The sequence below is a fragment of the Antennarius striatus genome, chromosome 9 (genome assembly GCF_040054535.1).
Source record: "Antennarius striatus isolate MH-2024 chromosome 9, ASM4005453v1, whole genome shotgun sequence".
NCBI classification, from domain to species: Eukaryota; Metazoa; Chordata; class Actinopteri; order Lophiiformes; family Antennariidae; genus Antennarius; species Antennarius striatus.
In genome coordinates this window covers 21,256,026-21,398,243 of record NC_090784.1, presented here as the reverse complement: position 1 = coordinate 21,398,243, position 142,218 = coordinate 21,256,026, and the positions used below count along the sequence as shown (strand labels likewise).

The 142,218-nt window shown below is 43.1% G+C and overlaps 7 protein-coding genes and 1 long non-coding RNA gene across 12 annotated transcripts in view; 6 read left to right on the top strand and 2 right to left on the bottom strand.

Annotated features, from left to right (window-relative positions):
- The window catches only part of LOC137602125 (uncharacterized), a 4,370-nt gene extending 1,064 nt beyond the window's left edge, over window positions 1-3,306 (top strand). Inside the window, exon 3 of the long non-coding RNA XR_011037131.1 lies at window positions 3,183-3,306. This is a non-coding gene — a long non-coding RNA (uncharacterized lncRNA). The remainder of the gene's footprint in view (window positions 1-3,182) is intronic.
- ntrk1 (neurotrophic tyrosine kinase, receptor, type 1) overlaps window positions 1-22,873 on the bottom strand; it is a 28,793-nt gene extending 5,920 nt beyond the window's left edge. Inside the window, exons 1-14 of the mRNA XM_068324734.1 lie at window positions 22,101-22,873; window positions 18,104-18,178; window positions 17,704-17,775; window positions 14,836-14,904; window positions 12,098-12,252; window positions 11,167-11,309; window positions 10,865-11,003; window positions 8,190-8,522; window positions 8,076-8,090; window positions 7,927-7,985; window positions 7,724-7,826; window positions 6,182-6,337; window positions 5,824-5,954; window positions 5,286-5,458 (exon numbers count right to left, since the gene is read on the bottom strand). Of these exons, the coding sequence (XP_068180835.1) occupies window positions 5,286-5,458; window positions 5,824-5,954; window positions 6,182-6,337; window positions 7,724-7,826; window positions 7,927-7,985; window positions 8,076-8,090; window positions 8,190-8,522; window positions 10,865-11,003; window positions 11,167-11,309; window positions 12,098-12,252; window positions 14,836-14,904; window positions 17,704-17,775; window positions 18,104-18,178; window positions 22,101-22,297 (1,820 nt within the window). The 5' untranslated portion in view covers window positions 22,298-22,873. The remainder of the gene's footprint in view (window positions 1-5,285; window positions 5,459-5,823; window positions 5,955-6,181; window positions 6,338-7,723; window positions 7,827-7,926; window positions 7,986-8,075; window positions 8,091-8,189; window positions 8,523-10,864; window positions 11,004-11,166; window positions 11,310-12,097; window positions 12,253-14,835; window positions 14,905-17,703; window positions 17,776-18,103; window positions 18,179-22,100) is intronic.
- A 21,795-nt stretch (window positions 22,874-44,668) lies between these two features.
- afp4 (antifreeze protein type IV) lies at window positions 44,669-45,900 on the bottom strand. The gene is made up of 5 exons (XM_068324620.1): window positions 45,893-45,900; window positions 45,752-45,816; window positions 45,482-45,632; window positions 44,828-44,930; window positions 44,669-44,761 (listed from the first exon to the last, which is right to left on the bottom strand). The coding sequence occupies exons 2-5, from the start codon at window positions 45,792-45,794 to the stop codon at window positions 44,669-44,671; spliced, it is 390 nt and encodes a 129-aa protein (XP_068180721.1). The 5' UTR covers window positions 45,795-45,816; window positions 45,893-45,900.
- Window positions 45,901-48,804: 2,904 nt separating this feature from the next.
- On the top strand, window positions 48,805-51,647 carry rbm8a (RNA binding motif protein 8A). Its single transcript, XM_068323679.1, has 6 exons — window positions 48,805-48,896; window positions 49,448-49,507; window positions 49,598-49,675; window positions 49,900-50,036; window positions 50,940-51,076; window positions 51,217-51,647. The coding sequence occupies exons 1-6, from the start codon at window positions 48,830-48,832 to the stop codon at window positions 51,263-51,265; spliced, it is 528 nt and encodes a 175-aa protein (XP_068179780.1). The 5' UTR covers window positions 48,805-48,829; the 3' UTR covers window positions 51,266-51,647.
- A 387-nt stretch (window positions 51,648-52,034) lies between these two features.
- Window positions 52,035-71,640, top strand: otud7b (OTU deubiquitinase 7B). 2 transcript variants are annotated; one of them, XM_068324622.1, is made up of 12 exons: window positions 52,035-52,204; window positions 63,621-63,878; window positions 64,412-64,582; window positions 64,685-64,912; window positions 65,082-65,183; window positions 65,559-65,686; window positions 66,300-66,406; window positions 66,689-66,816; window positions 67,282-67,431; window positions 68,533-68,647; window positions 69,321-69,399; window positions 70,162-71,640. In XM_068324622.1, the coding sequence occupies exons 2-12, from the start codon at window positions 63,794-63,796 to the stop codon at window positions 71,635-71,637; spliced, it is 2,769 nt and encodes a 922-aa protein (XP_068180723.1). In that variant the 5' UTR covers window positions 52,035-52,204; window positions 63,621-63,793; the 3' UTR covers window positions 71,638-71,640. The 2 variants fall into 2 exon arrangements, with proteins under 2 accessions (XP_068180723.1, XP_068180724.1); XM_068324623.1 differs by having other exon boundaries at window positions 64,334-64,582.
- Window positions 71,641-76,729: 5,089 nt separating this feature from the next.
- On the top strand, window positions 76,730-96,881 carry mtmr11 (myotubularin related protein 11). Of its 3 annotated transcripts, none has more exons than XM_068324624.1 (17): window positions 76,730-77,182; window positions 83,279-83,348; window positions 87,103-87,239; window positions 87,361-87,430; window positions 87,538-87,677; window positions 88,063-88,147; window positions 89,857-90,004; window positions 90,226-90,313; window positions 90,720-90,808; window positions 91,461-91,588; window positions 92,286-92,364; window positions 92,461-92,531; window positions 92,931-93,103; window positions 93,220-93,390; window positions 93,521-93,739; window positions 94,270-94,590; window positions 94,866-96,881. In XM_068324624.1, exons 1-17 carry the CDS (start codon window positions 77,126-77,128, stop codon window positions 95,313-95,315), a joined length of 2,496 nt encoding a protein of 831 aa, XP_068180725.1. In that variant the 5' UTR covers window positions 76,730-77,125; the 3' UTR covers window positions 95,316-96,881. The 3 variants fall into 3 exon arrangements, with proteins under 3 accessions (XP_068180725.1, XP_068180726.1, XP_068180727.1); XM_068324625.1 differs by lacking the exon at window positions 76,730-77,182 and adding an exon at window positions 83,153-83,211; XM_068324626.1 differs by lacking the exon at window positions 76,730-77,182 and having other exon boundaries at window positions 83,333-83,463.
- A 4,826-nt stretch (window positions 96,882-101,707) lies between these two features.
- Window positions 101,708-123,323, top strand: sv2a (synaptic vesicle glycoprotein 2A). The gene is made up of 13 exons (XM_068323866.1): window positions 101,708-101,810; window positions 109,063-109,883; window positions 114,601-114,781; window positions 115,708-115,859; window positions 116,512-116,645; window positions 117,310-117,399; window positions 117,995-118,102; window positions 118,768-118,856; window positions 119,533-119,697; window positions 120,070-120,203; window positions 121,498-121,704; window positions 121,821-121,980; window positions 122,629-123,323. The coding sequence occupies exons 2-13, from the start codon at window positions 109,265-109,267 to the stop codon at window positions 122,810-122,812; spliced, it is 2,223 nt and encodes a 740-aa protein (XP_068179967.1). The 5' UTR covers window positions 101,708-101,810; window positions 109,063-109,264; the 3' UTR covers window positions 122,813-123,323.
- A 3,344-nt stretch (window positions 123,324-126,667) lies between these two features.
- On the top strand, window positions 126,668-127,967 carry bola1 (bolA family member 1). Of its 2 annotated transcripts, none has more exons than XM_068324304.1 (2): window positions 126,668-126,748; window positions 127,361-127,965. In XM_068324304.1, exon 2 carries the CDS (start codon window positions 127,384-127,386, stop codon window positions 127,846-127,848), a length of 465 nt encoding a protein of 154 aa, XP_068180405.1. In that variant the 5' UTR covers window positions 126,668-126,748; window positions 127,361-127,383; the 3' UTR covers window positions 127,849-127,965. The 2 variants fall into 2 exon arrangements, with proteins under 2 accessions (XP_068180405.1, XP_068180406.1); XM_068324305.1 differs by having other exon boundaries at window positions 126,707-126,839; window positions 127,361-127,967.
- The last annotated feature ends 14,251 nt before the right edge of the window (window positions 127,968-142,218 follow it).

Sequence of the window (142,218 nt, the reverse complement as noted above, 5' to 3'; positions counted from 1 at the left end):
CTCATCTCATCTCATCTCATCTCATCTCATCTTATCTTATCTTATCTTAACTTATCTTATCTTATCTTATCTGATCTCATCAGATCTCATCTCGTCTCATCTCACCTTATCTTATCTTATCTTAACTTATCTGATCTCATCTCATCTCATCTCATCTCATCTCATCTCATCTCATCTCATCTCATCTTAACTTATCTTAACTTATCTCATCTCATCTCATCTCATCTTATCTTATCTTATCTTATCTTATTTTATCTTATCTTAACTTATCTTATCTTATCTTATCTTATCTGATCTCATCAGATCTCATCTCATCTCATCTCATCTCATCTCATCTTATCTTATCTTATCTTATCTTATCTTATCTTATCTTATCTCATCTCATCTCATCAGATCTCATCTCATCTCATCTCACCTTATCTTATCTTATCTTAACTTATCTGATCTGATCTTATCTTATCTCATCTCATCTCATCTCATCTCATCTTAACTTATCTTAACTTATCTCATCTCATCTTATCTTATCTTATCTTATCTTATCTTAACTTAACTTAACTTATCTTATCTTATCTTATCTTATCTTATCTTATCTTATCTTATCTTATCTCATCTCATCTCATCAGATCTCATCTCATCTCATCTCACCTTATCTTATCTTATCTTAACTTATCTGATCTGATCTTATCTTATCTCATCTCATCTCATCTCATCTCATCTTAACTTATCTTAACTTATCTTAACTTATCTCATCTCATCTTATCTTATCTTATCTTATCTTATCTTATCTTATCTTATCTTATCTTATCTTATCTTATCTTAACTTAACTTAACTTAACTTATCTGATCTCATCAGATCTCATCTCATCTCATCTTATCTTATCTTATCTTATCTTATCTTATCTTATCTTATCTTATCTTATCTTATCTAATCTTATCTTATCTTATCTTATCTTATCTTATCTTATCTTATCTTAACTTATCTGATCTGATCTGATCTGATCTGATCTTATCTTATCTTATCTTATCTTATCTTATCTTATCTTATCTTATCTCATCTCATCTCATCTTAACTTATCTTAACTTATCTCATCTCATCTCAACTTATCTTATCTTATCTTATCTTATCTTATCTTATCTTATCTTAACTTATCTTATCTTATCTTATCTTATCATATCTTATCTTATCTTATCTTATCTTATCTTATCTTATCTTATCTTAACTTAACTTAACTTAACTTAACTTAACTTAACTTAACTTATCTTATCTGATCTCATCAGATCTCATCTCATCTCATCTCATCTTATCTTATCTTATCTTATCTTATCTTATCTTAACTTATCTGATCTTATCTTATCTCATTTCATCTCATCTCATCTCATCTCATCTCATCTTAACTTATCTTAACTTATCTCATCTCATCTCAACTTATCTTATCTTATCTCATCTCATCTCATCTCATCTCATCTCATCTCATCTCATCTCATCTTATCTTATCTTATCTTATCTTATCTTATCTTATCTTATCTTAACTTAACTTAACTTAACTTAACTTATCTTATCTGATCTCATCAGATCTCATCTCATCTTATCTTATCTTATCTTATCTTAACTTATCTGATCTTATCTTATCTCATTTCATCTCATCTCATCTCATCTCATCTCATCTTAACTTATCTTAACTTATCTCATCTCATCTCAACTTATCGTATCTTATCTTATCTTATCTTATCTTATCTTATCTTATCTTATCTTAACTTAACTTAACTTAACTTAACTTATCTTATCTTATCTGATCTCATCAGATCTCATCTCATCTTATCTTATCTTATCTTATCTTATCTTATCTTATCTTATCTTATCTTAACTTATCTGATCTTATCTTATCTTATCTTATCTTATCTTATCTTATCTTATCTTATCTCATCTCATCTCATCTCATCTCATCTCATCTCATCTTAACTTATCTTAACTTATCTCATCTCATCTCAACTTATCTTATCTTATCTTATCTTATCTTATCTTATCTTATCTTATCTTATCTTAACTTATCTTATCTTATGTTATCATATTTTATCTTATCTTATCTTATCTTATCTTATCTTATCTTATCTTATCTTAACTTAACTTAACTTATCTTATCTGATCTCATCAGATCTCATCTCATCTCATCTTATCTTATCTTATCTTATCTTATCTTAACTTATCTGATCTTATCTTATCTCATTTCATCTCATCTCATCTCATCTCATCTTAACTTATCTTAACTTATCTCATCTCATCTCAACTTATCTTATCTTATCTCATCTCATCTCATCTCATCTCATCTCATCTCATCTCATCTCATCTTATCTTATCTTATCTTAACTTAACTTAACTTAACTTAACTTAACTTATCTTATCTGATCTCATCAGATCTCATCTCATCTTATCTTATCTTATCTTATCTCATCTCATCTCATCTCATCTTAACTTATCTTAACTTATCTCATCTCATCTCAACTTATCTTATCTTATCTTATCTTATCTTAACTTATCTTATCTTATCTTATCATATCATATCATATCATATCATATCTTATCTTATCTTATCTTATCTTATCTTATCTTATCTTATCTTATCTTATCTTATCTTAACTTAACTTAACTTAACTTAACTTATCTTATCTGATCTCATCAGATCTCATCTCATCTTATCTTATCTTATCTTATCTTAACTTATCTGATCTTATCTTATCTCATTTCATCTCATCTCATCTCATCTCATCTCATCTTAACTTATCTTAACTTATCTCATCTCAACTTATCTTATCTTATCTCATCTTATCTTATCTTATCTTATCTTATGTTATCTTATGTTATCTTATCTTAACTTATCTTAACTTATCTCATCTCATCTCAACTTATCTTATCTTATCTTATCTTATCTTATCTTATCTTATCTTATCTTATCTTATCTTATCTTAACTTATCTTATCTTATCTTATCTTATCTTAAATGTGTTGTTTGCCCTTAAAAATGGTCTGATCTGAAATACAAGAATGTATTTCAGATGTATTTTCAGATTCCTATTTTTATGTGTGTGTGTGTGTGTGTGTGTGTGTGCGTGCGTGCGTGCGTGCGTGCGTGTGTGTGTGTTTGCTCCCACTCATCCCACTCATTCCTGTCACCTGTGTCGCTGCAGCACCTGCTTCCCGTCTCCAATCAGGCTCCGCCTACTTAACCTTGGCTCAGACCTCAGTTCAGGTTCAGATTGTCTTCATCTCTCCTAGTTTCTTGAACTTCTTTGACATTTTGTTTGTTTCCTGAGATTTTGCCTTTTGGTTTTTACCCGTTGTAGGATTTTTGTTGTTGTTTAGTTAAAGTATGAATACCAACTTCTCCCCTGGTGTTCTGCATGTGTGTCCTCACCCTCAACAACACACCTCCTCTTGTAAAGAACAAAACACGGAATGGTTACTGAAACAAACCAAACGCTTCGACCTTGGGTGACCTGAAGGACGATGACCTCAACGGTTCAATCTACAGATTGAAACGTTTTGTGTGGCGCATTAGCGCCGGAGAGCATTACAGACGTGGTCGATGTGACCACGCCACAATAAAGCCATTTAACAGTGACGCTTAATAGAAAACACAAGCCTCGTAATACGCCTTCAATTGATTTGCAATAATGCAATTCGGAGACGCAGAGCACATTGACCGTTGGCGGGTCTTGCGGATCCTAAACACCCACTCTCAGGTCCAACTCCAGCCTAAATGAGCAAATCACAGATGATGTGTCTCCATCCATCCTAATATCTTTCCTCTCCACGTTGTCCCCTCCTTACAAAGGAAGTTGTCTATACAATCACTATTAGTTTAGAAGGCAGGTGGCAGGGGTGGGAAAGCAGCTGCATTGTGGGGGCCCTCAAATGTTTCATCAGTTCTGTCTGCTGGAAATGCGATTTTCACCCGTGAAACGTATACCGCAGGCACACACGTGTGTGTGTGTGTGTGTGTTCACCCCTCCAATCTGTCCTCCGTGGACGACACCTGGCAGACGGCGTCCACCACGTAGCTGCGTCTGCGCTAATGGTTCTGTCAAATGGTTTCCCAGGTGCCGACTGGGCCCTAATGGGTCAGCGGGGGACTCCGTTCTTATTTTCTGAATATTTTTACTTTTGAAAAATATTCAGAGCATTATAGCTTTGTGTGATGTAACGATATCCAAAAGCGCACCTTAAGGGAATCTTTTAAATAATGCATCTTATCCAGTTCCCCCAGAGTTTGAATCCTGTCTGGGATGCGAGAACCATTTCTTCCCTATGCTAATTTTCCCGGGAGAAAAATAAAGAGTAAAGGCAAATCACAGCTCATATTATGTTTGGAGTCGTTTCGGTAAAAGAAATTTTTGGGTGCAATTTAGTCCTCCCATTTTATCTTTCAAACAAAGATAAGTCTAATTTACGGCGGTAATAAAGCGACTTGCCTGTCTCCAGATCCCAAGATAAATAAATAAAGACGTGAGATGCTTTAAAATACGGTGTCGAAAATGGAGGGAGAACAACATATCACTGATAGTTGCGCGGGTCAAACGTGTACAAACACGTCCATCCTCGTGTTCGCACTCGGAACACACCGGATTCTCGGGGTCCACCAAGGTCAGCTGAGTGGCGTGCATTGGTTTTGAAGAACGCTGTAGTGGCACTCCAGCTCACGGCGGCTGGAGTCACTCATGTGATGCTCAGTCACTGAAGGCAGAGATACTCAAGTGTCAGCAGTTAACTAAGAGCTGCCGCCAAAAAAAAAGAAGATGAGAAAAGGCCAAGTGTGGGTTTTTTTTTGTCTGACCAGTGGTCTAAGGCACAAAAATATTCAATTTAACCTCACAGATCAAACTAAGATATCTGTAATTCTCACATTTGGAGTCAGTTTTATCATTTTATTTCAAATCCATCAATTAAACGTGGTTTGGATTCATCTCTAGTGTAAATTATTCACTCGCTTTCCCCATTTAGCTACTAGATAACAAATGTGACAGAAAGTAATAATGAAACCTTTGTGTCTTTTCAAGGATGACTGCTAACTACTGTTTCCGTCTGCTGCGGAAATATCACTATTTGTGATGAAGAGGAACATCTAAATGGGATGAAATGAGAGAATAATCCAGTCAAATAAGGGCGAGGCGCCCGGAGACACTCCTGACACATTGACCCGCTTCCTCGCTCTAAGGATTTTCGATCAGCAGGGTTCCACCACTGTGGGAATTGAACTCTTGACCTTACGACCTTCAGGTTGGGCTACGTACCGAAGGAATCGGTTCAGGTCTCCGTGCCTCATGTACTCGAACACCATGGCCAGCGGCTCCCCGTCGGTGCAGACGCCGTAGAAACGGACGATGTGTTGATGCTGGAGGAAGGTCAGAAGCTCCGCCTCCCGTTGGAAGTCTTGCCGCGTGGATTCGTTGGCGTCCTTCAACGTCTGCGACCACACAGATGAAGACGCATTTAAATAAAGAAGCACACATACGTTTCCCGACTGCTGCGTGATGGATAGATTTCATCGCTACGCCAGCGCTTAGGGGAAGATGATGTGTCGCTATAAAAAGCATATGAATGAATAATGCGACGATAAATCAGAGCGCCGTCCTGATTCGCTGTCTTGCATTTATTTGCTGCGGTTTGCATTAACCTGTTGTAAGATGAGCCGCGTATTAAAACCATGTGAACGTCTTCAAAGACTCCCGTGCGACAAGATTCCTGAAGGATTCATCTACAACCCGACATTTTCTACTAATCTACATTTTTCCGCATTAAAAGCTGGACTGATGAGGTGAAATCGCTCACCTTGATTGCGACCAGCATCTTGTCGTTGTCCGGACTGAGGTGGGCGCACTCTGCCAGGTAGACTTTACCAAACGCTCCTTCGCCCAACTCCCACTTCAACACGATGTCCTGTCGTTTGATATGCTGGACACCTGCTCGAGAAAATACAGAGAAGTTTGGTAGAATTAGTGAAAAAATGTCGTTTATTTGCAGCATTTTGTGTTTATTGTAACGAGTAGACCAAAAAAAAAAGAAAAAGTGTAAACGTCCTATGTCCTTCCTGTAAGGACTGGCAATCAAGTAGATTTGGGAAGTGTGTGTCCTCATGAACACATCAACAATCAGCCATCAAGATGAGACGAACTCAGCAAACACTCACACATTTCTTTCTCCTTGATGATGCCGCAGAAGTACTGTGGATTTTCTACAAAGCTGGATAAACCAGAGTCTTCGTCTGAGGAAGGCGGGCTGGTTCCAAAGTTCATGAAACGAAGCGAGACCGCCAGGTCATCCTCGGTGCCCAAAACAGAAGAACCTAATGAAACGGGGAGGGATGCAAAACAAGGAGAAGTGAGCGACATGTAACACCTAATCAGCCTCCAACTAGTTGTGATTGTAGTGGCCATCAAAAGAAGCAATTCAGAACCCATTTTTTCTCCGCTGCTAACTTGGTTGCACATTTGTTGGTACCATGGTGACAGATGATGACAAGCTCTAATAATCACCATCATCAACCAAACGGCAATCAGGCTGCTCAGAGCTGGAAAAAAGAAATATATATATATATATATATGGCCGTACCGGAGGTCTGAATGGTAAGCAGCTCCCGACTGCAGGGCGTATTAAAAGCCAAACATGTGGGTCCCAAATTGTAAAACCCCACTCAGCAAGGCAAACCACAGAACCCCCAGAGCACAACACGGTGCAAAATGGAACAACAAAGAGAGAGCACAGAGGTGATGGAGGGAAGGAAAAAGAGCAGAGTCCACTTAGGCAATCAGGCCCACTTAGGCACTTTGAGAGTGAGAAGGGCAGATGAGTGTGTGTGTGTGTGTCTGCGTGTGTGTGTGTGTGTGTCTGTGTGTGCGCTGGGGGTGGGGGTCCAAGCAGAGCTGTATCCCATCCATCCATCCATCCATCCATGGTGGTGACCAGCAGAGGTTTCTGCAGACTGTGTGCAAAGTTGCAGCCCTGTGGAAGTCCCATATTAGCCGGTTCCTCTTGTGCACTGCCTTCTGGGAGTCTGACGGAACCAACGGTGACCGTGAAAGAATAATTTTCTGTAACGTTTGATTAGGGCTGCATTAGAGGACCTGATAGGTCGATGCCTCAACATGCTAGCCGTTTAAATCTCTGTTAGCGCTGAGCTCACAGAGTCCTGTCTCTAGCGACGATCCGAAATCTCATGGATTATATACTAAACCAGTAGGAGCTGAACTTTAGCACCTGCTTAGCATAGCTTAGCATTAATACAACAACATATGATTTATGCTGAATTACAAGCTGGAGCTCAATGGTGGTTCCAAGAATCCTCATTTTGTCTGTTTCAATTCAATTTACTATCAAAAAACTTTGTTTTTCCCCAAGGGGCAATTGAAGGCACATAAAGCAGGATTGGTGCACAAAAAAGAGTGAAAAGAGCAAAAAGAAGACTTAATACACAGAAAGCCAACACTAACACTAAATTTTTTATTTTTTTTTACATCTTTTACATATTTTGTATGATTTTATTTTTTGTAATTTGGATCAGGCTCACTGTTCCCAGTCTGTATGCTAAGCTAATGATTGCTCGCTGGCATGAAAGAGGTATCGATCTTCTTGTCTAACTTAAACAGCAATACAGAGAGTATGACTTTTAATAAATGAACCATGCCTTTAATTAATATGCATATCGTATTTTAAGCAACGTGTTTGAACTTACGGTGAATACCGAACTTGGAATGCTGACCGCACTTGTTAATAACGAAAACCATGATGAGAAGGAAAGTGCAGGCAAACACAGCGAGACCCACAGCCACAGACACCTGTTCAAACAAGGACACACACACACACACACATCAGTGGGGACTCCACGGTGACTTTATTGATTGCATTTGTATCGGGGCGGATGATCGATAGATGTACCACAAAGACGCGACTCTCTGAGTTTTCTGTGACGTCCATGTCCGGTTTGCTCGTAGGACCTGAGGGGGGGAGAAAGAGATTTTTGTCAAGGAGAAACAACTTATAACAAGAATCACATCAAGACGTCTCGGAGAGTAACAAAGACTTACTCAGGTCATCAAGGACTGGCGTGTGGGAAGCAAAAAGACAAACATATTTGTTATTTCCCCTGCTCATTATGAGATACTACTTGTAAAAAACCTTCTTTGGCTGCAGGAACTCACCTGGAATAATGCCTTCCGGATTGAGCAGTTCGAACGGGTTCTCCATGAACATCCCAGTGGCCGTGGCCTCATCCCTTCCCAGTTTGTTCTGGGCAATCAGGGTGTAGTGGCCGTTGTCGATGTGGGTGGGCTTGTTGAGGAAGAGGCATCCGTGTTTCACCGTTCCGTCACCGGAGTCAGGGATGAGTTGGGTGTACCTGTAGGCCGTCATTTTCAGTTCCACGCCGTTGTACAGCCAGGTGAAGCTCGGTTCGGGATTACCGTCCACGGCAAAGGGGAAGCACCAGTGGTGCTGCTGCACAGCATCCCTCAGGAAGATGATTCTAACTGGAACTGGTGGGAGATGACAGATGAGAAGCGTTCAGGGACAATGTTGAGCGAGCAAGAAAACTTCCCCGAAAGACTCAAATGAAAAGTTTGGTGCTTTCGTTGTTTTCTTGCCTAGAATTAAATTTCAAATTGACCCAACTCTCATGAAGATCTCATCCAGCTAGCTTAGCTTAGCATGATGACTGGAAAGAGAGGGAATTCCTTCATCTCAAAGGCTCACTTTTCATTTCCTGCTGTCATTTTTTTGGGACTGTCAATTGAGATATCGGTTGATCACATTGATCAATCAGCCCATCGTCTTGCTGCCATCTTTTACATATAATTATCTCGTCCGTTCATGCTGCCGCTAGTGCATTTACACCCTCCACATCACCATCACTGGGCCAGTTCATGAAGTTCATTACTGTATCATCATTATCAGTCTCAGCAGGGTCATCAGCCACCACCACCACCACCAGCGATTTTCTGTTGCTCAGGGAAGATTCCCTTCAATCACAATCTACTTTAAGAGTCAAAGCACCAAAGACTGTCTGACAGACTCATTATCACACATCATCTGCTGTGATAAGTATTCATCCTCATGAATTATGGGTAAAATCTGTAGTTGTACAACAGCGCATAACTTGAGTAAAAATACTTTGTTATTTTACACAACTGTTAGCAACAAGTCGTGCAATGATTGCTGATGTAAATGCATAAGCCTACGCTATAATTACTGCACATGCTGAATGTGCACCTTGATGATGCGTAACAACGCTGAGCGTCCGATTGGTTCCCTGTGAGTTTCCACCAATCGATGTTCTCCATCTCTGCTGCAAACCTGTGCTGACCTGCTATGAATAATGAATCCTGGTCCTGTCGTGCCCCCCGACCACAAAAAGCTACCTGGAAGCTGCATCGGACATGAAGTTACAGGAAATGGCCCCATTTATATCGAGCACTCGACTCTGAAGTGCAGAGACCCGTCGTGCTGCTGCTCTTAACCCCCGACCCAGCGCCAGAATGCTGCGCTAAGGAGATACTGAGAAATTTCTCTTTGTACTCGCTGGATTCTCAAGTCGGCTACACCGGAGTGAAAAATTAGCACAGTCAGTTACATTTAACTAATCATCCATTAGAGCCGTCAGGTAACCTCAGACAAGCCATTTACAGCTAGGGTTAAATGGAAAACTGGAATTACGTTTAATGAGTCTGACAGATCTCTTATCGCAGAATCAGACAAAGACGTTTTTGGGGTTTTTTTATAAAGAAGAACAATCAGTCGAGCAGCAGTGACACTTAAACCTCCAGAGTTAAAAACTTTTACCAAGATGATTAAAAAGCAGTATTGATGAAACGATTCATTTATTTTTGTTATTTAAAAAAAAAAAAAAATCACATTGCAAAAAAAAATAAAGCAAAATTCAGAGCAGCTCTTTTATGAAGGAGAAGCTATGCGAGTAAATCTGTGGCACCGAGCCGCTCAGCAGTAAACACCCACTGTTCTGGGAGGTAATTCAGAGTAATTAAAGGGCTAGCGGTTAACGAGTGTCCGTCCACCATCGGGGGGCTGATGTTGATAGATTAGCTGTACTAACGCATTTACAGACTGCCAATCACTGCGGACGAAGCGGTTTTCCGGAGTAGGAGGGGGAAAGTCCATTAGCGCAGGCTCAAATCAGATCTTAGCCCGGGTTATCAGCCCCATTTTCCTGATGTTCATTATCTGTCCCTTGATGCTTGTACATTTGGCTTCAGCTGATTGGCGCCCCTGCTCTTTTTTGGCTTTATTTTCTAATGAGTGTCACTGAGTTGGTGATATATGATATTGTTTGGCCAGTATTTTTTTCAGTAATGCATCACTAATGCGTCTGACTGTGTGTTTTCCGTGGGACCGCTGGGTGCTGTCATTCTTTTGCCGTTCCTTCGACTTCCACATTCCACATGCACTAATGCATCTGAAAGGAGAAAACAGCGGTAAACATCTCCAGTCAAGCTGCAGCTTGCAGTAATTTTTGGAAGTGCAAGTGCACGTGGGGTGAAGGAGTTCTTTTAGAGCCAGGCGAGGAAAGTTCACTCTCTACTGTATCCTTAAATCTGACGGCGAGCCGTATTATTTCAACGCCTGTCGCCAGCCGCCAGAGTGAGTGGCAGCTGACAAAGAGCTCCATTAGAAGCATGGTGGGCACACACTCGTATTTGTGGAAGAAATCAGTGCAGTCCATTTTTAATTTCTTCCGGCTGTCCACCCTGCCTGCACTTGAAAAGTGGACCCAGTGTGTTATCGCCCTAGACCCCATTAAGCTCGGCGACTTTCATAGATTGTGAGCTTTCAGGACTGTGGCTTTTATTGTGCAGACACTTACACTCAATGTCCAATTGCACCATCTCCTCCTCGGGCCCAGCTTGGTTCTCAGCCTCACAGGTGAGGTTGTGCAGGTTGTCATGAGAGGAAACGTTGGCGAGATAAAGGACGACCTCTAATGTGGAGTCCCAGATGTTCTCCTGCAGCAGACACGGATTGATCAGAGTCGCACAAGAATTTAAATCACTTCCTTTTTTAGTGAAATATAAGACATAAAAGGAAATTATAACTTAAAAAGTAATCAGCAAAAGCATGAATGTGCCAGAAGAAGCAGCCGAAAATACTGAAAATACTGAAAACCACCTGGATAGAAAAGTGAGAGTGGAGAGTCTCGGTTCGCCATCGCACACTGGGAGTGGGACTTCCTGTCACCTGACATGTGAAGGTGAGGTTACCTCCTTCTATGGTCTTGGATTTGGAGGCGATAATGGTCACCTCAGGCAGACCTGAAATCAGCAGAGGAGCTCAGAGAAACAGCACAGGGCCAAAAAACTACCTCGTATAGTGTGTCTCCTGGCAACAAGATGTTCCGATGTATGGAACTATAGCAACAATACAGACTCCGTCACGGCTGGATGAACGCCTGAACACAATACAGGCACAGCAGTTATGGCTTTCATTTATTTTTTACCTTTTAAGTAAATTGGATGAAGATTCAAGAAAGAAAACAAAACTTTACTTGAAGCAATAATTGACATCCTCTACTGTGAAATCTACATTCACATGAAAATTTAATGCTGAGTGATAAAATCCACAGTTTTACTGCTATACTGTAATTTATAATCCCTTGTTGTGACCTTATTTTGCCATATTGTCAGTTTGAGATTTTAGAAAATTAAACAAGTTAGAAGTGATTTAAAAAAAACTGTAAAATTATAAGTTAAATGGACATGGCACATTACATGTATTGAAATAGGTTTTTTTTTAGTTTAAAGAATCTGGGTAAGTTAAATGAATTGATTAGACTAATGGTGATCTATTTGAAGCAAAGGATTACAAAACAGGATAATTAATCCAAATATTTGGTGATATTAAAAAAAACCCCCAAATTATAGATTTCTTTTTTCTACACTGAAAAAATAGGACTCATTACATTTACATAAATTGCATACTGGCCCACGATTGGTTGATTATTATGAGTTTAAATTGAGATTTAATGTTATCAAAGACGAGAGAAATGTCCCTACTTAATAGATGTAGTTACTATTAAAAACCAAGCGAAGGCCAAACTCACTGCAGTTCTCTATCACCAAAGAGCTGAGCGGAACTTCCTGGTCGTTGGAGAAGCAAGTCAACATTTGGTTGTCCAGGTCACCACGGTCGTTGTTCTGCCATTGTTGGAGCCAATGGAGCTCACAGGAGCAGATGAGAGGATTGTCCCTCAGAACCCTGAAGGAGAAAGGAAAAGACATCAGCTCCACTTCCACTTCACACTTCCTGTCTTTGTCTTCCCTCAGTTTATTACTGTCACCTGCATTTCTTTAAACCTTTTATTTTCCGTCTTTTGGTATCATTTCTACTGTTAAAGACAATTCTCTGCCCTCCATCTGGGTTATTTATTTAACATCTGCAGTGAACACTCTTGTTCTTTAATTGCCTTTGATTCAGTTTGAACAGTAAGAAGTTAAGACAAATTAAGATAAAAAATCTACTTCAACTTCAAATATGTACAACAGTGGTGCAGCTTTTATGATGTCTTACACAAAGGTTTGTGAATGTCATTTGGACTATATTAAAATACAACAATTAAAAAAACGGCAATAAACAATAATAATAAAAATAAACGCTAAAAATTATTTTCTCTTCAGTACTATAAAAGGTATTGCTGCCAAGACGCGATGCCAATCAAGTTTCAAAAGGCAGCAGTAGTTTCCATTAACATGACTCACTTAAAGTTAGTCATGTCAGCATGAAAATTATAAGAACAAAAAGAATACCGAGGCAAAAAAAAATAAAAAAGGGACATTAGTTAAAAGCCAAATTAAATAGGTGGGAATCAATCAGCTGTGTGTTGTCAGGAGAGGTAGCAATGTATAACTGTGTGTCATCAGCATAGCTGTGAAAGTTAACGCCCTGCCTCCTGATGACATAACCAAGTGGAAGTATATATAAATTAAATCAAGTATGGGGTCTAAAATTGAGCCTTGGGGTGCACCATATTAAAATTAGTGGATCCTCAAGGAGAATATATGCATGGTTACAATAAAACGTCTCTCATTTAGACAGGATTTGAAGCATTTATAATCAATTCAAGAGAGGCCAAGCAGGTGTTAAGTCTATTTAAAAGAATTGGGTGATCTACTCCATCAAAGGTTAAGCTTTTGTCCCGCAGCACCAGGACTGAAATCTTAGATAATCTCTGTACAAATGCTTGGTTCAAAATCCAGATTGATGTTTCTAATATTGTCTGCAGACAACAGTTCATGATGTTTTAAAAGCTCACCTTCGAATAATCCATAAAATGTTTTTAAAAGGTGCTGAGGGCATCGGGTCTAAAAGACATTCAGTCTTGTTTACCAGAGAGAAAATCAACCAGGATATAAATATCCAGCGTTTCGTCCTGTACTTGTGAAATCTATTACATCTAGGAGGAGGAGGAGGAGGAGGAGGAGGAAGAGGAGGAGTGTGAGTGAGATGATGCAGATTCAGATTCGATTGACTGGATTTGATGACAAAGAATTTACATTTGGATGAAAAACATGTCTGCATCTACTAGGATCAAGGATTTAGGTGGGGTGACTTAAATAGGCGTGAGACATTCAAGCAAGCTTGTGCAAACAGTTTCTGGTTCTTATTTAGACACAACCAGGAAACTATTTCCATGCCCTTTCAGGTTTTAGTGACAGCAGGTTTTCAGTGACTTTCTCCCATTTGACAGATTTTCCCAAGTTGGGAAAAGTAGAAGTGAACGGATCAGTCAGTCGCAATCAGCGGGAAGAATGCGAGGGCAAATGAGGGCATTTCAACCGACGGCTGAGGAGCAGCTGAAAAAATGATTTGATTTGGAACCGCATTTTGAATTTGGCTGAATAATCGTTCGTTCCCACCATTTATTTTGCTCGTTTCACCAGATAATTTACAAAACCAATTTTACAAAACAAAAAAAAACACTTTAACCCAAATTGCTTCTGTACATTCCACGATGGAAAAAAGAAGCAGGAAGACAAGAAACCTTGTTTTACCTGTCCCTGTCTCATAACTTCACCTCCCTTTGTTCCCCTTTTCTCATCATCATCATCATCATCATCATCATCATCATCATCATCATCAATTCATCAGACTACGAACAACTTTGTCTCTTGATTTTTACTTCATGTCTGTCCCGTTTTGTGGTTCTGATGATTTTCTCCGACCAATCAGAAGTCAGCAATTCCTTCTAGACCACATTTGATCTCTCCTTGATTTATTTGGAACCTCAAATAAAGGGCCGCTTTTGTGTAATAAAGATTTATTATGAGTCAGGAACATTTTACCGCACACGGCTGAACAGTGAAAAATATCATCTATGTTTATTTAAATACATTTCTAAGAACTAATCAGGGAATAAACGCTCATTGTTTTGGCTTAGAAAGATCCTCCTCTGTGTTGTGAAAATAATATATTACCACTGGACTAACCATTAAATGTTCAATGCATCTAATTCATTTCCATAATGTGGGCCATTGAATATGGAAAAAGATTGAGCACTTGGATCATTTTGCTTTGCAACATGTACTTTAGGCAAGCAGCAATGAAGACACACCGTGCTGGATGCTGGAACAGGTGTCATGAATTAATGAAGTGGATGCAGAATCAGGTTTGAATGGACTGATAATGATTGGATCATCATCATTTCTTCCGGCTCCCTCTGGAGCTGCATTGCTGAATCACTGACACTATTTCCTTTTTTACAATCACCTTGACCTCCTGGGATTTTAAAAGTTGTTCCACTGAATCAGAGTGTTCTTATTATTATCATTTAAAGGGACTCACAGATTGAGCAGCGGCAGAAAATGAAACACCTTCCAGGTGATGTGCTCCAGATAGTTTGATTCCAGGTTCCTATAGAGAAGACACAAGCTATCATTAACAGCAACATGCAACACAGTATATATGGTACCACAGTTTTGCGTACTATTTTTTATTTTTATTTTAAATTTATGGAAAAAAAAAACCCCAGCTGAACACATAAAAAAATGCATACAAATATAACTGTAGAAAGAAACTAATCTCAACATAAATTAAGAAAATACGAAATAAAAATAGTCTTTTCTTGTTGCATTGTGGTCCTGCTCTGCAGGGGAGTCACGCTGGGATTTGATTGCTCACTTTCAGAGCAATGCTTACCTGCTCTGAATGACTCTCAGTGGAAAACATTAATGCATCCGAAAAGGTTCTGATCAATTACCTCGGCAAGTATTTCACACCAGCTGCGAGCAGCGTTCCCACCTCCAGCTCACCTCGGGAGTATTTGCTTAGCGTTCAGTACATTAGGTGATTAGTCCAGAGTCACAAACACTTCAAGCAGGGTGGATGTTGTTCAGGTGGAATACTCAGACCAGAAGATTTGTGGGGATGCATAATTTTTAATTATAGAAATCTTAATCGCTTTGGTTTTCAATTTTGTTATATTCGTGGTGCCCAGGAGATGAATCCTAATCATCTCTACCAAGGACATTGTGTGATTAGTGGGTTTGTTTATTAGAAGGGTTTCACAAAAACCTGATGTGTGATTTTGCATGAAATTTTCACCAAAGATGGATCGCAGAATGTCCTGGAGGGAATTACATTTTAATGATGATCTGGATCAGGATTGTAGGATGGGGCAGCTCTCGTAATTTCGTCTTACAACTTTACGTTAGGCAAAGCAAACACCAAAAAAAAATAGGATAAACCTCCACACACTGTTCTAAAAGTTGTCACCTCGGTGGAGGTTTGTTCTCACTGAGTACTCTGATTACTTTGGTGATCTCCTGGCATTTCCTCCAACATCATTGACTCTGAATGAATCAGACTTCCTGCTGCCATCAGAATGAACTGCATTCACTTTAGTAATCCTCTAACTCAAGGGTGTCAAACTCATTTTCACCAAGTGCCACATGAGCGTCGTGTCCTCAAAGGGCCGGATGTAACTTGAAAACGTAACTAAATGTGACTCAATGTAATGTAAAATAAATGTTACTACTCCTTTAATGTTAAATAACTCTGAATTATTCAAGTTACAATCGCTGCAGTTAAACAGAAAAAAATATGTTTGTTTGTTTCTTTGTTTTAACATAAATCCTTTTAATTTGTCACGTTATGAAACCCACAGAATCCATCAATCAAGGATCAAACTATACTAGCAAATAAGGAAAAATAACGCCAAAACATTATTATCAATTTTAAAATGGGCTTAATTACTGCATTGTGGGAGATGTAGTTTTGGTCAAAGCACCCTTTTGACCTACTTATTTTTAGACAGTCTGACCTTTTATGCTCTTGCGGGCCACATAAAATAATATGGAGGGCCACATTTGGCCCCGGGGCCTTGAGTTTGACACATGTGCTCCAACTTTTCGTCAAGCACCAACAGCAGTCAGTTTTACATCTAATCCCTTCAGTATTGCACAGAATTTGTCTCAGATCATCGCGGTGTGATGGATGATGGGTAGATATCATCTTGTCAGTCCTCTCAGGCCTGTAAAACCTCATCATCTCATTTGATCTTCAGGCCGCCAAAGAACCAGGGTGTAAATAAACCCCCCCTCAGAAGATAACAAAAAGCCACACTGGGGAGCGCCTAGTGGAAACCAATACATATTCACCCTGGCAGGGCCAAGGGTTCAATTATTTGTTTTCCTTGCTCCCAAAAGTTCATGTCAGATCGGTTAGCCGTTGGGGCTGATCCATTACCAGTTCGATTCCTAGCCGGGCCCACAGGGGGGAGACCAGAGACGGGAATAGCAGCTCGGTTTCTTCTAACCATTCTTAAGATCTGAATTCAATTTTTTTTATATAAGACGATTTTTTTTTTTTTTTCTTCCAGGACACGACATGAGTAGCAGCAGAGAAGTGAAAGTGGTTCAGGTCGATGCAGCCTCAACATCCCCGCCTCAGTTTGGTTGTCGTTGGTCTGTCGCTCTTAATCTAGAAATACATCTGTCACACAGAAGCCCCCGTGCTCCACCCAACCCCACCCTTCCCTGTCCTCCACAGTGAAATATTGATTAAGTGATAATGGACCCTTAGTGGAGTGTATTTATTATGCATCAGTTGTCGATAATCCGCCAAAGTGAGCGAGTAAAAGGTGACTGGTGGATGCCTTCTCCAATTTCTCGAGCTCACCCAGCCGACCTCACCACCACCACCACCGCCGCCGCCGCCGCCGCCTCCACCAACTCCCATCTCTGATCCTCAGAAACAACATCGGGCATGTCGCACAAAATGGTGAGGACAAGATGGTGGCGATAAGGAGCCGCCGCTGATGAATACTCAAAGTTGATGCTTCCAGTTGATGAGTCGGTCCAGTACATAACGGATTGTTAGACCAAATTATTATTAGGGGATCTCATGTCACAAGCAACCGGATGAAAGAGAAAATATATTCATAACATCCAGAGTGTAATCTGGGGTTTCAGCATCTTAAATTGTCTCACAACTTCATCAGATTGACGGATGAGTAACACAACAGGATGAGCAACTGATTGAGTCACGGTGATTTGGAGAAGTGCGGCTCTCATTTCAGCTGACATGAGCGACGGCGAAGGGCCGGCTGAGCGCTGAATGACAGCGACAAATAGGATGACCCACACAAGGTTCAAAACACAAAACAAGAGGCAAGACAATCCTTGGTATCGACAGGGAGACGGGGACACTCACACATACTGCAGCCTCAGGTTGTACTGGAAGGCGTTTTCAGAGATGTACCTCAGCTTACATGATGTCACCGTGCTGAGAGGGAGACAGGAAATACATCACAACAACAGACGTAAAGCGTGAAAACTCAGAAATAATTCTAATTCGTGAGAGTTTGGCTTTCATTATTGTTAAAATTTCTTCTTTTGTCAATTATTTTTTCAAAGAGGAGGAAAGTAGTGCCTATAAAACATGAATGAATGAATAATAAAGAAATGAATTACGATTTTTTCTATGCGCATCTTATTTGACTACATGTATAAGTCAGGTCATTAGATGTAACGCCTGTAAATACGGACCAGGAGGGAGGAAGGAACAAATGAGAGTTGAAAGTTTTCCATGTGGTGAGAAAAGCTTTACTCACAGGTTCTTCAGCTCTTTATAGTTCACCAGCTCAGTCTGGGTTATGTTCTCCAGGCCCGCTTGGTTTTCAATGTAGCTGGTAAATGCAGAGAACAAGAGAGTTTCAATGTAACAAAATAACAAAGTAACAATGTGACAATGTGACAATGTAACAATGGAAACATGTTAAGATATCACACAAAGTCACTTTGTTAAAATGTAACAATGGAAACATTAACAAAGTAACAATGTAACAATGTGACAACATAACAAAGTGACAATGAAAATGTTACAATATCACAAATGGGTAATCTCATAAGGTCACTTTGTAACAAAGTAACAATGTAACATAATAAAGTAACAATGTAACATAATAAAGTAACAATGTAACAACGTTATAATTTCAGAATGGACAACGTCCCAAGGTCACTTTGTTACAATGTAGCATCATTTCGACCTTCAGTCTTTCATAGCAGTTTTTTAATTGAGTATTTTAATGACATTTATCTGTTTTTGGATTAACATGTGAATAAATTGTTATACCTGAGACACTCCAGGTGAGTTAGTCATTATTTAGGCTCATGTTTTAGGGTATTTTAGCTCCAGAGGTGATAAAAATACTATTTTTCCACTCGAGCAGCTTTATACCCAAGGCAAGAACTTAAAAACATTCTTTCCACCAACATATCAATAATAAAAACAACTTTAGACAGAGTTATAGTTGTGTAACCTTTGCATTATTGCTCTTGTAGCTATTTACTTAAACAGCTAATCTCTTTTTAAAAGAATCATTATTCAACAGGGAGAGCTCACAACAACGAAAGGGAAATGGGAAGTGAAACATGCATCTACCGGAGTGGGCGGAAATTCAAGGGAGATAATGAGAAAAATAAAGAACAACATTGAGGGCATTCAAATTCAACTCCAGTGACGTGGGCGACCTCCCTGACATCCACTGAGCAAACAGACCCACAAACCACAGGGCTCAAAATTTAATCTACTGCACTTGTGGAAAAATAATGCCTTAAGAGATGCCTACTAGGTGAGGCTGATGGGAAATTCTTTTCCAGACATAACCCACCTCAGAATTAGTGCGCTGTAGATTCAGCACTCAACGCAAGGCCAGTGTGCGCTTTCCATGAGAAGCCTGAATAGATGGCTTAATTGGTTGTACCAAGGATCTCGGCGGAGGAAACTGTCCACCTCTGTCTCAGCCTTCCTCCACCGCCTGCCAGCCCCCCGTCCACCCACCCACCCCCCATCATAGAAATGTTGTCTATTTAGTTCAGGAGGACACTTCTTTGACCCGTTTCAACGACTGAAGGATTTTATCAGTATGAATATCTTCAGCCCACATAGAATATCCTTGGGGAAGCTTTACCTTGCTCTAAAATGAACAAAATAATCATTATAACCAGACACTATGAAAATCAAATCATGTAATATTACAGACTGGGCGGTAATATATGAATGAAATGGAAAAGTTTAAATTCTTGTGTTATTTGTCATTCATGAACATTTGGGAACTTGGCTGACTTAATATTAGACTCACGATGGAAAGGTTTAATAAACTTGTAACTACAACATGTGACCGCCCCTTTTATACTAACTTTAATCCCATATTCCAACAAGACATCAAATAGCTTCCCTGCTCAAAATGTAAAGGAATGTAAAATTGATGGATCTGTCTATCATCTGGATCCCAACCAGGATTTAATTCTGTCTTCCTCTACATTTCACATCTGGATATATATTTCTAGTCGGATAGATAGATAAATATATAGACATAGATATAGATAGATAGATAAATAACAGTCCCAGCGCTCTGCATTGTTTCAGGCTCGTTTCCAGTTCTCTGTTTGTCGGCTGGAACGCTCGAGCCTTTTTTATTCATGTCTGATTGACCCACACAGCAATAATGAGATTACAGGGCAGGTGGGCTCAGGATCTCCCATCGCCCTTACTTATTGGATTGAGTCAAGTGGGTTGTATATCATCTATTGTTCCCGGGTGGGGGCATTGACTGGCAATTCACAAAATTGAATTTATAACTCAGCATATGATGAATTTCAGCCCCTGTTTTCACGGTTAATGGCCCCTTGTTTGTTCCACGTATCGGCTCTATTCCCTCGCACCGTCGATGCGGCGAAGTGTTGTTGTTTAGCCAGCGTGTCGAGCTACGGCGGCATACAAATTCCTGCTTACTTATCGATCGAAGGGGGTTCTGGGAGAATGTCAAGCCTCGCCCGAGCTCTGCGAAACATGTTAGGTACAAGGATACACCTCTGAGGTAGGAGTTAGCGTGAGGGGGGAGAGGAAGCATAGGTGAGATGTGGATAGGTGAACGGAGAAAGAGCAAGCAGAGGTAATTTGACTTTGCTCGCCTGAAATAGCACTTCACAAATGTAGTTACCTCTTACGAGTGCTAATTGCTCCGATCCAGAAGAAAAGGAACAAAGAGAGAACAGCATGGCGGTGAAGAGAGTGACATTTACTTTTCCCTGTCGGAACTGATGGTGGGTTGCATAATAATACGGCATGGCCTTGTTAAATCACAGGTGGTCGGGTTCTTTCACTTTACAAACTTTCAAAAAGTCAACGTTAAATATCGTTTGTCATGCTGAAGATGTGAGAAGTTTAACCTCATCTGGGCATTCATTTAAGCTCCACTCGTGGATGTAGAGGAGCAAAATCCAAACCAGCCTCCCAAACATCTCCACAAAGTCTTTTTCTATTTCATCTTCTGGGCACCACTTGAGCCACAGCGAAGCACTTAAATTAGGTCAGAGCAACCTCATTGGTACATCGGAAATGGAATTTACATTCGAGCCAGAAAAAATGGAGAAATGCTTTCCCCCGGCCACGTGTATCTCAGACTGCAGCATGTGCTTCAGCAGCATGAATAAAATCACCTGTTCTTGAGCTAATGAAGTGCTAACCCTTAGAACAAATGAGAAAAGTATCAAGAGCAGCGGATAGAAAGTCACCCCAGTCCAAAAAAAGGCAAGTCCCAGAATTTATAAAATAATATGTCCGAAGACATCTGATTTTATTCAAGTTTATCAAGAAGAAGAAGAAGAAGTTTGAAAGCCACATCTCAGCGCTTTGAACAAAAAAAAAAAAAAAAACTATTACAAGTTCATCTTTTCACAGATGATAAAATGCTTTTGCGGAGCGTTTTGTTGCAATAAAAAAAACAACAACACGGCAGACAAGCAGCTGTTGTGAAGAGAGAATTTTCAGGAGCGAACAAAGAAAAGTCTGACATTAAACTGAGCATAATGTGAGCAGATAAACTTTCTAAGATTTCATTTGTTAAAACACTGAAGACGAAACGATGAGACATCAGTTCCCATCACTCACGTATCTTATTTGTCAGCAGCGATCCATAATTGATTTTCTAGAGACCAGCTTGACTAAATTAGCACCGTGCTAATGCTTCTCAAATAGCGGTTGATTTACTTTAGCATCTGGATCTGAAGGCTAAGAACAAACAATAAGAGCAGCTGTCTTGAGGGATTCAGCGCGAATCATCTCCCGTAACTTTATTTCATACATCATCTTCATCTCTTTTTAACATAATTATGAGAAATAAACAGATATCTGCGCTACAACTCAGTTACGACGTGTTAGCATGTAGAGAAACACTTGTTGGTCTGAGTTGAAGCAATTGAACCAATGTTCCGTTTGAACACCTTCAAAGTCCTTCCTCTATTAGATTCTTCTTTAACGCTCAATCAGGGAACAGCACCAATGATTTTCAAGCTATTTTGTAGACGACTTGAGAATATGGATTAGAGGAGACTTTGCCAAAAACGATCAGCAAACAATAAGACGTGAAACCACAGATCGCACGAGGGCAATTCCAGAACCGTTGCCAACTGAGACACTCCAAACTAATCCACTACAAGTCCGGAGAAACAATCAGAACACAGAGAAAGTCGAGCATTCCGGACGCCTCAGCTCTTACTTACTGACGCTAACTGAGAGGCAGACGCAGAGCAGGTGATCGTACTTACATCTCCGTCACGTTCTCGCTTTCCTGCGCTGCCAGCGTCGGGATGCTGGTGATGCCGTCGGATCCCAGGCACTGCAGCATGGCGAAAGAGCACCTGCAAGCCGACGGGCAGCCCCCCGAGATGGGCGCCGGGGCCAGATTGAGCAGGGCGAGCACCAGGGGCAGGGTGAGTGCCAGGGCCCGGGGTGCCAGAGCCATGCTCGATGGGAAAAAAAAAAAAAAAAAGAGGAGTCTTCCCAGGGCAGGCAGAGACTGTTGGTAGTTGCAGTTGGAGTCGGGGTGCGTTCACCTAATGAAGAGGCAGCGAGGGAGGTGAGGAGCTTTCACTGACTCTGGCTCTTTGGCAGGGTGGAGATCCCAGCTGCTCGGGTCTGGTACTGAGACACAGTTGTATGAGCAGCAGGAGGGGCCGGCAGGCAAGCGGCCTCTGGGGACATGGTGGTAGTGGGCTGCAGCCTCTCTCTTTCTTCCTCCCTCTCTCTTCCTCTCCTCCACCATGAAGGGAGGGGCAAGATAACAGGGACAAGAGTCACCAGACACCTCGGAAAGCAAGAGGGGAAAAACGAAGGAGGGGGTCCTGGGTGGTGATAATGAGGAGGAGATGGGATACGGTGATGGAGATGGCATCTACCTCCCTCCTCTGGGCGAGAGGGTTGGGGATCCACAAGCAACTCTTAGAAGTCAGGACTCCCGGGGGCACGGATCAGTCCAGCAGAACTCTAACGAACTAACACTACGGCTGCAGGGATGGAGCTCGGTCCAGGGAGGACTGACAGCTTAGCAGTTGAATGGCTGTGGAAAACTGGGGAGGAGCGGAGAGACTATCTGCATTGAACTATTTCTCAATACAGCGAACTCCCAGCATGATTTAATACTAGGAAATGAAGGCACCGAACTGAAGGTCTCTGGGTTTGTTCTCCGGAACATGTGTTGCTCACGTACCAAACAGTTCTGGGGATTCTCAGAGATAAGCGGCCTCCCCTCCCAAACATCAAGTATCTTCAATGGCTTTATTTAGTTTCCACCAACAATAGCTGGAGGTCGGAGGAGGGTTTGTCCTCTTCTGCCTTTTTTGATTTATTTGAGAATTTTGCGTAGGGGTGGATCTCGAACAGTTGATTCCCTTTGGCAGGTCAAAAATGTACAGATAGAAGTTCTTGATCACTTCTTCACTCACTCCACCAATCAGAATAGGCAATTAGAATAAAAACACTAATGATGTTCTCCCATCAGATCAACATATGTATTTGTAGAGGTAATAAGATGGGAAATAGTACTTCCACGTGCTAAAACTTGAAACCTGATGGGACATTTAACCTTCTTTTGTTTGTCTTCAGCCAATCAACACATTTACTGATCCTGAAACAGTTCAGGCCTGCCTTCAAACCTGCATTTTCTGACAGCACAGATACAATCTGACCCTGAAACCCCCGACACAAGAGACTCAAACACACGATGAGTTTCCTTCGACCCACTCGCAGTCATTACAAGTGCGAAGTTGGAAAACATCAGTTGTAGTTGTGTCTCCGATATTTTGTCGTAGACCCCGTCCTCACGAGTGAGAACTTTTCAAAAGGAAAACTTTTCTGCAGACGTGAAATCAGTTCTGAATGCCGCGCTGAAAATTGCTTGCTAGGAATTTGAAATGACGTGTCATTACCAGACCCCTGTAACCCACTCCTCGTCTCTTGCTTTAGACGAGAAGCTCCAGGCTCCATTAGCCCGCCGGAGACCGAACGCTTGTTGGTTGAGCCGTATTGCGGGTAATGCGACAGGTGTTGAAAGTGAATGTGAAGAATAAAAAAGAAGTCAATATCTCCGATTCTGCTGTATCATTTTTAGACTTTCGTTTAAAAAAACAAAACAGAAAAAAAAATCTGTCTATCATGAGGCCGGGGGTGTTTTAGAGCTGAAGTGTCTCGCTAGCCCTCGCTTTGAAAGCAAAGTTTGAGAGGCTTTAGCCGCAGTAATGACGAGTATTGCTAAGTGAGAAAAGGATTTTAGTTGATGAGAGTTTTAACTCAGGAGTCTTTAGAACCGGAGGTGTGACTGATGGAGATGCAACCCTGCCTCTCCGAGTCTTTGGAATTACCTCCAATGCACATTTCCTGCAGGCGTACAGGAAAACCTTCCCCTGGTAGGCAGAAGATAATTTTATAAACAACTAATTTTTCATTGTGATGTGTGGTGTGGGATGCATTTGATGCGATCGACTCCTGCAAAGATGCATGAAAGGATGGGAAGAGCCTTTGGGGTTATTTTGACAAATACCCTATAACTACATTCTGGGTAGCATTTAGCCACCCACCCCTGAAAACTGAGTAAAATCAGATAAACAAACCACATTATTTCTGCATTCCTCTGCTTCTATTTTGGTTAAAGCAGTATCTCTACCATCTAAAATTCAACATGACGGCCTTTTTGGGGACAAACACAAACATAATCAGAGTTTTTAAAACGTATTCTTGTATTTCAATTCAACCCATCTATTGTTTTTATCAGCAGAAGTACTAAACCCAAAGATTTTTACCTGACAAAGGTAAAAATAAGAAGAAAAAAAAGCTGACATTGGCACGTATTTGGATGTATTCACATGATAAATGACTTCAGTGACAATAATAATTAAATGCAATATTAATTAAATAATTTTGCTTTCTACATTACAGTTCTGTGGGGGCTTCCAGGTGAAGCTGCATCACTGACATCAGCTGTAATACCTGTAACCGCTAACATTAGCATGCTGCAGACACCCGGGCCAGTCCATCACTCATATGTTCTTTATATGAGCCCAGCCATTTCCTACCCATGGGATAAATATTGTGCCCCACCCCCTCTCCTCTTAGTCACTCTGCACATGAGTAAGGTCACGGTGTCCCGACCACAATTACTGGCCATAAGCTGAATAGCCATTTCTGCTGCTGTCATCAGGATTATCTGGTGCTGTAATTACTCTTCCCCTTTTTACGCCCCTTTTTCGGGGTCTTAGCTCAGCAGTTAGCGAGCAGCAACAAGGCGCTCATTCGCAAGAAAAGTGTTTAAGAGCCCAAGCAGAGCAGCTAAAAGACCAAATACTCCATGAGAAGCATTAGCTGGGTTAACGACAGACCTCTGACAAGGAAACGTATGTAAACAGGGTCATGTAGACAGGTTATAATCTATTTTATCTCACCATACTCTATGTATGTTCTTTAATCCATATATTTGCATGGATAATATTTTTATTTACTTGTAAACGTGACAGCATGTATAGAAAAAATTAATTCTTGACGTCAAACACATCAGTTTACTTCGTCCTGCTCATTTCTGTTTGTCTATTTCTTTTCAACTTCTTTTATTTTATACTTTATTTATGAAGTCATGTGTATATATTATATTAATCTATGCAGTTAATCTACAGACCGCCTCCCATGAGCGACTGGCTTGTTTTCAACTTCACATCACTGGTTAAGACGGGACGTTTGACAGATAATGATGGCCTCATTTCTCCCTGCGTATTTAATCAGATTACTATTTTTATACATTATGGAGATTGATGATCAGAGAAGGGGTTAATTGCGCCACTTGGCTTTAGAATCAATCTCCTCCTGTCAGGTCAGAGATAAATACACAGTCGCTGTTGTGTCCTGTTGCGTTGACTTGACCATGCTACCAGCAGAATCTCCTCAACTTCCTCCTACCAGGGGTACAAAAACAGAAATAAACGCAACGTAAGGACCAGATCACTTACATATAGTTCATTTCTTTGTGCCGGAGATCCCCATAGTTGTCCAGGAGCTGTAGATATATCATGAAAAGTAATTGTGGCCTACACACATGTAATTTCCAGGATGTGCACAAGTGTATTTTTCTGTCAAACTGGACAAGCGGACTAAAATAAGCTTTCACTTTCTTTCAGTTTTTGTTGTTGTTGTTTTCATGCTTTTTCTTTATCTTAGTCTAAGAGAAAACTCAAATAAAAAATATATAAATACAACTTGTTGGAGAGAAAAATCAAAGATATGCCGACAAAAGATACTCGAACATGCTTGAAATATCACTGAACTTTTGAGAACTGCTTTAAGTCTTTTGAACTGCTTTAAGCATTTCGAACATATTTTTTATTTACGCATAAAACAAAAGTCAGATTACATCTTTATTTTTCAGAATTTGTCAGAGAAGAATTTTTGCATCCACCACATCGTGGAGACGGAGGCTTAAACAGCTGCAGCAAGGAAGAGTCTAAGAGAGACGGCGCTCTTTTCAGACCCTTAAACAATGATCAATCAATTTCATAAAGCAAGCAGAAAGAAAGCGAGAGAAAGACTTGGAGGGAGGGGGAGAAGGGGGCAGACAGAAAAAGAGAAGGGAGGGAGAGTAACAAGAGAATGAGCGGGTGAGTAAAAGCTCTTTTGGACCAAGTACAAGGAAAGGCTTTTATTTTTTAAGTGGTAAATGCACGTAGCTGCCATGTTTGTATGTCGCTCCTGGCCGCCGTTCACTTGCTGCATGTTGACACGTGTTCTGAACACTGATATGATGGATTGTTGTAAAAAAAAATTTAAAAAAAAAATCTGTTTGGTTGCCTCGACATCAAACATTATCAAGAAAATAAAAAAGTAGATTTTAAATTACTGGCTCCATTTTTAGCCACTTAAAGGATTTTCTGGAATGTTGTGAAGTAACTGATGCATAAATACGATATCATCAGCCACCATCACTCCAGCAAATAAATAAAGTAATTTCAAATAATGATGGATCAATTCAATGGTTTTATTGATTTTTTTAAAAAAAAGATATGTATCATATAATTTTAATGATCTCTTATGGTTTTAAACAGATTTGTCTCTTTTCTTCTCTATGTGTCTTTTAATGTGTTGCTTTGACTTTTAATCCATTCAAAAACAAATGAAAATAAAAAAGCAAACAAACAAACCATCAAACACACTTTAATATGATTTTATGATTCGTCTTCAGCGAGACATGAGTATCCTCTCTTCTTTCTCCATCTCGTGCAAATTGGGTTAAAATTCAATCTGCGTGTTTCCAGTTGGATTCTTTTGATATTAAAATGCAGATTTTCCTTCCATCTATCTTGAGACCCTCTTGTTGCTGCTGGTTGTTCACCTTCTGGTAAGAACGACCCTCTGTGTGCTGGAAACACTAGTCAGGACCCACTCTGATGGACTCAGTCTGATCCAATCATCTGGCATCACAGTTTGGCTCCTGTGGAAGTCACCCAGAGCCATTATTCCTGCTGCCATGACATCATCTTGACTTGCAGACTCATATATCCTCCTCCTTGAGCAGGTGCCATTGTGCTGAGATGATCAATGATCCACATGTTTGCTCTAACAGAGCAGGTTGGCACTTCTACAAAATTTACAGGCGTCTAACTTTTCTGTTGGATAGTTGAGCAGGACTTTGACTAAAGGGGTCACATTTCAGCTTCACGGACCCAGTTTAAGTTTAAGTTGAAAGAAGATTGTTCTAAAACCAGCTTTTTACCAGATGATTTTTATCCTCCAGATAAGACAGGTGGAACCCTTCATAATCTCAGTTTCACGAGTTGGAACAACAGCCATCAGGAAGATGCTGCGGGGTAACCGTGGCAACTAGACACATCACAAAAAAGAGATGTTTGCAAAATATGCAGATGCTGCACTTTGTCTTTTTATAGTGTCATACAAAAGCGCCTTATTCCAGTGACTCTTTTTTTCTACTTTAATGTGGTCTGAGAAGTAGACGTCAAAGCAGCGTAATATCAAAGCATTGAAAATACATAATTAGAGCATTTAAGCTTTAAAAAGTCATTACATTGTTGGAGCACGTGGGCGGAGTGACGACCCTCGGCCTTGTTAACCTGCTATCTGAGGCTATCATGTCACATCGGATGAGGGGCTGCAGCTGAACTAGATACAGAGCGTCACCTCTTCACACACGACAGTGTCTTTATCTACAGATCTGGACATCCCTGTCCGACAAAATCCTGCGCCCCCTCCCCTCCCCGATCGATATGCCCCCAAGCAAAGCAACAGTGTCGGGTGAAGCCGTCTCAGATTCTTCACCAGCCCTCCTCCTGTGTTTTTTACATCATCCAATCCTTCCTCATCTTATTTTCCATTTGCATCTGTGGCTGGATGATCAACACCGAGCCGCGGATGTGCGTGTGTGTGTGTATATGTGTGTGTGTGTGTGTGTGTGTGTGTGTGTATGTGTGTGTGTGTGTGTGTGTGTGTGTAACCAGATCGGCCCATCTCAGCCCCTCATTAGTCGCTGGGCTGTGGACACCAGAGGCCTCATGCAGATGAGCAGAAACCTGAGAGATGTGTTGGGAATGGGGTGTGAGAGGGGGTAGAGGGGTTTTGAGGGGTGGGGGGGCAGGAGTAGGTAGATCTGGAGCATCTCCTCCTTTATTGCCCTCCCTCCTCCTGCCATCTGTCTGTCTCTGTTGCTGCTCCTCCCAACCAAACGTCACATGGAGACACATTTTCTTACTTTAAAACTGAATTAAAGTTATAATGAACTGAGTGAGTGTGTGTGTGTGGGGGGGGGGTTCAGTCTGTCGCGTCCACCTGTCAGGTTTGTTTTCCACATGTTGTTGGGTTTTTTTTTAACCGTTTTTCAAAAAAAGGTGATGATTTGTGTCAGACGAGGATTTCCACATCATAAATTGAGACTGTATCTCGTTCTTTACCACTGGTTAGTTCATCAGCTGGTTGATAATATTTGTTTTTCGTCATAATTTAGTTCACATGTGTCAAACTCAGGGCCCTGGGGCCAAATGTGGCCCGCCAGATCATTTTATGTGGCCCGCAAGAGCATAAAAGGTCAGAGTGTAGAAAAATAATAGGTCCAAAAAAAAAAAGTAATTTGACGAAAAACTACATTTCCCACAATGCAGTAATTAATCCCATTTTAACATCGACTAAAACGTTTTTTAACAAAGTTAATGTCCTGACTTGTGTTTGATGTTATTTTTCTTTATTCACTTGGATGGTTTGATCCTTGATTGATGGATGACGTAGGTTTCATAACCTGACAACAGGGCTAGAATAAAACATATTTTTTCTGTGTAACTGTGATGTTTGTAACTTGAATAAATCATAAATTCAGAGTGACTTCAGATTAAGGAGTAGTTACTTTTTTTTTTTACATTACATTACTTTGGGCCTTTTTTTTACCAGGCTTGAACAGATTAAAATGACGTTAATTATTTCAAACTGGGAAAATGTGTTTCAGTCATGGAACGGATTAAACTCGTGTCTCAAGGTACTACTGTACCTTCACTGAAATGCAGCTATGGCGAGGGAGGGGGAGGTTGCTGGGGGGGTTGGGTGTAGTTAGGATCTTATAGATTTAGTGTACTTTCTGAAGCATCAGTCTGTTTGTTTTTTTTTACGTGTTTTCAGTTTCGAACTGCTCTCTGACGGTCTATTGTCCTCGTCTGACCCCCTTTATGGTCCTTTCACTTCACCAGAGCTCGGTTCCATCGTCCTTCCCTGCTGTCCTTCATGGTGCTTTGTGGAAAGCCGTCTTAGTTTCTCTGGACGAGGGTTAAAGAATGAACTGCAACCACACGTGAACCCTACAGGGTTAACTGTGGTTCAGTTTGTGGAGAGAACAACAAAACAACACAAGAGAATGAGTCACCTAAACAAACAACAACATCCTCTGCAGGATGTATTAATTAGAGCTGTCATCTGTTGGGAGGACCAACATGTAGTCCCTGTGTTTGGTTCACGGAGGACGGAGGTTGGGGTAGATGGACGGGTGGACGACACGGACACGACGCACTTCCGTTGACTTTCTGGACAGGAAGAGTTTATCATCATGAAAACAAAATGATTAAGCTAATTATTCTAAAACCTCAGAAATCCTCTATATAGCAGGTCGAGTGCAGAAGTTCCCCCAAATGACAGAAGACTGTACAAATTATGCTCATTGACCCCGGAAAGATTCACAACCCCCTCCCTAAAAAAAATAAACAACTTTTAACAGATTAGTTTAAAATTATCTTTACCCTGATTCTAAGGAACTCATGCATCTAAAAATGACATTTCCTGTTTTCTGAGAATGCTGGTTAGTGTAGTTTACAGTAAAGGCAGCCCCAATGTGGGAATAAAAAAAAATTATTGGGAAAATATGAGAAGGAATCGCAGAAATATTTTCTTTAAAAAAAAAGAAGACTTTTTAAAAAAAAAGAAATTGTTGGTTGGTTTCTATTGTTTTCTCTCATTTTTGGTTAGATGCTAACTGCTACTAGTTGCTCCGTGAATCTGCTGGTTATACTTTTAGTCTCAGTTCATGTTCCAGGTAGTTTGAATCCGTCGTTACATTTTCCACACATCCAAACTATAAATAATTGTACTTTTAATGCTCTGCTGTTTGCTATCTAGGACCGTGGCTTTGTCACATTACTGCCGTGTCGACCTTCCTTCTATATTTACGCTGTCAAATGACACGAGCATTATAATAAAATAAAAGCGAATAATAGAAAATAACTAACGTGGAAGTTCCCCCTTTCTCATCTCTTTGTTTGCCTGTCGATCGCTCGTTCCTTCTCCGCCATTATTCACATCTCCAGCTCATCTCCATGTTTATAAAGACCCACTCCCCATTATCCTAATTGAAAAATGAGACTAAAGGGCCACTTTATTCACAATACAAGGCTGTAACCCATGAATTCATCTCATTCGGTGCAAAGCAAAGACAATACTTGAGTAATCCTGCAGGACAAAGTAAACTAGAGTGAACTGTGTCTTACGTGCACACGCGGAACACAAAAAACACACATACGTGATGATTCACCCACTTATCACACACACACACACACACACACACACACACACACACACTCACACACACACACACACACACACACACACACACACACATACCTTTTCCAGAACTGCCGGAATTGCTTGTACTATTAACATTGGAGGCATTTTGTGACTCATTCATGTTCTACATCTCGGTCTGCTCACCATAGAGACCTTTATAGAATATATTTTTCTTCAGCTCTAGCACATGTGAAATGCACTTTGGGAACATTAAAATCATGTGCAGTTCCAATTCTGGGATGTCGTGTAATACCGGCACATCCGGCCGGAGGAAAACAACTGCCACCCAAAGAAAAAACACCCCCCAAAAGTTTGCAATTTATGTGATGTGTTTTCAGCTTGATGACTCAGATCAGATAATTACACAGATTAAATCGATCAAGTGGTTCGAGTCAGAAAAAAATAAATACACAAATAAATAAATCAGCAGTTTTAGTTACTGACTTTGGTGCAGTTGTTATAACGACTTCCTGTTCAGGATGTACTACTTGTGAATGGCCTACATATACATTTTTAAGATTAATAATAAAGCTTTAACTTTCTTCATGAAGTCTGACATGAGAGCTGGAGAAAGTAAGAAACAATAAATCAAAAAAATAAGTATGATTTTGATTCAAAAATAGGAAGTAATCCATCAAATAGTCAGACAGACGACCTCCTGAAGGGAACATTAACGTCGGCGTCCAACATCAAACCCAAACCATTTCATCCTGAACTGCTAGCGTTTCTTAAAATGACTGAAAACAGCCAGAAATGCTTAAAACTGCCTTGAATGGCTTTATTATTTTGTCATTTTTAAAAATTATCTTGTCATAACAAATATATTTAAAGTTCCCAGACACGCTTTTAAACGCCCTTATCAACAGAATAATTAACAACATCCTGGCTGGGGGTGAGTGGAGAGACAGACCTTGAGCAGCTGGATAATGATTTAATTACTGAGGTGCTCACCAAGAACACACCCAACAACCCTTGGGCAACATCTTAATTTATCAAGATGTAGCCCTGTTTTTGCCCCCCGTTCAGGCACAGACTTGCCCCCGTCCCATTGGTCGATCAAGTGCAGTCCTGGATGGAGGCTATAAAGCTGCCATTTTGGCAGGATGGATGGGGATCCGTGGCGGCGCTCGGAGAGGTAGCCCACCAGAGACCTTGTAGTAATTACAGTAAATTGACGGTGAATGGTTTCTGTGTCAAAGTTCCACGGCAGCTTTGGAAACACGGGTGAAAAGGAACACGCAAGGAAATGTCAAACAGCACGTCATCCCGGCGCTGGATGGAAGATGAAATGTAAAGGCTTAGCGGATGGTAAGCCGTGTCGTGTGACGGACGCTCGCCGCCACATCAGTTGTACATTGATCAGCAGAGTGCGGCGAGGAGCTGTCGAGTGGTTTGGACGGCGGCCAACCATGAGATCAACCTGGAGAGTCACGTCCCCAGTGGGTCACCACCATACCTCAGTTCTGTTTACGTCGTCCAATCGGAGCATTTTATGTTACCTGGACATGTTTAATTATCTCCATGTAGAATCTGAAAAACTGCATATATGAAACCGCACTTTGGCAGAATCCTGATGCCTGACGACGAGGAATGCCTATTCGCTCAATAACACTTGAAACAGACGTAAATCTTAAAATAGAGAGATAAATCTAAATACGATCATAACTTTCATGTAAATCTGTCTGGTGTTTCTTTTCTTTTTCTTTTAATCCCGTTGACAAAAAAAAACAAAAACCCTCAACAACCAACCATTAAACACACAAAAGGTGAAAGCTGGAATACCTTGGCGGAGGTAATTATGCTCTGCAGGACAGGAGCTCATTACTGTAAACATCCAGCGATTTCATCCAGAAGACAAAATCCTTCAGATGATCTTCGAATAAAACGCTGAATTCCGACGTGACATTCGGACACAGGATGAATCCTCTGCTCAGAAACGGTTCAAAAACAGGATCAAATCTAGATTTTGCGGTGAAATCATCAAACATCGCGACGCTTCCTATCTCTCCCGGTGTCGTGTCGCCGTGATTACCCGGTGTGTGTGTGTGTGTCTTAACCTCAGCTGACATCGGCCCCAAACTGTTGCCGTGACCTTTTGAACCCCGGCCGGCCTCTGCGGGTCGAGAACTCAAAACAGACCGAGCCCCAGCGCCTCATCCAGACGGGTCGATACCAGTCTCGCATCGTCATTAATCACAGGGAGGAGATGGCATCCGCCAGTGAAGATCACAAACAAGACGCATCAACACCCTCACGTCGCCATAACGCCCAAGACTTTTAAAGCTCTAATTAAATAAGTAGATTTGGTGGTTTGTGAGGATATGATGAACAGCGGTGAATCAGCCTCTCCCCTGAACAAAACCTCCTCTCCCTCACCTACATGTTCTATTTCAGCCCCGCCGCCTGAATCTCTCTCAAAAGAGCATCGCTGTGTCTAAAAGCAAATCCATTTCCACCACAAAAGGAGTAACGCGGTGTAAACAGCACAGCACAAACAGCTGACACTGGAATATTGCGATGTGAGGGTTGAGCTGATGGATGATCCGCTGAATGTGGCCTCCACTTGTTCGCTACTGACACCGTATATGTGTCGGACACGTCTGCGTCGTTTTAATTTCCCTATTTAATGATGTAAATCTGCTGTTTGACTGCATTTGACGTAAAATCATTTAAGGATGAAAAATCTTTTTTTTTTTCCCCTCTCCTTTTCTTTACGAAACCCTTCAGTTTGATCTCTCTCTCTCTCTCTCAATCGGGCCGGGCTCAGCGATCATCTCCTCGATCACATCCATCATATATATCAATAAATCAATAATTCTTTTCATCCGGCGTTTGCTTTTTTTAGTCGGTTCTGAACGTTTACCTTTGACCTTACACCCTGTAGCCCTTGTTGTAATTCGTAAAAGCTAAATTTCCAGAAAGAAAAGAATTGTCTCATTCATCCATTTTTGTTGTTTTCTCATCTTTAAATGCACATTTTTGTAATTCAGATCAACTTGTAAGGGGCTCAGCATCTTGGATCCTTTGACCTCTAACCCTAATCCTAAAAGCAGGCAACAGGAATCAAACCAACAACCTTCCACCTTTTTGGAAAATGTGATTTATGAGTTCAAACCATTTAAAACCCCAACAATCCCTTCTTTTTTCATTTTCAACAGTCACCATCACCAGGTTGGTCATATTAGAATAACATTTATATCATATATGTGCAGATTTATACCAAAAATTATACCAAAAATCAGTGTTTTTGGAAAAACATGCTCGATATTTTTAACAAAAAAGCTCATACTTCCAAAAATAAAAATACGCACTTCAGTTTTTTGACGTGCAAAAATTACACAAATGACTGTAAGTGGATGAGATGCAGGCAACATACACCCTTACACATGTGGAAAAAAGTGTTGTTGTTTTTTCCTGATACAGAAATGTTATTAAAACGACTCCATGTTTGGGGGATCTTGATAAATGCGGTCGTGGATATCTTATTTTTTTGTGAGCTTCGCTTGAAAAAGCATTAGGGAGCTGTGAAGAGTGAGAATATAAAGACAGAGCTGTGGGGGAGCACAAAACATGAGGGGATTGTGATGAAGAGCAGGAATAAAAGGAAGGTGCTAGAAAGAGGGAAGGCTGAAGAGAGAGCAGGGTAATAGAGGACGGCGCTTTGTGTGTGTGTGTGTGTGTGTGTGTGTGTGTGTGTGTGTGTGTGTGTGTGTGTGTGTGTGTGTGTGTGTGTGTGTGTGTGTGTGTGTGTGTGTGTGTGTGTGTGTGTGTGTGTGTGTGTGTGTGCGAGTAAAAGAAAAACAAGAAGAGAGACGGGGGAAAGAAAAGAAAAAAGCAGCAAAAAACCAGAGAACAAGAGAGGGGAGAACTCGGAAGGAGGGCGGCAAAACAAGCTGGAAGGAGAGTGGAGGAGAGATGATGATTTGTGACTCTCTCCAGTGTGCTAGCGTTACAGGAATGGCCCTCCAGGGCAGCATGAAAAGCCTCTTGATTGTTAGGAGTGGTAACTGGAGCCCCCAGCTCCTTGCCCTGATAGATTTATTTACATTTCAGCGCCTGGACCCCACTCAGAAAAAATGATACGAGGCAGCCCCTGGCATCAATATTTGGTAGTCGTGATGATCCGGCTCTACCCGAACCCCCCCCTTCCCCCCCACAACCCACCCAAACACTTTTTTTTTTGCATGACTGATGAGTTAATGTTACTGGTGATGCTGCACGATGCGCTGGTCACTCATTGGCTGGTACATTTGGATGCAGCGCATCAGCGCCTCTGGAGATTTCTTGGTTTTTTTGTTTTTTTGTTTTCCATCAGCAGTCTGAGTCTTTTTTTTGTTCGTAATTATCTTAAAATAACACTTAATCAGTGGCTATTCCATCATTGGATTATTGCATCTGATGGAACACAATGAAGAAACCCTCTGCTGTTGCTCCACCATCGCTACCTTGGTGTCATCCCGAATAACCAGGCTGTTATTCGGCATTTAAACCAAAAATTTTATTTAAACCAAAAAAAACCAAAAACCCAGCTGGGTAAAATATTAGTGCTGATGCTCAATCTAAATTTATAAATGATCCTTAATGTTTTAATTCCTGCCTGCTGTGTAATTACCACCAATCAGCCAGAGGATGCTACATTCTCTTCCAGCCCTCAGACTGCAAGTGTGTAATGTAATACCTGCTCATTCATTATTCATCCTATGACCCCCCCCCCCCAAAAAAAAACAAACACGTTTTTTTCCGGCATCATTTGAATGTTTTTCATCATTTTATCCACTCCTGCCTTGCTCAAGAGCACCGGCGATCCTTTAGTGGGAGAAAATCAATTCACGCTCACATTTTCCATTCACACGCGGTTCAACCTCTGGGCTCCGGGCCGGCCAGAGGTTAGCAGCTAATATCGACTCAGCTACACATTAATGACAGGAAAAAAGATGCAAGCTGCTGTCTCACATTCCTGGAAAAAATAAAACAGATATGCTGTAGATCTGCGAAGATATCCATCCATCCATCCATCCTTACATCCATCCTTGCATACATTCACTGGAGAAGATAATCAGGTGATCACCAGATAGGTTTGTCCTGTGTGTGATGAGAGTGTGTGAGGGTAATAATGCATCCAACAGCTGAAACAGGTGTAAATGAATATCAATCATGATTTTTTTATTGAGAAATTCACATCAACTCATTGAACAGTTGGAGATATGTCCATCCAGACCAACTTAATCAATCCTAGAGCCGTGTAAGGAGTAGCTAGAAAAGTCAAAGTGGATTTTTAAAAATAACAACAAATAAACTGAATGAATATTGTCTTCTATGAGTTCAAATAATAATAATATCATACATACTAATCATTTAAGGATCTGTTCATAATGATGAGGCTGAACAGGAAGTAGGAGTCCAATCCGAGTCAACTTTCATCCTGATTTCTGCATCCAAACGACTTTATGCTGTTGTTGTCAATGTGAGCAGCTCCTAAAGCCGCAGTATTTTTATTACACTTTATTTTATGGTAATTGCATTCATTTTTAGAAAAGTGTAAACAAATAAGAATGATGAGGCAGTTTCAAAGTAAAAGTTGAGGGAGGTTCCTGAGTCAGACTTTTTGGAATCACTTCCTGTATTCGATTGATTTCTTTATAATATTTCCTTTTCCTACGTTATACAGTAGAATGCATTAATGTTCTTTTTTATTATACTAAATGAATTTAATATTCTATTAGTATATTTCCAAAAAACTAAGCGTTACGTTGTGGTTCACCTTTTGAATGTTGTGTAGATCTGCCACTGTAATAATAATCCAATAATATAATCTATAGTTACAAATCCCTGAGGCCATATTTTCTACTTTTATATAAGAGTGATCCTGAATGCAGGACTTTTACTTATGATAAAATCTTTTTCACATGTAGGGACTTTTACTTAAAAGAGAGTAAAAAAAAAAAAGAAGAAGCTAAATATCAGCGTTAATGGAACAAGGAGGACAGAACCTCCGATTTGTCATCTTCTGAGTTTGTCTCCTTGTAAATAAAAAAAAAAAACCACACAAAAAAAGCTTTTCATTTATCCTGCTGTAAGATAAATTCATACTCGGGCTTTGCTTTGCCGCGGCATCAGATTGGGTCTTATATTGAGGCTAATTTCCCCCAAAAATGAGAACAAACAGAAAGAGGCAGCAGCAGCGGCTCTGGACATCCAGCAGATCTCCACAGACGGCTCTCAGTCTTAAGTGGAAGAACAGCAGCCTGTCTCCCATTTAGGATAGTGGGCTATTTAGCCTGACAGCCATTAAATATGAATTAAAAACCACACAGGCCTCTTTGCCTTCGAAAATGTCATTACATATCTTTATGGCGGCCGATTGTTGAATAAGCAGTTTGCAGGGCTCCCCTGGGGGCAAGGCTGGGGATGGGAGTGAAGTGGATGGAAGGGATGGGAAGGGAAGGAAGGGGAGGGGAAGAAGAAGAAACCGGGGGTTGGTCAGATGAGTGCCGGAGCGGAGAGATGGCAGGATGGGATATAGAGAGCGGGGCGGGGGGGGGGGGGGTACAGATGGGTGAAGGAGCGAGGAGGAATGAGAGGATGAGTGGAGGGACCATGAAAAAAGAAGTGGTGATGGGGGGGGTGGAGAGAGAGTGGTGGAGGAATAACGAACAGGCAGGTCTGCTATAACGGATGAGGCCTAATAGCAGCTGAAATGGAATCTACATTACAGGTCCTAACTGAGTGCAGTACTTCAGGGGCCAGGCCCCGAAAGGAGCAAATAATAGCGCTGGCTTGAAGTGGTGCTTCAGTTTCTCTCCAACAGATGAGGGAGATGTATGTGTGTGTGTGTGTGTGTGTGTAAGGGGGTGGTTGTTGGTGGGGGGGGGGGTGAGATTGAAAGCGAAGGGGAGTACTTCATAGAGATACTGGCCTTCTTAGTATTTTCAGGGTTGCTAGAAATGTCTCCAAAGGTCAGCGTGCGCCCGGCGACTCTTTTTAAAAAAAATTTTTTTTATCGCATACTATTTACGACGTCGGACAGAAGGGTGCAATTATCTGAGCTGCACCTTTGGATTGCGACGACCATTGTTAAAAGAAATAAACACATTAACATCCGTCTTTGTTGTTGTGTTCTTGAAAATGTGCTTTTTTTGAAGAAGAAGAAGAAGAAGAAAAAACAATAAGCAAAAAAAAAACAACAACTGAAAATTGATGAGTTTTCAGCGAGGTACTCGAGATGCTAATGCGTTCGGATCGACAAGAGGACGATGAGAGACGTGCACCGTAATGAATTATGCATATACTGTATAAATGTGTATGCATCATATATATATATACTGTATATATACTGTATATATATGATTATTTTCAGTCAACACTGAGCAAACAGCAGATTAGATTTGGCAGCACAGGAGAGCTCGTCAGCCTCAGACGACTAATGGAGTTTTTTTGGGTTTTTTTACAACAATCTGTAATTTGTCGTCGTTCTACTGCAGCAACTAAATGTTGCTCAGGAAAACAGAAACATCCCATCTGAGACATTTTTGTGACACGCTTTTACTTTTGATGACCATCAAGACAGAATATACACCTGTGTCCAGGCAGAAGAAGAAAAAATAGTTGCGTTCTCATCAAATCCTGTCAGTTTTTGTAAATGCGAGTTGATTCTTGAAGCAGCTGTTTCCAGGTTTTACTCCAGTGATGAGAAAGGTCACACTTTCACTAACGCTTTACTAACACACTCACCTTTCATCCAATCACATCCGGTCACATGATCCCTTCAGCCAATCATTTGTAATTAAAAAAAACAAACAGAACTTTAACATGCTCCCTTTCTGTAACCTCAACATGGAACACCTCCCGTTAGGAGTTCCTTTATGATGTCATCTCCACACCGGGCTCCATCCTTCATCACCACCACCAGCCTCCTCCTTCTCCTCTTCCTCCTTCTCCTCCTCCTCCACCTCCTCCTCTTCCTCCTCCTCCAGGACGGAGTCTCCCTCATTCTGGAAGCACCAGATTCGTGACGGCGATCTGCTCCCTGCGACAATCAGAGCATCAATCGCCGTCCGATGACCATGAATTTAATCTTCCTTCAGTTCTTTCATTTTATTTGCTCCTCTTATTATTTTTCTCCTGATTGAATTTGAGGTTGTAAATCTGTTTCATTTATTTCTGGCTCTCTTGCACGAGTTCAATCTGTCATCTTCTACCAACGGAAGGCCCAACATGGTCCTCCTCTTTTTAATAACTAAAACAAAAGACACTAAAAAGATGTTTTTTGACCAGAAAGATGATTTATTTATTTATTTATTTATTGAGTCCGTATCCGACCAAACGTTGGTACGTAAAGATGGACGCCCGCATGAAGAAATGAACGGACAGATGGAGAGGCAGACATGCTGCCAGACGCGAGCAAGCCACTGATTGTTGTTCTATTGACCATGTGATTGGTCAATACGTTGCTCCGTCTGAAACATTATCCGCCGCTATCAGGTTGTCCCAAGCTGTCTGCAAAAACAAAAAGAAAAAAAAAAACAACAAAAAAGGCCACATGACTTATTTATCCGATTCATGCACGCAGATTTTCACATATTCAGGATTAACCCCGTCTGCGTTTGTGTCTTATATCTACCGCCTGACAAAAAATAAAAAAAAACCCAAATCAGATTCACTCCTATTCAGTCCAATCCTGCCTCATGTTCCAAACAGCAACTGCAATATTTCGGTCAAGCGTTGACACACAGAGGTGCACAGCTTCACTTATACTCTCCTTCTCCCTTGCATCGCTCTATTTTGTGTTGGTGTGTGTGTGTTGGTGTGTGTGTGTGTGTGTGCTTTCCCTCCTGTCAGTCCACTTAAAGGGCCTTTGGTTTCAGAGGAGGCCATTGTATTTCCTCCATCGCCTAGCAACCATCACCAAGGCCAGCACTCCATTGTTGTGGAGGCTGAGCACCTGAATTGCCTGCTGCCTGTTTCTACTTTTCAAAATTGTACTGTAATTTCACAAAGTGGTGTTTCAGCATTAGCGAGAGAAAGACGGCCGCGCTCCAAATTGGGGTGTGTGTGTGTGTGTGTGTGTGTGTGTGTGGTGGTTGGGGGGGGGGGTGACTATGAAAATTGGGAGAAGCTTAATTTGGCGGTTTGGAATCAGGAGCAGTCCACATTTACGAAAAGCCACACAAACAGTGAAGAAATTCCGAGCTATGTTTTGCATCCGGTCGCCGACGGCGACGACGATGGGAAAAAATGAAAACAAACAATGAACAATTTCTATAATGCGGCGTATTCAACCTATACGGAGAGAGTGTGTGATGAAGAGAGAGGTGGTGGTGCTGGGAGAGGGGGTTGGGGGTGGCGATGAAGGCGGATAAAGAGAACGGACGAAGGTTTTTGTGAATTTTTGCGACGAATTTTGAATTGACGTCTTTAGAGTTTTGTTGAAATGTACTTTATGGACCGAGAAACTGATAGAGACAGATAGAGATCCTCAAAGACGGGTGGACAAAGAATAAAAAAGAGAGAGAGAGAAGGAGAGGGGGGGGGCGTGGAGATGTAGAGAGAGAGAGAGAAAAAAGGAGAAAATGGGAAAAAAAAAATGTGAAAAGAGCAACATGTAGTGGGAGGAGCCGCAGCGCTGAAAAGGATTGTGGGCTAGATTTTTCCTCCGTGACGTCACTTTTTACACAGTTTCCTTGAATAGCACCTGTGTGCATGGGGGCTGTCTGTCTGTCAGTTCTGAGTAAAAACATAACCCATGCCAGCAAAAACATATCTATCAGTGTTCTCCACTGGCCACTGGAGACACACGCCATCAGGGGCCGACGCCGACGCCTGTCTGTAACGCTAGGCTCCAGGTGTTAGACCTCTCCGACCCCATGATCCTTTCTCTTTTTTCTTTTTTTTTTTCTTTTACAGCATCTCTACATATTTTTTAAACATCCTTTTTTTCTTTATTGAAGTGAGCGTAATTTTTTTTTCTTCTTCTTCCACAAAGGCTCTGCTTTTTTCTTCCTGTGTGATGAAAATTGCTCTTTGCAGAGCGCCTGCAATCAACACCCCTGTGGATGACCCCCAGGCGCCTCATGCAGAAATGGTAAGTGACTACAATTTTTTGCCATCAGTGTATTTCTCATTATATTGTATATTTATCTTTTTTGTTCCACTGGGAAAATGTCGTCTTTTACCAATATTATACTGTTTTTATTTTAGTTGTTCCAAAGAGATGAATCCAATCCATACTTCAGGAACGTCTTGCCATTGTCTGTGTCTTATTGATTTCCAGTTGTGCGACTGTTTTGCAGGTCCTTGCACTTAACATTGAGACACACACACACACACACACACACACACACACGGACGTGACATCCTGAGGAATCTGGTTGTTCTCGTGTCAAACATTTAAAGTTATCTACCAACACACACACGCCCACGGTGTCACGGTGTGGATGCACGCACACACACAAGTACAAGCAGGTTACATTGTGTCTGTGCAGTGCATGGATACACACACACACACACACACACACACACACACACACACACACACATAAACACAAACACAAACACACAGGACTGTCTGAGCAGAGAGTCCGGTGAGATGGCAGTACTGTTGGCCGACATGATATCAAGTTTCAGTAAATACTCACATCACATCACACCCACACACACAAGTACAAGCAGGTTACATTGTGTCTGTGCAGTGCAAGGATACACACACACACACACACACACACACACACACACACACACACACACACACACACACACACACACACACACACACACACACACACACACACACACACACACAGAAAACGAGGCATAGAGCCGTGAAGGCGCTGATAATTAGACACACTTTCTTCAGGCAGCGGCTGAAAAGATTCAAGGATGGATTTTTTATTTTTTTATTCTGTTGCAAAAATGAAGAAAAAAAAATTTTTTTTTGAACATAAGAAAGTAAGAATCTGAGTGAAAATCAGATATTTCTATAATAGTTGTGCGTGACTTCATGACGTTAGGGTGTCATAATTCAAAGGTCAACCCTAACATCTACACACCCATCCCTCCCACATGGAGCAGTCAGCGGATCAGACTGTTGCCTGGTAGAACCGTCCATCAGCTGAAGCCTTAGAACGGCTCATGGTCAGTGACAAACAGCTGCCTGCACGTCTTCAGACATTCAAAATTCTTTTTTTTTTAACTGACATGTTTTTCTTGTTTTGTTTTGGGGTTTTTTTCATTTAGAATAATATTTTCCTCGATTCCCAGCTGTCGCTTTGCGTTCTTCTTCTAACAGGAGCATCACCTGATAGGGATCTATCAGGACTGACACAATTCAACCGTATAGCATCTCAAATCAACGAGAAAAAATTCTGCCAAAGAAAAGCAGAATATTTTCCAGACATAAAAAGAAATAAAATGTGAGGCAAACTGGAAAAAAAAAAAAAAAATTCCTTGTTTACCAAAACAGAAGAATTTTCCTTTCCCCTTCTGTCAATCAGAATTACACATTTCCTTTAAGGTGCATGTAAAAGATGAACGAATGCATTAATGTCGCTGTAGCTGAATCAACCTGACACTGAACTCATTAACACTGACGTCAATACAAAACACACACACACACACACACACACACACACACACACACACACACACACACACACACACCACAGTGACTGAACCACAGCTTGTCGGCTGGTGTTTTCTCTCTGTTCCAGCGTGCAGGGTTTGCCAGCGGCTGGACCACACAGTTTGTCCTGTCGGATAACCCTGATACGACCCCCCCCCCACCCCCACCCCCACCCCCTTCAACACCCCACCCCCCTCACCCCACTCTGGCCCTACTTCTCATCCTCTTTACCTTCATCCCCTCCTCTGCCTCGTCCTTCCTCTAGAACATCAGGATCTCACACTGAGGTCTCAAAAACCGTCGGTTCCACGTCTCAAGGTAGAGAAACGTGAGCGAGAAGCTTCTGATAGAAAAATAATGTTTATTAACGGTGGCAAAAAGGAAGACCAACATTCAGCATCTTTAAACAAAGATGCCAGACGAGGAACGTCTTAAATTAACAGGTGAAGGATGACAGAGGTCACAGAGATAATGGTGATTATTTAAATCCTCGTCTGTGGGGGTGAATCCGTTCTCCGGCCGCGTCTCTTTTCGACTCGCAGCACTTCTACTGATGGATTCTTGACAGGCTGCCAATTGATTCATTTAATCTCCACGAGCACAAGGAGAAGGCCGCTCAGGACTGCCAGTTCTAATGTGACAATCAGGCTCTGGCCTTCGACTGAGAGCTTTGAGTGCCGAAGCAAAGTTTGGTTTGAAGGATGGAAGTTTTGTCAAAAAAGAAAAAGAAAAAAACTCCTTCAGCTTTCCCTCATTTCCAGCGGCGTTTTGGGATCAAACGTCAGCTCAAAGAGCCCACCTTAGGCTGGCAGGTCTGCGTAGAGATGAACTATCATTAAATCATTAGTAATCAGCATCTAATAAAGCCTTTTTCTGGTTTTAACCTGCAAAAACAGGGATTTTTTACTTTAAATGTTGCTTTAATTTGAGAATAAAATTCTTCACCTCTTGGGTTTGGACGAGGGAGTCCACAGCAGCGTGGAAGACTAGTGATTTTGTTGTTTTGTGGTTAAACTGACAACAAGTCATTGTCTCCCTTACTGCTCTGAGACACAAGCTTGAACTCACGCCAACGGATTGACTCGGTGTTCTCGCTTCCCTTTGGGGTGCTGCTGGATTAAAAGTGCTGCGGTCGCCTTCAGAGAGCGATGAGCAGTAATTACAGACCGGGGGTTCTCCTCTTTGAGGACCACAGAATAAAAACGGGCCACGCTTCAAAAAGCCTGCATTAATCGCGTAGTTTTTAAGCAGCAAATTCAAAATATTAAATTTCAAATTTTTGCTTCATTCACATGAGAAAATCTTAATTCTGCTTTTTTTTTTCTTCTGATTTATTGATAAGTAATTCATCTTGAATGATTCCTGACTCTTCTATGTTTTTGTGTCTCCTCTGTCTGGATGAGATTAAGAGAAAAAGGTGGAATGAGACGGGTAAGAAACACAAATATGTTCTGATTTAAACCCACACAATTGCCTGATTTCAATTTTTAATGGCTTATTTGATCTTAAAAAAATACAAATGAACAAATTTTATTCCCAGCAAGTGTATTTCAAGTACTTCTCTGGTTCTGACTGATGTGTCTCAAGCTGTATCCAACTAATAAATTAAAAGTAAACACGACTCTGTTGTTAATCTTGTTTTTTTTAACATCCTCTCAGGATTTAAAAAAAAAAAAAAATTATTTCCTCCCAGTCTGAACATGTTGCTGAGATAAGAATAAATGAACCGGTCGGGGGTTAATTATTTCCCTGAAGTCAATGCATCCATGAATTTTGGTTTATTTCATCGTCCTGATTTTATCCGCGCTGCACGCCGGACTGTTTGACAGCCGGCATCGAAATATTGAACCATAAATGATGGAAAACACAGATGACCCCAAGGTTAGAGGTATATCGATTTCTGCTTCAGTGACTCTCATCAGATTCTGCTGCAGCATATTTCATTTTAATTTGATTACTTAACCTTTGACTCTTCATAAATTAATCGAATAAATTAAATATTTCTTGACTCACGTAATCCAAAAAACAAAACAAAATAAAGAACAAGTTTGCTAAAAGCGGCACAAACATCCCTTTTATTTGATGACATCTCAAATGACCCAGTCCACATCTGGAACAAACCAACAGGGGGCTTCACTGGGGGGGCATCAGGGCTTGGGTGTGCTTCATCATCTGCTGGAAGAACGTCTCCACCATGTCGGTCAGGGGTTTGACGTGAGCGTTGACGTTTTGGGTCAGGGGCTTGACCTGAGCGTTGAAGTTCTCCATCAGGGGCTTGAACTCCTCCTCCATGTTGGCGATGAGGGGCCGGAGCTGCGCCTGCAGACGCGCGGCCCCCGCCTGCACCTTCTCAACCAGAGGCTGCACCCTGGCCTTGCTGCCCTCCATGTAATTCCTGCAGGAAGAAAATGAAGATTATCTGTTAATCACTGGCAGAATAAACAGTGTGTGTGTGTAAAGAAGTTCACACACACTCATGCTAATTACATGCAGTCAGCTTTAGCTCTAACAGCCCGTTTATTACCCATCATTAGCCTTTAGCCTCGTGTTTTACATGAAACCTAACACCGTAAAAACTGTTTCTGCAGCCAGCTTTATAATTTCTCTAATTTCTGCATTAAAATTCCAATTCTTAAGCTTGTGCCACTACGCAAGTATTTTGTGCATCGTTTATCAAATGAAGAAAAAGAGAGGAAATCAGTCCCTGCAGCGCTGGAACCTGTAATTATTTAATGTCAACACTTAACAAAGGTAATTAACATTTTCAGTTGGCCTTTATAGCATTTCTCTGTTCACAATAAGTGGAACAGTCTAAAATCTAAGGTCCCCTGCAATTAGAAGGAAATTCAGTACAAATGATGTTTTTTCCTCCGTAAATCGACCAGGAGCGACGTGATGCAGCCCAGCGACATCAGGTTGTACGTTTTCCTACTGGTTGTTACTTACTGAGCAGTGCTGGCCACCTCAGACGTCTTCATCTTCTCCATCATGTCCTTGGTGGTGTCGGTGAGACTGGCAGAGATGTCCTGGACCAGCTTGGTGATCCTGTCCACCCCGGCCTGGATGTCACGCCTCTCCACGGACATGGCCTCGGTGCCTGAGGACGCCGAGAGGATGCTTCACAGTTAGTGCTCATCTCTTACATGTCCAATAAGTGGAATTAAGATTACAGAATGAATATATAATACTGATTAAATGAGTGAGAATGCGTCTCACCGTAAGCAACGGCCAGCAGGAGGAAGACAAGGGAGACCTTCATGGCTGCAGATGAGCAACAAAAACTGAAAAGATTAGATCTTTAGTTGTTTTCCTTCAAATAAATGAACACAAACACGTTGATTTGTTTCAAACACGTACCCGTAGCAGCTGGGGTTCCTGAGTGACGCCTTCTGTCAGGGAGACAAAGGCTTTTATAGCTCCAGAGGTTGAGCAAATCCCAGCTAATCACGATTTAATCACCTCCAGCAGAGAAAAGTGACCCGAGGAGAACAGTGGTTGTGTTGGCTGAACCTTGGTGCTTGACAGCTGTCACAAGAGGACACAAAGTTCAGTGTGTGTGTGTGTGTGTGTGTGTGTGTGTGTGTTTGTGTGTATTGTTAGAAATTAAAGTATATATTTGACCGTAACCCTAAAATACTGATCTAAATGAATACATAAAAATAACGTGGTGATTGTGCGTCGGATAATAATTAACAAATAAACACAATTTAACTAAATACATTTGATTTAAGCCAGTTTTAGTCTGCAGGGTGAGTGGATTGTCCCATCGGTATCTCAAGAGGTACAATCAGGGTCAAACAAGCTGCTCTTTTTCAGTTTGTTACTTTTAAAGGTGACAAATGTGAGATTAAAACGTGACAGCAGTGGATCATGGGATACGTCACCTCAGATGAGAGATGATTCTAGTTATAGTTCAACCTTCATGAAACCCCATTTCCTGACATACCGCGTCGGCGTTGAGCTGTGGCGCAAAACGCCACAAAAGAAGACGCAACACAAACTGGAATATCAAATCCAGATTTCCAGCAGACATTTATGGATTCATTCATAATCACACACATCATACAGGATGCAGTTTCTCTGTCCTGAACCTCTTTTCATGTGTCCTGTTTCTGGGGTTAATTCATATATTGTCTTCTTAACAGAGGGTCAGTCGATGACACACAGCGGCTCAGTTCTGCCGACCTTTGACATCAATCTTCCTCTTGGTCCTATCAGCAGCTCCTTCACTCTATATGTGCAATCTGCAGCAGGCTGGGACCGGTTCCTGATAAACTCCTCCAGGAGCCACGGGATGGAAGATGAAAAATGCTTCTGGTGTTAACTTTACAGCTCGGACGACGTCTCGGATGTCTTTCAAACTGTTTACAGAAAATAAAAAGATTCCAATGTGGAGAGCCAGTTTGGTTTACTCTGCATAAGAGATGAGGTCAAACTGTGATGATTTAAATATGCTTATTTTAAGGGATATTAAGAAAAATAATCTGCAAACAGATGTGAAATTACATCACATTTCTTTTTGATGGGCCTCAGTATTGATTAAATGGTTGCATGTTGATCTTGAGGTGATGAGAACAATGTTATGAAATCTATTGCATGTGTTGTTTCAAAAGTTCACATCAGCTGTTATCTTTCCCTTATCCCTTATTATTATCTTTCCCTCACCTCAGGCCTGTCCTTGTGAGTCATACATGCAAAAATGGGAAGATAATACTTGTTTGAAATGCATCAAATACCAGAAATATAAGAAAGGCTTCATAAGAGGAAGCTTGAGTTTAAATAAACAAACAGAACTCTGCCTTGCAGCAAATAAATCACAGGATTGTGCCCCATCACCTCGTGTTCGAAGCGAATATCACCTGATTAAATTAGTCACTTCATGCATCCTTCACTGAATCTCGCCAACACAGATGTGGGTTAAAATAAACTCATCACACACATCATCCGTTGTTCACCGTCCCTGTGTTACTACAGCTAATACACTTGATCGCTGGCCGTATTTCATTTCCCTGTCATTCATTACCATGACTACAAGAAAAACCTCCACTCAGGCCCGCTGCTCATTCATTACTTACAAATACGAGCAAACACGTCACGCCTCAGCTGTTTGTTTGTATCCTGAAAATCTCAAAAACTGGGATGTTTGACGTGTTTTACATCCGAATTCTACTCTTAACACGAACCCTTTGTCAATATTTAAACAAATACACTTTGTGCCCTTGTGTAAACTTACTCCCCTCGGTTATACAGAAGGTGAGCAGCTCTATGTTGCGTCCACAAAGCAAGTTACCCTTCACATCAGGCTTAAGGATTGGTTTGCAGCCTTCAGCACATATGAGATTCACCATTATGAATGAAAAGTGTGACACATCTAAAGCTGAAACTGCCTCGACTCAGACACACACACAAAAAAAATTGAAAAGGTAGATATTTCCAGCACAACCTCATCAAATGCATTTCATTTCTAATTGTATGCATTGAATAATAGTAATAATACAGTTTGTATATCTGTGGAGAATTCTGTAAACTTCAGTCAGCTCAGGTACTTTATGGTCGCCATAGGAAAGGTCTGTGTCAATGAAATTTATTAATACATATGCAAAGGATCACACAACAATAAATAAAGATGGCTGTCAGAGGCACGAAAAAGTACCTTAAAATAACATTTACTCTTATCTCTCAGGCCTTTCTATCAGTGTCTTAGTTCACTACCACACTGAAGAAATGTCCTGCTCTCTAGATTCAATGGCCAGCAGGGACAGCAGAGCCTACATGAATACATGAGCGCCATCTGCTGGTCAAAGTAGTTATTTGAAAATACTGTAGTACTATGCGCGTGGAATTATGGGTGGTCATCCTGTTGCTTTTGTTGACCTGACTGGGACATTGATCAGATACTCAAATTCAAGAATTCTCCTCACGTAATCACCCTCAAACGATGACAAAGTAAAACAATTAGTTGAGAATTGGCCTGTCGATCAAACCTACAGGAAATAGTTCTCCAATCCCGAGTCCGCTAATTATTATTGTTTCACTTTTATTGTTATTTATTTATTTATTTATTTATTTATTTATTTATTTTAAATAAAGACCTTCTCGGTGGTCCCACAAGAACCTCTCCCATTTAACAGTTAGAAAAACATTTAAACTTTTTCTGGTCGTTCAACTGTGACTTCATTGTGGGATTGTTTACCTTAGTTACGTACCCCTACGCGAACTGGCAACGCGCGCAAACCCTCACGTCTTTACGTACTTACGTCACGCTGGCCAGCAGCTCACTCACACACAGGCATCATGGCGGACGTGCTGGACCTTCATGAGGCGGGAGGCGAGGACTTTCCTATGGATGAAGATGGTGACGGTAATGGCAATATTTATGAATGTTTGACGCAGATGGTCAAGGACATCGGTTCTCAGGCAACTTAAATATTGAAGTATAACGTTTACATCAAAATAGACGAAAATGCGACTACGTGGTTAGTAGGCCTCAGAAGTGCCAACAAGCTAATAGGTAGCTAACAACGCATTGATGGTTCATTCAAACGCTATTTGTAAGTTAACCGTGCCGTGGTTAAAGCTGGATTTAGAGGTAACTAACACTACACATGAACAAAAGTCACTTTTTAATTTTTATTTGCGTTTAAATTAGATTTTAATATTTAACATGGATTACATTTAACATTGTTGTTAGCGCCGTTTCTGTTAGCATGCTAGTCGAGTCTTGCTCACTGAGCTGCTCTTAACGTCACGCATACAAACAACCATGTTTAAATTAGAATGTTGACTACATGAACAACTTTCAGAATTCAAAAACTTTTGCTAAATAGCTAACTTAGTTGTTAAACTAAATTTAACAACTAAGTCTTGTCATCGATATAGTTCTACCTCATGCTAACACCTCTCCTTTCCCAGAGAGCATCCATAAGTTGAAGGAGAAAGCCAAGAAGAGGAAAGGCCGTGGGTTTGGTTCAGGTGAGTTTCCACTGCTCTAATGTCGACTTATATGGAAGCATTATGAAGTTTTTGTTATCAGTGTTAAACATTTTTGTTTGTTGCTCCCAGATGAGGGAGCCAGGTCCAGAGTAAAGGAGGATTATGACACTGTGGAGCAGGATGGAGATGAGCCAGGCCCCCAGAGATGTAAGTGTTCTGGCCGTATTTAAGATCTACTTTAAATCTCTTAGAATAATGTCAGTATAGCTTTGTGATTGATTGGTATAGACTTGAATAGTGTAATTAATCTAGCTTTAGTCATCTTGTTAGTTTACCATGTTGAAAGGGAAGCAATTATTATTAATGTTATTATTATAAGTTATACTGTTATTATAGCTCTGATGCCTTTCCCTGTATTCCCCTTGTTACAGCTGTGGAGGGGTGGATCCTGTTTGTGACTGGTGTACATGAAGAAGCCACAGAGGAAGACATCAATGACAAGTTCTCAGAGTTTGGGGAGATCAAAAATCTGCATCTCAACCTAGACCGCAGAACAGGGTACCTCAAGGTGAGAACATAAACATATTGCTAAGTGACATGCTGTGAATGTCAACTTTACAACAGACATCCCATTCCTTTTTTTTTTTTCTGGATCTAATCTGACAAATTTCCAAATGTTAAAAACGATTGTCTCCCTTAGTTTATTTGAATCACACTATAGTCAAGTAATATAAGTGTCAGGTAGAGGTGCGTTTTGTTGAACAGCCGGAAGATCAGGATGAATATAATATTGCATTTATTCTACAGTGAACCACGTGGTGGCAGTAGAGTTTTAAATGTGAAGTCAGGTCAGAGTTCTACAGTCATTTCACATGAACAGAGAATTGCTGGTATTTACAGGTACAATGATATTGAAATAGTCTTATATCATTGCTCAGCTTTTTAAGACTTTTATTACTTTACAATCAAAAGAAATTTTGTGAGTTTTTGTTAATTTACAAATGTGTAAAAATACAAGTATAAGAAGATGGAGTGACTATCCTCAGCTAAAACTGTGATAACGGATATAGAAATAGCAAGTAAAAATGCAAGTACTAACGGAGAATATGTGTACAAGGCTTGAGGTTTGCATAGGATTATTCAGATATTTGATACCTGTCACCATTGTTGTTTTATGTCCCCCCCTACGTCACCTACAGCACCAAATGCACAGTTATTATAAACAAGGACAGGAAGACTGTTTGATCTCCTGTTGAGGTTTCCTGAGGTACTCTTCAATAACAAAGCCTGTAGTGTTGATTCCGTTTTTTCAAGTTCAACATTTGTTTGCCCATTGATCCCGTTGTGATTTGAGTTCAGCTGCCTGAAGACCTTGGAATTATTGAGCTATAAGTATCAATGTTTTCTGCTGTAATTTGAATAATAAACTATTTTGCAGTAACTCGGATTATGAACTTAAAACTGTCCATAGGGATATGCATTGGTGGAGTATGAGACATATAAAGAGGCCCAGGCTGCAATGGAAGGACTCAATGGTCAGGACATGATGGGACAGCCGATCAGCGTTGACTGGGGATTTGTCAGAGGTCCCCCCAAGAACAAGAGGAGGTCAGTGTAATGGTAGAAACAGTCCAAAAAGGGGTTTTCTCATAGTCTGAAGGAATTTACACTTTAAAATTAATGTGATATTAATTGATTTCAATTTTTAGATAATTTTGTTTTAATAAATATTACATGGTTTTTCACAGGACTGGCGGTCGGAGACGCAGCAGAAGCCCAGACAGGAGGCGGCGTTGAGATTACAGTCATCATTGGCTGGAGGAGTTGTCAAACAGCTTATAATCCTTTCTTTCCCTCATAAGAAGCTAACTTTATAGTGTTTGTCCACAATATTCAATTAAGAAATTGTGCCTCTTAAGAGAAGACAGCAAAAGACTAAATTGGCCAACTGCAACATTTTTAATGTTTTTTTGTAAATTTCTTACAACGCAGGAAGGATTTTTATTCAGCTCTGTCAATGAAACTTTTTTACTTTCAACACCACTGTTGTTTTTTGTTTATGATAATTCCCTCAAAATGTACCTGTTTGCTCAGTGTAGGTTCAATTTATTGTGCTGGGTTGTTTTTTTTGTTTTTTTTAAATATAACTTGGGATAAATAAAAAACACTTAAAGGTGAATTTGTGACGTATTGTGTGTTTTATTTAGCACTGCCAATGACGTAGGCTCTAGGTCATTTGAGATGACCTCACCCAAGCGATGACGCCACCGCGACAATTTTGTCAGCGACAAAGCACCTGTCAGTCTGAACTCAGGGCAGCACTCATAGGCCACTTGGGTTAAAACCTTGCCCTTCAATTTTCTGCAACCAATTGGCGAGTAAATGTTGTGGACGCTGACGCTCTCATTTGGTGTTTACTCTATTTGGGAGCATCAGTCATTCGGCTGGAGAAATCTCATTGGATCTTACATCTGTCATTGAGCTACGCTCCCCAGTCTGATTGGTTAATTCTTGTTACAGGCGGGTCTAAACCTTTGGTTGACGTTGTTGTTGTAAGTGGTGGAGAAATTACTTTGTCGGCTGTGGTCCCGGTTGGGATTTTAAGCTTATTTCGCTCTATGAAGATGATAAAAAGTTAGGAGCTGTTGATTGTAGGCTTGAATGCGGTCTTCACATGTTGGAACACGCTGGAAAACTAAATGGGACGATGAAAAAACATCTGCGAGGCCGCTCACGGTAAGCAGTAAAGGGATACTCTTGCTTCTAGCGCTAGCTAGCCCTAGCTGCTGCTTAGCCAGGCTGGAAGTAGCCACTTGCTCGTCAAATGTTCAGGTTCGGTCTGTATTTTTCAGAGATAAGCACCGTCTATGCGATAAACTTCTATGCAAATGTGTCAGTTTATCAACGGGGGTCGTAAATTAGTGAATTATACGGCAATAAAGTTGCTGAACGTGAACGCTGCATGATGCCCATGCGTTTGAACGCCTCAGACGCGTTTATGTAAGCATGTGTATTGTCGGCAGACATTTCATTCCAAAGAATAGTCGCATCCGTAATAGGTGAGTTACAGTCGTTACTTTTGCACAAACCTTCATCGTTACAATTCAATTGCATGTAAATGTCGCAGCAAGCAGGTTGCTTCAACAAAATGTGGTTGCATTAGCTTTGACTCGTCTACCAGGGCTGTGCGTTTCCAGCATTTCTGTATAAAGTTGCGCCTCAATGTTGACCTTTGGAAGAGTTGTATTTTTGTAACGGGATTGCATAGCTGACAGTCACGATCCACGATCCACAGACCGCGGTTATACTCTGCATGTGTGAGGTAAACATTTAATTAAAGAGCCGGCTAAGCGCTGGGCTCCCATCCCATCGAAACCACTGGTTTCCAGCAAGTTACCAGTAAGTGGTTAACATAGTGACTCAAGTCACACCTTACTGACAGATATGCTCGGCTGGAGTCACAGATAGCTGGTGATCTGCTTCAGTGTTCCGGATTAAAGGCGGAATAATGTTCTCATGCGATATTTGTGCCTTTTTATATACAGAACGGAGCAGCATTCCCGTCTAAAAGCAGGCATTGTGAAGGGCAAGACGGCTATTTCCCGTCTTTTCCAACATGGGCACGATCACAATGGATTGCATTACACTTTGCTTTGAATTATTTAAGTTGTAGTGTTTGTAGTCCCTTTTTGTTTGCAGAGACAGCAGCAGGCAGTCTGCACAGACTTCACTTTGTGAAGCTGACCGGCTCCTGTTTGGAGATGCTTGGTGTAAATTAGAGAGAGTCCTTCCACCTGCAAACATTCATTCTAGCTGTGCAGAGACTTGTTCCAAGTGCAAGACAAACAGTAACCCAAAAGACTTGGTCAGAGGCACCTGGGAAAATAAACAACACACCTGCTGAATCCTCATTTTGACCGTTGTTTTTGTCTGGTCTACCAACCTCCAGTCAGTCATGTGTTTATGCATTTCATATCTCTGTAGACAATTCATTTCTTCCACTTCAGTTCCGTGAAACCGTCATGCATTTTCATACCCTGATGTCTAATCTCTGCAAGAGTGCGTGAGCTTTCACTGTCAGTCAAGTTCTTTACACTGCTAGGAATATAGATTTGAGTACAGCTACGCTCTTCATAAGCTGTCTGGGTTTGGAAGGAAAAATGTCTGGAGAGGGATTTCTGTTTTTACAAAACAGAAGAGCAGTCAGAAGAATATAAATGGTGAGATTATTTTTGTTTTCTCATATTGTATGTATGTAGATGCCTTGAATGCCTGAGGAACATAATTTAGTAAAAATGATTGTGGTTGCGAGCCCTGATGTCAGTGCAATTAGTGGCAGACTTGTATGCTGCAAACACGTTTAGACAGGAGTATTTCCTCTCTCTCGCAGGTGTAGAGTTACCTAATGTCCTTGTCAAAAATTTAATATGGTTTTATTTACAGTACTTGTTTTCTGTTTTTGTGGGGGATATCTTGGAATTTACAGCCATAGAGGTGAAATAAGTGTTTCACAAGGTGTTCCACCCTGTTTGCAACGCAGAGGGTATGAATTTTTAAATCCACCTCTTGCCGGGCTCCCCAACAGCTGCTCACTAAGTGTGTGTAAGTGTGTGTGTGTGTGTGTGTGTGTTTGCGCGCGCGCGCGCATCAGGTATGCAGTGTCAGTTTCTGAGTCAGACCCATTTGGCTTCAGAGGTTTTCCCATAGGGTCTCTCTCTAGAACGGTTAGATTAATAAGTAAAAAGCAGAGTGCTTCTTCAGGTTAATAGGACAAACACGTGACCTTCATGTTAAGTATACATGCAGATGTCAATTTGCAGTTTACACACAGCAAGAAGGAGGCAGTAAATCAGTAGCTGAGCTTGGCACCTGTTTGTTTTAGGAGAGTTCACAGCCTTCATTATTGTCACGATAAAGTACACACATCGTAAACCTCACGCCCACATCCGTGTCCTTATCTGTGAGTGTTGTTGTTCAAAAAGACAGAAACACATCTGATATGAGAGCAAAAAAAAAACTACCTCTCTCTCCCCACACAGCCACAGAGAGACAGGGATCAATAGGTGGCTTGTCTTCAAGAGGCCTCTGTGTCCAAACAGTGGCTCGGAAAACTCCTGGAGCCCCACCCTCGCTAGCATAGCGGGTGGCTTGCCAGCCTTGTGACACAACCAGTGCCCAGGGCTGTTTGTGTCGGGGCGGGGCACAGACCTGGAAGTGAGGTGTTTACCTGGGCGCCACTAGCTGCTCGGCATGTTGTCCACAGCAGGCCTGCACTTAATGCTTTGGGATTATAAATTAGTCAGAGAATACACGACAATCAGGATCAAGCAGAGTGTTAGCTCTAATAAACTCATGTACAATAGGTTCACGAACAAGCATCATATCCAGTCGGCTTCATCTGGAGGTGAAGCTGGATGAACGATACAGATGTCGATGCTGTCATTGAGGAAAATCAATTTATGATCAATATTTAGATGGAAACTAAATTGATAGTAATTGCATTACTTAAATCTTGCCACCAGCTGACACCTTGGGGCAAACCACCCCCCCCCCCCATCTGCTGTCCAGCTCTTCAGAGGCTTCCGTTTGTTAAAGGACAGCATTTCCTCGCCACAGTTGCTAAGTGCATTCTGTTTACTTTCCTTATGGAGGAAATCTAGGGAACGCTTTCATTTGGCACAACGTTATTCACCCTGTCATGAATTGCGGCTCATCTTTGTCCTCCAGCTGTTGGAATAACATTACTTCTGAACAATAGCTGTTGTGTTTTCTCAATCTTGTGAGTTTGCTTTGTGAATTATTGTCATGAATATGAAAATTTTAATTTAAATAGAGAATAAAGTGTATTGTAAGACAAGAAAGGAAACTACAGAAAGCAGCTGGTTCTGCCATTGGCTGGTTCGACCCCTAGCAGCGTCTCCGGAGGAGGATTAGATGGGATTATATTGGTAACTCTAAAAGTGGCGATAGCTTGTGAATTCATCAACTCAAGCAACCAAAATGTGAATGTCCCTCTGAATGGGACGTGTGTGTTTTCAGGTCTAGTAGCAGGTGAACAAGGAGGCGTAGTTGTTGCTTAATGTTGTGGAAAACAGTGTAGTGTCCTGTGCAGACTAGACATCAGTCCCTGCCGCCCTGCCCTGTTGATCCACAACAGCAGGCGTAATCTCACACGGCTCCTGATGAGGAGCCTGTTGCCCCGGTGACGTCACACTGAGTGTGACGTGAAGCGGAGTGCAGGGCCCGGCCCGCAGCACGTGGGGATTCACATGAGCACTCGCCGCCCGTTGAGCCGCCGGCTTTAGACCCAGCTGGGCTCGGGCGGAGTCGCATTAAAGCTGATGTAGCAGGAAGTAGGAACGTTTGAGTTAGTGTGTTTCTGCGTGTCTTATCTCAAGTTTGTATCTCTTATCACTTAGGCCTTTTAGCTTTTAACAACTTTCTCTCTCGCATCCGTTTTTTTTTTTTTACAATAGTGTATATAAAATAATGAGGTTCAAATTTGTGTCTCTTATTACTCAAGGAAAAAAATCTAAATTAAGTCGTCTTTCTGTTCATTTCAAGGCAAATTATGTCATAATAAGGGTAGTGTTAGCACACTAAGCAAAAAGAATATTTTGCCACCATTCCCCCACCAGACATTATGTACCAGTGTAATAAAACACAATGTATTTTCAACTAAGAAGGAACGTTTTACTGACAATTTGAATGATTATTTCCTTGATGGGTGTTAACTACAGCTCCATACTTTTTGACACGCATGGACTTCCTGTAGCGTTGAAACGCTTTTAATTTTCACATTTGCATCGTTTTCATCATCTTTGTTAATTCTGTAATCCCTATGGATTGAATGTCCTGTCTGGTTTGCGTCGCTTCCCAAAGGCTAAACAATGAAATAAGTTTTCATCCTTGACTCTGTGACTCCTCACCTGCAGTGTGGAGTTTAGATTGGCCGCTCCTAAAACTCACCCGTGGATCACTTCACCCTACTGCCGACCTTCAGAGACAAAACAACACTTTAACCTGGATGCACATCTCTAATCTAATGTCTGCATTGATCACAGATTAGCTTCCATTTCCTTCACTTTGAAGACTAAACACCCTCATTACATTTTATGCTGTTTCAGGCCTTCACTGCGCTGATACTGTGCACAGTGCAATGTGGTCTAAGTGGAATGCAGGAATGCTGCTTATGGTTCCCTGCAGCCCTCCTTACAATAGCCTGATTCATGTGGTTGTTAATTAGCACTCCTTGACTAGTGATTACTGTTCCTGGCTGCAGTGACGTGCCCCCGGGGGCAGACCAGGAACCGCTGAGGCTGGCGTGAACAGAGCGCGCAACAAACCACCGCTAAAGACGTCCACAAAGGAAAGGAAGAAAATACATCTTGAGATGTTACTCTGCTAAAAAATCACAATGAAAGAAGTAGATCCACTTGTGAGCCTGAGCCTCTTTATTCCTAGTAACAAAGACGTCTGGTGATGGCATGAAGTTTTGTTCTAAAATTAAAGTGTGAACAAGCTCTGACTAATAAAATGAGTGCATCAGCCTTGCACATCATTCTAGGGGAAGATCTGAGGTTCATCCTCTGCTACACCATGACATCAGCTCTCAGACACAAGGGTAAACGCTTAGTACTAATGGCCATTTCAGTCGGCTTCAGACAGCTGGTAGGATTTTATTCCAGTGGATATCAGATGGGCTGAAGTAGGGTATCGATCACAAATGATATTTTCATCACAATATATAACTTGTGATATAACTGAGTAGGGTAGCTGATTTTGAAATCCACATTGTGCGTTTCTATGTTTAAAGTGTGATTGTAAACACATTATTTTAGGCGATCTAAAACGGGAAGCTGGTCTGACGGTGCGTGCTCAGGTCTTACTGCTGATGTCAGGACAGACTCTCCAGGCCCGTTTCCTCATGAAGGAACTCCATAACCATTTATCCCCTTAATTGACGTCAAGCGCACATGGAGAAAAGATTTGCACGTATCTGGTTTGGATGTCTCTGATCTGGCGAGTGTGATCTGGGTTGGGGTGGTTGGGGTCGGGGGGGTCACAAGAGGGAAGGAGACTTGGCAAATTTCTGTGTGATGACTGGGCAGCTTTTGGACGAGACCGGCTCCAGAGGGCAGGCACCGTGTGGAATCTCTGACATCAGCTGTGTGTGCATGCAGGCTGGTGTTGTCTTACCCATTACACACACACACACACACACACACACACACACACACACACACACACACACACACACACACACACACACACACACACAGAGCTGATGGTCAAGCTTTCATCAGGGCTGGAATGTGCGTGTTTCCACGGTAAAAATCTAATCCTTTAGAGCGCTGATGATTCTCCTGGAACAGGTTTTGGCATCCTCGTAGCATGGAGGTGATCTGTAGCCACATCTTTCCTCTGCTAATCACATGAAGAAACATTTTATCAGCTAATGGAATGGAAACACTTCACTGGTTTCTATAAATTCACATGTCCGCCTCAGCTCTGTAGACGCTCTGTTTTCCACAGTTCAGTGGGTTTCATTGATTTTTTTCCACCAATAACCAGCTTACTAGTATATTTCCTTTTGTCTAGGGGAATGGTCATACACACCCCCCCCCCTTAGTTTACAGTATTGATTTCTGCGATGGGAGCTGACAGCATCCTTTTTCTCCCTTATTAGTGGTCTGGAACATCTGCTCATCTGCAGAGGTGGATTAGTGAGGCTGGAGTTTAAAAGCAAAGCAGGACTTAATGTCTCACAATAGGAAGCTGACTGAATTTTAATTAATAAAGTTAATAATGATTTATTCATCACTATATGTTACATTAAGAAAGCTGTGCTGTGCAGGGGCCTTTAAATAATCCCAGAGGTTTATACATTTCTTGTTTATTATATGCATTCTTATTGTGGAATTAGTTTGTGTGCTACAAGTCATCATACGATGCATCCAGTTGCAACTGATGTTGCAGAAAATCACGAAAGTTCCTGAGATATCTTTGGATTTTTAAATTTATTTTGTATGCTGTAATAGTTCTTTAAACGCGTTGCTCTGTTAACATGACTCCAGGCATATCCGAGACCTGCAGAATTATCCAAAGCTTGACTAAGCAACACATTTACATGACCTTGCCCAAGGCTGTTCACTGGTTATCCCTTTGTTGTCTCCTTTTTTTAACCTCCTTTGCGTTTATTGCTTCCCAGAGCAGCGATTCTTTTTGCTCGGCGCACGCGCAGTGGCGTTTTTGTTCTGCTTCGTTCAGCTGGGAGGAACTTTTGAAAGAAGTCCCCGGTTCCTCCATTCCTCAGCCAGGCAGCGATCAGCCTCCTTCCCAGCTGTAGCTGTTATGTAATGAGTCAGTGTAGGCTGACTGAGCTCAGTCGGTAACCAGATTACAGCACCGCGCTGATAAACACCGCTGAAGGACCGCCGTCCCACCACACCTTTGTTTTTCTTCCTCTGGTTTCTGCAAGCGGCGAGGAGTTGACCGTGATTGATTGTTCCCGGCTCACCCACCACTATTGTTAGACTCTTTATGGAAAAAAAAAAAAAAACCTGACAAGAAAGTGTAGTTTAAAGGAAAACAGAGAAACGCCTGTAGTCTAAACACTAAACGTGTAAACAGACGTCATTAGGCCCGGCTTGGAGATATCATTACGGATGTTCTTATGAAGTAATATGTCACGATTGGGTGGGATTTATTTTCTCAGAAGCTTTTAATTCATCTGTTATGACTGTTGATGGTTCATTATTGTTGAATGCCATTTAATAAACTCTTAACAACCCATGTAGTTGTACTGAATCTTTTCGTAAACCAGGGATGTGACCCAGCAGCCATTCATCCCTCTCTCCTTGTTGACTCATTTTCTTTCTCATTACTCATTGTCCTGCAACGCTTTCAGGGCGTGTTTCTTCTTCTGAGGTCACAGGAAGTATTGCCGTGATGGAACTAAAATAGAGCTTACACATTTACAGACACGGCGTTCATCACTGTCAAAATGGAAGTGGAAATACCCCCCTTCCTTGTTTGGTGAAGTCCAAGTCTTCCTCGGCTGAGGTCGTCACGAGGTGTTTCTCTCTGGGCGAGTGTCGCCTCAGTGAGTCCAACAGGAAGTGGTGAATCTACCGATCTAGACGCGCTAACCTACTATCCATAGCCTATGGTACCTTTTCCAGTTTTAGTTTAGTCTCAGTCAGGCCGGAAACAAAGACAACTAACTAATAACTGAGAAAACGCAGGTAAATATTGACAGAAGGAGTTTCATAGTCTTGTTTCATTCATTTTGAAACTTATGTTTTATAGCGTTCTGCTGCAGCTACACGTTCAGAGTTTCTGAAGGCATTTCTTGATTATTGGCCTGGGCCAATGGCAATTATCTCCAACAGCAGCCATAAAAAGGATTATTGCACATTTAATAATGCATGAGAATCAGATATCCGAGTTTTATGGCCAGTTCTATTGTGGGTCGTTCAGTTAGAAAATGTTTACACGAGGGTCCGGTTTATTGGATCGTGTTAATATCTATGAGGTCACCACAGGTCCATATCTTAAAAGGACACTGCTCTTGGTGCTTTTATGATTTAGGTCATGCCATATTACGTTAGCGTACATGAGCGGCATGCACAATGAACCACGCTGTAGCCTTTAGAGGGCTAGCGTCCCACGCACGCTAAAGGCCTTGTTGTTCTGTCTTGCCCTTTGTGTGCCTGTCTTTATGGTTCTTATCTTGGTTAGTGGGACCGGCAGGTAGCGGCCTGGCTCTAGGCTGATAACGGAATGTCAGAACCGCGAAACGACAAAGACGACGACGACAAAACCCAATTTAAACGTTTCCCAAAACAAACCGCTTCTAATCCCAGCAGTGGATCAACCTTTACAGCCCACCGAGGGCCGTCGCAGTGGGTTTGGGTGACCTCTCTTGTCTCTTGGTGATCCAGGCCGTATCCCCCCGCCCCACCCCCCAGCCTTCAGCTCGACGCCCACGTGTTGTCAGCAGCTCTTGTTACGTAAGCCCTCCTGCCAGACAAAAGCTCAGCCGCCGCGGACACAAATCACCGACGAGCCCGTGTTAGCATCGCTGCTGCTCACGGTAGTCAGTAATCCTCACAGGGGGGGTTCCTTCACTGGAGCGTTCTGTCGACTACTAACAGGTCAATTCTGTCAAACTGAGTAAAAAAAAATTAAAGAGCATGAAATGTCATCATCATCATCATCATCATCATCGTTTTACTATCAGTTTGCTATCATTTAATCAGTAGTTTAGTTTCTGCACAAATAATTCAGTCTTTCTCCAACAAACATTCCAAGTTTTATCATTTATTTGTTTTTCACTAATGGTTACCAAATTACTTTCTTCAGTTGTGATTTCTGTGGAATCACACTTTCATAGTTTATGGCTGTTATTGCTTGAGTCAATCTGTTTTTATCTGTCTTGTTTATCGCCATGTGTCACAATGCAGAAGTAATAACCTGAACCCGGGGCGTGGAGACTGTTTAGTTAATGTTAAAAAAAAAGGAAGTTTTCCCTGTAAAGGTGACTGACTTTAAGTCATACATCCAAAATTACATATTACTTTAGAACATTCTAGATGAATGTTCTAAAGTAATATGTACTTTATTTTAGATTGCAGAGGACTTCCCCTCGACTTCCTCTTTTGTCACACAATAATAAGTAGTTTATTCAAAGTGTCCCTAATTAAATGTGTACTAAGAAACCTGAGCTTGTTTAAGCTAATGATCTTAGTTTAAACAGAAGCTAAGACCATTCCTTTATACACCCTGAAATGATCCTCTTTTGTGTTCATGAGTGTTTTTTTTAAGTAGAATCATCAGCATAGATTCACAGGAAAAGGTCGATTTCACAACAGTGTTTCTGTCCATCTCCCTCGGTTCTTATTCACGTGAAAACGTCACAGTTTAATTAAAGGTTTTATGTCTGGCATCATCGCTTGTTTAGTACTTTGTGTCACCGCGAAACCAAACCACAAGAATACATTAAATATTCGCGGAAAAGAGTTAAGTTTTTCTTCCGCAGCCGTTTCCTCCACTCTTGAATCTGCTCAATCAATACTTATTTTCTTAATTTTTTCAAGTTGGAGTTTAAATATCAGTAATGTTCACCTTCTTTCATTCAGTAAATTTGCAATTCTTTACACACATTACCTCACACATTCAGTACAGTTTGCAGGCCATAGAGGTCAGGTGACTCACGTTGACCCAATTGAGAAACCCAACACAAATAATGCAGGTCACGCACAGTTCAGTCTTTCATTGTGAGTGTTGACGTTTTACTGCAGGCTGTCCACATCCGTAGTTCTGTTTACAGCTCGCATTCATATCAGACTCACTGAAGGAAAAACACCATAAAGCAGTTTTTCCGAATGGTGCATTTTCTTGTAGATACTGGTGTTATGGCGCCACACTCACTCCGATGCGGTCCTTAGAGGTTTTGATGCCGTGTTCTATATTTATATATATGAAGAATATATTCAGTCCCGCTCTGTCTGCAGTGGGTGTGCCTTTACACCCTATGGTTATACATATGCGTTCCCCTCAGTCGATAGAACATTTAAGTTGTTGTGTACATAATCATATGATTGATAAACTGCAATTACATGAGGAGACACCCCCCAACCCCACCCCCCAGAGGAGAGTGCTGACCACCTGATGTTCCAGAGAGCAGTCTAGAAAAGGCCCCATTGTGCTGAAGTCTGTTCTTCCCCTGCGTGGCTCTGCAGCGTAATAATGGTGGAGAAACAGAGGGAGGTGGGAAGCGAGTGTGAAGCGAGAGAACGATGGAGAGGTGTAAGGAGAGTGAACTCGTGACTCATCGGGCGCAGCGGAAAAGTCTTCGCTGACTCAAGACACGAGCCACGGGCTGGACGGGAGTCGATGACCAGATTAGAAAAAAAAAAGAGAAGTCGGAACTGGATTAAGCAGCTCTTGAACTAGGTTTACGACGGTGTGCCGCGTTGTGGTAAAAGTGACATCGTAGTTTATGTGAGGATTATGTTTGCCGCTGCATCGACCTGGTTAGCCAAAAACGTATCACACAAAGATCCTGAGAGGATTAACGAACACCAGTGATTAATAACAATAATGGCTGAGAATTTTCATTTCACATTTTAGCCTAAAAATATTACATTTACATTTACCTGTATTGATCACTTACTGGCGTATGAAACATGTATTTATGCCTTATACCTGTAGAAGGTGTGAGTGTGTGTGTCTGATGAACAGGTGTCACCTCACCTGTGACTGGTGATGTGCTACACACAGTCCATTTACTGCTGACCAGATGTTCCAGGCAGAGGCTCCAGCCGCCCGCCGGCGTGCGAGGCACCACTGAAGCATCGTGTTCACACTCCTGCTGAATTAAAAGCTTTCAGCTTCAGCTCGGCCATTGAGCTACAGCAGATCTTTGTAGTCAGCGCTACTTGGATGCGTTTGTCTTTTATTTTTTTATTTTTTTGTCTGGCCATGCATTGATTGCACTCCTTTGTGCCCACGGCCCCTTAAAAGCAGACTCTCCCTCCTCTCAGCCTCCATAATGTCTCTATTGATTTCAGTGGCCTGGATGATTCCATTCTTTTGGATCCATCACTGAAATCTGAAGAGCAAAAATTGCCTGATTGATTTTAATGGGGTCCTTCTGGATGAAAGAACTGTTTGTCGTGTCGTAACGGTCAAAGGATTACTTAAGATTTATAACATTTTGGTCAAATTACACTTCAAATCTATCATTTCCAATCCTGATATCTTGATGTTTAATTGTTCATAAGATATGAACAAAAAAATATCCATATTTTGCCAGCATCATAAAAAGCAAATATTGGTGTTGAATATCAGTTGATGACATCATCTCAGAAAGAATCAAGTTTTCCTCCTTCAGGTTTAATCTGAGCGGCTGGTTTGTGTAACGCAGCTGTTGTGTTGGGTGTGACAGGTGACTGTAAAGGTGTCAAGTTCAAAAGCAACTAGGCCACAACAGGCTCGTCTTGAAAAGGAGGTCGAGTGGGGGTGTTTTACTGAAGGGGGGGTGGGTCTCTAAAACTCAGTCATCTCTTGTGAAACCCACTGGAAACTACTGCTGTGTTTATTCATGCCCGTTTCATTCATTCATTTCATGTTGTTCTTTTTTCAGGTGTGGCTGGTGGAGTAGCACACGGTAGAGGACCGGACTCCCCCGCCCCCACCCCACCAACGTCCTCGCCCTTTCTCTTGCTGTCCATTCAGGGAGGGCAGAGTCAGTGTATTTGTTTTTTATTTTTTTCCTCTGTGGGGTCACAACCTGAACACTGGTGAATTCATGATCACATGACCGTGGATATGGACGCAGTCCTGTCCGACTTTGTCCGTTCCACTGGAGCTGAACCGGGATTGGCCAGAGATCTGCTAGAGGGTGAGTTGTGGTGTATTAATATGTCACCTCTGAGGGTACACGGTTTAAGCTTGCTTTTTTTTTTCCAGTTCAGTCATTGTTTTATTTTTATTCGAATCTCAAAGAATAAAAAAAGGGACTAAAATTGGCGTCTGGTGATGCTACGAGCTGCAACCAATCTGAAGTCGGTGCTTGTTACGGTTAGGATAGCATGCACTCGCTGAGGAAAGGTATAGCTGGACTCAACGGGGCTCCTGTTGCCTAGCAGCAGCACAAGTTACAGCTAAGAATATGGATTAAAAATGAAATGCAATGCAGTGAACAGCAGAACGCCAGTGAGCCCAGACACACTCCAAATCCAGATATTTACCCGGGTAGAGGAATGTGTTGTTGGCCTTCGCGTGAAATAACTCTGCCTGCGTTGCTTTGACTCCTGGTAAATATTTAAGCTCATTAAGGATGCGTCCTTTGCTCAGCATAAAAAACAGGAAGCAGCTCGTCACTTTGGACCCGGCGGTTCAAACAGATGTTCTCGTCCGTCTCTCCGTCCGTAGGCAAGAACTGGGATTTCACTGCTGCCCTCAGTGATTTTGAGCAGCTGCGACAGGTGCATGCTGGGAACCTGACGTATCCTTTCGCAGAAGACCGGACGTATCCGCCTGCCGAAAAGGAGATGGCCAGAGTTGGCCGGCCGATCCTCCACCGCCAAGATGAGGTCGTGCAAGGTGAGGCCAGCCAGACTGGCTCCCGAACAAAATCAGAAACTGCGAGGAACTCCACCTCGCAGCCGCGCGGCGCGTAAACTCCTCTCTTCATCCTTTTCACAGCTACGGAAAAGCGACTTTCCAGAGGAATTTCACACGCCAGTTCAACCATCGTGTCCTTGGCGCGTTCTCACGTCTCGAGCTCGGGGGGCACCAGCAGCGAGCCGCTCCTGGACACGCCCCTGTGCACTTTTCAACTACCGGACCTCACCGTGTACCGGGACGAGTTCCGCGGCTTCATCGAGAGGGACCTCATCGAGCAGTCGATGATGGTGGCCTTGGAGCACGCCGGTGAGAACATCTGTATTATTAGTATTACATGCAGTTCCAACATGGAAATCAGGTTTTGACACAACATGTGCATCTTTTAAACCTCTTATGTTTATTTCTATTTATAGAATATATAGGGTTATAATGTTCTGTTATACAAACGGGTGATTGAACTGCTTCCTGCTCACAGGGCGGCTCAACTGGTGGACCAAAGTGGTTTCAAACTGTCAGAACCTGCTGCCTCTGGCGACCAGCGGAGACGGGAATTGCCTCTTGCACGCCGCATCGCTCGGTGAGTATCGCAGGCCGTTTAAACGTGACCCCAGCGCCGCGCCGTCTCACACCCCATTAGCGTTCATTTAAAGAGCTCCGTTGTTAGCTTACGCACTAATTGCATTTCATAATATCGCAGCGCAAACTCACATAGCCCCCATGGCCCACTCAGGAGTCACACACCGGAAAAATAATAACGCCCAGACGAATGTGGGGATGCCATTCATCTGCTAGACTTTTCTTTTCTCGCTCTTTGCTTTAGAGTTGATTTATTTTACCATGTTTTGCAGAGAGAAACACACGAGCCTTAGATTCTTGTCGTTTTATTTAACATACAAAGTGTGATCTAACCTGTATTTCCTGTCACATGACCCCGTTTTGTTGTCTAATGCAGGTATGTGGGGTTTTCATGACCGGGACCTGATGCTGCGGAAGTCTCTGTACGCTCTGATGGATCACGGCTTGGAGAGGGAGGCGCTGAGGCGCCGCTGGAGGTGGCAGCAGACCCAGCAGAACAAAGAGGTCCGTTACTGCGGCGGCACGTCCCCAACACACACAAGAGCATTTAAAGATCAACCTCACAATCAGAATGTAGCTCATCAGGGTCATTTGATGAAATGATGATGGTTTTATTATCTATCTGTACCATCTCTGCACCGGTTTTTCCTTCCTACCATTGACTCCGATTATTACAATTTGTAATGCTGTGAGTCGCTTTCAACACAAACACAAAGAGGATCTTCTTCCTGCACACGTTATCAACACGTTAAAGATGTTGTCAGAAATCCACGTTTTCTGATTTCCAGATGTCCCCCCCATCCTACAAACGATAAATCACTTAACCAAGAAATGAGGCCGCACTGGCAGCACAAAAAAACATTAAAATAGTTTGTTTTTGTTCTTACATGTAGGTTAAACAATCAATGAGTGTCTGTTTGTGCTCAGTTAACAATGAAGAGATTTGTAAAAACTCCAGTTAAGTTTCTTATGTTACTTAATTATCAACGTGTTATCTCGTGTTAAGATGCTGTAATGCCAGAGCACGCTTTTGTGACATTTGACACTCCTTCACTAAATGGCATCGGTGTGTGTTTTTTTGTGTGTGTGTGTGTGTGTGTGTATCCTTCCTCTTCAGTCTGGGCTGGTGTACACAGAGGAGGAGTGGCAGAAAGAGTGGAATGAGCTGTTGAAGCTAGCTTCCAGCGAACCTAGAATACACTACAGCACCAACAGCACCAGTGGGTATGTCGTTGCTCAGACAACGCACGGACTGTTCACCAGACCTGCTCTTAGTCACACACGCTTTTATTCACAAGCAGACAGCGACGTGAGCCGCCCCTCATTTTCTGTTTTCTATTTATACTAACAAGCAATGAATCAGGGGATTAACAGTTATTAAAGTTTTATTGCAGCAGCAAATACAAAAACCATTTATTACAAGGATAATATCTATTTGTAAGGCCTGATTTTGCAATCTGGTTGTTAACGGTATGTTGTGTTAATCAAAGCCGTTGATGTCTCCAGGGTGGAGTCCTCGGATGAACCGGTTTACGAGAGTCTAGAGGAGTTCCACGTCTTCGTTTTGGCTCACGTCCTCAGGAGGCCCATCGTGGTGGTGGCCGACACCATGCTAAGGGACTCCGGTGGAGAGGGTAAATACGCCGACTGATGGATCGTGTGTTGTGCTTCTTGATGTTTGTCATCATGAATCTGACACCGAGAGGTTTTGTCACGTAAGGAATTCTGCAGTAGAACATTTACACAAGGAACTGTTTGAAGTAAACGCCACCCATCTGGCGTGTCAAGGAAGTTAAAAACGAACAATAGGAAACTCAGCCAATACCGTGTGACCCACTTCTGTTGTGTGGAATGGATGTCCACACACACGTTCAAGCAAACCGGTGAAGTAACAACTGTCAGATTCATAAATAAAGCAGCTTCTAATTTGCTTTACACACCTCATATATTTCAGTATTGATTTTCTAATCATTTTCTAATCAATGATGAATAGATGAGGTGTTATGATGGTTTGATTTCTTTATGGAAGTGAAAGATCACTTCTTATATCAGCTCTGGTCCACTTTCCACATTTTAAATGACCGTGTTTCTTTTCCTAGCATTTGCCCCCATCCCCTTCGGAGGCATCTACCTACCGCTGGAGGTGCCAGCTGCTAAGTGCCATCGCTCCCCCCTGGTCCTGGCGTATGACCAGGCGCACTTCTCTGCCCTGGTGTCTATGGAGCAAAAAGACAGCTCCAAAGAGCAAGGTAATGTTCCACCTCATCTGTCTTCATTACCGTCAGACCAGCCATTGATTCTCTCAAGCAGTTGAACTTTTAAAGCCACAAATCACAACACGTAAATCAGGATGGAGAGGATATTGGAGATCTGAGCTGTCCGTTACACCCAGACAGTAAGGCAGCCTCTGATTGGCCAACAGATCCCTCTTGGGATCTACGTTTGATTGGTGAACAATACGGTTGAACAGGTTTCTGTACAGTCTGGTGCATGAGCTTAAACTCTTTAAATTTCACGACAACAGACCATGCGGGTGGAGAGAGTTAGCAGAAGCAACACGATGGCGGATTTTCTCTCAGGTTTACGATGCAACGACACTCCCATTTATGGACTCAGTGAGAACAGGTGCTGAGTCAGTGTCACACCTAGTCATAAAAGTTGATTTCCGGTCTCATATTTGACTTCGTAACAAACCAGTTAAAATGTTCTACACTGGCCCAACCCTGGATTACAATCATACCAACAGTGACTAAATTTCAAAACAGGAGAAGGATCACACAGTCTCATTAAAGACCCCGTGGTGCCTGGGAGGCACGACAGCAGTGTTACCCCAGCTGTAGTCAACACCTGTGGTAACGCATGTCAGATCAAGAACCGGTCAGTTCAGTAAAGATAAATCATGACTTAAAGACAACGAGGTCCGTCAAGCCGGAACATTGCAGGAAATTTTAATTTGTCTTCAAACACAGCTGCAAAAAAACCTGTCAAACACTAAGATGGAAAGGAAGAAAGAGGAAGGAAGACCAGCCTGATTGTGTAGAATAAGTTCATCAGAGATAACAGAAGTCAAGTTATCTCTAAGGTGATTAAAACTGTGTGTTTCTTCACCTTTAAGCACTTCAGTTCTTTGGAACTATTATGGAATCTTGAGAAAATACAGAATATTTGTAAAACGTGTTAAACAATCTAAAAACATCAGCTCGGTCCGACGACAACAACGTTAAAATCTAATGGGTTGAATGTCAGAACAGAAAATAAAGGAATGGATGTCTCTCTGAAATCTTGAGTCATCCAGAATGATGGATCTTTGTTCTGAGAATACCTTTTCCTTCCTCCCCCCCTCCCTACAGTCGTGATCCCACTCACTGACTCGGAGCACAAAATGCTGCCGCTGCACTTTGCCGTGGACCCTGGGAAAGATTGGGAGTGGGGCAAGGATGACACGGACAACACGAGGCTGGCGAGGTACACGCTCCTGCTGGTTTGGATTCAGCCATGTTTGCTTGATCACATGATTTCACGATATGTTTTCTGCGAGGTGACGGTCAGATGGATTTCGACTCACACATGCTGCATGTTCTCCTCCAAGCGTTTCGGACAGCTTTCCCTTCAGCGTCGAGTGTCAGTGTGTGGAGGGATTGACCTCTTGACTCCAGATTAGCGACAGTGCCAGTGACAATAAGATTATCTGTAAATACCTTCTATGAATGGACCAGGAGAAGGGGCCCTGAAATAGCAGCTCAGTTTAAAAAAAGAAATAGAAACCTTCCAAGGTGTTTATGTCAGTTTATGAAAGAGGAGACGACTTATTTGAGTATCTGTGGATTTTATTTAGATTAGCATATTTGGAGTAGCTCATAGTCTTTGTTTAGTTTTATTTCAGTTTGCATAAAAGAAGAGAATCGACTTCATTATCATTGATTTCTTAAATCGGAGTCTTGTTCAGTCTTTTCCTGAAGTTTACCTCGGGTTTAGATTAGCACACGTGATCATCAAGCAGCAGTCGTATTTTTATATTTAAACATGAATTAATATCATCGACAATACCAACAGTAGTAAATACATTTCCACAAATATGACTTTTGCATGATGAAATTTGACATTATTTCTCTCTCTCTCTTTCCGCCCCCCCCCTCAGTGTGACTCTCTCTCTGGAGGCCAAGCTCCAGATGTTGCACACCTACATGACGGTCACCTGGCTGCCTCTGCCCTGCGAGGTAATGGAGACGTTCAGGCCTCTGAGCTGAGATGTATTTGAAGAAATGCATAAATTAATAAATCCATAGAAGTACATTTATTTATTTTACATGAATAAAGCTCAGACATCAGGATTCAGAGTTTGAATGGACTCCCTGATTTTTTGCAATGACAAGCCAAGGTAGAATAACTCATTCTACACAATATTTTTGTTCCTTTTCAATAATCAGACCAGCCGTTGTGTAACTGCTTTACAAAGTGTAGGTGGAACAAACTTCACTGAGCTATTCAGGACATAAAGTCAGGCGACTCGAACGCCGTCACAAAGGTCCTCTTGTGTGCCGCGTTCCTAACGTCAGGAAGCCGGAGAGGAAAGCTTCATAGCTCTGTTCAGCTACGTGGAATGGTGCAAAACAGAAATGTCCTGTGTCAAATTCATTTCAGTTATGATTTAAGGGTTTTTTTCTGTGTTAGTAATGCTACCAATGGAGTCCTGCTCGTCGGCCATTACTGGTTAAAGTGGGTCGTTCTGCAACTGCTTCCTGTTTTGAGAGCAGAGTAATATTATTAATACATTTTCACGTAAAACAGTCAGAATATTACCATTATTCCAAAGTATTTGTTGGTATAAAAAGACATTTAGAAACAAAATCATGTTTTCTATAATTGGTCTGAAAAAAAATCCTCTTTCCATAATTAGATTTTATATAAATATTCCATTTTCTGATTGTTAGTCCTTCTACTTTGGTTGGTTGTACATTTTTTGTGTTTGCTTTTTGCAGCAAGCCCCTCTGGCCCAGCCTGAGTCCCCCACCGCCTCAGCGGGAGAGGAGGCCCGGACGCCTCCCGACTCCGGGGAGTCCGACAAAGAGTCGGTCAGCAGCAGCTCCAACGGCAACGGAGACACAACCACGGGTTCGGCGGTGAATGGAAGCGGGTCTTTGGCCAAGAATGGCTCCTCTTCATCATCCAGTTCCTCCAGTAATGGATCAGCGGGGAAGGACAAAAGCAAGAAGGAGAAGGAGAAAGATAAGGACAAGGACAAGAAGAGGGCAGATTCTGTCGCCAACAAGCTTGGCAGCTTTGGCAAGACTCTGGGCAGCAAGCTAAAGAAAAACGTGGGTGGACTGATGACGGGAAAGAACGCCGGAGCCGGAGGAGTCAAGCAGGAGGGCACGGAGAAGAAGAAGGGTTCCTTCAGGGGTCGGAAGGGGAGCAAGGATGGCTCGCCTTCGGCCCACACCTCAGAGGATTCTGGGAAAGGCTCCCCGTCCTCCGGTAGCGAGCGTCTCAACGGAACAGGGAGCAGCATGAGCAGCGGCGGCAGCAGCACCGAGAGCGACAATACCTACAAGTACAGCGCCGACGTCAAGGTCAGCCTGGGGATCCTGCGGGCCGCCATGCAGGGCGAGCGGAAGTTCATCTTCGCCAGCCTCCTCACCACCAGCAACCGGCAGCCGTTCCAGGAGGAGATGATCCAGCGATACCTCACTGACGCAGAGGAGCGCTTCCGGGCCGAGCAGGAGCAACAGCGGCGCGACGCCGAGAGGAAGAGCGTCACCAACGGCGTCCAGATCCCCAAGAAGGAGCTCGCCGGCGGCGCAGAGATGACCTACCGGTCGTACGAGGCCAAAGATGAGCTGCCGGAGAATTCATCGCCTTCCTTCAACCCGCTCAAGCCCACCCCGTTGAGCCCCTCCATGTACTCCGCCGTCGTGCCCATCCCCCGGCCGTCCTTCATCAGCCAGCCCCCCGCTGCCGCCCCCCTCACCCAGCACCTCCAGATGCACGGCTACATGGATACCCGGCGCCAGCTAGCGGGGGGAACCCCTCCTGCCTCATACTCCGGCGTCCCGTCTTACGCCACCCTTCCCCGGCACTGCCCCACAACGCAGCCTCCCTCCCACCCCCAGTACAATAACTCCCAAGGCCCCTCCTCCTTGAGTCCCTCGCGTCTCATGCCCTCGTACCCCCCCGAGTTCGACCCGCCGGACTATCCGGGCTCTGAAACCGCCGGTGGGGGTTACACCAACGGATTCCGGGACGTACACTCCAACGTAGACTCTCGGAGCGGGCAGCCCCCCCTCAGACACTACTCCCTGGGCAGTGCCGGGGGTCTAGCCGGCCTGCAGTCCAGCCGCTGTCGGACACCCAGCTGCACCTACTACGGACACCCCGAAACGGGCAACTACTGCTCCTACTGCTACCGGGAGGAGCTGAAGAAGAGGGAGCCGGACTCGACCATCCACAGGTTCTGAACGCACCTCGCTCAAGGTTGAATTTAATGAGTGGCCTTTTTTTTTTTTTTTTTTTTAGTTTAAAAAAATTGTGGCGGGGTGGATCAGCCTGTCCGCAGACGGGAGGACGGCGCGACCAGGTCCCTTTGTTTTGTTTTTTTGTTAGCTGTGTCGTTTCCTGTTGGATTAGACAACGTCAGAGAGTGAAAGTGGAAACGGGGTAGTTTCTGACTGCTGGGGTCAACTACCTGCACTTCTGTTACGTTTTGCTGTGGCTCTTATGCAGGTGTCATGTATGAGTGTGTTTGTGTGTGAGCTGTAGGCTCTCCTCCTTTTATCAGAGTTTAACGCGTTGCTACTGTCTCCTCCTAGTGGAGAGAATGTATATTGCAGGCAGCAAACATGTCATCGACACTTAACAGAACGCACACACGACTTCAGTCAGGTGATGCAGGCACAAACGGAAAAGGTGTGAGTCTCGGCTCCGTTTTAGTTTTAGTTTTTTCTTTTTTACGATCAAGTTTGGATTGGTTCACTAAGAGTGTTTGAACATTTTGACGCTACTGTTAAATAGATGATTGTGTCATCGTTACCTGGGGAAAAAGCATATCGAAAACGACAATGCTACCGATTTATGCGTTCTGTGGGCTGCTGTGGTGCTAATGTTACAGAAAGCAAACGCAGACAGGCTCGTGCATTGAAGACAGCTGCTCTGCACTGGTATCTTTTTTTTTAGCAAAAACATTTTCACTTAAAAAAGCATTTCCAAATTGTATAGCTATAAAATGGATAATGAAGATGGAATCTTTTTGCAGATTTATTGCTTGCGACATTGACCAAACATCATAGAACAAAGATGACAGAATGACGTAGCACTTCGTCCGATATCGCTCCCAGAACCCGATCCAAAGTGTTGAATGTTGTAAATGTTTCTCTTTTCTTAGTCTGGTCTTCCTCTTTCTGCGACAACAGATGGCGTTAAGGCAGTGGTTATTTTGGTTAACCTAAGCATGCAATACTCTATACAAATAAGACACTTTACAGCAGTGTCCCGAGAGGACAACATTTTATTAAAATGCGGATGTTCGTATATACTATGTGCATAAGTTGGACACTGTCTGTACTATTAAAAACAACAGATTTTGGAGACATCCACTACTTTATATTATTAATGAATGAATGATTGAATAAACCTAGTAGCATTCACACATACTGACATCATCAATCTGAAACTTCCTGTTTCAGCCACGCAAAAAATTAGTCATGCGTTTGTCGTCTGACATCTGTTTGCTCTCCCTCAGCAAATTCTGACTTTCTACTGAAGGAGGTTTCATGATTTCTAGCTTCGTCTCACCAAATTAATTTTCCTTTTTTGCACAAATTCAAGCACTTTCCTGACGTCCGTAGTTACGAGACTCTTTATGGTTTTTGAAGCGGTCTGACTGTCGTCCTGGTCACCTCTGCAGACACTGCCACCTCTGTTTGGGGCAACGGGTTCAGAAGGGTTTCTCTGAAGGATTCAGTAGCCGTAGAGCTACAGCGTTTTTGGTGCCAGCATCACCGTCTATCTCAGTTTCCTAGTTGCCTTGTCCAACATTTGTCCTCCTAGCATCAAGATCCTATTTGTTCTTTGTGCAAGACTAACGTCTGGAATCTGCTGCTTGCTTCCTCGCATGCAGATCCTACTACTACTGCCCTAAAATGTTACAATCCAGTAGTTTTTGAGTCATATTGAAGTTCTTGAAATGCGTTCTTTTCAGTTAGACGTAGGCTCCGAACTAGTCGATGCATTCTGTCCCTATAATGTCAAATTTGCGGCTGTTTCTAGTTGTACTAATGTTGCAATGACTACTTAAATTTTCTTATTATTACTATTGCAAAATTGTTTTGTATCCCCTATGAAAAGCCATGGTGTGGAATTTTTATTTTTGGAGTTTGTGTGACTTGAGTTGCTCTACTCGTTTGAACTTTCTCTTTGGCTTGAAGTCTAGAAAAGCACAATTTAGAATGCATTTCACTGCCTTGCCCTGTCGGGGGCGCTGTTGTTTTACTTTACTGTTTGGAGCTGACCCTCCTGACCCACACTACAAACGTAACCAAAATATCGGGGAGTAATTTAAAATAGTGCTAATTCAACACTATGTAATGCAAAGATGTAATATTATCTATGTTTCAACAGCTGGTGAAAAACAAAAGGTCTTTTTTGCTGTGCATTTACAATAACACCAGACTTTTAATGTCAATAAAACACTATTTTCCAATGTTATTACCCCCAAAATATACCCTTTTGCATTTGCCGTGTTTGTGTGTGTTGACATTTGTCCATACACGAGCATTTAAATTCCATAAAGTGATCATATATGTGTGCGTAACCCCTTAAGAACCAGTTTTTTTTTCAAAACAGATGCCTAAGAAACATTCAAAACGTCAAAATTTAACAGGCTAAAAATATTTTTTTGTATTCAAGTAGACATTGAGAGGTAGTGAATAAATATGTTTCAAGTTATTTTTGTAAGCCCAAAGTTTTACAGTGTTTTTAAAAGGGTAAGAATGTATATTGTTGGATAATAAAGCAGGTATTGATGATGAGCGAGCTTGTAAGAGCCTGGATTTGGGATATAACATTGATGTTTAGCAGAAAGTGACATTTTGGCTATGGAAGGAGACTCCCAGACGGTGCTCGTGACACTCGAGGCTCTATCATTTAAAAATTATTTCCTTAACGATCTAACAAGAAACCATTGAGAATATATATTTATAGTGAGTTTTTTTTAAACTAGGTTTCCTCGTGGAATGTTTAGTTGCAACATTTTAGGATGTTCATTCTTGCTAATTGTCCAGCAGTCTGGTTTTTATTTGTGTGTTTCTTCTTTCTTTTTTTATTTGGACTTTTTGTTTACTTGTTTACCACCAATTCGTGCTATGCTAAAGTACGACTGTAACATGTTCTCATTGACCCAGACTGTTTCCTCCAAACCAGATAATGAAAGGCTCACAATTAGTTTTCAACACGGCTGACCTGATATATTTTTATATATTGTACAACACTGTAATACCTGTGTGGGCAGAATATTCATCATCAGTGACATTAACATGGAATACTTCAAGCTGTATGGGACTGGAACTGTTGCATGTAAATGGCGATCTGTTTTACCAAATTTGTGCATTACTTTAACTTAATTTTATTTGTCCTGCTAATTTGATCTTTGTTTTGTTTTTTAAATAATTTTAATGTTTTGTTTTTTTCCGTTTTGAAAGGAGAGCCTCAAGGCTGTGTGACAGTGCAATCTGGATAGAAAGAACATCAGATTTTATGTTAGGTTATTATTTTAATAATTATTTTTTTGCACCGTTTGAATAAATTCTCATTGTATTTCAAGAATGTCATGCTTCAACTCTTTTCTGTGTTTGACACACATACTTATGTACATGTTACATTGGCTTATAATGATAAAATCGAATTGATATGCAATCCAATTAGTAAATTCACGTAATGATATAAAGATGTTTTCACACATCTTACAATTAGTTCACACATTAAGCCTCACTAACATATTGGATTCCAACCAAACACCATTTGACAGGTGATGTATTACATGCATCAATAATGGATTAGTCGATCATATTAAGCTTATAAATTTCTAAAATATTTAATCGATCTGAGCCTCTAGGTATTTGAATTCTTGGTCAGACAATATAATCAATGTGAATTTAATAATTGTGACACTTTCACCAGTTCTTCCTGATGGAGGTTTTCAGGAGTATTTGTGTATTTGTCTTCAGGCTGTCACTTGAAAATCTGTCCTCTCCAGGTTTAATGTTGCATATCTCTCAACTCCAAAGGAAGCTTTTCCTCAACTGTCAACAAAGTATCACATCATCATGATTAAAGTGGAGCCGCAGAGACAGTAAGACCTTGAAATCATTCAGAGAAGCACGGAGCTTAAACATAATTTCATGAAAACATGCATATTCTGCATTACCATAAGCCTTTTGCATTATACATCACTGAACAACTGCAGCTCAGATGATGCAAGGCCCGGTGTCTGGGACTGTTTTATGTATCAAAGAAATTGGAGACCCTTATGTAATATTGAACAGTTTCCCATGTGGTAAAAATCCAGACCTCTCTATTATAGTTCAGGAGGACGCCGTCTCCACACCTGTTCAGCAGGACACAGCTCTGCTCCGGATTATTCAGCCTTTCCCTGTTCTTGCCCTAAAGGAATTTCTTTTGAACTGTGTTTTTTGTGTTGTTTTTTTTCTGCTGTGAGAGAAGAGGCCAAGACCTTGTGCAGCTCTGCCAAAGGATCAGAAAAAACAGGTAACACTGAGCAAACAGGTCATTTATGATCAATTAACAGGATCGCTTTGTTTTTCGGAAGTGTTTTGCAGACGTAAAACACTATATTCAAAGGTTGAATGGTTTCATAGACGTTAAACTCCTGACTAGGCACCAAACGCAATATAAAATACTTAACTACCAGTTACCTTAGTACAAAAATGAGCATTTACTGTTTTACAAAAGACAAAGCTTACTCTTAAATTTTACTTACGATGGTTCTCGACAGCAGGTATTTCCAAAAGTCACTGAAGGCCACACAGGTCATGTTTCAGAGAGCATTGAGATTCACTGACAGCTCACTGTTTTGTGTGACTGCAAACACATGAGAAGCGAAAAAAAGTGTGCAAATAAGGAATAAAATATACAATTAGTTAGTCCAAAGGTTGTATAAAGTACAAAAATAACCTACATAAACAAAGGCCTAATAAAGTACTAATCACTTGTGTCCGACTGAACTATTTACACTGAATGATTTGTCACTTTATATACTTCTTTTAATGTATATTTGTTATTTTATAATACCGGTACATTTTGCTGATAGTCTTTATGTTCTATATAGCAAATGTTTCTGTATCATGGACTCCGGGATAAATTGTGATGCGTTCAGGTGTCACGTAAAAGGGGAGGAAATTGCAAATAACGCGTGAAAGTGAACTTTCATCGGGCTGCCACTGTCAGTTTAGGTTTACAGGTGTACTGTCCCTTTAAGAAACTCCACGGCTGCACTTGGGATTTTTTTTTCCACGAGCGTTTGTTTCACTATGGCGAAGGAATAAACAAACAGAGCGCGATGGGTAGGAAAGTAGCAGTAAAGGCGAACACATACATCTCTCCGTTAGTGACTCAGCCATTAATAACAGCGCTTTAACAAGTGGCGGCTTTCAGCAGGGCGTGCTGTCGTCACTTATGAGGTCGGGACATGGATGCTGTCAGCGATGAATAGAGCACAAATAGTTCTCCGCAGCTCATTTGAAGGAGCCACCGGTGATACAGGCTAACCGCTACCGGACCCGGGACCGCTCCTCCTGGCTTTCTCACGGGGGTTTTTCTCGGCTAAACATGGGAAGAGGAGGACCCTAAACTGAGCCGCCGCTATCCGACATATATTTTTAAGTATATATTTAATTCAGTTCTTCGTGATTCATTCAAGTCGGGGCGTTCAAAATGTTGACAGGATCTAAAACGACGTTTAAAGTGAGACAAATGCTCCCAGATATCAAGGTAGGTAAGGTTTAGCTAGCGGACTAGCCTAGCTTTAACTCTTTTAATATTGAACTACAATTTAGGTGTTTGACAAACACGCCTGAGTAAAAATACTAATTGTTCTTTAATTGATGCCTCTGTTCTTCCTCCACTTGGTAGACGAAATTGAATGCGTTTTCCTTTTGAAATGAAATGTTTTGACAGATGAACATTTCACATTTTAACATCTCAATCGTCTGCATCTTGATGGGAATGACTCCTGTCGTAAAAGCTTCAGCATAAAGAGATTTATCTCGGTTATGTAAGTTTCACATGCAATGATTTCCAAGTGTTGATGTGGTTGGAGCTGTCGGCTGTGGGCTGGAATCCAGAGCTTTCTGTTTGGAATCTGCGTGGTCCTCCTCCTGGGTTTTGAGCCCAGAACATGCAGTACATTATAGGTAAACTGCCTTTACACGTGAATGCTTTTTTACGCTCCATTGCTGTGATAAAACCCCGGTCATATCAGCTGCTTCCAGCATCCCTGCATCCCATCAAGGACAGGCAGTAATAGGAAAGGGACGGATGGATTCTGATTTGCATGGTCAGCCAGATAAAGTTTGGCCAGTTTTGCTTTTTGTCACGATACAGGAAAACTCCCATCCACCATTCATCCTGCAGAGCTATAAATGCATTCAGGTTGGTTTGCAGTCTTGCAAAAATTAGAAACCTGAAGTCTCTCCTCAGAGAGTTGAATGGAGACGCTCTCCTGTTATTTCTGGGCTTTACTGAGGTTGGCATCTGTACAGGAGACAGAGACAGAGCTGCACAGGGCTGCTGTTTCCTCCTGTGAACAACAGGGAGATGCATAATGATTGTGACGGGTACATAATGTCATTAAAGGCCAGTAAATCTTAATCACTTCATATGGCAAGGGTTTTCTTTCTGGTATGGGATTATGTTGTTGTACATAAAGACAACTGGTGCAGATAAGCGTCTCCAGTCAACTGTGTGTTATTGTTTTTGTTGTGATTGCTAGATTCAGCCACGCTTATGGACAAATCTTTGAACTGTGTGATAATAAAGAGAATTACACCTGAGAGAATGATTCTCAAACAAATTAAAGACACACAAAGTACCTCCTTTGTTATTTTCAGCCGCCACGGGGAGAAACGGGAACATATCCACTCCGCCCTCAGGGGGGGAATGTAGATCAGGATGATGCGCGCTGCACATCTGGTTGTCGCCATGGAGACAGGGGTTTTGGAGGGGGAGTTGAATTTAATTATGAGTTCGATGCATAGAAATAATCACAACCCCCATACAGTGGAATCCTTCTTTGTCCGGGGGGGAGGATGTGGCAGAGCCCGTGATGTGGTTGTGTGGAGTAGCAGGCTGGGTGTTTATATGCACGGGCCACCCACACACTCTTGTGGTTTTTCTCTTCCATGAGACCGTATTAAGTCTCCTTTTTTTGAAAACTGGATCTAATCCCGGGTCAAAGCTGGATTCTGTGGTGTTGCAGTTTGCACATACAGTAGAGTCCTTTTTTAATCAAGATGACCGACTCAGGACACTTCTGATGGCGTGGAGGAGTCTGAGTCCTGATTTATAGAACCAGCATTCCTCTGATGGGTCTAAAATTTATGCTGGTCTAACATTAAATTCCTTCATCCATAGTTTTTTCCCCCAGTTGGGATTCTTTCTTTCACTTCCAGATTGGTTTAGCCAGCAGCATTAGCACTAACACCATAACATGATACCTTATACTAGGTGTGTCGTTATCCATGCAACCAGTAGCTATATTTATACAAAATGTCTCTTCTAACCTGAGGCAGTAGACGAGTAGTATATTAAATGTTTGCACATTCAACTGAAGGTTCCAACCACCATTCTCTTTGTTAGCTCTGGTAGCTAACAGCTAAGTGGCTGCTCTTCAGTGTTCCAGTTTCTCGGAATTACTGCAATCACAGTCAACATGGAGATGTTAGGGCTTCTTCTTGACAGATGACAGGAAACAAACAGTACCTCATAATGATGCTCAGGCCCCAGACTTGATGGGATGGCAGGCTTATAGTGGTTTATTTTGGCTGTGCCTATCCTCCTGGGTTTTGCTCTATCCACATCTCACAGTCTGCTTTGAAGCAGGTAGCATGAAAGGCACACAGCACAAAGCTCAACAGAAGCAAAAATGTCACAGGAGGGATCATCTGAGCTCTATTCACAGAGGCTGAAGATTAAAGCCAGATAGTCGTGGGCCGAAGCGGCGTTTTCTCCCACACCCGTTCCCATCGGCCCCAGACGTCACGCTAACCGTCAGCCCCGGAGCTTCCACTGTTTAAGCAGCCCGACAATGAGCTCTTCTTCACACCAGAGCAGATTTATGGCCCCATTAGAGGGTAGATCGATCTGGCACTGGGTGATAATTAACCAGTAGCACTATTCACTTGCAAAAGGTCTGGGTTTGAGGGGCTTTGTGTGTTTTGACTCAGTGGAATGGCTCTGATAATCTCACTCGTGGGGCCTCAGACCTCAGAGCAGAGGTGAAAGAATTCGAGCCGACTCCCTGCAATGATTTAGTTTTAATGAGAACATGAGGGGGTTTGGAGACACAACTGTGCTCCAGAGACCAGGTGGACGAACTATTACTACTGACGGACACACATTGTGACTGACGTGATGTTTTAATGTCACCAGCCCTCCTGACATTTTAAAAGAAGAATCTGAATCCTCTGACAGGCAGTGAAAACGTCCTGTCAGACCTAAAAATCACATTATAGTCTGAATGTTATTACTGGGCCTCGTTTAGCAAAACTACCTCATGTCCTTATTTTTCTTCCAAACCAGCTCACAAAGCCGTGTGACTGTCCCTATTCATGCGAGGATATGAGAAGCACAATGAAATGAAAGGACTGTCCAGCCCTGTTATTCAGAGTGGGCAGTATGTTGTGTATTTTACCCCAAGCCACAAGCAGACCCTGTCTCAGTGGGCATAGCTTTCAAAAGAGAGAGAACATTCTCGATTTGAACAAAGGATGCTAAAGGTCCACGGGGTGGAACTGAAAAGTCTATTCTTTAGACGCCATTTTTTAAGATGCAAACGTAGCTTTGTTGTTTTATGTTATGCTGTCTCATTACATTTCTTTCATGTAAAATAGTATTTTAGGAATGTTTGGTATTGACTCACAGTCCTGAAAGAGGTCTTATCTGTTGTCTTGTGAGTTTTAAGTCTGTATTTTTAAAGACAGAATTATGTTCCAGTCCCAACAACAAGCATGCTTACTGCAGAAGTCTGGCCGCAGTAGTGAGGGGAAGCCATGAGCAATGGAAACTGCAATAAGCTTTGGACGCCAGCCCTGAGGATGAAGGGAGGGTGCAGAAATTCAACAGAAGCAGCAGAGAGGAGAAAACTAATGAAAGACAGAATTAAAACAAAAGTGAAATCTGTGTTTTTGGTTAATCGGATTAGGATATTAGAGAAATGAAACTTCAAATCTATTCCTGGAACGTGTCTTGTTCCCATTTTTATTGTGTCTGTTGCTTTTGTTGGCTGTGAAATGCAAAATTAAGAAGAGGAAGACCGGGACTTCACCTCTGGGGGAATTTCTGGCCAGTTTAAGTCCTGGAGCTCCACAGATATCATTCTTATCACATTATGTACATACAACACAAACCCAGACTGTGAAGTTCTTTCCCTTCTGCATTGCAATATCATTAACTGGATTTACTTACCTTCCACAACCCGGAGGCCCCATTTTATTTCTTGATAATGTTCAGAGGGTGTATGAAATAAAAACACGAGATCTTAACGGCCTCTGAAGTTCTTAAAACGGTTTAAGGAATTTAGCTGTGGTTTTTCTGTGGGTGTTGTGAGAGAAGTCACAAGCCAGATGGAAAATAAAAGGCACAATATTCTGGCAAGCAGAAAGTTTGTCTTGTAAAAAATGTATTGTCCTGCCTCATAATCAAGAAACCCTTTTTTTCCTGTTGGTTTTTGTCAACACAACTTTTTTCTACATTTAATTTGTTCAGTAATATTTTGAAACCATATCTTTGTATGAACACAAAAGTAAAGGTCAGAGAGAACTGTCCATGCTGTTCAGTCACTTTTTCTAGTTTTATTAGCGATATCAAAGGCATAGCTCATTTAATTCAGATTTATCAAAACCATTCTGCGTTTTTATGACTGTGGTCACAGCTCACTTAACCCAAGTTGAATTTTTCTGCAACTTTTCTCTCTTCTAGTGTTTAATATTTAACGAGTTGAAGGGCCAGTCTGTGTGGTTTAGTGGCTGCTAAATAACAAAAGAGTCAGTGTTTGGTTTGTCCTTCATAGGCCACCATAAAAAACTTGTAAACATCTGGGAGAAAACCAGGTTTCTCTTTGGCTTTTAAAAAAATCTTTCTTAGGTTTCGAAACACAAAACATTAGGTGACTTTATCTACCACAGAATCCTGTACAACAACATTAACTATATGAACTATATGACTAAACTATTTTCTCCATAAAACTAACTTTCGATTTGTCCCGTTAGGGGTCGTCACAGCTTGTCATCCTTTTTACATTTTAGATGAACGTCCATATTTGTTTGGGAAAGTTTTTTATGCTGGATGCCCTTCCTGCAACAACGCTCTTACATTTATCCGAGTTTGGGACCGGCTCTACCACTGAGCTACATCCTCGGCATCATAGATACCTTGATATCAACACATAAAAGTGTTTCACACGTCGCATCGTCTCTCCATCGATATACCATCAGTGGCAAACGGCAGATTTTGGGATTTAGTTAAAGAATCATTTGGGCGATCTCACATGCAGTGAAGACAGGCAGCTGTGAATAGGTGTGAGTTTACTACCTTTTCCAGGAGCAAAGGTCCTCTTTGTGAAACGTTCTGTTTTTGTTTTTTTTTTCAGCTCCGAGACTCTCGTCTCATGAGCAGAACTCTGATGACTGAGTAGATTCATTATCATGTTTTGCACTCATTGCTGACTTGGAAGTAAAACCAGTGTTTGGTGATAAATCTGGTCCTTGAAACCTTGAAACCATGATTAATAGTTTCATTGTGGGCCAAACTCAACCAGAGATTGCTGAGCCAAACGTTTGAGGCTCCACAACGTATAGTTTTCTTGGATGTCCACTCAAGGCTTGACTCTTTTTCGGTCTCACTATAAGGCTTGTCCACCACCTGTATAATCATATCCTCCTCTCACATTGCAGGTCTTTGTGTATTATGGGATTTCAAGCCGATAAATGTAAATGGCCTTCACCAAGGGGGGGTGTTAGTAGCAAAGTAAAGTGGAAGCATATGTGCTAGTGAGCACAGTCTGATTATAGAAACCTCTGTTGGGGTTGGATTGTGCTTGCAGAAAAGTCTGTAAGTATACGAGACCTCATGACTATTATAGGAAAAGAAGGAACAAACATCCACATGGAAACTTGGGAATCATGGAGCATTGTGTGGTTTGGCTTTGTTTCTTTGTCTTTGAAAACGAGTCCGTTGAGACGAGCCAGATGAGAGAAGCAGGCAAAGCCGTCATTTAAATACAATCAACAAGACCAGAGGTGACTTTCGGTTCTGTCCCGTGTTCAGTGAGTTCTGTTTGGTCTGGCCCATTTCTCTACTAAACTGTCTAGAGTCTGTGGACATGAGGAGGAAATAAAGTATTATTCCTTTGAACTGAACATCACTTTCATCACCGTTTGGAGTATTTTTGACTTGCAATTGACCAAATTTAGAATTCTTTCTCCAGATAATTTCTAAAAATAATTAGGATCTTGTGTAAAATGTAAAAAATAAAGTAGTATTCAGTGATTTGCAAATGGCTGAAGCTTTATGTCTAGTTGAAATTAGTACAAAGTCACTTTTGAAAATAATATCCACATTTAGAATTTGGCAGCAAGAAGTTCCAATAAAGTTGGGATGGCGTCACATTTAGAAACGTGTTGCAACGTCTTTTCTTTTAACAACACCGTGGAAGCGGAACTGAGGCAACCGATAGCTGTAATTTTGAAAGAACTAACCACATCTGTCGGCGTGTCAGGGCTCAATTTCTCGTCTGAATCACGGTAAGAAAACGACTTGTCGAAATGTAAATGCTCCTCTAATCATTAGACGTCTGTGTGTCGCCAACAGGAGAGGATGCTGAGTCAGAGTGGGGTGAACTCTAGGAGTCGAGATGTGTTCGGCCTACGATGCCTACCGGGTAAGATCGAGCTTTTGAAATGCTAACAATAAGAAGTGCTCAATGGGAAACTTACAAACGGGATGTGAAATACTCACCTGATGCTGCAGTTTGCTGACAAATTCTGTGATTACAGGTAAAAAACTGGTCTAAGTTGTTTTCCAACAGTGAGTTTACATCATAACGCTTCTCATTCTTTCCTGGTCCAGCGATCCTATTCTTAGCCGCTAACGGTTCATTGTGAAATGCCAACTATTTTTACTCTTCACATTTTTTCCCCTCCTACTTTTTGTGTCATTTAATTCTCCAAAACCGTTGCAGGCGTCCTTCCCTTTCCTCTTTCTTCTCTTTCTCCACCTTCCAGAATCACAGCTTTTCCTTTACTTGTTTTAAAGACGGGAGGGAAAATCCTCCTTCTCTCATTCTCCATTATGACCTGTGGTAGGTCTTCTGTGAACTATAGCTACTTCCTGTTAGCCTGCTGTAAGCGTTGCATTTTGTTTTATTTTGGATATGTCTTTTAAATGGATTCCTTTGTCAGGCGGCGGAAAACTATCCCTCGTCTCAGCACGCAGTCGAGTAAGTGTTTAGACAATTTGTGAGAACAAGTTCACTTTCGGACACAATGGAGTCGTGAGTCAGCGTGAAAAGGCTCACATTGCACCTGCAGCCTCCCTCTCTACCTCTCTTTCTCCCAAACGCTGCTAAAGGACGGGTCGTTTGTCAACCGGCCTCCTGAAAGCCACACGCTTAACACTTACAAACCCAATGTCTGTGGGGTTGAGGGTAACTTAAATTATGTGTAATCTTCAATTGGATCCACTCCTAAATTAAAAACAACACAGGAATTTCACAATTCTAACCACGTTTGCAGAAGTCGTCCCGTCGGCTGTTCTCATGTGACACGGAGGCTGCAGAAACTGAGCCGGACTGCGGGAGGGCAGACGCTTCCACACAACCATAGGTGGATCATGTCCCTTTTCAATGCTTTGAATGAGGGAGGGGTTTACTGTCCATTTATTCACAATACCGAAAGGTCAGGACCCCCTCTAGAGCAAATCCACCGTCCCTTTTCTGCACAGTCTTATGTTACTGTTGGATTAAAAAGCTGTCAATTGGTTTTGTACCTCACTGATTGATGGACATGACAGCAGTGCTTCAGTGTGTGTGTACTCCAATCTAATTATTAACAAAGGAATTAAATTCTCTTTATAATATTTGATCAAAATAACACATCTGGAGGTGTGTGTCATAGTTTCGTCTTTGTAAATGCTTCTATTTCTTGTAATTTCACAAAGACTGACAGACTGCTTGTCTGCATTGTCAGTTTCAGATCTGAATACCCCCAACCCGGTCCAGAAGGGTTTCCAGGTCTTTATTTTCTCCTCACAATAGCTTGAGGAAGTCAGAAACCTCTCGTTCTGCACGCATCCTGAGGAACAAATGTGGACACAAACACCAGAAGCCGAGGCTGCGTGTAGTTCAGATCCCTCTCAGCTGTATTTTCTCAGGCAGGCTTTAGGCCGCTCTCTCCTCACATCCACGCCAGCGACCGCAACGTCAACAGGAGCCGCTGAAACGTTAAAGGGGAAAGTCACATTTAAAGTCGACGTGGAGAAATAAAAAAATCAAACCTCAGAGGTTTTATGCACCGGCAGAATTTACAAGCGTTTTCGGGTGGTGGACTTTTTCAAAAGCTTAACTGGATCACACATTCCTCCTGAAAATGTAAAGTCAAGCACTTTCTCAGCGACTGAATGGATTTCCTCCATTTTAAGAGTCAGCATTATTTGAGGTGCAGGTGTTGTTTGCCAAGTCCCAAACTGGAGCAGCTTGTGGGACTTTTACTCTGCAAATACAGATAATAAACTTATTTTGGCGGTCAGTCTGCCCTGCAAACCGTCGCTGACGTGTGAAAAGTAGCCAAACGTTTGTGTTCCCGTTCTCTTTTAGCTTTGTCAGTAGCTAACGATGTAAAATAAACCCCAAACATCGGTGACAAATTCACATCCAATCACAGACAGGCAACGGATGTTTATCCTCAATTTGTTGTTGATTTTTAAAGGGCTGGATAATTCGACTTTAATCACCTTGAATAAAAGCTACGAGTGCTGTTTTAGTGCAGCTACGTCGTTAAACTCTTGTCTGGAGCCCTGAAGGAAGAACATTACACAGATTGTAGTTGATTAAAGGACGACTCTCTCATAAACGCCTCCTTCTCTCTGGCGCTGGGCTGGAGGAGAACCTGTCACAAACCTCTTAAATCTCTCCAAAAGAGAAGCCTCTGTTTTCTCCCCCCGCCCCCCCCAGTCTTCTCTTCTCCCTCCGTTTTAAAAAATCTGCCGGCTACATGAATGTTTTCAGTTCTGTTGCACCCAGGGGAGACATTTAAACAAGACATGCAAAGCCACAGATTGTCGTTTGAAAGACGAGCTCTTAACAAGAGGTCCCTTGTGTTCGCTGCCCTGAAGCAGTTACATCATATCTGCTCTGCTTTCATTGATAACCCAAACACAGTATTTATGTGTGCGTTTGGAGGCTGCGGGGTTTAAACATAATCATAGTGCACACCCGTGAGGTTTTAAACTCTCCTTCTGTGATTGTAAATTATGGTTTTGGAAGCAAATCTTTGTCTTCCTGTGCATAAACAAGTGTTTCATGTGCAGAAATGGCTGCTTCCTGTTTGGTGCTTTGGTATCTCAGAAACCATCCGTTAAGCTGAGAGCCGGCAGTCGCGTTCCTCAGAGACCGTTCTCCGTCCAGCAGCCCTGCTGTCAGTTTGAGCTCCGTGTCGGTCGCCGCCACATGTGTGGCGAAGGAATTTGTGTTTCCCCTGAATGCTTTTTACGTTTTTTCTCGCCTCTTTTATCCACTTCTGAGTGAAAAACCAAAACATTCACACTACTGTCCGTCCTGACCAACACTTTCCTCGTCGTGGACAAAAAGGCCATTTTCTCCACGGTTACCCTATCCCTATCCTGTTGCTATGGGAACCCACAGTCTAGCTGGCATAGCCTTTGTATTCCTGTGGGAGAATGTTATAAATGTGCTTTCTCACTGCTGTGTTTTGGTGAAACTATTCCATCATTTGTCTTTGTGAGTCTCGTGTGTGTGTGTGTGTGTGTGTGTGTGTGTGTGTGTGTGTGTGTGTGTGTGTGTGTGTGTGTGTGTGTGTGTGTGTGTGTGTGTGTGTGTGTGTGTGTGTGTGTGTGTGTGTGTGTGTGTGTGTGTGTGTGTGTGTGTGTGTGTGTGTGTGTGTGTGTCGGGACATTTTTGTGGGTGAAAAGTTTTGTTTTTGTAAGATTTGTCCTGGAATGTCAGACGCTTCTTCTTCCTGTCGTTCCAATAAAGTCCTGCACACATAAAGCATCTCATCTTAACACACAGGAAACTATTTTATTTATTTTATTTAATCTGTAAATGGAAGATTTTAGTTTACAGCACAGTTCAAGTCACTAAAGAGTATTGGAAGTTTGTATTTTCATTCTGACGTAATTATAGGCTCCTTGTTGTTCTCACCAGTCGTCTGTTGTGGCATCTGAAGGTGTTTGTTACACCCACTCCCAGTAGCCCCAGTGAACTTCCTTCACGCCGTCTCCCTCTCTCTGCTCACTTCCTGTTATGTATCCTCGCTAGAAGCCCCTCGTGTACACACACACACATACACAAACACACACACAAACACAGACCTGCAACTCTATCAGACATGAAAGCACGGGATTGTAACCCCCCCCACCTGACCGACATTAATCACATTATTTCCCTTCGGTGCCAGGTGAGTGTGTGCTTCAGAGGGCTGTGATGGTCAGAAAGAAGCTGACAGCGAGGGAAGGAAGAGGTTGGCTCTCTGGGACCCTCTTCTGCACACACTTCAGAGTGGCCTTTGTGCCCCAGGACGGCCCCAAACCCGACGTGAGTCTGTCTGAGCGGCTTTACTGACGTATAACACGACAGGAATAATGAAGAACATTTGACAATGCTAAATAAATGCTAAAATATCCATTACAACACTAAAATGTATTTCTTGACGCAGGACAATGCAGATCCAGTGCTCCTGGGAGACCATGATGTAGCTTTGGCTTCCATAGAGAAGGTAGTGGTTGGTGAGTAAAACCTAAAGCTACGTTTTTACATATAAACAACTCGTTTTGCTCTCGATCCTTTTGCCTGAAGCGTTTAACCAGGCCAGCTCTTCCTCCCTGTGTCGCAGTGGGTCCAAACAGAACCAAGCTGGTGACCTCGAACTCGTCACTGAAGTTCACTCCTGAGGAGCTGGTGCTTTACTGCAGAGACCTGAGAGTCGTCTGCTTCCTGTTTGACCGCCTCACTCCTGACACGCAAGTGCTAGAGGTGTGTGTGTGTGTGTGTGTGTCCACCACCGATCGCTTCCTGTGCATCACTAGTTCTGACTCCAGGTTGAATACTGAACGTGCACCGATACCCAAAGTATTTTTGAAAGAGTTAAAGTTTGTTTATCAAACTTTAAATCCCTTTTTGTAGGTTTAATCTAAAGATTTGCTAATACATGTGCATATTTGAGTGTGTTAGAATGTATTGTCGTGGACTGGAGGCTCTTGTTACTGTCCTAGAGTTGTTCAATCATCTCAGAGCCTTAAGAACTCTGCTTGGAGAAGCTGATCTGCAGCACAGACCGATGATCTGACCCTGCAGGGCATTGATGCTGAAAGCTGATGACCTTTCATGCTGATGGGCTCTCTCTGGCTTCCCTCCTCAGATAACTTACACCATCGCCAAAACCTACCAGCCTCCCAAACCAGGATCGGTTCTATCGTTCCAAAATGCAGCCCTTGGAAGCGTAGGTGAGTAAATGTGTGTTTGTGTGCGTGTGTACAGTCCTTCCTGTATGTGTTTCAATGTGAGAAATATTCATAGAAATTACATTTGAGTGAAAGTGAGAAGCAGCTGCACCTGTGAGTCATGAATATCTAGAATTGTAGATCTTGTGTTGACTCCCAGAGTTTGCTCCTGGCATCCTTTCCTCAAATCTGTTCTCACTTGGATTTCCACCCAGCAGCACCAGGGACAGAACGTACCCACAGCCTCTTCTACCCATTTAATAACACTCATTTTTACTTGTCTCTAATTCTACTTCCTGCCTGGCCGTCATAATGCTGTGTTGCATCTTTTAATACTCGAGAGACTATTAAACAGGAAGCAGGGTTTTGTGCAGACAACAATAACTTATGAGGCTCACGCACTCTGAGGTCAGCAACACTTGAAGCCTGAATACTGAAAGCGTGTTCAGATGTAAGTAGAGCTCTTCCAGGGATTCAAGGGAGGCTCGCTAAAGTTATCGAGGGCCGATCGGGTCAGTGATTAAAAAGCACAGAGTGAAACACGCCGTAAAGAAACCTAATCTGTGTTCTTAAAGAGAAAGAACGCGACCTGCTTTCTGTAAAAAGACTGCCTTTAGCTTTAAAGCGCTAATTAAACTCTCAGCCGCTGGCTGTTCTGTCATCAATAGAATCAATACAGTACATTATGCTATGCTAGGCTGATCAGACGAGCGATGACATGTCAGCTGTCTGATAAATTATGCAACCCCCCCCCCCTTTAAAAGAAGTCTTTCCATAACCCACGTTTCAACTCCGGCCCAGGGGTCAAGTGTGTCATGTGTGAGGTCAGTGTTCAGCTTTACATCTGCGGAATGGAACGCAGCGACACGTTAACGTTTTATCTCCAGTCGCTATCAGCTGCTTTTCTTTTGGTTTTGGGACTCGGGGGCTCTGCTACGATTTGGAAATACTCAGAATATTTATGTTATCTTGTTTGAAAAAGCTCACATTGTTAGTAATCAACGGGCCAAGTCAACCCAATCTGGACACACGTGTGTTCCCTCTGCAAAGGTAGAATAAAAAACAATGTACAATTTTACGGCAGTGCAGAAACGTATTTTATTAAAAGAAGAGTTAACTATAATATTAGACAAATGTCAGGAACTGAAAGATGTTGTAAAAGTAATAAAAGTACTAAAAATAAAATGAAATAAATAAAAATAATAATAAAAGTATCTCCACCAAAAAGCGTTTGAGGGGATGAGAAAAGGTGATGAGATGAGGTGTATCTGAAATATGGGTTCACTATGTAAAGATAAAACTACATCATGACCCACTGTACTCTACATCTGATTGGCTTGTGTTACAAACCAAGCTCAGCCAATCAGAGCCGGGGTAGTAGGGGTCATGACCTGTACATAATCAGATTCACAAAGTACAGATTCATAAAGTAGAGCTGTCAGAATCTGAGCACCAGGATCTTCAGTAGGTGGTGCTTTTATCTGTTATTTCTGACATAACCTGCTCTAGATCAAATGTGCAGTACAAGTTGCCATGGTGATGTACCTTGTGAAGAAGGTAACATCTACTGCTACCCTGAAAACTCAGGAGGTAGAGTCCATACGTTTATTTTGCCAACTGGAATCCTTCCTTGTAAGGCAAACCTTAGCGCTCATCGTTATTTGATTCATTTTAAATTTTTAAAAAAGTACCTGATGTCTTTCTCCCTCCAGAAATGAAGCAGTTTCTAAGCAACCGCCGCCGAGACACCCACATGAACTGGCATGAGTCCTCCTCAGACTGGGAGCAAGAGCTGGAGCGGTGTGGGGCCACAGGCTGGAGAGTCAGCTCGGTCAACGACCGCTTTGAGATGTCCACCAGGTAGATCCACGCAGGACAGGGAGCGCCTTTGTGTGGAATTGATGCCCCACGTGTCCGCTGATTGTCTCCTGAAACAAACACTGAAATAAATAAGTCAACGACCAGTAATTCTGAGAAGCTCAGTTTTGAAACTGAGAATATAAAGCAAGACGATTCAACCTTTTATTCAACTATTCAGTGTATGTGAACCAATCCGATGCCTTCTTTGTGCTTCTTCTCAGTCTGCCTCGCTACATCGTGGTTCCACAGAAGGTTTTAGACACAGAGCTAAAGAAAAGCTTCGCCCACTTCAACGAAGGACGCATCCCTGTGAGTGCACTCAGTACTGACAAGCATATTGACTTCACCAGTTGGAAGATCGGTCCAATTAATAACGCAATTATCAAGTACTTCAGGATTTTCTTTTCAACTTTGTGTAAAATACGTACAAAAATGTCCCTATTTAATAAAACTAAACGAAATAAACAACCAAACAAAACACTCGAGTCTCTCCACTGGAGCCATTAATGCAAATTATTTAACTAGTCTGTATTTGGATTTTTGTGCTAAAAGAATGAGGCACCGGCTTCCAAAACAAACACAAGTTTTCTTCTTCTTAACATTCCTGTGACACAAATGACAAGATGAACGCAATCGCAGCGCCTCCGGGGGGGGGGGGGGTTGATCCATGTGGAACGTGTTCTTAAAGAAGGAGACGTTGTGATTTGTGTTGAAGCGTTGGTGCTGGCGACACCCCCGAGGCTGCGATCTGCTGCGGATGGCCAGCTTCCAGAACAACATCTACCACGAGAAAGATGACATCAGGTGTGTTTGTGGGATCCAGAGGATTCTAGTGCGTTCACAACACATTTATGAGTTTTATTTTGATTCGTTCATCGTTCTGTCACCGCAGTTCAATCAGTTTATTCAAATCGTCCTTTAGAGGGGAGGTAGAGATTTGTGTATCAGGTGAAGCATCTGGTCACAACCTAAATATTCAAAGCTGTTGGAGCGGCTTCACACTGAAGATTGACTTCAGCGTTCTATAAGGCATGAAGTCAGAATAGTGCCTTCATTTCACGGCCGTGTGTGTGTGTCCACTGCCCCAGCCTGGCTTATCTTTAACACACAGTTTGCCTTTGATACAGATCAGTGGTGATGACACGAGTTTCCTTCAACCGTGTTCGGAGAGGAACACAAAGGGAGGCTGTGCTAGAAAATACTGCCTTCACCTGGAGATTCATATCTACGTGTTAAATAGAAATATTGTGTGACGCTAAAAGACATTTGCACACTAATGACTTCCTGCTGTTTAACATTAAAAATATCATTTTTATTTTAAACCTTGGTAGATTTTCAAAGGCACAAAACACTGTCCAATGCTCTAAAATTAAATTCACTGATCAGCGTGTAGCAATGCTAACACCAGTCCCGTGCTAACACCAGTCCCGTGCTAACGGTGCTGTGCTCTCTGCAGGAACCTGGAGACCATCCTGTTTGGGTGCCAGGCCTCTCTGTGTGTGGTGGTGGAGCTGGGGGAGGAGCTGCCCTCACCTGCCGACGTCCAGCTGGCACACAGCCGCCTTCGGGCGCTCTGTCTGGGAGGTGAGGAGAAGACGTGAATCCACACGTCACACACCACACCTGAGCAAACACGTATGTTCACACAGCGCCAAGAATAAAGCATATAACCTTAAAAACAAATAAAATTCCTGCTTTTTTTATTCCATTCAATGTGCGTTTCAGAAAGTATCATTACTCCTCTGGGAGGTCGTTGGGTCTTGCGTTCATGAAACAGGCTTTGTTGGATGGTCTTTAGTGTGTTTTCTGTCACGTTGGCACACACAGCACATTCCTGGGTTGGGTCAACAAAGTGTTGATAAAACTCGTGCTCCTCTGAATCGCTGACCCTTCTCACACTCTCACTTTTGTACATAGTATTTGTGAAGGTCTCTGATTATCACGGTTCACACGTGTCAGGTCTGTGTTTTGTCTCAGAGGACGGTTCTGCAAAAAAACTGGCGCTCTAATGCGTCTGATTGGCTTACAGGCGACCTTCAGAACAACCGCTTAGAAAATGAAAATGTCACATGGTGGTTTTTGTTAACATTATTCTGTCAATGCGAGGACTGAAATGGAGATGGAAGTGTCAGAAAGTGAGCATTCAGCTCTATTTGGTAAAGTGCAGTAAATAGTAGAGAACAAAGATTCTGATCACACTTGTGTTTTTACATCGTGTACGCTGATGATGTGCTTTTATTTCCTGCTCCTTTATAAATATCTTCCTGCTTCCTGTCTGTAGATATCTCCACATCTGTGTCGGTGCCTGATGACAAATGGTTGTCGACCCTGGAAGGAACTCACTGGCTGGACTACACCAGGTAGAAGCTCAGCATCTCAACACTGAGCTTAGGTGTGATTGTCAATCACTGTGATCAGATGAGTCTGAATGGACCGACCTTCCTGTCCCCCTCCAGGTCCTGTTTGAAGAAGGCCTCAGAGGTCGCCTGCCTGCTTCGTGGCGGTCACCTGACTGTGGCGCTGCAAGGTGAGTCACATGACCCGGGCTCGTATTATTCTATCCATTCATTATTTATCACACCTTCCTCTCATCAATCCCCCAGTAGGGCTCGCCCTGAAGCAGCTATAAACCAACGACAGTAGGCCTCCGTACAACACGCTGTTTAACACACGGCTGCTGGACTTCCTTGTTTTTGTTTCTGTTTAAATGTGTGGATTACAGTCAAGTCGAGATGTAATGGTTACGATGGAAGGACCATTTCTGTCTGCAGATCTGAAAGCACTGATCCAACACGATCAATCACTCTGATGAATTCATGCTAATGTGGTCAGGTCGGGTCGCCTCACCGCTTCCGGCTCCGGCCGTTTAATCGATACTGTCTGCTTTATATTTACCATCCCTGTTGTCCCGCTTTGACGCGAACAGAGCCTGACGACCGGGACCTGAGCTGCGTGGTGTCCAGCCTGGTGCAGGTGATGTGCGACCCCCACTGTCGGACCCAGCACGGCTTCCAGAGCCTGGTGCAGAAGGAGTGGGTGATGGCCGGCCACCGCTTCAACAGCCGCCTCAACTACCACCGCGACAACGACAAGGAGGAGGTCGGGAGTCGTCACGGCTAACGCGGATTGGTTGCTATGCAACAACAGGACGTTAAATAGTGGGTGTGGTTTTAGCAGTGATATTTATAGCAACTCCCCCCTGGCTGTACCTGCAGGCTCCAGTCTTCCTGCTTTTCCTGGACTGTGTTTGGCAGCTGCTGTCCCAGTATCCCGCTCGCTTCCAGCTGACAGACGACTTCCTGCTGGCCTTACACGACAGCGTCCACCTGCCGCTCTTCTCCAGCTTCCTGGCCAACTGCCAGCGGGAGAGATGCAAACGCTCACAGGTATCAGACACCTGGGGCGACTGTTGGCTTCTGGAAATCTAAAGGCAGTTAAAGAAATTAAAATGTAAAAATATGTTATTGCTGGGTCTGTAATAATAAGGATTAAAACTATTTCCCCTTCGCTGCCCAGAGCCTTGGTCAGTCCTACACGCCCGTCAACGGCTGGAGAGACATGCTGCATCCAGACTTCTCCCCCGATCCGTCCGACCCCCCTCTGCCTCCGGTCTGGGACTGGGCCCTGCAGTACAGCAAACGGAGGCGAGACCGTTTCACCCAACCCGTCGCCCCGGTGCCGCCACTGCAACCGCTGCTCAACGGCAACCTGAACACCAACCCGGACACACACAGGGTACGAACAACCCCTTCATGATGCTCCATGTTGGGAGCTGCTGGTTTCAGCGTCACTACACCACACAGCATCCCTTTGAGATGTTCATGTCTCTGGATGGATCTGATTAATGTTATTTTGAGACAAACTTAAGTTGGATTTGTGTTCTGTGATGAATAAGGTAAAAGTTTAGTCAGTATATTATAAGATATAATTAGAGAAGTTAAGTGGGACATGACGCGGTCTCCCCCAGGCTGTAGGAAGTGTTTCACTTCCTTTGCATGAAGCCGTTGCTCCCTCTAGTGGTGACCATGAGACATGCATCCAGGTTTAAGAGCACCGAGACCAGATTGATGCTTTTTAACCTACATTTTTTCTGATTCGTGGCTCTCCTTTTATAAAAGGGGTGTAAAATATCAAATAATAATGTTAAATGGTTATTTTACAGAAATAATTTCACAACATATTTTCTATACTTCATGGCAAAAGACAGTTTTTAACTCTTTTATCCTTTTTTTTCATATTTTTTATGTATAATTTTCCCTGCGCAGTTGACTGACACCCTCCCCGGCTCGGTCTTCCTCTTCTCGCGCGGCGCCTTCTCCTGCCCCGCTAACCTGGTTCCGTGGCGCAGCAGCGGCGGCTCAGGCGTCTACAGGAAGAGCCACCGGAGGGCGGCGTCCTCTGAAAGCGTGCCCGGCCTGGAGCGGCTGCTGAAAGCCTGGGCCCTGAGCGAGTTCCCACAAGGCCTCACTTCCACCGTCGGAACTCAAGGACCACTTGACACCTACGAACCTCTACTGCCCCTCCTCATGGGGCCCTGCATGGGGTTTTGGAGGGAGTGCTACCTCCGGGGGGCGCTTCACGCACAGGTACGTTGGCGGCGTGTCTCTGTGTGTCATTGGCTGGATGGAGTGGGCGACATCCTCCACGGAGCATTCGTTAAATTTGGATGCGATCAATCGGAACAACACGTCCAAATATGGGCGTGCACAGGCGTAGCGATGTCTGTTCAACAGCCTCGTCTGCCACTGTCACCATGGCGATATAAAGAACAGTGGAGGGCTGTGTGGGCGTGTGGTTATCCATTCTAAAGGAGCTGTAGAAGAAGAAATAATGTGTGTGTGTGTGTGTGTGTCACCCTCAGGCGTTCTCCCACCCCATCTCTGCAAACCACCCCCACCCCGTGGAGCGGCTAGCCCGCGAGGTGCAGCAACTCAAAGACAAGCTAGCCCAGGCGTCCCAGACAGACCCCCACCTGGGCGCCAAGACGGCCGAGCCGCGCTGGAGCGACACCAACCTGAACCAGAACACCAACAACGGCACCTTCCTGTTCCCGGCTCAGAGGCCTCACGGCACGGCGGCGCCCAGAGCGGCGCCTCCCCCTACCTCCACCAACCGCCAGACCTCCAGGGGGCCCCCGCCGGCGTCGGCTCCGCCATCCAGACCCAGCTACAAAGACAACGGCGGCGGCAACAAGCACACCTTCCTGTTCGGACACTCCTCGGCAACGGAGGCCCGTCCTGAGAAGCGCTGTTACCCAACACCCAGCAACGCCAAGCTACCCAAGAGCAACGGGCCCTCTATCGCCTCCTGAGGGCCCGGCGCTCTGGGACGTGATGCGTACCGCTCCGATCCAGGAAGGGGGCGACCGAACCCGCCCCCTCCTGTGCGACGTCACCAGCGTCGTGTTTGGAGAGGAACACACGTATGAAATAATCAGCGTGAGCTCCGGCCTCCGCTCCTCGTCGTCAGTACTGTATTTAAAAGATGTGACAACTGTTTAGCAAACCTGTAAAAAAAACAAAGTTAGTTTTCAGTTTTCAGCGATCAGATCAGAAACACAACAAGGGCTGAAGTCTATTTAAAACACGTCTCGCAATAAGTTCAGTTCAGAAACACGTTTGCTGTCAGCCTTCAGGAAACGTTTCGTTTCCATTCTCAGCTTCTTATCTGGAGGTTCTACCGCCTGGGGGGAGGGGGGGGGTTATGAATAGCTGCGATAAAGGGGGCTCCTTCAGGACACACACCAGCTCCTCACTGGTCTGACCTTTGACCTGTTTGCTCAAGCTGTGTGTCGTTTTGGTTTGTTTTGTTTCTTTCAGCTAGACCTTTAAGTCTTCGTCCTAATGTGTAGAGGACACATTCCTGAGTTCTGTATCTGAACTTCAGAGATTTAGCGCCTTGTTTCAATAATTTTCACGTTCAAAGTGTATTTTTTTTTAGCTGGAGGTGCTTCCAGCGCCGACTTCTATGTGGAAATTAGGGCACAAGAGCTATTTTGGTCACGCTCTAAAATCTCTCCTCTTCCATGCATGTTGTGGAGCAGCGACAGGCCATAGTATCCATAGTCGTGGTGGTGATAGTATTACGTCAGGAACCGACGTGATTTCAGGGCTCCAGGAAGAGAATTGTCTTAACAATCATCTTTTTGGTGTCGTCGACTGTTATCGGTCCGTTAACGTCGGACATGTAGATAAATGTGATTCCTGAACCGTTTCCTGAACCGTTTCCCATAATTCTGGGATGGAATGGAAACACAAACATAATTCTGCCTTTCTAATCAGCGTATCTTGAGAAGGTACCAGCAAAAAAGGAAGCTGATTTCTTCCTGCGTTTACTTTTCATTTGACCTTTTCTTTTTCTTTTCTTTTTTTCTCCCCTTGCACATCGGTGTTATTAGTATGCAGCCAGCATTTAGGTCAAGGACTTGGAAGTGACTGGTTCTGTTTGAAGCACAAAGACGTGCATCTGGTCCTGCACCTTTAAATCCAAGCAGTTTGTTCTCATGATGTGGGCGCCGCTCCCACGGACGGATGAAAATTGCACCGTTTATGTATTTTGAACAAGCTTCTCTCATGCCAAAAGGTACCTCACTTGATAGCATTTAATGAATTGTTAAATTGTTGTAAATATTTATGACATCAGTTACAACTTCACAGCTTTCTAGGTGTGATGCGTTCGCTTGTCTTCCCCTAGAAAAACAACACACACAAGCTCCTCTTTATTCCGTCAGATGTAAAATATTTGCGTCACGTCTTTGTGTCATTTCATGTTTTTGGTACAAAAACACCACATCCATTTGCCAGATGTACATTTTTATTTAATTTTTTTTTTGTATTAGCATGTTTGGATCCTGATAAATAAAAAGTTCATAAAAACATCTGCATCCTCACAAACTTTTATTTCTTAACAAAATAAATATTTACATTGTGATCCGTAACACCTTACAAAGAAGCATGGCGCTGTACAGTAGAATTCAAATGTAAAACGCGTGATATGTACAGTCAGAATAAAACACATGGTGCAAAAATGCTTCCGTATCGAACAGGAAGCGTACAAAGTGTGAAGTCGTCTGACAGGAAACGTACCTCTGGAGGAAGGCGTGCAGCTCTGCTGTCTCAAACTGATCAGCTTTTAATTCAGCCGTTAGAAAGCCTGCACGCTGGTACAAATGGGAATGAGGTTCACCTTGTTGGGGGGCGAGTTATAAAGAGACAGCCTCCCTTTTTTTTTTAAATCATCTGAGGATGAATTTTGGCAAAAACGGATGTTATTTTCATGCATTCTCACGTTACACCTTAAAAACCACAAATAACAGCAGGAAACGAAGAGTAACGCGTCCTTTAGGTCGAGTCCGCGTCAGAGAAACGTCCCGGCGTCCCACCAGGGTTCACCCCTCCTACCGACTCCCGTGCTCATTTCCCGGTGAGGTGCTGCTGCTGCGGGATCACGCTGTAGGAGCTGCAGAAGAACCCGGAGGAGGACGGGCCCAGGCCCCCCAGCTGACGGATGGACTTGCAGATGGGGCAGGGGTAGTCGGACAGACCCTCGATGTCCTCGAAGGCCAGGTTGACGATCTGGTCGCAGCAGGGGTCGCAGTACAGGTGGCCGCAGGAGAGGCGCTTCAGCCGCGCCTCGTAGGAGATGCAGCACTGGCAGTGGGGGAGGTCGGGGCCAAGGGACAGGGACCCCGTCAGGGAGCTGCTCTCCAGGCTGCCGGCCTGGCTGGAGCCCTGCTTGGTAGGAGACCTGGAAACAAGACGTCGACACAATGCGGAGCTCAGATTGAGATTTAAAGGAAGAGAAGGGCATCCAGCATAAAAAACTTCTCCAGACAAACATCGCTGTGGCGACCGCTGTTCATCGCTGTGGCGACCCCCTTAACCAGATAAGCAGAAAGGAAGTTTTTTTAATTAAAAGAAATACAGTCAGGCAATCTATAAGCCTTCTAACAAACGCAATGCAGTCGTTCCACCCGAGACGCTTTCACACCAGCTGGGATCGGGTTTTCTTTGCACGCTTTCACACTAATAACAGATTTGATGCAACGACTTTCCAGCAACGTAAATAACCGGTAGGACTAGACCTGATGGTGACGAGGGTGGGGCCGCCTGATCCCTCAATAATGAAGTGAAGACACGTGTTTGTTGACATTTACCTGAGGAAGGACCGATTCAGTTCAGTTGATGCCATCAATTATATCTATGTTAAATAAAATCATTTGGATCATACGTTCAGTTCAGGAATGTCTTTATCTGATGTCCAGATTTGTGAAAAATGCCCCCCCCCCCTGAGGAACAGAGTGTAAAGGTGGGTCTGACAGGTGGTTGGTTCTGTCAGGAGAACATTTCCACACAAGACAAGCTGGGGAATAATAAGCGCGCATAATGACAGCAGAAAAACCTGTTGTCATAACAACTGTGAAGTGAAGGGTGACATTTCCTCCTTTAAAAAAAATTAAAAAAAATCTATTTCTGAGTCATCTGGACTGAAACGTTTTCCAAACACAGCAAAGATCATTAAACTGATCATTATTTACTAATGGATAACCTTTGAACGATAAAGAAAAGGTAAAAAAAAAAAAAAAAAGAGCAATCGATGATCGAGGGATGATCGATTAATCGATCGATGCTCACCTTGATAACGATGAATCCTTGAAGCAGTCGAAGCTGATGGCTGCGAGGATCCTCCACAGCAGATCCATGCTGGATCCTCTCATGGTAAAATCCGGACTGCACGGAGCTGCGTTCTGACGCGCGTCATTGTGTTTGGGAAAAACGCGACACCCCCGAATGTCTTTAACTGGAGCGCAAAACAATAACAGCGATCCTGAACCACCCCCCCTCCCACGACACCACTTCAAACATGATCATGAGATGAGTGCGCCATCATCACCACCATCATCATCACCATCAGCATCATCATCATCATCTGCAGGCATGCGACAGGAGGTAAACAACCGCTTTGCTTCGGCGCGTCCGTCTGAGCGCGTTTGTTCCGTCGCGTCCTCCTCCTCCTCTTCCTCCTCCTCCTCCTCCTCCTCCTCCTCTTCCTCCACAGCAGCGGCGTAAAAGCGGACGCAGAGAGGCGCAGCTGAGGTTTGCGTCAATCAGACGGAATCAACCAATGAAAGTGGAGCACGAGCCTGAAATAGCTCCCAAAATAACCCCTGGTGACAGAAATAGAGATTTCTAGAGTCTAGATCCAGAGAAAGATTGAGAAGAGACAGCAACGTCAGTAACATCTATAATAATAATAATAATAATAATAATAATAATAATAATAATAATAATAATAATAATATTAAACATGGGCGTATTTCAAAAACCAATAAATATATAAATACATTAAAATCTATAAAATCTATATTAAAAGCATCACTACAAAATATACAATAACAACTATAATAATAATAATAATAATAATAATTATTATTATTATTATTATTATTATTATTATTATCATCATATCAGTACTCAGAGGAAGAATTACAGTTACCAACACACATGAATGTGTAGAGAAGGAGAGGAAGAGGAGGAGGAAGCTCAGAGCATGACGGGATGTCCCCCAGCGGTCTGACCCTAGAAGCTTTTCAGAACCAACATTTTAAGGTCTGAAGTGGGTTTCTGGAACGTGGTTCTACAGGAGGGGGAGGCTGAGAACTGATGACTCCAGTCTTTAGGAACCCCTGGGGGCCTCATGCTGCATCCGTGGGGGGGTTGAGTTCCAGTTTGGTCCCTAAGAACCCTTTAAGAGCTGATTCCTCACCATAAGGGCCTCATACATGAGAGGACATGTTTCCCGTCATGCTGCTCTAATAATTCTGAAGGCTACCAGGACTACCTGTGTCAATTATTTGTAGAAGCATCACCCGACATAACCGCTAGATGGCGCCAAGCAATAGAAATTGCTTAACCACCCAGTAAACTCCCATAGCAACACTGTGTGGTTGTACTTAAACATCAGTCATGTTGAATCATATTAGATAGAAATTAAATAAAGAACACTTATTAGAACAGGATCTTATTTGAGCTGCTCGGCTGCACCAGTGGAGGTTTATCTGTTCCCTCCTGAGGCTCATAACAGCATCATCATCATCATCATCATCATCATCATCATTCCATATTAATTTTGTTCTGATTACATCCTAGAATTTAGTGTGTAAATGAAATCATGTTCACAGGTAAGATTATGCTTTTTATCACAAGAGGTAAAGAAGATTGATTAAGTTAAAAAAAAAAGAAAAGAAAAAGAAACTCATTGGCTGACAGAGTGTGTGGAGTGTTTTCTGGGGTGTATTCTGGCCTGTTGGGATGATGATCTGGTTTGTCAGAGCCGCTGCAGGGAAACGTGTGCAGCTGTGTTCTTCTGTCTGATGAACAACCGGGATGCAGAGATGATGCTTATCTTCTTTCTCCCCACAACAATCCAGAGAAATGAGTGATTTACAACAGGTTTTAAAAAAAAACCCCAGAAAAGATGAATCAGCCCGTCATCAATATATGAGACCAACAGATGACAGCTGAAGTAAAGATCTGGAGGCTCCTGTTGACCATCAGATGTTGTGTCTTTATCAGCCTCCATCAGAGGAGCTGTGTCTGTCTGTCTGTCTGTCTGTCTGCAGGATTATTGGGAAGACGGCTGGATGGATGTCAGGGAAAGTTGGTGGAAGGATTTTGGGGGCCAGATCCAGATTCTGGATCCAGGTTTCTCCGACGAAACTGGATGGGGGACATTAGATTCAGAACTCCAGGAAGTAGAGATCTCTAATGTAAATGAAAGGAACAGATGGATGGATGGATGGATGGATGGATGGATGGATGGATGGATGGATGGATGGATGGATGGATGGATGGATGGATAGATAGATAGATAGATAGATAGATAGATAGATAGATAGATAGATAGATAGATAGATAGATAGATAGATAGATAGATAGATAGATAGATAATGGATGGATTTGTCCTGTTTTAACCTTTTTACGCATTTTTATGTTTAAAACATTCAAAATTAATTTGTGTTTTAACACACTGGAACAATTACAGAGGCCTTTTCTTTAAATTCCTGTAATAAATGCTGTTTAGATGAAGACAGGCTCACTCCTTTGGATCGATCGGTGACTGGATTCCTGGTGACATGAATGAATTTGCATCTATTTCCGTCGTGTCTCTGCAGACGGTGATGTTGGTTTAACATCCACACTAACAGCGGCTTTCAGCAGTTTTCCACCAGGGGCATCCTTGTAGTTTCTATTTCCTTCACACACCTTCACACACACTGATTTATGTGCACGCGTCGCACCACGTGCAGGAAGAGGCTCGTCTTGCACACTTCATTGCACCAAACCATTTGGCGCATATGGAGCAAAAAAAGACGCAGAGCGAGCGAATGCAGTGCGCTTTTTACGCACGTTTGCGCGCATCCGGTGTAAAGACTGAGTGTGTGATGAGCAAAATCAGCCATGATTGGATCAGTCACGCTAAAAATAAATCACCTTCATTGTTTCAGGGTCAATGTGAAGCAGCAAACCCCCTTTTTTTCTGTCTGGGAGGAATGGTGTCTGCTGGGATGGATGGATGGAGGAGGAGGAGGAAGAGGAGGAGGAGGGGGCGGTGTCTCCATCCAAGAGGGATGTTGTGTAGTAAGTGAAGGGGGTGGAGGAGGAAGGAGGGCAGAGCGCTCTGCTTCTACGTCAGCGTTCATCACAGGGACACACGCCTTTGGTTCAGGTGCTCCGGGTGACTCCCCGCACAGAAAATCCGGTCACCCCCCCAAAAAAAATAACCGCGTCGACCTTCGCCTCGAAAGGTAAGAAAATATGGCCTTTTATATTTTGTCTTTTTCACGCATTGGTTACCTCAGCCGCTGCCGTGTTCGGTCCAGGTGCGCAATTACGCGAAGATTAGCGCGTTCAAGGTGCAGCTGGACGTTTATTCATCTATTAACACAAGTTTGCAGGCCCATGCGCAACGCGACGTGCCCCCCACCATCACCCACAGCCCATAACCGGATGGAAATAAAGGAATGCAACGTTTTATCTGTAAGAAATGTTATTCTTTTTTTTTTAAATTATTTTTTTGCTTTCGTGTGTTAGAATTGCGGGTTTTGGCGGAAGATGCTCTTCCTCCTGCGCGTCGAGAGCGATCACCGTCCGTCAGAGAACAGAAGGTTCACTCTGGGTGGGAGCGGGGGGTAGGAGGTGACTGGTGTTATATGTTAATGCTGTGAAACAACCTTTATGATCAGCTTCCAGGATACACATCCAGTTTTTGTCCAACTGCGGGCGTTTTTCTTTTTGCGCCGATGCCCTTCATCCTCTCCGCTCCGTCCCGTCATCCTCACTGATAAACGGCCATCATTTTAGTCCTGCCCGCTTCACACTTCCTCGTGTAATTGTTAAAAAAAGTTGTTCAGCTGATTCTGTTGTTTCACTTCGTGTTTATAATATTAAAGCGAGCCGGTGATTGGGAGGGGGGGGGGACTAGCGGAGCGCCGCGTCCTGCGTCGTGCGCCAAAATGACCTTGTAGAATCCCAGCGGGGAGAATATGATGGAGAGAAGGAGTGATGGACATCTCCCCCCCCCACACCCCCACCACCACCACTTTGCGGTGTTTTATGTCAGTCGACTTTGAATAATTTGAAATTGCGTCCCTTTTTTTTTAATTTAAAAAAAAAAAAAAAAGGAGGAAGCGGTGCGCGCTGTGGAAGGAGACGGTTGTGTGTTTGATTCTGTATGGAGGGGGGATGGGGGGGTCTGATGTCTTGTCCCTGTAGCAGCCATGACTGCAGCTCAGATATGGATGTTTCCAACCAACATGATGGGTGGCAGTTGGGGTGGGGGGTGGGGGTGGGAGGGGGCAGCAAAACCCGTGGCGGTGTTCATGATGTGATTTATGGGCTGTGATTAGAAGCTGACAGATTTTCAGCCTCTTAATTACCCCGTACCAGACTGGAACAGGAGCATCTTTATCTTGACATTTGGGTTAACGTCTCATTAAAGTGGTCAAAACGTGTCCGCTCCAGTTTTAGACTGGATGTCCTTTTTCTTGTGTTTTTATTTGCCTTCCTGCACCTCAAACCGTTTCCTGCCCCCGTGTGATGGAGACACATGCAGCTTTTTTGGGGGGGTTGCCACCCCTGATGCACCAGGAGGAGAACAGAACGTTCCATCGGAGCTCCAGAGCTTCCAAACAGTGAAAGCGATCACCTTGAAAGTTCCTGATCTGAACCCTTGTGGATGGATGAAGCATCTCCTGCAGCATCAGGACCGCGGGGCGAGGCCGGCCCTCCCGTTGGAAGCATCGCCTCCCGGCTCAACGTTCAGGAGCTTCACCTGAAAACCCGGAGGCGCTCGGGGGAGCTGCTCTGTTTGGCGTTCTCATTTTCTGCCTCCTGCTCCTGCTGATTGGTCCTTCTGCTCCCATCGGTCCACAGAGACTCGCCCTGTCACAGGTGGGACGTTGCCGGGAGCGACGGGGCTGGATGTGCTCGGCAAAGAAAAAGAAACCAACAAACGGATCGCTCAGACAACTCCGTCAGGATCCACAAATTGGCACATCTGTCTCAGCTGTCGGGTCAGGAAATGATGGTTCATTTGGCTTTCTCCAGACGGATCAGGTTTCGCTGAAACGTCCCCCCACCGCTAAAGATTAACCGAGCGGCTGAGAGGAAATCGATGGTCTTTTCTGTCGCCTCCAGATGGTGGAGGGTAGAGGCGGCGATTAGTGTCAAACACGTAACTCTCCATTAGCAGCATGACGACCGGTTTCACGCGTGCAGAAGAGGACGTCGTCTGCTTTTACGATCAAAACCGATCAGAAGTGGAGATGATCATTTAGAAACGGATATTAATGAGTTAATAATAATAAGTATTTATAAAGTAATCCCAACAAACTCTCAAGGAAATCATGCTGCCTGGTCAGTCTCAGAACAAATACGTTTACTCAGCAAATTCTAGTGGTTTAAAAACTGCACCAGTTCTTCCTGTGCAGATCTGCTTTTTTAAAGGCCGCCCATCATCAGTATTGGTGACGGCGTTCCTCCTCCTCCTCCTCCTCCTCCTCCTCCTCCTCCTCCTCCTCCTCCTCCTCCTCCTCCTCATTGGCTGCTGAACCTCCTGAGTGACTCTGATGTTCCTGGAGGTGATGCTGGGTCCTGTGGAGGATGTTGACACACAGACGGTCTGTGGTTGTCCTCTTTTTGTCAGGACTGTAGTTTTCCTGGTCCTGGCCTGGGGGTCCGACCCCCTCCCCTCGTCTGAATCCTCCAGTCCTTCTGCAGCCGGAGCCAAAATGGATGCAGAGCTGACGTCACCGTGACACGGTGTTGCTAACCGCCTCGGTGCCACCAGGGTGACGATGCACACTTAGAGCCCATACGGGGGGGGGTGTGATGATGGGATTCATGTTGGGATGTAGATTCTCCCACGGGGGGGGGGGGGGGGGGGAGGCGCCGTGACCCAGTAAGCCTTGCAGCCAATCACACCCTTCTCCCCTGGCTGCTGCTGTTGCTGTTTGCCCCCCTCCCAACCCCCCACCCCACCCGGAACACAATGAATTAAACTGTCACTTCCTGTGTGATGGGCGCCGCCGTCACACGGTTACAGACGAGCAGGATGTCTGAAGCGACGCCGGCCCCTCTGTCCTTGTGGCCTGAAAGCAGGATATCAATTATAGATGGACCCCCCCTACAACCTGGACCCCCCCCCCCCCCCTCTCCCTCCGGAGCACAGACCAGAGGAGCTGATAAAAGGAGGGGGATGATGGATGGAAAATGCTGGCGGTCGTGTTGAATTCAGAGTTTCTATAAAAGTTTGGCCAAAACAGAATAAAAATGATCCATTGATCCTGTTTCTGTTCAAGGCTGGGGTGTCATGCAGCCAAGGACACGTTTATTTAATAGTTATTGCATCAGAATATTAGAGAAAATATTTATATCTATATATTTTTACTGTTTGACACACCTACTTTACCACACAATCGTTTCATAACCTTTTGTGAGGTTGTACCAAAAAAAAAAAATTTTTAAAAATCCTAATTTTACTTCCTCCTGACAGCTGGTTGTGTTCTTTATTCTAAATGTTGATGTTTGTTTATGGACTCAAACATGACCCAGAATGCAACGCTGCTGATGACTAACGGAAGTCCATCAGGTTGTGAAAGAACGCTAAATCAGATTTCAGTGTTGTTTGTTTAAGGCTATTCAGTATGTATGTTGAAAAAAAATGACATTTAAAATGACATTTAAATCTCTGCTTCACATCTTTTTGAGAAAACAGCACTTTGAAAAAACGATGAATGATTAACAAGTTAGTGGTGTAAAATTATTGGTTACGTCAATGATCAATGCTGGATACACATTTTGTATCTGGCTGGTAAAGCTGTAAGCATATAAGTAAAATATATGCAGCTTATAATTTAAAATGTGTCCAAAAAAAAGTGGATTATGCATTACAGATGAGTCAGGTTGATGATGCAAAGCGTTGGCGTTGAGCTTTTATTAACTGACCACCGCTTCATTCCTCTCCGTTGTGACTAGAACTGAGATGTTGCTAAGAAACTATTGAGAGACTTTTGGTCTAAAGTAAAAGAAAAAGCTGGAGTTGTGTCAGGAGTGAATGCAAGACATTACCGACCATCTGCAGTTCTGACGACTCCTCACCGACCCGATCAGTTCTACCCGACAACACTTATTGTTTTCAACCAATAATTACCAGGTATTTTGTAAATGAACATAAATAATCAGAATATCTGCAGCTTTTGGCATTTTATTGATCAACAGCTGGTTGCAGCGGGACTAATGGAAGGTGGATGGAAGTGGAAGAGGTGTTAATCTGCATGAGGATGAAAGCTGGGGTTATATTTGGAGGCAAGAGTGACTCATCCTGGCAGAGGAGAATGAAGGGCTGCTAATTGGATGCAAACTTTTTTTTTCTTTAAACGAAGGCGAGAAATGGAAATGACGCGTTTACTTCTTTACGTGTTAACTAGTTTCCGCACGGCTACAAACACATGTTTAAATGGAGAAAACAGACAAGAAAAGCACCTCCTAATTAACCAATCAGGAAACACCCTGGAGCTGAGCGAGCCAATCACGAGAGGCCTGACCCTTCTGTCTTCTTAATTCCAACTTTTTGTCTCATGTTGGCTGCGAGGAATGTCAGAACCGTTTCTTTCTGCTCCTGTGTGTTTCCACCGTTTATTTTTCAGCTCAACTAGAAACGTGTTTTTGGGGTCATTAAAATGCTTGAACAGCACCCGGACCTAATTTACAGCTCCGCGCCGCACACCCATCTCCACCTGTCATAATGAGGTCAAAGTGGGTGTGCAGCCAGGGAAGCGGATGGAAGATGCTGCTGTGCATTCTTACCTCCATCTTTAAGTTTCCCCAAAAGGTTGCAAACGGATTTTGATGAAGTTTTGCATAAGTTGAGGCAGATCCAGGTGCAGCTGTTAAATTTGATTGTTCCTCCTCCATCATCTCAGAGCCTAGTCAGGTCATGTCAGGTCCGGTCATGAAGGGTGTTTCTGCTCCCATCTCTTTCGTATATCCAGGGTTAAAAAAAAACAACTAAAAATGTGATTTTAGCTGCAGAGATGCTTTTAACGTTTCCACTTTGCAGTGAAGCTTTACTGTTCAAAGCTCCCGTCCCTCCAGAGAGACGTATGAATCGAGGTCACGCTCCAGCATCGAGAGCGATGTCTTGTCGGAGTCAGGATAATGTGGTTACGACTCCTTTAAACCTCCAGCGCTCCTCTGGAAGGTAAATAGCTGAAGTGTGGGCACTTCATTTACCAGTGAAACGGATTAGACCTGAAACACTTCTTTACTGCTGTAGACTGTTTTCTAGATCAATGAAACACAGTGTAAAAGGCCCAAGAGAGAGTTAAGTGCATTAATCACAATAAGAGCAAAGAGGTAACGCCGGATAACTCTTCTTTTCTCTCTGTGAGTAGCTTTTCATGATATTTAATAGTACTTTACATAGAAAATAACATCTAAAAATGTAGAAAAGTATGTCTGAAACATCATTTTAAAAGGCATTCACTCCTTTATAGTATTAGTATTTTAATATTAATGTAGCCGTGGTTCTTGTTTGGGTCTCATCAGCTCCTGAAGGAAATACTACACGTGTGTCTTACGATGCTCAGAGCTTCAGGCGTGTTTTCGGCGGTTGCCCCTGTGTTTGTGTGACGGTCTGTTAGCGGAGGAGACCTCACCTCCCTCCAGTGTCTCCTCTGTTCGCTGGGAGAAAATAGGATTACATAATTGAGTCTTTCATCAGCGACAAACGACAGCGGAGGGTTATCCCCCCCCACCCCCCCACCCCCGTTCCTCCTTCAGCCCTTCATTTATTACCAATCTACACTCCATTAAAGATGTCAGAACAGTTTGGAAATCCACTTCGTTTCACTTCGTAGCGGTTTATATTTCACACGCATCCATTTTCTCTTGGCTCCAACGAGAATGTAGCCTTCATTGAAGGTACACATAGTTAATACGTCGAGTCCAGCAGCGTCTCCAGCTTGTGAAACGGATAATCAGATGGAGATGGGCCTTTAGGGACTCCTCCTACAAAGGTCGCGATTATGGTGGCAAATGAGGGTCAACCAATCAGAGATAAATCTAGAAATGATAGAGATGGATGTTAAAGGTTCCAGCTGGAGACAGAAAATACAGATTTATTATGAAGAATCTTCTCCTGATTGTTAGAACACAAATAAGACAGTGTGGGGGGGGGGGGTAATGTTTATTCATCTCTATAATCTGACTGATGCGTATCATATTTACACGGCTGTGAAGCCTCCCCTCTCCATCCGTACATTGTTTGATTTTTATGGGAGCGGTGCATGCTGGGTAAATGTCAGCCCTGATGGTGATAGGAACTGGAGTGTCTGCTTGTTTCCACCGGCTGCTGCCATTCAAAATTAATTAATTCCAACACTGAATGGTTTTGTCAGGCTGCAGCTGACTTCCTCTGGAGGTGGCTTGAGAATGAGGGTTTATTCTAACACACACACACACACACACACACACACACACACACACACACACACACACACACACATACACACACACACACACACACACACACACACACACACACACACACACACACACACACACACACACACACACACACACACCAACTCATAAATTCATTCCCATAAACAATTATGAACTTTTAATATGTGTATTTTAGATGAGATTAATGAATTGTAGTTTTATTAAAAAGATTTTTCTTATTTGGCCACTTGTAGCATTTCTGTCACACACAGACACACAAAGAAAGATGAAATGAATAAAATCATGAATAAAATCAATCACCCATTGCTTTGAATTCATCCTTAATTATGATAAATTGCTTTTGAAGTAGAACGACGCAACACTTTGACTCATCAGTTAACCAACATGTGACTCAGCGCCGAGCGAATGATGGAAAACGATGGACAGACGAAAACACAAAACACAAAACACACACTTTCCATGTAAGCCAAAGGTTAGTTGACTGTTCTTTGGCACCTCTCCAGTGTAATTTCCACACCGTCCCTCCGTCGCGACCGATCTTAATTACATGACTTATCGATTTATTGATCGCTGCGCTGTCAGAGCGACCTGATGGCTTCCTTTTGGGGCTGTGTGCAGGTTTTTAATAAACATGAGATGCATTTCTGATCAAGTGGTTTTTGTTTAAAGCATTACATTCTAATCATTTACCCTCGTAATGTACCCTTTATGATTATAAGCCAGTAAATACATCTCCAGTCTCTGGATGGTGGTTGGCTGGACCACAGAGGAGGAAAGAGGGGATGCTGATTGGACGAGAGCGAAATACGTGTCTGATAAGACTCCATAAAAATCTCCCAGCCTCCTAAAATGAGCAGTGCATGCTGGGATATGAGGCCCACATGAGATAACTGCTGTTTGCCTGTCAACAACTTAAAGTCGTCACATCCCTTTTTTTTTTTTTTTTTAATTTAAAAGCGGGTGTCAGTTTATTATATCAGGAATGAGTCGACAGCGTTTGGTTCACAAACACTCGTCTTTGTTTTTCCGCAGCATCGAGTATCCGAACGCTCGCTGGTCGAAGTCCATCAGCATCAGCATCATCATCAGCATCATCAGCGCGGTGGAGGAGGAGCTGTCCGAGGTGCTGAGGTCATCACATCATAGAGATCCCCATAGCACACTCATGTGCGTGGGTCGCTCCTGATACCTCCCATTACCTATCAGTAAGTGACCACCGCCATCCGCATCCAAGATGGACGACGACGGGCGCTACAGAGACGGACGCTCGGATTTCATCCGCGGCGCCAAAGACATCGCCAAAGTGGCGAAGAAACAGGTCGGTAAGAAGGTGGGGCGCGGGATGGACAAGATGACCGACGAGTACACCCGACGCTCCTACAAACGCTTCGAGGAGGAAGACGACGACGACGACGCCTACGGCGGCGGCGTGCCCAGCAACGACGGCGGATACTACCGCAACGACAGCAGGGCCAACGACGACGAGGGCCACAGCGATTCCACCGAGGGCCACGACGAGGACGACGAGATCTACGAGGGGGAGTATCAAGGGATCCCCAGGGCCGAGTCGGGCAAGGCCGGCGGCGGCATGGATGGGATGGCGGCCGCCCAGGCCCAGCAGTTCAGAGACCTGACGGCCTACGAGGGCGAGCGGAGGAAAGACCAGGAGGAGCTGGCGCAGCAGTACGAGAGCATCCTGCAGGAGTGCGGTCACGGGAAGTTCCAGTGGACGCTCTACTTCGTCCTGGGGCTGGCGCTGATGGCCGACGGCGTGGAGATCTTTGTGGTGGGCTTCGTGCTGCCCAGCGCTGAAAAGGACATGTGTCTATCGGAGCCCAACAAGGGCATGCTGGGTAAGCAACACGGAAATCCGACTTGAATTTCAGCTTGTCTGTGCTGCCTCTCAGCAGCCGTAGTATTTAAAGCACACGCTCAGCCAATCAGAACGCAGCGTTCTCTTCGGTTCAGCAGTTTGTTAGCTGGGCTGTGTGTGTGTGTGTGTGTGTGTGTGTGTGTGTGTGTGTGTGTGTGTGTGTCACTGTATGACGAGAGAAGAGCAGAGACCTCGTGATCGTTTCCCATACGCCGGGTCAGCGACCAATCAGAGGACAGAGCTGTCATTGGTTGCAGGGTGATGATGCCTGAACAAAGGTCAAAGGTCTCCTGAGGGAAAAAAAAAGACAATAATATTAAGAATATAGTTTGGGAAAGTAAAAATAAAGAGAACACACAGAGGAATATTGTCTGTCTCCTATTAGATGAGGTTTAAAATAAATATGATACTCCGGTTCACTTTTTTTAATCCAAAGTTACGACATCATCCTTTAATACTTTAACCATGATTTAGTCTGAGCCGTTTAAAAAAAAAACACCAACGTGCTGCTTCTGTCTGGGAGGACTTTATCGCCCCTTGTGAGAAATATCTTTCTTGTGTGATTAAGGGAACCGTAACCTCAAACCAGACAGCGCAGTGAAAACTCATTAATGGCACAGCTTGTGCAAACATTAGCCATGAGATAGAGCTCTCACAGTGTTAAAGCTCTCAGAGCATATAAAGCAGACATCAGAGATCAATATATCCCCTCTGTCTGCAACGCCTGCTTGTTTATTCCTTTAAAAAAAACATCTCTTTTCTTTCCCTCATTGCATTAAATAAACAACAACGTATATTTGGAATGTTCCTTTCGGCTCATTTGGTAAGCGTCCGTGTTTTGAATTGCGTAGTGGTTTGTGTGATTTTCCCGCTCGTCCGTGCGAAGGTATAGATTTACAACGTCGACACGTAAAGCAATCAGCCCGTGTTTGAGGGAAAATCGTTCTTTTGCGTGCCCTCAACAATTTACATGTGTTTATGTGTCACGCCTGCAGACGGCGTGTGTCCAAACCAGCAGGGACAGCTCAGCAAAAAAAAAAAAAAAATCAGCTGATCAATATTCTGATCACATGTTGAACTTCAACTTCAACTTGTGTTACTTTCAAGTGGAAATACTCAGTTACATCCACCATCAGCATCTCTGCCTCCAGAGCCAGCCAGGAGATAGAACCCCCCCCCCCCCGCGCCCCCATCCCATCCTAACCACCACTCCACCCCCCCTTCGTGTTACACAACACCCCTGACTCATGCTGGAGAGCCTCCTCTACTCGTTCCTCTCTGCGTCTCACGGCTCCCGGTCTCCTCTTCCACCCTTTTCTTCTCTGCGTGATGTAAATGGAGCTCTCTCTGTCGTCATGGCGCCAGCCACGTTTACACGTGTGACCGTTTGTAGTGTGTGTGTGTGTGTGTGTGTGTGTCTGCATGCATAATCCTCCACAATATGAACTCATTTATGTCAGGAAGCATTCAGACGTGTCCAAACAGAGGATTCCAGAAACAGGAAAGGCGTCACAGAGAGTCAGACAGAAACCTGCCTGGTCGTCATTGATTCGTCCTTGTGAGGACGCAGAGGCAGTGGGAATGCTCCTGTCATACTGGGAGGGAGAAACTGGGATTGGAAGAAACAGAAAAATCTATTAATGAAATGTTAATTAAATGATTTTTAAAAAAAAGGGGGGGAGGTGGATGAGACGGAAAAAGAGAAAGATCTGTTAGAATTTAGGCTTCTGAACAAATGGGACAAATCATTGGCAGCGTAATGTTTCCCCAGTGTGTGATTCTGGAAATGATTGCGGAGGAAAATATTCCGGGTTCTTACGTATTCCTGGGGCAGATAAACAACCTGACAGACAAACTGCTTGCAGGGACAGAAGCTCTGAAAACGTCCCATTTCAAGACGTTTTCGTTTCTCCTTCTCATATTTCACTGCTGGCTGACATCAGCTGCTTGTTCACTCCCCTGGTTGTAGGTGACTTATATACAACACATTGTCCCAGCATCACGACCCCCTTGGCCTTTCCTTCCTACCTGACCATCTCCCAGTTTGCTCAGAGGTCGACTCTTTCCTCCCCCATCGATTTTCTACAGAGGGATGAGAGAAAAACGCTGCATAAACAGCATCGTGTGCCCAAATGCATGCAGGTCACACGTCTTCCTTCATTCCATCCCTCCTTCACTGTGATGCCGTGTATTTTGCAGCGGTGACGAGTGTGTGTCGGCTGACTGGCCGAGTGAACCGGCTCATTCCAAACGCCCTGCCTGCTCCGGCATAAAGGGAAAATCAGCTATTTATAGTGACCCCCTGCCCTCCCCCTTCCCCCCCCCCCACCTCCCTCACCCATGTACAGAGACACACAACCCCGCAGCGCCACACGATTTTCCTCGCCATGCTCATCCACGCACACACACACACACACACACTCTACCCAGAAGCCCCAGGGAGCTCTGTCACGGCGCAGACGTGCCACCATCCTCCCATCCTCTCTCCGTACATCCTCCTGAAGGCACTACTTAGGAAATATTGTACTGATAATAATTAAGAGATTAAAAAGCAGTTGTGCACATTCCAAATACATCATGTTTGATTTAGCAGTCCATCATAAAAATACGAACCAAATGTAAACAGTTACAGGGACGAAATATTTGAATAAAAACAACAGGATCTGTGAAGTCAGCTGAACTGAATGCATAATTGAAGGTGTGGAACGCATAAATATAACATGAGCGAGTGTTCAGCAGTTTGCTGCTGTTATATTACTCCAAATACAGACGCAGAATCCTTGTTGTGACCCTTTATCTCCTGGTGACACTGAATCAGACAAGCGTTCCCTGAATGAATCCCTCTAGAATCATTCTAATCACCTTTTTAAAAAAAAAAAAAAAAATTCATTTAAGGCTGCTAATCGACAATTTGCCTCTCATGTGAAGGAGATAAATCAGAGCTTGAGCTAAAAATAAGTCCTTATCCGATCCAAGTGCTCAGAATGATCGACCTGAGCTGAACGTGATGACAGAGGGAGATAGGGAGGCGTGGAGGGAGGTGGGGGGCATGGAGGAGAAGTGCTGAGGAGATGGACAGGTCGGAGCAGGGTTGGCCGTCTGGAGGTTTGGAAGAGGTTCATACTGTTTGGCTGGTGCTGGTCACTCAGTGTGTGTGTGTGTGTGTGTGTGTGTGTGTGTGTGTGTGTGTGTGTGTGTGTGTGTCATCCACCTCTTTGCTGCTGCATTGCGGCGACAGCGACTCGGCCCAGTCATCATCACCGGTTCGTTCTCACTGCTGTGAGCTGTCAGGGAAACGTGGCTCACAGCTGTTTCTCTGCCCCACCAGGGTGGAACGCAGGCAAATAAGTAGGCGGGTGCACACACACATATGCACACACACACACACACACACACAGGTATGCATGCATGCATGCACACACACATCCTCGGTATTAGAAATAATAACTCAGCCTCAAACTGTATCACCCATGCTGTTCAGGGTTTGTGCTGGAATATCAGTTTAAACGGTTCCGTCTGGGGTGGGGGTAGGGGGTTGGGGGGTCGTTCACACGGTTTCCTCTCATTCTGTTGAGGTGTGATTCCCGCTGAGTGGATAAAAAGCTGGAAGTCTACACCATTTTGGTTTATTTTCTTTCTTTGTCAGTGCCATGAAACCAAAATAAGATGAATGAAGTAGACTTGTGTTTTACATTGATCATCAATATGTTTCGTTTTAGTCGTTATCTGCTTCAACTTTGTCTCTTTAATGGCAAAATCACCTCAAATAAAGTCAGGATCAGCACAAAAGTTGGAAAATTATGATGAATAATGTGTTTGTCCGTAGATATTATTCTTGATAGCCGTTTCCTGAAGATATCTAAATTCCTGTTTGAACTGGTTGAACCTTTTTGAACTAGAGATGATCTTCAGTCACATGACGTCAGGACCAGAAGCTCAGCAGCCTTTTCCTTCTAATTTATTCGTCGTGATCTCAGCGGGAACTTGTGCTCATGCGGCGTGACGCCTGTCGATTGGAACCAGGCAGCGGAGTGAGCAACCGGTGTCTGAGTGGGAGCGTCCACGGAGAGGGAGGAGAGGGGTCGGGGTGGACAGCTGTGACGTTTGGTCCTGTCATCAGCCTGTCTGCTTCCTGACTTTATCCGTGACATTCGATCTGTTCTGTGTCAACTGAGATGATGCTGGAGGGAGAAAGATGTTTGTGGAACAAGAAGATCTTCATGCATGAAACCGTGGTTGGAAGACATTTGTGCGTTGTGTTCAAGAGAGTGTTTGACGCAGGAATTATGCGTATTTAGTATTTTGTTTGGTTGTCGATGAGCTCTGGTGTTAAAATGCTAAAACTACAGTCGAAACAGGATTCGCTTGGCATATGGTTAGAATAAAAAACTCTGAATAAATGAATTTCTTTGCAATTTTTTGTACAAATCATGTATTATTATTTTAATCCTGACCCCCACCGCCCCTCTGAGGTTCACACAATTCTGCTGCACTTCATGTTTGTGGTTTATGCAAAACCCTTCAGTGCAATATGTCGACCAAATGAGGTTATTAACTGGGTATTGGATCTGTGATGAAAACTGGAAAGGAGGGCTGGAAGCGATATGAATGAGTTTTCCAATGAATCACAGCTGATTATCTCGTCCTCTGTCTCTCCTCTCTCCCCTCATCCCCCCCCCCCCCGGTTCTCCCCCCAGGTCTGATCGTTTATCTGGGGATGATGGTCGGGGCCTTCGTGTGGGGCGGCCTGGCCGACCGGATCGGCCGGCGACAGACGCTCCTCATCTCCCTGTCCATCAACAGCGTGTTCGCCTTCTTCTCGTCCTTCGTCCAGGGTTACGTCTCCTTCCTCTTCTGCCGCCTGGCCTCCGGCGTCGGGTGAGGACGAGGATGAGTCACACACAGCTGGAAATAGGATGGCGACGCGGCGGATTAATTGACAAGGAGGCATGATGGGGTGTCTCTGACTATTTTACAGACATGTGTTGGAATGTGCTTTATTTGCTTGAATTTAAGGTGGTAATTTCATTTTTTTTAAAAATCAACAACCTCCACACACAAACCCGGGGGTAATTCATTTCTCAACTCAAACACAGTCCAGATATTTCTATTTATTGCATCAACATGAAGTCAAGTCTTCCATTTTCCAGTGGAATCCTTGATATAAAAAACATTCCTGGTCCACACAAAACACACAAAACACACACGGCTGAGACATTGGTCCTGATCCACACCAGCATGATAATTAATTTGCATGCTGTCATTATCATTTAGCTCCAGCGCTTCTGTATTTACTTCCACTGTCAAGTCTTTGACCTCATCAGGCATCTGGAATTGTTCTAATAGTGAAAGTAAAATCTGGACGTCTTAAATGTACCTGCTGCGTGAGACAGTTTGTAAAAAGTACTTTTTTGTAATAGTTACGATAAAATTACACCAGAGATTTAATCCCAGCTTTGATTCACCTCCCTTTTACAATAAAATATCTGCAGACGATGAAACTGTCTCTATTATTCCAGCATAATGTGCACAGTGGCCCTCTTATTATGGATATTGCTCCTTCTTGCAGTGTAGTGAACTTTAAACTGTTCAACTCGAGTCTTATTACGTTAAAAGCTCCTGCTTGACTGCAGAACCTCAGAGTCTGGATGTGTTTCCACCAACAGCCCCCGTCAGATTGTAAATTACTGTAGTGGAACAGGTGAAGGGGCAATAAAGAGGGTTTGAATCACTCCAGGCCTTTTCTCATGTCTCTATTCCGTTGCTCTGATTTAAAATGTGAATTCTTTCTCTTCCCTCCTCAGCATCGGCGGCTCCATCCCCATCGTCTTTTCCTACTACTCTGAGTTCCTGGCACAGGAGAAGCGAGGAGAGCATCTGAGCTGGCTCTGTATGTTCTGGATGATCGGTGGGATCTACGCCTCCGCTATGGCCTGGGCCATCATCCCACACTATGGTGAGGAAAACAAACAAACCTCTCCATCAGGAAACCAGGCAGCGCGGATGCCAGTTAGTTAATGCGTCTGGCAGATCGGCATCATTTGAGCAATATATTATATCACCGACATTGGAAAAGAGTTGTTTTTTGTCTTTAAAAAAAGGAAAATCTGCATATTTTTATAGTTTCCTACTTGATTATATTTCATATAGGAATATCCACATCGTCTTTTGGTAGATTTCAGATCAAATTAAACATGATCGGCTTTTAAAATATCCAGCATCCACTCAATCAAACCATTGTGTCTGTATAAATAGTATTATGTGATTTAATTATGTTAACTCTGACTAAATTAACTCTGACTAAGTGAACTCTGACTAAAGAATTTCCCCAAGAGGGATAAATAAAGTACAGATTATTATTATTATTATTATTATTATTATTATTATTATTATTATTATTATTATTAATAATAATAATAATAATAATAATAATAATAATAATAATAATAATAATAATAATAATAATATAATAAATAAATTGGATTATAAAACATTTCTAGATCGCTTTCACCCACTTTTGTCATGCAGAAATATACAGATTAAATGTTTATTCCTGACCACGTTTCCACTCACTGGATGATTTTCCCGCCGCCTCTCTTGTCTAATAGGCTGGAGTTTCCAGATGGGCTCGGCCTACCAGTTCCACAGCTGGCGTGTCTTCGTGTTGGTGTGTGCCTTCCCCTCCGTGGCGGCCATCTCTGCCCTCACCACCATGCCTGAGAGCCCCCGCTTCTACCTGGAGGTCAGCCTGTCAGCTCTTAACGCGCTCAGGCCTTGTGGGAATATTATGTGGAAGCAAGTTGTTGTCCTGAATGCATAAACAGCCTTGAACGCATTGAGAAAGGCTTCTGCAGAATATTCTGAATAGATAAATAATGCATGTGCATATATGTAAGAAAACATTACTGTAAGATACTAAAGGACTGCTGCTGATAAGGTTAGAGATGATATATATTTGAGACACATTTTACAACTAAAATATTATACTCAGATGTCTTTATTATGATCCCCAGGTTAGATTCAGTCGGATTCTTCGCTAGTCAGACACCCTGGAGCCGTGACATGTGTAATAAATCGTTGTTAAAATATTCAGTGCTTTTTATTAATAAAAATTGTATTGATTTAAAATCTACAGGAAGCCCCTTCCATTTGAAAGAATAAGAAAAAAAAAATATATATATATATATTAGGACAAAAATAATGAAGGGAATGATAATAAAAAAGATTAACACATTGGTGATAAACTGGTTAGTGTGAATGAATTACCTTTTTTAATATTATTCTATTGTGGAGTACTGCATACGTTTGAGACAGTAATATTAAGGCTTGCGCCCCCTGCTGGTATCCTCCAGCATGACAGCTCTAGATAACATCCTGTAATAATTTTGTTTGCTTTTCATCCTCAGAACGGGAAACACGACGAGGCGTGGATGATTCTGAAGCAGGTCCACGACACTAACATGAGGGCCAAAGGCTACCCAGAGAGGGTGTTCTCTGTAGGTCACACCGGGGAATATCATCGTCACAACAATGCAGAAAAATAACGCAGCATCTGTAGGCTGTTAAAACAGACTGTTTTAAACTGCTGTCTCTTAATGCTTCAAGCTACAAAGGTCATGTTATTAACATGATGTGTTCTGAATCATTATTAACCTCCTCTGACTACATTCATGAGTCAATATAATTATCATAAGTTGCCATATTTAATACATCATGGTGTTAATGGTGCCTATATATCATTTTTAGGTGGGATGGTGCATTCCGTTGTCTCAGAGCTCATTTATCTGTTTACATTCATTACATTAATTGGGAGGAATAATTAAATAGAGAGAACATGAATTCCCCTGAGCATCTTAAAAAAAATCATGTCATGCTGAAAAATGTTAAAATTAAAAGTTTTTTTTAAATTATTTAAATGCATTTATTCTGTTCTTTGACACATAAAAGTGTCATGTGGGGTTTTTTTTTAAATTCCCTGTGTGCATAATTTGGCTGATTCTGACAAATATAATGAAAAACAAGTTTTCAACGTGCTTTGTAGAAAAAGGAATGAAATCAGATTTTTAATGTGAAGGATTGGGCTCTCTCCAGGTGACCACCATCAAAACGGTGAAGCAGATGGAGGACTTGGTGGACCTGGGCGATGGCGCCGCCTGGCACGAGAAGTGGAGGATAAAACTCACCACGCTTTTCCATCAGGTGACAAAAACCCTTCAGTTTCAGTCTCATTTGACTTTATCCAGTGTGGGAATGTGAATTATACATGAGGACGGATCATTTGTGGACGTCAGCATTCTTGTATAGCATGAAACTCCCCGTCCATCTGTCCATCCGTCTCCCATGGGGCTTGAGTTGCTGTGACAGGAGGTGAAGCAGGATATTTCTCTTCCCCAGCCAAAATAGACACGCTAAATAATCCCTCCAGCCAGTCCTGCCTGGGTTTTTACTCCAGGGTCAGTTGAATGCACCTGGAAACCCCCCATAGAAGGACACCCAGGAGGCATCCGAACCGATGCCAAAACCACCTCAGTCATCTGTTTTCTCCACAGAGGAGCAGCTACCCCCAGCGGTCCACCTGACGCTCCATCACTCCCTGATCACAACCCCGAGAAGAGGAAACTCTCATTCCTTTGGAACGCATTCAGTCAGAATGTGGATGTGGATCAGGCTTTATTTTCACAATAAATGTTTTTAGTGGCAGCTGTGTCCCAGTATGTCTTCTTAATGCGTGGTAAGGTATTCTGGGATGTGTAGTTTGTTTCTCCCAGTGCTCGGAGACAAACCTATTCCGTACGTTTGCTGTTTATCTAACAGAGATATTTTTTCTTCTTTTCTCTCCGTGTCTCGTGTGGTTGTTCTTCCAGGTGTGGAATAACTTCCAGACAGTTTTCTCCCCCCAGTATCGCCGTACCACCTACATGATGATGGCCGTCTGGTTCTCCATGTCCTTCAGGTAAGATTAAGGTGAATGACGGAGCACGGCTGCAGGTGTCTTGGGTAAAATAGCAACACAAAGAACTGAAATGGATAAATGAGGGGATAATTCATGTTTTATAAATGCTGCAGATGCACAAGAGTATGTTGGCGAAGAAATCCACAGAGAAGAAAAAGCATATAAAATTAAAGCTTTACAGCATTTTAAAACTACTACAAGCATGAAAAATACACAAGTGTTACCATCAAAAAATGTTAAAATTAGAAATAGTTATGCATAAGAATTGCTAAGAATTTTGGGTTGGAAGCATCAGATATAAAAGTTTACATCTGTGATTTATGAAGGTGTGATATTTCTGTTTTTTGAGTAACATGTTTATTCACTTAAGCAATAAAACTCCTTCAGTAACTACCTGGTAAATAGTGCAGCATGGAGCCTATCAGCAAATAATATACCAAATACTTATTTTTAGTTTTTGCATCAGTGAAACTGGATGTAGACATAATATTATTATTGGATTCCCAGTGGATTAACTTGACATCAGACAGAATCCCCTTATTTTCCAAGGCGTTATGCTAATCAGGCTAACAGGTAGGAGGGCGGTGTCTTATCTTCTGGTCGGTTCTGCAGATTTTTTTCCCTCCGTTTGCTTCCTCTCTGTGACGCGGCGCTCCCTCTTTCTCTCCTCGTCCAGCTACTACGGTCTGACAGTCTGGTTCCCCGACATGATCAAGTACCTGCAGAAGCAGGAGTACGCCTCCCGCACCAAGGTGTTCGTCAAGGAGAAGGTGGAGCACGTCACCTTCAACTTCACCCTGGAAAACCAGGTCCACCGCCAGGGAGAGTACTTCAACGACAAGTGAGTGACGTGCATCGCCTTGGCAGCGATGATCCATCTGGAATATCATTGTAAAGGAGTCGAGTACATTTTATTCCCAGGATGAAGGCTGTTTGTATTTCAGTTTCATTTATGGTGTGTGAACAGTCTGTTTTGGTGCTGGATAACAACAAACCGACTGATAATTCTTTTATTCTGAGCGTTGCTTCGCCTGGAGGAAAGCCCTACAGGCTGGTTCATGTTCGCAATATGTACTTGATATTTCAAACCGACCTTTTCAGCTCGAACTCTACGTGAGTCATAAAATTTTTAGCAGAACAAGGTCACGGAATATCTGATTTTTGTTTTGCATCCTCCTCTAAATCCCATCGTCTCCGTCCGTTCCGCCTGCAGGTTCATGAACCTGAAGATGAGGTCGATGGTGTTTGAGGACTCTCTGTTTGAGGAGTGCTACTTCGAGGACATCACCTCCAGCAACACCTTCTTCAAGAACTGCACCTTCATCGCCACCCTCTTCTACAACACAGGTAGAAACGGTTCATAGGAGCAGCTCACGCCAGGTCCAGATGGTGTTAGCTGTCATAAGACATCGTAAGCAGCGTTTTTACCCGGATCATAGATTACCTTACACGACCGTCTCAGTGTGTTTTTCCACCTTTAGATATTCAGTGTTGCTGTAACCTGTAATTTTCCTTCTTCTAAATTTTCTTCCGATGCACAAAAGAGTAATGAAGTCAGCGCCAACTGTTTGGGAAAATGGCTCAATTACCTCCTCTTCCCCTAGTCGCCAACCCCACCAACTCGACTCGCTCTGCGCCGAACACACCATAGCAGCAGACGTGCAGCGTCTCCTAGCAACTCAAGCCGAATCCCCCATTATATCCTCTTATAAAGCTGTCGCTCGTCTCAAAATGTGGAATTTTATCCTTCAAAACGAAGCCAAACATGTCAGACGTCGGAAGCCGATGTCGACCTGTAGATTTGTACAAATTAGGAAAGAGACTGTCTGCTGTAGCAGCTGTGTCCACAAATAACACAATAGGTACAGCAGCCAGACCTCTGGCTCCGTTTGCTGGTTGTTTGCAGTCTCAACACGTATCTGACGATCACAGCTGCTATCAGCAGCAGCCAGGAGCTCCTCTTTCAGATGGGACTATGAACTTGTGTTGATAACGAATCATCAGACTCCCTGTGGTCCCTGTTCAGAACTTATGACTGTCTGATAGTCGCTATGGCAAAACCTGATTAATGACATGAGACACGACTGGATGGCTGCCAGTCAGACTCATCTTATGAATGACAACGACGATAAAGGAAGTAAATAGTTTAGAAGGTAGGGTTTTTATATAGGGTACTTTGAAAGTCTGTCCTCTGCTAATTAAAACCCCCCCCCCCCCCTCCTCTCCTTTCTCTTGATTCTGTCCCACTTTGAGTGTGGGCAGATGTTGAGAGAACAGATGGAGGGTTATCCAGGGAAAAACAGCATTTTTAATTGTGTATTATTTACGTAGAGATATTACAGCGACATAGAGACTTCCAGTGTTCTATTCCTAGTCTGTAGGGGGCGCTGATGAGCTAGTCAAAAATGAACGTGTATCGTTAAAGCTTAAAATATGGTAGGTTATGGAAACTCTGTTGCTTCGATGATGTAAAGCTCTTAGAGACAGACCCTCCTGCAGGTGTTCCAGCTGAAAGAACGGTAGTTTCAGTTGCAGAAGTTTCTTTAATTGCTGGCAAATCTGTACGAACCACCCTCTTCTTCCCTCTCCTCTCTCTCCATCCTCCACTACCGCCCCTCTCCTGCCCTGATTTCACCTCCAGACCTTTTCAAGTACAGGCTGGTCAACTGTCGGCTCATCAACAGCACGTTCCTGCACAACAAGGAGGGCTGCCTCCTCAGCGACGTCAGCGACGAGAACAACGCCTACATGGTCTACTTCGTCAGCTTCCTGGGCACTTTGGCCGTGTTGCCAGGCAACATCGTCTCCGCGCTGTTGATGGACAAGATCGGACGGCTGAGGATGTTAGGTATTTCGACTAGAACACTGCATTGCTCACCTGTATGGCGTAATGGACGAAAGTTTCCACTAGAGGCGTGCTAACAACTAGCGCTAACCTCTTTTTGTGCCTCTTTCTCCCTCCAGCGGGCTCCAGCGTGATCTCCTGCATCAGCTGTTTCTTCCTGTCCTTTGGTAACAGTGAATCAGCCATGATTGCGCTGCTCTGCCTGTTTGGGGGGATCAGCATCGCTTCCTGGAACTCACTGGATGTGCTAACCGTCGAACTTTACCCTTCTGACAAGAGGTAGGCCGTCGAAACCTCCCCTGAAATCACCTTGACACTGTGAAAAACACGGTCAGTGGTGTTCAGTGACCTGCTCCATGATGTCATCAGTGTTTCCCTTCCATGATTGGTTGTCTAGAAAAGGAGGGATGACATTGTGGGGTGAAATCATTGTAATGTAAAACATTTAGCTGCGTTTGCGCCCCCTAGTGGCTCTAGTGAGACACAACTGGCATTTTGGGGTCAAACTTTAAATTCACATATGTCCTACTTTAATTTGGTTTTTGCTTGTTCGTAGGATTACTGAAACTTTTATAAATAGATTTTGAGGATAGATTATGACCCAAATGAAGAATCCTTTAAACTTCGATGGTGATCTAAGACATATTAGTGATCTGAATCCAAGGAGTATTCTGAGTCTGGTGATTGTTTTCGTATTGTTTGTATGATTTTAAAAATTGTTTCATTGACTGAAATGCATGTTATGTTCAGAAATGTACTTATATGTAATTTAAAAAAAGATGTAGTGCCACCTTGTGGCTTTTTATGGTACCTACAGCCTTAAATGTCGGTAAATGTTGATGACATCCAGAGACTTCCTTTAACTTTCTTCTTCGTTGGAATGACTCTGACCTCAACTCTATCCCCCCCCCCTCTTTTTTTCCTCAGAACCACAGCTTTCGGCTTCCTCAACGCCCTCTGTAAATTAGCTGCTGTTTTAGGAATAAGCATCTTTACGTCGTTTGTGGGTATCACCAAGGCTGTGCCCATCCTCTTTGCCTCCGGGGCGCTGGCGGCGGGCAGTTATCTGGCCCTCAAACTTCCAGAGACGCGGGGTCAGGTGCTGCAATAATGTGCTGCCAGCATTTGGGTTGTTTTTTTGGGGTTTTTTTTTTTTTTGAGGGGGCGGCAGAAGAGTTTTCACCACACTGTGAATGAACAGCTCAAGAGCCTTCTAAATCCTACCCTCTAACCCCTCCCTCATGATGATAGCTAGGGTCGGGCACAGATTGACAAGACGATGCAGAAGATCAAGACAAATTTATTGTACATATTAGAGATCAGTCGTTATTTCACCAACAGGAAAGCTGCGACAAACCGTTAGATTAATTAATTTCTCTGACTCGACGCTGAAAATAATATTATCGTGCTTTGGTGAGAGCATCGCATTTCATTTCCTTAGAATGTAATTATAGGAGTGAATTTAGATTTACGGTTTTAAACACATCCACCTGGGGTTGGAGGTCAGGGCAAGGGGGGGCTCTTGATAATGAGCCATGCAAATACACTCATAGAAACGACCACTAGCCATCGAGTTCTCCGTCGTCACCTCCACCTGTCACGTCCTGAGTGCTTTATCCTCATTGGACAGCAGCAAAAATGCATTTCACACCTGGATTTGAAGCATTTTTGACTTCCTGGCGGTTTCTCATCAACAACAACCTGTCCTAATGTTTCTCCCGAGATCTCGTGTTGTGTACAGACTAACTGCCGTCATATGGATTGGAGAACATTCCAGGTTTGTTTGTGTCGTCGTTAGAATATGACAAGATCAATCAAGCCCCCCCCCCCCGACTCCCTTTAAAAGCTTTTTATCTCATTACCTTGGAACACAGCATTCGTTTTCGTTCATGAATGCATTCTGTGCTGTCATGACTGCCATTTCATCACAACGATGAAGCCGTTTTAACATCTTAAGCACAACTGTTTGCGCGTGTGAACGTCCCCGACGCGTTTGGAAACACGCACTCCATCATCACTTTTCAATCAACGCTGTGTTTCCCTTTGTAAGCACTGCCTTTTTTCAGTACCCCCCCTCCTCTTAGAAGTACAATATGTTTATTATACTATATTTTTTGAGGGTGTTCTGCATGTCACAAAGCACATATTTAAAATTGCTCCATGATCAGTCCGATTTACTCTTCCTGTAATATTTGAACACTTCCTGTGCTTCTATTCTGCTGTCAGTAGCATCATGAACCTGATCACCCCCCCTACCTGAGCTCCCCGACAGGCTCCTACATTAACGTCACTACAGGTGGAATAAAAGCAGGTAAACTAAAGGGACAAACAAGCCTAACACTTTGAGTTTAATGGTTCCAGTGCAGGCACAAGTTGTGTTACGTGTGTCAGAGACGAGGGATAAATTATATTCCAGTTGTGTGAAGTGAATGTTTATATTAACGTGAGCGTGCTTCTTAGTGCAATATTGAACCTTTGTGCAATATTGAGTTTTTTTATTTATTGTCTTTTGCCATGTCACATTTAGCAAACACTATTCTGATATCTGAAAGGTTGTAGAGCAACTGGTCTAATATTGATATATATAATGAACCTGGTGTGGATATGCTCAATGTTTAAGTTGTTTGTTTGTTTTTTGCTTCTGGATCAAGAGTCTGAAGGAGTTAAGCATCCATAAATTAAATATTACAAGACAATACTGTACTCACAGTCAAATTACCAGGAAGGGAAAAGTTACTCTGCTTTTATTTTTCTTCTTTTGGGATCATTATGACCTCGGGGGGCAAATCTTGTTGAAGATTAAATGCAGTCAACAAGGTTTAATTTTGCTAATGGGATCATGAGAAAGGAGTGCACTGAGACCTGGTGTTTACTTGTGCATTATTACACACATATGTAGCCACATATGACTTAAAAGTCACCATAAAACTCAATGCCAAGGGCTGATCACCATAAATCCTACACTGGTAACAGCACAGAGTGTTGGCAAAAAATGACTGCCGTATCCCCCCTGATCTAGGAAATCAAGGGTGATAAGTTCACGATTGCAAAGTGAAATTAAAACAATCAATAGCATGTCAGGCTAACAAACAAACAAATAAATGTTTTCATCCAAACTGCCATTTTGTAGGATAGCAGCCATACATAGACTCAGTTGAATAAATAGACAACCCATTGCACTGAATGTACACTGTCGTTGTACATGCACAATTGTGAATGCCTTGAGTTCTTCGATATGCATCCCGATGCAGCCTTTGCTAGAGATCCAGTGAAGATCAAGGCGTGTTCAACCAGAGCACAAGACCAAATCCATCCAAACGACTAGATTGTGAACACGAGTGCAGTTTGTGAACAGCGGTGCTTGAAGCGTTGACGAACCTGACCCTTATGTTTCACCCCCGCCGTCCAACGCCGATCTGACTCAAATTCTGATCCTAATGAGCGTGCCATCTCTCATTAATTATTGCCAAATATTTTGTATGGCCTGAGTTTACACATTACACCATCAGTTCTCCGCTATACATATGAATATATGTAAATAAAAGTACCTATAATGTAACTAATAAGAAATATCATCAGAACTTTGACCCTCGCAAAATTTGCAATCAGCCTTTGTAGGTTTTCAACCATTGGTTGCATTAAACAGAAACAACTGGCTTTATTCTGTAAAGACTTGTCCGTTTTTAAGGATCCTAAGAAATTGTGGATTCAGAAGTTAAAATGTCCGGCAAGTCAGGTGCAAAATTAGCCCAGAATCCCTCTTGAAAGTACAGTGACACAAATATATAAATGCACATTAACTGTACAAATATAAAAGCTGAGCATCAGCTGTCATATTCTCTGTTCGTTGTCCGGTATCATCGATTAAATTGACGACATCGTCAAGGTAACTGTTGTATCTGTTCAACATGGAATGCCGTTTAAGCACTAATCTGTCTCAGCGACTCAGTTCAAGCCTTGTCCGAGTCAAAATTGTCTCTCGTAGATACATATCTTATGTTACAGGGTTTTTTTTAAAACTATAATTAACTTGTTGCCTGGGCAACAGTCAATCATGAGTGCAAAAAGTTAACAAAGCAATAAGTGTTTGGGCCTTTGCCTCCTATGCTTTACTTTGAAGCTATTGGGAAATAGGGACATATGTTATGATATGCTGGCCTTGTCCAACTAAATGCAGAGTGTTGGCCTCATAATGACACAGGATTTAACAGCGGATATTTGTGGGCACTCTCTAAAACAACCCTGAGTCTTGACGCTGTTTTCAATAAGATTGCATTGCCATTAATTAAATGTAACAAAGAATTGATCACCTTTGTCATTGTATTGTGCTGTAGAAACTGTAGTTGTTTGTAAGTATAGAAACAGTATGTGGAATCATGAATCAAAAAAGAAAATATATATATATATATAAAGATGTGTAAATGAACAATGATGTATGTTGTCTTTGATTCTGTGTATTTTGTAAATGAGAATGAAACATAAGTAAATACATCAATGTTAAATATGAATCATAGTTAGCCTAACTGTGACAACATCAGTTCTGTTTAAAGGTGTGTGGGACTCTTTTCTTATTATTTCTCATTGTTAGTTGAGTTTGCAGTGCAACTGACCTTTTTGGAATCACAATGGATAACGAAGAACCATGAAGAATAAACAAGTGGAAATATTATGAAAATTAAATTTTGTCATTTATTTGTGTCTAAATATATTAACTACGGTATATAGAATATGAATATACAGTATTATTCCACTGCAATAAAAGCCACACGATAAATGGTTCTTAAAACTACAAATCCCTGCGTGCTTGCCAGCATTTCCGGCGTGCTTTTTTGTAACCGGAAGTTTTTTCTAGTGGGTGGGAATGTTATGGCATCACTCTGCCTCCGGATTGGTTAGTGTTTCAGAGTTACGGTTTGAGCAATGGGATTGGTTATTTTCATCCACTGACATTAGAGAAAGCCAATCAGAAGAATAAAAAGGCGGGTCTTTTGGTGGCTCCTCTCGCAAAAACATTGCTAACTGAAGAACGGCTAATTTTACTTGTCAGGTGAGTTAATGTGTGAAAAACACTTTAACCTCACTGTCTAGTTTTTGTTTGTCATCAAACTCATACGGTTTTGTTAGCTTAGCCGTCGGCTGTAAGTAGTCTGTTACATTAACTTAGTTTTCTGGGATGTTTTGTGGTGTAATCGTGAGCGCTAACAACAGCTAACGCTAGCAAGCAAGTTCACTGGAATTCATCGTAAATATTTAGCTTCCAGCTGCATACTGCATACTGTTCTGCTGAATTATGTTGTTTTTTGTTTTGTTTTTTTTTACATTATTTATGTAACCGTCGATGGAAATCCTGAAACTATCTTTCTGTCTTGATATTCTTGATCTTGTAATATTAGCATTGTGAATGTGAAAGCAGAGCTAATATGTGGGATTACATGGGTCAGACACTAAATGTCGTTTTTGAGTGTTGTGCTTTCAACACTGTGTGTGTGTGTGTGTGTGTGTGTGTGTGTGTGTGTGTGTGTGTGCAGGTGTCTCAGTTTAAATGATTGAATTAGTTTAAAGCCTGCTTTTTAAAATGTTAAAGATATAATTTAAAAAATTAGCAATTCTATGTTGAAGTATCACGTTATCTGTATTCACGCCTCTCCGGTCTTTATAGGTGGTCTCCTGCCACAACTTCTGATGCTATCCAGCGTCCTCCGCTGTACTCGCCCCATCACCACCATCACCCAGACCCATCTCGCCACAAGCCGCCTTTTGGCTCACTTCAGACCACACATGGACCCGGACCCGAGCCGGCCCGTTGAGAGGGCCATCAGAACCAAACTGACCGAGGCACTCAAGCCGGACTACTTAGAGGTCCACAACGAGAGCCACATGCACGCCGTTCCTCCTGGATCCGAGTCACATTTCCGTGTCTTGGTTGTCAGCTCCCAGTTTGAGGGTCTGCCGCTGATAAAGCGCCACCGCCTCGTCAACGATGCCTTGAAGGAGGAGTTGAACACGTGTGTTCATGCGCTGGCGATCCAAGTAAAGACTCCTGATCAGTGGGGGAGCAACCCCACCCTGGCTAAAAGTCCACCTTGCATGGGAGGCTCGAAGGGAGATCACACAGTGGAGGAGAAACTGAATGCCATGCGAGAGTAGAGGGATGAACGAGGAAGCTGTTGTACAGCTTATGAACTGAACAGTATGAATTGAGTTTCTGCAATTATTCTGTCACAAATAAATAATATTCAAGTTAAATCAAGCATTACATAATTTAACTGGTTCCACACTCAAACAATAAATAGAAGAAATGCTGAGAGGATTTTTTATATTATAATAATGAAAACACTGATATAAACAACCTCAAAATGACGCCATAGTTGCAAAGATTAATTGTTTTTATTTACTGCCACTAGTTGTGTTGCAATAGAGACATGAAGTTTGTCATTTGGATCAATATTTTCTGCTTGCTTGAGTGCCTGCTAATCTTTGCTATTGATATAATTTAAACAATCCAACTAACGTAGTCTCGAAGAATCTAAGTAGAAATTAGAATCATGCTTTAAACTATTTTCCTGTCATTTGAGACGTGGCATTAACTGAATTTGTTCAACAGTACTGTAATTGGTGAGATGAGGGTTACGTCACTACCACTGTTGGCCACACGGGGGCAGTAGAGGCACAAATAACCAGAGGTATCTGGACAACTGGCTGACGTCTATATTTTCCTGTCCGTTTTACACAAACCACAAACACACGTGATCCAATGACTAAAGCTGAATCATCCAATATGTTTAATGAGATTTAAAATGTAAGCTGTAATTGGATAGTTTTAATATTTCTACACCGAACAAAAATGTGACAAAAATTCCGATTTTTAAAGTGTTTTTATATATTTTTTTCATTTTAAAAAAACACTGCAAAGGCCGGAAGCAAAGAATGTCCAGTAGAACTTTGTAATTCTCAGAATGACACACTCTTTACTGCGCATTACATGTGTTTGTGGGTGGGCATCTATTTTGGTCATGGGGTTGAATGTGTCACTGTGAAGGTCTCCTTGTCCTACCCTCAGTCCTGATGACGTCCTGAAATCACTCCTCAGGCCTGTGACAGCTATGAGATATCAAATGGACTCCAAAAATTGTCCGTATTAGTCTCAACAAACAATCCATCACTGGCCCGGATGGCCATTCATCACCAGGATGACATTTGATGCAATGAGATGACCCTAAACGCATCACAGAACCACACACACACACATACACACACAAAAACAACAACTCAACGGTCGAGTGCAACGCTATTCAAAGATATTGTTAGCTCACAGCGACGGCCTTTAGTGGAATGTGGTGTCACCTCAAGGTAATGCGTGTCGTCTTCTGCAATCATCCTCTGCTTGTAACTGACAGCTTGTCAGGCCTCACAAAAGGCCCGGGTGAGGAGGGTGAACAACTGGTGTCACTGGTTTGGGAAAAGGAAAACAGTAACACAACCACTTTATGACCCCTGCTCACCCGTCAGGGCCCCGGCCCGAGGGGGCCGGAGCGCCGGGACAGAGAGAGCAATAACCCGGGCCGGACTGCCCGCGGACCTGCAGACTGTCTCCGCAGGTGAGATTTACGTCCCATAATTCCAGGTGCTGTTATGATTGAAAGGAAGAAGACAGCGAGGCTGGTGGGGTGGAGTGCAGGGACTTGTTTTGCGCTCCGAGGGTGGGGCTGTTTTACATGTGTGAGGGGTGCATGGCCTTATTTTAGTCCCTGACAGTTAAACAGCCAAATTACAGGATCGGCCAGGTCACCTGAAGAGGTCACCACTTGTGTTTGGCCAGAGGTCGAAAAGCAATTAAACGACTCAGCAGTCGACAAAGTTATTATTCAATTATTGAAAAATTGGTTGAATTTTTTGAATAAAGTTTGCAGCCAAATAATTTGTTTTGCACATTTGAGACAAATTCTTTTGGTCACATTTCATGACGATTATCTTTGAGTCGATGGGATGTGACTTTGACGCTTCCACAGGTGCACCTTTAAAGGTAATCCTCCTCTTTTCCCATCATAATTATGACACAACATCCAATCATTGATTCCTAAACCTGAGGATTACTTCGTCTCGGATGCCTCAAGATTAATAATCTCATTAGATTAATAATTGGAAATTAAGAACTAGAAAAATACGCATTTAACATTTTGGGTTCCAATTTGTTTGTGAATGATTTGAAAATGAAAAGTTATTCAAATAAAAAAAACAAAACTCCAGGATTCATAAATTTTAATAATCTTAGAATTTGTTGGATGTAAAATATTAATCTGAAAAGTAACCAAAGATGACGTCTGTCCTCCTTCACTTCATTTCGTCAGTAGTCTGAGCCTCTTCTCTCACGTCCAGACTCCAGTATGATGGATCTGTCTCCGGGCCCAGGTCTGGCGGGTCTGGGGGGTCTGGGGGGGGGGCCCGACCCGGTGGGAACCCACCTTAGCGGTGCTGCTCGTGCGTCAGAGCTCTGGGACAGATGGTGCCAGGCTGGGCTGAGACCTCAGACGGGACAGAGTTCCCGCGATGAGCGGTCGCTGATTTACACCGTGGCTCCAGACTCGGGGTGCAGGGTGCAGCATAAGGGGGTGGAGGGGGCGTGGGGGTGTCAATCCTTCTGCGCAGTTGACCCCTGCTGGTTGTGGGGTCATCCATCGGGAGGGAGAACGTGGAGCGGGGACGACAAATGGGTATCTCAGGGAGGGTGGTTCGGTCGTCCCCGGGGGACTGGCCTGGACCTTGCCCCCCCCCCCCCACACCCAGTCAGATGTGTGCAGTAGAGCAGCCTGTTAAACACATTTCACCCCCCTCCCCTAAAACAGCAGCCATTACATTTATTAGCTTTAATGCTGACGTCTTGTGTTGCTGAACTTTTGTCCCGGTGAGACAGAAACACGTCACCAGTTTATTCCCTCTAGAATATAATCCGATGATAAAAGTGGAATTTAAGGTGATGGTAATAGGCTATTAAGGCCTCTTAATTAGAAAGCCCCCCCCCCTGCCAAACTCTCTCACACCACACCACCAACTAATGAAATCACTGAATAGCCTGCTTGAAAGGGGGCAGACAAAAGCAGAGATAGGGAGAAGACAATATCCTTGTGTGGGAGAATTAGTTACACTCAGTAGTCTAAGTATTCAAAGCGCTCAGCAACAACAAAAAAAAGAAAGAAAAGAGGGAGGGGGGGAGGCTGGAAGAGGATTAAGAAAAAAAGTCCACACAGGTGGGTATCTGAGCGGGAGGAGGGGGGTCACATGACAGGACGTTACCTCGTCTGATAAACACCAGCCGGGGCCCACAGGAAGAAGGAAGGGAGTTATTTTATAGGTGGAATTAACTACTCCTCCACATCAGGTATTCATTACGGTCGATCTCCCAGCTGCTGAATGTAAGGAAAGTCAAACATGTTGGGAGGCTGGATCTGATGCAAAGCAAATCAGACTGATTGGTTTTAGCTGGGGAGGCTGAGGGCGTCAGAATGAAGCTGGAGCACGCTGGGGTTTATCCGGAGATTCTGTTCTTATTAGTGTTTAAGGTAACACAATGGGTGATGAGCTGCTATTTTTGTTACAGTTTGTTGTATTGATAATTATGTATTTTATTTAGATTTATTATTTTGATTTTTATTTATAAAAGTCACGTTAGATCCATCCAAATTCAATTTCGATCGTCTCGTCTGCAGAATCTTATCCGCCTTAAATTTTAAGCGATTAATATTCCTGATTTGTGGGATAACTTTCAATTTTGTGTTGACAAATATAAACTTATCGACAAATTAGACAAATTTCTAACTTAAAATCACACAAATTTCCCTCGCTATGTATTTTATTTCGATTTATTATTTTTCTTTTGTTTGTAAAGTCATATTACATCCATCCATCCATCCATCCATCTTAGATTACAATCGTCTCGCCCGCCTTGCGATTTATATTCTTGATTTAGGGGAAAACTTTCAATTTTTTGTTGACAAATATAAACTAATCAACAAGTTAGTTCCAGACTCTTGAATCAATCTGTTCACATTCGTTCCTGATTCGTGTGAGGCGTTAAGAGTCGACTTATACTCAAATCTATGTGTTAAGATTGGTCTGATTTCATTTAAATACATATAATTAACAGAAATAGCTGTATTTGAAGCAGGCAGACGGGGGGAACCCTTTGAATCCGTCCGTACGTCATCTGTTTCAGATGCGTCCAGACGCAACCCTGATTTATTTTCTAGTATATTTATTCTCAGTTAAACCAATCACTTTGTAAAGACACGGCACAGGGAGCACTTTTATCCTCCCGACAGAGAGTCAAGAGGTTAATTCCACTCCAGAGAAGTTAAGTGAAATGGTCGTTTTAACTGGTGACAAGTTATTTTACTCTTAGGGATCAATCCTGTGATGTGTAAGCCCCCCAAACTGTAGAAATAAGTGAATTTAAGAAGCGAGGGAACCGGTTGTTAATTCTTACTTCACCTTCCTCGTATCCAGTGAAGGAAAATCCGCTGTCAGGTTACGGAAAAGAAAGAAACGCCCTCAGAAAACATGATGGAATCTCTTCTTTTCACACTAGTGGAAGAAGTTAAAGTTTCTGATTCCTTTTTAAACAAATATTTTCATTTTGCATTTTCTTTTTCTTTTTTCTCACCCCTTTTCAGAAAGTCCCTAGATGCACATGTGGTTGCACACAGATCTGGTGATTCATTTGTTTTCCCCCTACTGACCAGTAAAAACTAGACTGAAGGAAGATTGTGACTAAATCAGCTGACGGCAAAAGATGAAGAAGTGCATTGTGGGAAGAGAGGGAAGGTCTCGATCTTTACTGATGTCTCACACTTTGTTCTCCCCTATGCAGATCAGTCAATCACATGATCGTTGCAGTAAGTCATGGGAGTTTTTCCTGGGGGCGTTGGGGCTGGTTGGGTTGGTTTTCGGGCCAGAGTGCACAGGCCAGAACTTCAACCCCGGGTTACCGACGCAGGCAGCTCCCCCCTTCCCTCCCCTCCAGGGCTCCCAACCAGAGGAGTGTACATGTCAGGACAGATGGGGTGCAGATAAGACTCTTTCAAGACTTTCTTTCTGGTTCTCTCTCCCTCTCCGCCTCTGTGATCTTCCCACTCCGACTCACTAGCTTTGAACATGTGTCTCATTCCTCTCGTCTCCTCTCGCTGTCAATCACCTTATCCGTGCAAGCTGCAACCCAGTTGGAACATTTGGGCTCTACGCAAATCCCTTTTCTCCTCGTAAACTTCTTCCGACCTCTCGGCGAGTTTCATTCAGGGGCTCCTCTTGCGCTCCACCGACCCGAACCTGCTCCGTCTTCCTCAGAACCTTCCAGCCTCTCCAGAGCTCCCAGGGTTGAACCTTGACTTCTGACTTTCTCTACCTCTCTTTAGCGCTACATCTCCAGTAGGATCATATTCACCTAACCCCCCCCCCCTCCCCCAAAGGACTGAATATATAATTATGTTTACATCCATTGAACAGCCTGAAGCTATTATCATCTGTCCATATTATGTTATTGCTTCTCCCCCTTGGGTATCTCTAGGCGCTGATGTTTTTAGTCAGGAGGTTCTCAGTTGTTCCCACGTCAGTCTGTAGAATATTTTGTGGGATTTGAATGACAGCGAGCGCTGGAACACGCAGCGGACACACGAGGCATATGATATTCACATGGCTGCTTTTACGGTCCAGATCCTGCCACACGCATAAACCTCCGCTGTGACACGTATATCATCGTAAAACCAAAGGCAGAGTTAACAGAGATTGAGCACATTTATGGCTGAGATTCAGATGTTATTAAAAAAAAAAAAAAATTGATTCGTAGTGTTTTCCCCTCGATGGGGGCAAATAGTGTCCCTTTGTGCCTGCTGATCCTAACTGATCTGACATTCATGATCCCAAGATGATGGATCGTTCCAAAATGTTTATCCTTGATAAAAATTGGACGGATTTGATTGGCTGATATTTCATCCAGCAGCATCACCTGATTTTTTTTAATCGATCCAATATATCCAATATTTTATTTTTCAAAAGGAATGACATCAGGCCTCAGTCGCACTCGCTAACTGCTAATTAGCATATATAATATGCATGATGCCGTCATGAACTGAACAAGTTAAATATACAGTAAACCTGCTCAGCGGAATGTTAGCTTTGTCATTGCAAGCATGTTACTATGCTAAAATTAGCATTTAGCTCAAGGCATGATTGTGCAACCGCTGTCTTGAATCTCTTTCCACAGGAACAGGATCGATGACATCATCATCAACAACAACAACAACAACGGTAGTTTTCACTCACATCTACAACGCACTATTGTGACTTAAGTGTATAAAATATGTATTTAAAAGTGTTAAGAGACAATAAAAAGTCAACGTTTTGTAAGATTAAATGATCTTTTTATATATAACACTCATGTCAAATTCTGGTAAGCCAATCATTTTAATTTACGCCCGCCATCAGCCTGTCAGTCTTTTCAAATTTAACACTTTTTTAGCTGCATTTCTTTAAAAAAAAAAAACAATTTCCCCAAGTGGATAAGTAAAGTACATTTCTTCTTTTTCTTCTTCTTTAGGTGCGTTTTTACATTTGCTGCTTTGCCCCTCCGTCCCGTTCCCCCACCTCCCACCTGAGAGCCCCCCCAGCAGAGGTCGATGCTGCAGGTATGCTAACCATTTTAAAAGGGAATGAAACAGCCTATTGTTCACGGCTGACCTCCAGTAAATAGCTCAAACAAAAGATCTGTTAGCGATCAGTTCTACAGTAGCAACAGATCAACTGTTGGGGTCTGCAGCCATCTGATAACAGTCGTCTCCTAGCAACAAGTAGCCTCCTCTTCCCTGATCGTATCCCACTCGCTGCCGGCGAGGTGATGCTACCTCCACAGGGCGTATTGGAGTCCTATATTAAGCCATAAGTGATATTGTTGAAGCTGCGGTGGTGGTGGTGGTGAGGGGGGATGGGGGGGGGGTCATGGGGGTCAGCCATATGCGGGGCCAGTAAACTCAGGGTTAATCTGGGCTCTTCCAGATGTACCGACCGACTCAAAAGAGCCGAGAACGCTGCAGTCGGACTTCCACCAAACGTGATCTATTGTTGGTGTGTCAGCGGCGCCGTGATATATTCTATCCTCCACCCCTGGACAAAACGTACCCCGGCGATTATACAAGCGGGGGCATTCGCACTGCATCATCGGCAGTGGACACCAGGCAGCGTGACCCCCGGGAGTCCTGCGCTCCTTTGTTTGCTTTGACCTTTTTTCTTTTACCCCCCCCCCGTCCTCCTTTCTGAACCTAAAACCTCCTCTGTCCTTCCAACTCGCCCCTCCTTTCGTTGTCTTCTTCTCCCACACACACTTTTCACACACATACAAATAAAGAAGATGACCCCCCCCCCCAGTTGATTTTATTAGCGCTTTGAAACCGGGGACTTTAACAGGAGAGCGGATGGAGAAAAAAAATAATAGGAAGGGGCTTTAATTAGGAGAGCTATTAGGGTTCAAATAAAACCAGGGGGTCAGGGAGGGGGGGGGCTGGGTCAAACTGGGAGTGTGTGGGCTTTGATATGAAGACTTTGTCATCTTTGCTTACCCTCTGAATGGGGCGACACTTAAGACGACGCTGGAGTGTTTACCAAGAGTGGTTAAGGGTTGTGCATACTTTCCATGGAGTGTGTGTGTGCGTGCGTGTGTGTGTGTGTGTGCGTCTGTGTGTGTGTGTGTGTGCGTGCAGGAGCGACGCCTTCATGAATGCAAAGTACGACGGCGCTGATGACGCTTTCTACCATCTGATGTTCACATTGTGCGCAGGAGGATGCATGCATGTCGCATGAAAGTACCACGTACTGATCCAGGTGTGTTTCCGTGGATACGTGCGTGTTTGCTCAGCGCCAGGTGTGCCCTCCACTTCCTCTGTGATCAGCCTATCTGTGGATTGGGACATGGAAGCCCCCTGCAATTTTCCTTGGCGCTGCTATTTTTTAGCGGCGTCTTCACTACGATTCCCTCCTGTCGCCCCCCCCCCCCCAGTTTCTTTCACGCTGTTTACCAAACACACCAGCGGCCTCCTCTTCCTTTCGCTCCTGCACATGCATGTCTTTGTTTGCACTCATCTGAGTAGAAAATGGTTCCCAACTACAGCTGGAGGTGCAGTGTAAGACAGGAGGCCTTAAGTGGTGCTCCTCAGGGATGGAAACCGGGGGGGGGGGGGGCAGGATGGTGCTAAGTGCTCCTCTGGGGGGGGGTGTGGAGGGATGACGAAGAGGAGTCATTAGATAATGGCTCGTGCATCGGTGGCAAATAATGACGGTTTCTGTATTTTCTCGAGAAAACTTACATCAAAAATTCTTATTTTTGCATGGACTGCTTGTGTTACCAAAGGAAATTAAGGCAGATTGTGGACGTTGGAGCCCTATGCACGCGAAAATACAAGAGATTTGGATTTAAAAAAAAGTAAACATAAAGATTGGAGAGCCAGAGCAATGCCCCGAATTCAGTGAGAGGCCAAAAACAATATTTGGTACAAAGGGATTATCTCTAAACTTCTGCATCAGTATGAGAGAAGCCGGAGTTCCAGAGGGAGAAACCAACCGACAGATGTGTGAGACAGATGTGTGTGTGTGTGTGTGTGTGTGTGTGTGAGTGTGTGTGTGACAGCGAGAGAGAGAGTCTTACTGGCTGAGATGTAGGTATTATAAGTGGCTTGCTCCAGGATGACCAAGTAGGTCAAGAGAATCAAGGCGGGAGTGAAGGGGCTCACAAAGCTGTGAGGGGAAGGTCAAGCGTGAAATCCCCCCCCCCCCCCTCTTTGCCATTCTGACCCCCCAGGGAGGAGTTCTGGACAAGCAGTGATGCATGCGTGTGTTTTGTGTGTAATATGTGGCGTTGGTGTGATGTAGCCCCAGCAGATGAGGCGTCGGAACCTTAAAACACCGTTTATTGGTCGACTCTGACAACCGTCGGGTCAGACTGTCGACTGTTACCTCCGTCCGTTACCTGAGCTGTGTGTAGACTTACATGCATCAATACCCCAAATACCCCAAAAGATATTGTAATCAGTCTTTTTTTGGAAGCTGTTCCATGTAAAAACAGCATCTGTTTGAACACGCAAACTTCAACCTCAATAAAAAGCCTGCCCTCCGGCTCCGTGACAGAAACGTCAAACGTAACAAGGGACCGGTTCAGTGAACTCGCCGTCACCCTCGAGGAAAAAAGTTTTGCGGTGTCCAAGCAGCGGCTGTTCTGAGTGCTCACAGGTTAAAGTGCCGTCAGCGTCAGTGTCGGCAGGTGGTTTTAAAAAAAGGCAGACGTCGGATGTTTCTGAGAGGAAAACAATCAAAGTGAGACAGAACGGTGTTTATACGTGTAGAAGGTACCAGCAGCTAACGGAGCACTGACACGCTGGCAAGCGGCAGCAAAAATCAAGCTTTATGCGTGTGTGAGCATCTGTATATACAGGTGGTCCTCAACTTACGAACATTCGACTTACAAACATTCGATGATTGAACTGTTGACTATTGTCCTGCGGTTCCACTTTCTGCCACAAAACCTGTCAGGGCAGCACTGCTGCTTTCACGCAACTTCAACACTCGTCTCCCCCTCTTGTTATTGTTTGTTTGTTGTCTCTGTTAGCATCTCAGGCTTCCTACCTTTGATACTTAACTGTTAATCATGGATGATAAAGCAAAGGCTAGCGAAGATAGCGTTACTGGTGACCGTCTCTTTGAAGACAACTGGGATTGATCCCCTTTCATTGATTGGATTGGACCATGTGACCACCGCAGATTATCCAAAATCCAGTTTGTTGAGCATTTAATAATTCATTAGAAACATCACTAACTGTATTATATCCTGGTCTAAATGATAAAACCAGTTTCTCGATGGTGGGGGCTCATCCTGTCACACCCTGTCGCCTTCACGTCACCGCTGCACGCTGGATGCTTTTCTCGCCATCTATCCACCTCAACGCCCAATCGGCTGGGACACGCCCACCGTCACTCACTTCCACCCTCAAAGTGTTTCTGTCTCATCAGACTGAAAGCTTTTCTTTTTCTTTTTTTTTGATAGTATGCATTTGGGCTACACACACGATGAATTGACACAAAAGTAATGAACTGAAAATTTGCCAAATTTCATTTCTACAGCAGAAATGATATGTTTTGTTTGATTGCGCCTCTTTGTTGGAGTATAATTGTGTTTTTACAACAATTTAGAAATTGTTAAAGTTTGCTGATGACGTCATTTCATTGGTCATTCCGTTGGATTGGTAGATTTACTGGCATGTACCAAGTAAATGTGCCAATATGTAGCCTAAATCCACCAATGAAATTGCTCCACCAATGAAATTGAGGCTACAAGGAACCTAAAAATCAAAAATTGCCAAAGCATTTGTGACCATTTTAATTGGTTGTGTTGCATCAAACGCTTTCATAAGACTCATCTGCCTGAGATTGACCTGCAGTTCAAAAGATGCACGTCATGCTTTGACTCATGAGACAAGAGTCACCTCTGCAAACACAAACCTAGAATAAACTACGTGAACTTAATGTCTTCTGAGCGACCGAGGGAGTAAAGAGCTTATTCCCTCTTAAAACAGTCTTTGTTGAAGCTAAAGGGAGTAGGTAGGACAAACTGAATGATGGCTTGGGGAGCTTTTTGTGTCTGAATACTTCTTGTATGTCTCGCCTGCAGTTAGCTTGCAAAAACTCCAGTAGTTATGTAACTGTGTGTGACTGAAGTCACTGGATTGTCAGGCAAAGAGAGATTTTGCTATGAAAAACAAAATTCTCACCTGAAATTTTAACAGAAAGTGTTTTGAGTTTGATTTTGGACCAGGGGTTGACAGGGGTTAACGTTCTACTCGGTGCCCTTTCACTTTACGACCCACAAGTTCTCCTCGTTGCATTTAGACAAACTCACAATGATGTCACAGTGGGGGCACTGTAACACTCAACAAAGGGCATGATTACTCACGATTAGAGCGGCTTCGTGATTTAAAGTCATGGGACCGAGATGAATCAGCAAGTTGACTCCAGGACTTGGGCCTCTTTCCGTCTCCACTTGGAATCCACGGAACGATCCTGACCGGCGTTTAGCTGCCGAACTCGCCGAGACACGCCGGGGCTCTTTGACGTCGATACATCATCATCATAAAGACAGACTTTACGCACAAGAGCAGGGAGATTGATCCCCCCCCCTGTTTGGGACGGCGTTGGGCTGCTTCTGGGGCAGATAATGAATGACCAGTAGTCTTTTTAAGTCTGATTGTTGTACGATCTCTTTTCAACTTATATACAAATCCACTGATGCCATCTTCATTTCCTGGAAAGCGAAACCTCCATATCTTATTGGTTCATCTGACAAAAACGTCAATCAACCAGACAGACATGTGACTTCTGAACATTTCATATGTATATATAGATCAGTTTTAGGTTATGAATGCATATAAAATGGATTTTATACTAGATGATAGGATTTAATTTGAGTGTATATCATTAATTCTGCAGCACCAATCAGCTTCTTCCTGTTTCCCTCGTGCGTCCGGTCGGTGCGAGAGAGTGAAAGTGTATTTACGTGTATTAGTGAGCAGGAGGCGGGTCTGTTGGCGGAGCAGGTCAGCGGGCAGAAAGGCGGTGGGCCGAGTCGGGAGCCGCAGCCCCTCCTGGGGGTCAGGGGTAGAGAGGATGAAACCTGTCATTAGGGAGGTGAGGGGGAAGAAAGCTCCCAGTGGGGGTGGCCATTGTCCTGGAGGCGGGAGGGCGGGATGGCTCTTTAGTGCCTCAAATAACACGGCCCCCGGCGGCCATTGTAGTCCAGTGAAAGGGTCCAAAGGGGGGGTGGTCACAGAGGTGAGGGGGCAACTCTGAACAGTGGTCAGTGGGAGAAAGGATTTGAAGGGTGAGTCGACGTGGGGGTGGGGGGGCTTTTATACAGTTATTTCTCACTTCTTTGTCGACACCTCATCCAGAACAGCTTCCTGTGGTCTCAGCGGATTCATCAGGTGTTTTCTGAGCGCGAGTCAGGCGTGTACTTTGTACACATCTCGTGTATTTATTGTTGCTTTTGCACGCGTGTGTTTCCTCATCCTGCAGCGGTACATGCATGAATGTGCTGCACGGTTGAAAAGATGACATCTATGCCAAAGCTCAGCGCCGAGTCAGGACCTTTCACTCAGCCCAAGTGTTTTAAGGGGACAGGTCAGGCAGATAATGGGGAACGGGGAGAGAAAAGACCAAAGACCAAAAGCTTTCCTCTTTACTGGAGGTCGTGGACGGAGCCTTTGACGTCCTGTCACTCCTCTGTGCACCAGACAACAAATAGAACTCACACAATATATCTCCATGACAGTTTAAGTCGGTAATTTCATTTGCAGCCAATTCCTTTCCAGAATGAGGAACGTTGACGAAAACGTTGACGTGAACGTGGCTGTCAGAGCGCAAATGATCGAAAAATAATATCAGAAGTTGAGAAAAAGATCGTATTTCTTGCGTATTTTGATATTTAAAAGCCCATATTGAGAGATTTTTATGTTTTTGCTGTTTCGTAAAACTTTTTTGTTCACGTTTCTTCTATTTGGACCCAGAACTCGTTTCTAATTACGTATATTTTCCTTAATATGTCAGAGCTGTTCCCACAGCCAGAACACCCAATGAACTGATCAACTGGACCAATTACTGACTCCATTAGACGGCTTTCATCCAATCCCAATTCACTGATGAGTTTAGGGGGCCAATAAAACTGCTAGGTTGTGACCTTAACGTAAAGGAACCTTACCAGAACGAGTAGGGGGACAGCCAGGGGTCAACAACATCCCACACTTGTCACACCCCGGTGTGAAAGTGTGTTTACATCTCATTTCTGTATCACTACTGTCGGAATTGAAGCAACAGAAATGATTATTTTTAATGATTATTTTTTTCCCCCGGACTGGTCGGACACGTGCCAAAAAAAATTTTTAAAAAAAAAGAGAACAATCAGATTTTTGGAGTCGATCCAGTTCAAGGGATGGGTGCATATTTTTTGTGTTCTCACTGTAAGCGAAAACCCTCAGGGCAGACATTCCCATTTAGGGACTTGGCAGAGGTACATAAGAAAACCACTAATGCTTTCTATTATTTTTTTTTAATTATTATACAAGTCCTACGAGTATGGAACTGGTTTTAAGTAACACAATCATTAGAATACATGCAAACAAGTGTTGGGAGGTGCAGGTGTGTAACATGGGTGTGTTGTGAGTAATCAGGAGTACGTTAGGGAGGTGTTGATGTTAACAGTATGTCTCAATGAGGGGCCGAATAGTGTTAGAGCATGCATTAGAGGGAAACATGGAGCGAAGGAGGAGGAGGAGGAGGAGGAGGAGGAAGAGGCAGGCCTAATCACTTTCCCTGCTGACTTCACAGGAGGGAGGGAGTCAGAGATCACAGCTCCACCGGCACAGATCGGCCGTCCCCGTCTCCTCCCTCCTCCTCTGCTCCCAGCCTTTTGAAGGAGGGCCCGTGGAGCCGCCGCCCCCCGCCCCCTCCTCCTCCGATCTCTAGGCTATTGAAGAAGTGATGGATGGCTTCATAAGGAGACAACATCCATCTCTCATTCCCAAAAGCCTCCTTAAATGACTTTCAGTTTCTCCCCGTCTCCCTCCATCTCACCCTAACTACTATATTCTTTAATTCCCTTGTTCTTTATTTTATTTTCTTTATTTTTTTTATTGTCTTCCTTTCCTCATTTCTTGCTTTCTTTCTTGCATATAAAGGAATGTTTATCTCTCCATCTTCTCTCCCCGAGGCTTTGGACAGATGTGGAGGCCTTCCTTTCCCAGCATTCCCTAGGGAGAGTAAGGACAGGTCTTAACACCCTTCTGGAGCAGGGAGGAGGGCGAGGAAGACGGGGGTGGGGTGAGGGGGGCAGTTTGTTGTCTGAAGGGTCACGTATTGGGAGTCAAGTGATGCATAAGTAATGCTTTGTTTGGACTAATCTTAAGGAAGGAATTTACTGGATTGGACTGTAATTGGTCGACTCGTCTTTGAAAACATCTTATGAAACATGGACTGAGGGGGTGGGGGAAAAAAAAGGTCAACGAATTTTAGGAGGGATTATAAAATTCTGTGAAATTGTTAAAAAACATCCAATTTCATCATGACCAATAAATCAGGAAGATAGAATTGTGTTAGGTTAGGAATTGTTTGATCGAACTCTCTCCCCAACTTTATTTTGTAACCTCGGAGATCTCAGCTGGCGCTAACTACTAACATCAACATACTAACATGATAATATTTAGCAGGTGTGACTTTCCCGTCTTGTGGTTGTTTCCGTGAAGGCGAGCTGATGATGTGACTCACGGCGGCGTGGGGGTAGGATCCTAAACCCCTCCTGGCGTTTGACTCTCGGTGGCGGCGCCGCCGGTGGGCGTCTCCTTCCTCCTCAGGATGTTGGAGTGACAGCTAGATGCGGTCGCGCTGTGAGGAGCCATTCAAGACTTCGCGGCCTCCAAAACAACGGCGTGAAAATCGGCT

Excerpts from the sequence above, each read along its gene's own strand:
- afp4 (XM_068324620.1), bottom strand. The coding sequence starts at position 45,794 with ATGAAGGTCTCCCTTGTCTTCCTCCTGCTGGCCGTTGCTTACG. Across the intron at positions 45,633-45,751 it reads CCTGCTGGCCGTTGCTTACG|GCACCGAGGCCATGTCCGTG; the intron begins GTGAGACGCATT and ends CGGCGTCCTCAG. Across the intron at positions 44,931-45,481 it reads GAGGTGGCCAGCACTGCTCA|GAATTACATGGAGGGCAGCA; the intron begins GTAAGTAACAAC and ends TTCTTCCTGCAG.
- rbm8a (XM_068323679.1), top strand. The coding sequence starts at position 48,830 with ATGGCGGACGTGCTGGACCTTCATGAGGCGGGAGGCGAGGACTTTCCT. Across the intron at positions 48,897-49,447 it reads TATGGATGAAGATGGTGACG|AGAGCATCCATAAGTTGAAG; the intron begins GTAATGGCAATA and ends CTCCTTTCCCAG. Across the intron at positions 50,037-50,939 it reads GCAGAACAGGGTACCTCAAG|GGATATGCATTGGTGGAGTA; the intron begins GTGAGAACATAA and ends AACTGTCCATAG.
- otud7b (XM_068324622.1), top strand. The coding sequence starts at position 63,794 with ATGACCGTGGATATGGACGCAGTCCTGTCCGACTTTGTCCGTTCCACT. Across the intron at positions 64,913-65,081 it reads GGTGGCCTTGGAGCACGCCG|GGCGGCTCAACTGGTGGACC; the intron begins GTGAGAACATCT and ends TCCTGCTCACAG. Across the intron at positions 67,432-68,532 it reads AGACAGCTCCAAAGAGCAAG|TCGTGATCCCACTCACTGAC; the intron begins GTAATGTTCCAC and ends CCCTCCCTACAG.
- mtmr11 (XM_068324624.1), top strand. The coding sequence starts at position 77,126 with ATGTTGACAGGATCTAAAACGACGTTTAAAGTGAGACAAATGCTCCCA. Across the intron at positions 77,183-83,278 it reads AAATGCTCCCAGATATCAAG|GAGAGGATGCTGAGTCAGAG; the intron begins GTAGGTAAGGTT and ends TGTCGCCAACAG. Across the intron at positions 87,240-87,360 it reads AGGACGGCCCCAAACCCGAC|GACAATGCAGATCCAGTGCT; the intron begins GTGAGTCTGTCT and ends TTCTTGACGCAG.
- sv2a (XM_068323866.1), top strand. The coding sequence starts at position 109,265 with ATGGACGACGACGGGCGCTACAGAGACGGACGCTCGGATTTCATCCGC. Across the intron at positions 114,782-115,707 it reads CGCCTGGCCTCCGGCGTCGG|CATCGGCGGCTCCATCCCCA; the intron begins GTGAGGACGAGG and ends TTCCCTCCTCAG. Across the intron at positions 121,981-122,628 it reads CTTTACCCTTCTGACAAGAG|AACCACAGCTTTCGGCTTCC; the intron begins GTAGGCCGTCGA and ends TTTTTTCCTCAG.
- bola1 (XM_068324305.1), top strand. The coding sequence starts at position 127,384 with ATGCTATCCAGCGTCCTCCGCTGTACTCGCCCCATCACCACCATCACC.